The sequence below is a fragment of the Salmo trutta genome, chromosome 4 (genome assembly GCF_901001165.1).
Source record: "Salmo trutta chromosome 4, fSalTru1.1, whole genome shotgun sequence".
NCBI lineage: Eukaryota > Metazoa > Chordata > Actinopteri > Salmoniformes > Salmonidae > Salmo > Salmo trutta.
The window spans coordinates 36142040-36286218 of record NC_042960.1 but is presented as its reverse complement, the minus strand read 5'-3'; the positions used below and the strand labels follow the sequence as shown (position 1 = coordinate 36286218).

Sequence of the window (144179 nt, the reverse complement as noted above, 5' to 3'; positions counted from 1 at the left end):
CAGCAGAGGAAGCACCTCACTATCCACATCGACGGGACAGCAGTGGAAAGTTAAGTTCCTCAGCGTACACATTACAAACAAAAATGGTCCACCCACACAGACTGTGTGGTGAAGAAGGTGCAACAGCGGCTCTTCAACCTCAGGAGTCTGAAGAAATTTGGCTTGTCACCTCAAACCTGAAACTTTGACAGATGCACAATCGAGAACATCCTGTCGGGCTGTATCACCGCCTGGTATGGCAACTGCACCGCCCTCAACTGCAAGGCTCTCCAGAGGGTGGTGCGGTCTGCACAACGCATCACCAGGGGCAAACTACCTGCCTTCCAGGACACCTACAACAACCGATGTCACAGGAAGGCCAAAAAGATCATCAAGGACAACAACCTCCCGAACCACTCCCTGTTCACCCCGCTACCATCCAGAAGGCGAGGTCAGTACAGGTGCATCAAAGCTGGGACCGAGAGACAGAAAAACAGCTTCCATCAAGGGCATCATACTGTTAAACAGCAATCACTAACTCAGAGGCTGCTGCCTACATACAGACTCAAATCATTGGCCACTTTAATAAATGGATCACTAGTCACTTTAACAATGCATCTTACAGTATATACTCATATACAGATGAGTAATGTATCTTATACCATCTATTGGATCTTGCCTATGTCGCTCAGCCATCACTCATCATATATTTATATGTACATATTCTTATTTCATCCCTTTAGGTAGGTGTATTAGGTAGTTGTGGAGTTGTTAAGATGACTTGTTAGATATTAATGCACTGTCGGAACTAGAAGCACAAGCATTTCGCTACACTCGCATTAACATCTGACAACCATGTGCATGTGAACAATAACATTTGATTTGATTTTCAGAATTTGAGCGAGGGCCAATCTTGTGACATTTGGCTGCCCATCGTGTCATGTTGGTTAAAGTCAAATCAAATTTTATTTGTCACATACACATGGTTAGCAGATGTTAATGCGAGTGTTGCGAAATGCTTGTGCTTCTAGTTCCGACAATGCAGTAATAACCAACGAGTAATCTAACCTAACAATTTCACAACAACTACCTTATACACACAAGTGTAAAGGAATGAAGAATATGTACATAAAAATATATGAATGAGTGATGGTACAGAACGGCATAGGTAAGATGCAGTAGATGGTATCGAGCACAGTATATACACATATGTAGGGTGTGTAAACATATGAAGTGGCATTGTTTAAAGTGGCTAGTGATACATTTTTCAGCAATTTTTACATTATTAAAGTGGCTAGAGTTGAGTCAGTATGTTGGCAGCAGCCACTCAATGTTAGTGGTGGCTGTTAAACAGTATGATGACCTTGATGGAAGCTGCTTCTTCAGTCTCTCGGTCCCTGCTTTGATGCACCTGTACTGACCTCGTCTTCTGGATGATAGCGGGGTGAACAGGCAGTGGCTCGGGTGGTTGTTGTCCTTGATGATCTTTATGGCCTTCCTGTGACATCGAGTGGTGTAGGTGTCCTGGAGGGCAGGTAATTTACCCCCGGTGATGCGTTGTGCAGACCTCACTACCCTCTGGAGAGCCTTACGGTTGTGGGCGGAGCAATTGCCGTACCAGGCGGTGATACAGCCCGACAGGATGCTCTCGATTGTGCATCTGTAAAAGTTTGTGAGTGCTTTTGGTGACAAGCCGAATTTCTTCAGCCTCCTGAGGTCCACCCACGCTGAATTGGTCCACCCACACTGTCTGTGTGGGTGGACCAATTCACTTTGTCCGTGATGTGTACGCCGAAGAACTTAACTTACTACCCTCTCCACTACTGTCCCTTCAATGTGGATAGGGGGATGCTCCCTCTGCTGTTTCCTGAAGTCCACGATCATCTCCTTTGTTTTGTTGACGTTGAGTGTGAGGTTATTTTCCTGACACCACACTCCCGAGGGCCCTCACCTCCTCCCTGTAGGCCGTCTCGTTGTTGTTGGTAATCAAGCCTACCACTGTAGTGTCGTCTGAAAACTTGATGATTGAGTTGGAGGCGTGCATGGCCACGCAGTCGTGGGTGAACAGGGAGTACAGGAGAGGGCTCAGAATGCACCCTTGTGGGGCCCCAGTGTTGAGGATCAGCGGGGTGGAGATGTTGTTACCTACCCTCAACACCCCTCACCACCTGGAGGGTACTATGGTGTTAAATGCCCTTCTACTACCCTCCTAAGATTGGAGACCCCGTCTGGCTCACCTCCTATCAAACTCACCTGTGCCGTTGAGAGTACTGTTCTTATTGGTGTAGAGTCTGATCATCTGACCAATGGTCCTCACATTATCCCTCAACATGATGCCCTGGGCTTGCACCATGAAGAAGTAGGTGTTGGCTGGAGAGAGGGATTGAGACAGGGAGAGCGAGAGGGGAGGGTGAGGAAAAGGAGGGAGAGAGACGTAGGAAAGAGAGGGACAAAAGGAAAGAGAGTGCAATCACTTTAGTCTGACTGGTTCAATTACACCCCCCTCACATACCTGTCCACGACAGTAAATTTGCTGACTGCTCAAGTCGTCAGCGTAAAAGCTTTCCCTCCCCCAGTCACATGGAACAACCTCAGCTGTCACCCAATGCCACGGTTTAACACCGTCCCAGCCGCTAACAGTGATGAGACACAGGGAGGCGAGATAAGCGGCAGGAAATCCCTTTCTCTGGCTACATCCTAAATAGAGACCTATTTCTTACATAGTGCACCTCACCCTATAGGCCCCAGTCAAAATTAGTGCGTCTATTTGGGACACAGTCTCAGTCCCACTCCCAGCCTAGAGGCTGCTAGGGGCTCTGAATCATTTAACATTTACCACTACTGCAGCAAAACAGCCAGGGCACACACACACACACTTCATCAGCTAAGGTTACACACCTCATCAGTTTACACACTCATGCATCTCATCAACTTACACACCCATCTCATCAATTACGAACACAGGCACCAAATAAATTACACAAACTCACACACAGACACCACACCCATCTGATCTATCACCCATTACAGAGGACCGGTCAAGCACTAAGAGTCCTTTACACTGAAACACCAACTAATAGGTCTGAGCGGTATTTTACTATATACCGGTACTGATGCACGGACCGGTATGAGTTTTCACTTTACCTTCTATAATGGTATTTCAATGTTTGCTTTGTTTAATGTGATGTGCAACTCCTGCGTGTATAATACAATTTTTTTATAGTTCACCTCGTTTTCTACATCATCTCTCTCCCTATCCTCCTGCATGCCGCTGACCACACCAAGCCCTGACACTCAAGGAGATAGTAGTTGCTCGACCACTTGCCGTTCACTCTGAATGGTCAGACGGATGCAACAATGTTGGTGACATGCTGCTTCCACAAGTCTTATAAAATTACACTATTTGTTTGTGTAACTAGTGTCTGCTAGTTTTGTTAATCTTTAGTAATGTGTTGCTAAAATAACTTTGTTAGCCGCTAATGCTAATCGCTAGTTAGTACATTTAGCAAGCTAGCTAGCCAGCTAAGAGTCAGAGTAGCCGTAACTAGCTAGCTAATACCGCCTGGTACCATTGCCTAGATAAGATACCATTGCACAAACATGCTTATCAGAAATAGGCGAAGCATGATTATGTTGTCTAGCTAGCGAGCCAACAAAACTTGTGATCTAACATCTAATTAGGGTCCCCTGGAAACACTGACCAACACTTTGGTTCCTACTCTGTCAATAATTCCTCCCTGGCTTATTAATTCATTGTCATGTCAAACAACAATGTATTCTAGGTCCTACCCACTATATTCCAACTACACTGCTCAAAAGAATAAAGGGAACACTTAAACAACACAATGTAACTCCAAGTCAATCACACTTCTGTGAAATCAAACTGTCCACTTAGGAAGCAACACTGATTGACAAATTTCACATGCTGTTGTGCAAATGGAATAGACAAAAGGTGGAAATTATAGGCAATTAGCAAGACACCCCCAATAAAGGAGTGGTTTTGCAGGTGGTGACCACAGACCACTTCTCAGTTCCTATGCTTCCTGGCTGATGTTTTGGTCACTTTTGAATGCTGGCGGTGCTTTCACTCTAGTGGTAGCATGAGACGGAGTCTACAACCCACACAAGTGGCTCAGGTAGTGCAGCTCATCCAGGATGGCACATCAATGCGAGCTGTGGCAAGAAGGTTTGCTGTGTCTGTCAGCGTAATGTCCAGAGCATGGAGGCGCTACCAGGAGACAGGCCAGTACATCAGGAGATGTGGAGGAGGCCGTAGGAGGGCAACAACCCAGCAGCAGGACCGCTACCTCCGCCTTTGCGCAAGGAGGAGCAGGAGAAGCACTGCCAGAGCCCTGCAAAATGACCTCCAGCAGGCCACAAATGTGCATGTGTCTGCTCAAACGGTCAGAAACAGACTCCATGAGGGTGGTATATGAGGGCCCGACGTCCACAGGTGGGGGTTGTGCTTACAGCCCAACACCGTGCAGGACGTTTGGCATTTGCCAGAGAACACCAAGATTGGCAAATTCGCCACTGGCGCCCTGTGCTCTTCACAGATGAAAGCAGGTTCACACTGAGCACATGACAGACGTGACAGAGTCTGGAGACGCCGTGGAGAACGTTCTGCTGCCTGCAACATCCTCCAACATGACCGGATTGGCGGTGGGTCAGTCATGGTGTGGGGTGGCATTTCTTTGGGGGCCGCACAGCCCTCCATGTGCTCGCCAGAGGTAGCCTGACTGCCATTAGGTACCGAGATAAGATCCTCAGACCCCTTGTGAGACCATATGCTGGTGCGGTTGGCCCTGGGTTCCTCCTAATGCAAGACAATGCTAGACCTCATGTGGCTGGAGTGTGTCAGCAGTTCCTGCAAGAGGAAGGCATTGATGCTATGGACTGGCCCGCCCATTTCCCAGACCTGAATCCAATTGAGCACATCTGGGACATCATGTCTCGCTCCATCCACCAACGCCACATTGCACCACAGACTGTCCAGGAGTTGGCGGATGCTTTAGTCCAGGTCTGGGAGGAGATCCCTCAGGAGACCATCCGCCACCTCATCAGGAGCATGCCCAGGCGTTGTAGGGAGGTCATACAGGCACGGAGGCCACACACACTACTGAACCTCATTTTGACTTGTTTTAAGGACATTACATCAAAGTTGGATCAGCCTGTAGTGTGGTTTTCCACTTTAATTTTGAGTGTGACTCCAAATCCAGACCTCCATGGGTTGATAAATTGGATTTCCATTGATTATTTTTGTGTGATTTTGTTGTCAGCACATTCAACTATGTAAAGAAAAAAGTATTTAATAAGATTATTTCTGTCATTCAGATCTAGGATGTGTTGTTTAAGTGTTCCCTTTATTTTTTTGAGCAGTATATATAATTGGAATCTTGGAAATATAACAATTCTAACAGTTCACCAATTAAACTAGGACTAGATTTTGCCCATATCATGATGCGTGGCACAGTGTGGCAATTATAAGAAAAGGGAGGGGAGTATAAATGGAGAAAGCCCTCATTGAAATCACATAATGTGTGTGTTGCCACCTTCGGGACATGAACTACTCAAAGCATATTCAGAAATTGTGTTATTTAACAACTAAATAGTGTCATACTGTCAAAAATGTGTAGAAAAATAGTAATATGATATTTTGTCCATATTGCCCAGCTCTACCAACTAATTCACAGAAGCCTAGTTTTGAGAAGCCTTCTGAGGCTAAATAACCAAATTTCAACCAACATATCTGACTAGCCTGTATCCCAGCAACAGCATAAAGCAAACATCCCCTGTTACTGTTATTAGAGACTGATTCAGGTTTAACAATATAATTAAATTGGACAGGTAGGCCAATCTCTGAGGAGTCTGAATCACCAAACATTTGCATATCAGGGTCAGTGCTGTGCCCTTTCACCACAACTTGGATGGTACCACACTTATGTAAAGCAATGCAAAAGCACAGTCCACTGTCTCACACACACACACACACACTCCCGATGAGAAGGCGTGTGTGTGTGTCATCATACACCACGCTCTCTGTGCTGACCATATCTGACTAATAATGACTGACCAATTGACCATATAATCCAGCATTATCCAATCTTGTTAGCCTACATACTGACATTGTCTCAGATACTGTACACACAGTCATCCCTGACTGGACATACACATCTGCTATTAAAGAACGGATACTCAGGAATAATATGTGATAATAAACATAGAACATAGCGGATAACCTATGGGACTTCCATATGATATGAAAAAGAAAGCTGGTGTTCGATGGCTCAGAGGATGAAAACATTCTCCAGACCTACTGACCTTTTCAGATATTACTAGGTCTATATTAAATGGTATTTTCCAATGTCTGTCTACTATACTACACATATATCTGGCAGTGGTTTACCTTTTTGATGCTATCAAAATCAAAACAATCTAGGCCTAATCTCTCTAGTACTGGTTGAAGGACATACATATGAAATGTGTTTTTGTTCTCAACCAGACAATTGTTTCACATAGCTACAATGGAGATGTGGACGGTGAGATGCCTTGAGCTACAGGTACTTGCCAAAATAAGGGAAACACTTGAGTAAATGAGGGATACAAAGTGTATTGAAAGCAGGTGCTTCACACAGTTGTGGTTCCTGAGTTAATTAAGCAATTTACATCCCATCATGCTTAGGGTCATGTATAAAATGCTGGGCAGGCCATTATTTTGGCTACCATGGCTATGCCCCCATAGGATGACAATGCCCCTATCCACAGGGCACGAGTGGTCAATGAACGGTTTGATGAGCATAAAAATGATGTAAGCCATATGCAATGGCCGTCTCAGTCCCCAGATATCAACCCAATTAAACTTATGAGAGATTCTGGAGCGGTGCCTGAGACAGCGTTTTCCACCACCATCAACAAAACACCAAATGATGGAATTTCTTGTGGAAGAATGGTGTCGGATCCCTCCAATAGAGATCCAGACACATGTAGAATCTATGTCATGGTGCATTGAAGCTGTTCTCGCTCGTGGTGGCCCAATACCCTATTCAGACATAATGTTGGTGTTTCCTTTATTTTGGTAGTTCTGTACCTCCCCGCGCCCAAAAGACCTGCTCTGGCTGCTCAGCTCCCCCTGTTGACCACCTGAACCTCCCTCTGCTCAAGCCTTGTGCTTGACTGTCGCGCCATCTGTTGGATGATTGCACGACTCAAAACTTCTAAAGTCCAAACCTATACTCATGTCATTCAAACTTTAATTGATGTTTGTTTTGCTTTTCAAGCACTTTGTATTCCCCCCCTGGAATTTTTCACATTATGTTGTATTACAAAGTCGGATTGAAATAAGATAGATTTGAGATTTTTTTTGTCATCGGTCTACACAAAATGCTCCATAATGTCAAAGTGAATTGAAAAGCCTACAAAATGTTTACATTTTATAAAATAGTCGTTGCACAAGGGCAATTCATGCTAACGGAACTGCGCTTTGACTCAGATATTTCACATTAAACTATAGGCTAAAAACATTGATTTAAAAGCTTAACAAACCATACAACTCTATGCACGAGGACTGCTTTGAACAATTTCAACAAACAAAAATCTTTACTGGAAGAACTGTGCAGATGCAAAGTCTGGTAACAGAATTATCGTAAAAATTACTTATGAGATCACATTTTCCAAAGAATATCTGCTCCGAATTAAGATTCAAAGATGTCTGCAGAAAGAATGTGGTGTCAGCTATGACGTGACACTTTGAGTTTTTAAAAAAATATATAGATATTTTGGTTATTGAACTACAGTATATGAAGTGGACTGAGATCCAGTAACGTAATTATGGTTACGGAATTACATCATGGGTCCCTGATCAGTACTATAGAGAAAAGCATTATTATGGATATGAATAAAAAATGTCTTCATTGTGATGTATCCTGAATAGTTACACAAAAGGTAGAAATATACAAGACCATATTTGGTCGGTCTGGACCAGACCAAATCTGAAACCAATCATGGACGTCTGTGTTTCACAAGTTTGAACACACAGTACAGCACAGTACAGTACAGTGCATTATACTGCACTCGTATGCTTTACTGTACTCTACTGTATTGTACTTTCCAAACTTGCGAAACAGACATCTATGATTGGTTCAGATTTGGTCCTGCCAGGGCGGACTGACCAAATTTCAACATCCATGGACGTTGAGCATCCTGACTGGTTGCATCACTGCCTGGTTGCATCACTGCCTGGTATGGCAACTGCTCGGCCTCCGACCGCAAGGCACTACAGAGGGTAGTGCGAACGGCCCAGTACATCACTGGGGCCAAGAGTCCTGCCATCCAGGACCTCTACACCAGGCAGTGTCAGAGGAAGGCCCTAAAAATTGTCAAAGACTCCAGCTACCCTAGTTATAGATTGTTCTCTCTGTTACCACACGGCAAGCGGTACCGGAGCACCAAGTTTAGGTCCAAGAGGCTTCTAAACAGCTTCAATCCCCAAGCCATAAGACTCCTGAACACCTAATCAAATGGCTACCCAGACTATTGCGCCCATCACTCTACTATTATTCTGACATTTCACATTCTTAAAATAAAGTCGTGATCCTAACTGACCTAAGACAGGGAATTTTTACAAGGATTAAATGTCAGGAATTGTGAAAAACTGAGTTTAAAGGTATTTGGCTAAGGTGAATGTAAACTTAAGACTTCAAATGTACACACACACACACACACACACACACACACACACACACACGTGTAATTAAGTCTCATTAAAGTGTGGATTTTCAGGCACACTCTTCATGTCAGCATCGGCTATCACCTACAACTCAACATGTAGGTCAATTATTTATGTACATTCACATATACTTATTTTTGTCCCTAACAGAATTGCTTTTTTTGGTTTTCAAATCAATTTAAAATGGCCTATTTTGGTTAATGGACTTGGTGCCCTAGCAAGATGGCCTTGGTGCCCTGGCAGATTGGGCATTTCTTAAAGGCCAAATGGCCATGCCCCTCAAATCACGAAAATCCAGGCCTGGCTGCAACAGAGGTCACTGCATAGATCAAGTTTAAGGGGCTGCGCTTTGCAGCCAGGCTGGGGACATTTCGGGGAAGCCCCAGAGCCATGCTTTCTTTGGAGGGGTGGATTGTGGATTTTGCTCATTCTGTGGATTTTGCTCATTCTGTGATCTTAGGATCAACGTTGTCACAGTTGCTTCTTGTTGATGATGCAGCTGCTAACCTTCGCTTGCTATATAGCTAGCTATCCTCTTCCTTTCTGAATTAATGTGGCAATTTCTTTCTAGCTAGCAAAATAAGTCAACTAGATTGATTTTGTTTGTGTATGTCGATAGCATAAGGTACCTTCAGAAAGTATTCACACTTTTCCACATTGTGTTGTGTTACAGCTTGAATTTTAAAAAGGATTAAACTGAGATGTTGTGGTCTACACACAATACCCCACAATGTGGGGAAATATCTTGAATGTGTAAGTATTCAACCCCTTCTGTATTGCAAGCCTAAATAAGTTCAGGAATAAAAATGCGCTTACCAAGTCACATAAGTTGCATGGACTCACAGTGTGCAACAATAGTCTTAAACATGATTTTTGAATGACTACCTAATTTCTGTACCCCACACACACAATTTTCTGTAAGGCCCTTTAGTCAAGCACTGAATTTAAAACACAGATTCGACCACAAAGACCAGAGAAGTTTTCCAATGCCTCGCAAAGAAGGGCACCTATTGGTAGATTGGTAAAACATGAAATCTCTCTTTGAGGATGGAGAAGTTATTCATTACACTTGGATGGTGTATGAATACCTAAATGACAGTGAAAAGAAGCAAGCCTGATCAGAATACATGCATCCTGTTTGCAATGAGGCGCTAAAGTGAAACTGCTAAAAATGTATCTTCATGTCCTGAACTCAAAGCGTTGTTTGGGGCAAATCCAAACACATACCACTTCATATTTTCAAGCATGGGGGTGGCTGAATCATGTTAAAGTTACGCTCGTCATAGGCAAGAACTAGGGAGTTTTTTTTGTGTATATATATATATATATAAATATAACGGAATGGAGCTAAGGACAGGCAGAATTCTAGAGGAAAACCTGGTTCAATCTGCTTTCCGACAGACAATGGGAGACCTATTCACTTTTCAGCAGGACAATAACCTAAAACATATGGCCAAATATACACTGGAGTTGCTAACCAAGATGACATTGAATATTGGTCTAGTAAATTTTTACTTAAATCTACTTGAAAATCTATGGCAAGACATGAAAATGGCTGTCTAGCAATGATCAACAACCAACTTGACAGAGCTTGAAGAATGTTGAAAAGTCTTGTGTGGGAAAGCTCTTAAAGACTTACCCAGAAAGACACATAGCTGTAATCACTGCCAAAGGTGATTGTAAAATGTATTGACTCAGGGTTGTGCATACTTATGTAAATTAGTTCTCATTATCAGCAAATTTGTAAAAATGTCTAAAAACATGTTTTCACATTGTCATTTGTGGGTACTGTGTGTCGATGGGTGAGAATTTTTTTTTTTTATACACGTTTTATTTTATTGAATCAGGCTGTAACAAAATGTGAAATAGGTCTAGGGGTATGAATACATTCTAAAAGCACTGTAGCTAGCAAAGTTTGTCACTTGTGAGCTAGTATTAGTATCCTAAACCTAGCCAGCTAAACTGATAGCCGTAAGCTAAAACAGGGGAGAGAGGGAGGAGATAATTCACTTCGTTTCATTTACTGCTCACTTACTAGCTAAAATGTTCACATAAATACATATTACCACATGTAATTGATGAAATTAGATTTTTATTCTATAAAGATTGTAATTGTGTCAATATGCTGTGAATATTGTAGAAAAATCCTTACAGACATTTACCATACTAAAAAGGGAAGTGCCACTTACAGCTTACCATGTGCAGTAGGCTAGAGGCAATATGATCCTCCACCGTGTGAGACAGAAATTATGATCTTGCGTTCGAGGCATTCCATCAGTCTGTGGTTTTTATATGTGGGGAGCATAAATTGACCAACTGCAAACTAACAAATACAGTTAAAACTAGGGATGCACCGATGACATTTTTGGCCGATACCGATATTTTCTTGCCCCCAAAAAATAAAACCTTAGGCCTTAACCATTCTAGTACAGTTAAATAGTTACACACACAGCGGTCTAAGGCACTAAGATGCAGTGCAAGAGGCGTCACTACAGTCTCTGGTTCGAATCCAGGCTGTATCACATCCGGCCGTGATTGGGAGTCCCATAGGGCGGTGCACAACTGGCCCAGCATCATCAGGGTTTGGCCGGGGTAGGCCGTAATGTTCTTAACTGACTTGCCTAGTTAAAAAAAAAGGTCACACACACACACACACGCTGACCAAAAAGTTATTTTGTTGTTATTTACGTATGTCCCAAGCGTCTGTAATCAGGTTCAGGTTATTAAATCAACCTACCAGGGTGTTTACAAACACGACAGGAACAAGATCATTGACATGTATCGATCACATTTTTACTAATGCTGTAGAACGTAGTTCTAAAGCGACAGTTGAAGTCAGAAGTTTACATACACCTTAGCCAAATACCTTTAAACTCAGTTTCACAATTCCTGACATTTAATCCTAGTAACAATTCCCATTCTTAGGTCAGTTAGGATCACCACTTTATTTTAATGTGAAATGTCAGAATAATAGTAGAGAGAATTATTTATTTCAGCTTTTATTTCTTTCATCACATTCCCAGTGGGTCAGAAGTTTACATACACTCAATTAGTATTTGGTAGAATTGCCTTTAAATTGTTTAACTTGGGTCAAAACGTTTCAGGTAGCCTTCCACAAGCTTCCCACAATAAGTTGGGTGAATTTTGTCCCATTCCTCCTGACAGAGCTGGTGTAACTGAGTCAGGTTTGTAGGCCTCCTCGCTTGCACACGCTTTTTCAGTTCTGCCCACAAATTTTCTATAGAATTGAGGTCAGGGCTTTGTGATGGCCACTCCAATACCTTGACTTTGTTGTCCTTAAGCCATTTTGCCACAACTTTGAAAGTATGCTTGGGGTCATTGTCCATTTGGAAGACCCATTTGCGACCAAGCTTTAACTTCCTGACTGATGTCTTGAGATGTTGCTTCAATATATCCCCAATTTTCCTACCCCATGATGCCATCTATTTTGTGAAGTGCACCAGTCCCTCCTGCAGAAAACCACCCCAACAAGCATGATGTTACCACCCCTGTGCTTCACGGTTGAGATGGTGTTCTTTGGCTTGCAAGCTTCCCCCTTTTGCCAGACCAGAGGACATTTCTCCAAAAAGTAAAATCTTTGTCCATATGTGCAGTTGCAAACCATAGTCTGGCTTTTTAATTGCGGTTTTGGAGCAGTGGCTTCTTCCTTGCTGAGTGGCCTTTCAGGTTATGTCGATATAGGACTCGTTTTACTGTGGATATAGATACTTTTGTACCCATCACCTCCAGCATCTTCACAATGTCCTTTGCTGTTGTTCTGGGATTGATTTGCAACAAAGTACGTTCATCTCTAGGAGACAGAACGCGTCTCCTTCCTGAGCGGTATGATGGCTGTGTTGTCCCATGGTGTTTATACTTCCATACTATTTTTTGTACAGATGAACGTGGTACCTTCAGACGTTTGTTAATTGCTCCCAAGGATGAACCAGACTTGTGAAGGTCTACAATTTTTTTCCTGAGGTCTTGGCTGATTTCTTTGGATTTTCCCATGATGTCAAGCAAAGAGGCACTGAGTTGGAAGGTAGGCCTTGAAATACATCCACAGGTACACCTCCAATTGACACCAATGATGTCAATTAGCCTATCAGAAGCTTCTAAAGTCATGACATCATTTTCTGGAATCTTCCAAGCTGTTTAAAGGCACAGTCAACTTAGTGTATGTAAACTTCTGACCCACTGGAAATGTGATACAATGATTTATAAGTGAAATAATCTGTAAACAATTGTTGGAAAAATTACTTGCGTCGTGCACAAAGTAGATGTCTTAACCGACTTGCCAAAACTATAGTTTGATAACAAGAATTTTGTGGAGTGGTTGAAAAACGAGTTTTAATGACTCCAACCTAAGTGTATGTAAACTTCCAACTTCAACTGTATATCTGTACCCATTGGATGCAATGATCACAATATAGTGGCTGTATCTAGGAAAGCCAAAGTTCCAACAGCTGGGCCTAAAATAGTGTACAAAAGATCATACAAAAGATTTTGCTGTGACTCTTACGTGGATGATGTTAAAAATATGTGTTGGTCTGATGTGATTAATGAGGAGCATCCAGACGCTTCACATCATGAATTTATGAAATTGCTTCTTCCAATTATTAATAAACATGCACCTGTTAAGAAACTGATTGTTATAACTGTTAAGGCTACATGGATGTATGAGGAATTGAAAAACTGTAGGGTTGAAAGTGATGGGGCAAAAGGATTGGCTAATAAATCTGGCTGCACATCTGACTGGCTGACTGAATGCAAATTGAGAAATTATGTAACTAAACTCAACAAAAAGAAGAAACTTTATTATGAAGCCAAGATCAATGACATCAAGAATAATGGAAAAAAAACTTCAGTACTTTAAATTATGGGCAGAAAGACAAATTCAATTCCATCTTTCAACGAATCAGATGGATTATTCATCACAAAACTATTTGAATTTGCCAATTATTTTAATGATTATTTCAGTGGAAAAGTGGCCAAACGTAGGCAGGAAATGCCCATGACAAACAGTGAGCATTTATATCATGTATTAAAAAAACTAATATTGGAAGCAGTGCAAATTTGAATTTTGTAAAGTTAGTGTGGGTGAGGTGGAACAATTATTGTTAACGATCAATAATGACAAACCTCCTGGCATAGACAACTTAGAAGGAAAGCTACTGATGGTGGCTGACTACAGCCACTCCTATCTGTCATATTTTTCGTCTGAGCCTGGAGGAAAATCTTTGTCCTCAGGCCTGAAGGGAAGCCAAAGTAATTATGCTACCCATGAGTGGTAAAGCGGCCTTTACAGGTTCTAACAGCAGACTTATAAGCTTGCTGTCAGCTCTTAGCAAACTGTTGGAAAAAAATGTGTTTGACCAAACACAATGCTATTTCTCGGTAAACAAATTAATAACACTTTCAGCATGCTTATAGAGAGGGCACTCAACATGTACTGCACTGACACAAATGGCTGATGATTGGTTGAAAGAAATTGATAGTAAGAAGATTGTGGGAGCTATACTATTAGATTTCAGTGCAGCATTTGATATTATTGACCATAAACTGCTGTTGAAAAAATGTGTTATGGCTTTTCAACCTCTGCCATATCGTGTATTCAGAGCTATCCATCTAATAGAACTCAAAGGGTTGTCTTTAATGGAAGCGTCTCTAATGTCAAACATGTAGTGTGGTGTACCGGAGGGCAGCTTTCTAGGCCCTCTTTTCTATTTTTACCAATGACCTGCCACTGGCATTAAACAAAGCATGATTATTGTCCAGTTGTGTGGTCCAGTGCTGCAAGGAAAGACCTAGTTAAGCTGCAGCTGGCACAGAACAGAGTGGCACGTTTTGTTCTTAATTGTAATCAGAGGGCTAATATTAATACTATGCATGCCAGTCTCTCTTGGCTAAGAGTTGAGGAGAGACTGACGGCAAGAAACATTAGTATGTTGAAAATCCCAAATTGTTTGCATAGTCAACTTACACACAGCTCTGACACACACACACACTTATCCCACCAGACATGCCACAAGGGGTCTTTTCATAGTCCCCAAGTCCAGAACAAATTCAAGAAAACATACAGCATTATATAGAGCCCTTATTGCATGGAACTTCCTTCCATCTCATATTGCTCAAATAAACAGCAAACCTAGATTAAAAAAAACTGAGAAAGTAACACCTCTCCCCTACTTGACCTAGATAGTTTGTGCATGCATTGATGTAGGCTACGTGTGCCTTTTTAAAAATGAATGTAGTTCTGTCTTTGAGCTGTTCTTGTCTAATGATGTTCTGTATTATGTCATTCTGTATTGTTTCATGTTTTGTGTGGACCCCAGGAAGAGTAACTGCTGCTTTTGCAACAGCTAATGGGGATCCTAATAAAATACAAAATACCACTAAAACATAATCAAAACCTATCTTTCACTTACTTGCTGTGCTGTTTCGTTGTTAATTTGTTCAGTCGTTTCATTCTCAACCAGGATTTCATCATACCTGTCAAGCAGTGAAGTTTCAGCTGTCTGTCTGTCCGTGGCCCCTCTTCCTCGGTGAGCACTGTGTCCGTTTCCATCTTGTCCAGCTGTGTATGTAACATTTCACGTAAACCCTGTTTCTTGTCTGCATCGAAGTAGCGGTCCTTGTACCTAGCATCGAGCACAGTAAAGAGGCTCAGCGAGAATACCACCGAATCGCTTGTTCACAGCCTCGAGTACATTTCTACGTTTCGGCAGTTCTGTTGAGCAGGCATTTCAATGCCATGACAAACGAAATCAAGTCTGCTGCAGATGCAGTTGATTAGCTGATTTCTCAAGTCAGTTGTTCGAATGGCGCTAGGAGGGTATTCATGTCTCCAAGTTTCAAACATGCTCTCAAATGCCATTGAAATGGCAGCAGCAGTATGAGAACCAGCACATTCGAGCATGCAATATGGCTTTCCTCTGTACGAAATCCTTGTCAACGCACTGTGCCGTCAGACTCGGCATGCTCATGGGGCTGACGTCGCTGGTCCAAATGTCAGTCGTGACGCCCATAGCATAATGAATTCCATTATCTTGGCGTTAATGGGTTTCGCCTTCCGAGTTGTCTTGCTGAAATGTTCTTACTCTTTCAAATGACTGCGCAACTTGAACTTGTTTAGTTGTTGGAAGAGTGCGCTTAGTATTTTTCTGCTTTTGTTCTGTGTAGCGCTGTATTTTTCGTGGCGTCATTACGTCATCTACTTACGTTATATAACATATGCACGTCAGCTGACAGAGCCAGCAAGTAGAGCCACATGACCAACACTGCTAACTACCTAGTTGTGTGGTTTAGTAGCTAGGTAGTGTACATCTGATAGGCCTATATGTATTTCACATGAACAGAGTGAGCGAGGTAACCTAGAATGGATTAATGGCATAAGCATGGATCATAATCAGCCAATGTTTAGTAAGATGGCAAATATGCCAGCTTTTCCCAAGTAAGTCATGTCTTGAAACAGTTTGTTTCTTTGAGTATATTAGTGGTCCCAGGAGTAAAAACCCCACAGCATATCAGTAGCTAAAATTAATTGGGCCTTTGTCTGAAGCAACACAAGAAAAGGGTGTTGGCTTTTATTTACGCATGGTTAACCAGCTGTTAGGCTTATATCTGTAGTTCCAACACTGTCACTATGAATGGTACAGTGTTTTGGCTACTCTACTGCTAGGCCATAAGGATCACGCTATGGACATAGTGCTGATCAAAGGAGGCTGGTGGGAGGAGCTATTGGAGGATGGGCTCATTGTAATGGCTGGAATAGAATCAATGGAACAGTATCAAACACATCAAAACATGTAAACCACATGTTTGACTCCGTTCCATTGATTTTAGTCCAGCCATTACAATGAGGAAGTCCTCCTATAGCTCCTCCCACCAGCTGCCACTGGTGCTGATATAATATACAATATTCTGCAGCACTATTTTGAACAGGACAACACAGATAGCCAGCCGACTATCCTGGTCCCAGATTTGTTTGTGCTGTTAAGCCAACTCCTATGTCCTACAATGATAACGGTAAGACTAATAATAATTGATTGAATGTATTAACTGAAATGACCGTTACCAAACAAACATTGTATATTAGAAAATGGGGTCAGCCCTACTGTATATACAATAGTATGTGGACACCCCTGTAAATTAGTGGATTCGGCTAGTTCAGCCACATCCATTGCTGACAGGTGTATAAAATCGAACACACCGCCATGCAATCTCCATCGACAAACATTTGCAGTAGAATGGCCTTACTGAAGAGCTCAGTGACTGTCAACGTGGCACCGTCATAGGATGCCTCCTTTCCAACAAGTCAGTTCGTCACATTTCTGCCCTGCTAGAGCTGCCCCGTTCAACTGTAAGTGCTGTTATTGTAACGTGGAAACGTTTAGGAGCAACAACTGCTCAGCTGCGAAGTGGTAGGCCACACAAGCTCAGAGAACTGGACCGTCGAGTGCTGAAGCGAGTATCGGGTAAAAATAGTTTGTCCTCGGTGGCAACACTCACTACCAAGTTCCAAACTGCCTCTGGAAGCAATGTCAGCACAATAACTGTTAGTTGGGATCTTCATGAAATGGGTTTCCATGGCCGAGTATCCGCACACAAGCCTAAGATCACCATGCACAATGCCAAGCGTTGGCTGAAGTGATGTAAAGCTCGCTGCCATTGGAGTCTTGAGCATTGGAAACAATTTCTCTAGAGTGATGAATCACGCTTCACAATTTGGCAGTCCGACGGACGAATCTGGGTTTGGAGAATGCTATCTGTCTGAATGCATAGTGTAAACTGTGAATTTTAGTGGAGGAATAAAAGTCTGGAGCTGTTTTTCATGGTTCGGGCTAGGCCCTTTAGTTCCAGTGAAGGCAAATCTTAACGCTACAGCATACAATGTCATTTTAAACAATTCTGTGCTTCCAACTTTTGTGGCAACAGTTTGGAGAAGGCCCTTTCCTGTTGCAGCATGACAATACCCCTGTGCGAGGTCCATACAGAAATGGTTTGTCTAGATCTGTGTGGAAGAACTTGCCTGGCCTGTACAAAGCCCTGACCTCAACCCAATCGAACACCTTTGGGATGAAATGGAAAGCCGACTGCGAGCCAGGCCTAATTGCTCGACCACACTAATGCTATTGTGGCTGGATGGAAGGAAGTCCCTGCAGCAATGTTCCAACATCCAGTGGAAAGCCTTCCCAGAAGAGTAGTCGCTGTTATAGCACCAAAGTGGGGACCAGCTCCATATTAATGCCCATTATTTAATTTTCTTATGAGATGTTCGACAAACACGTGTCCACATACTTTTGGTCATGTAGTGTATTTATGTAGTTGGTGCTGTGTATTAACAAATATATATGGGTTTTAACTAGGGATGCAAGATATATCGGTGAGCATATTTAGGAATCGGACGATTTTAGCTAAAAATGCCAAAATCGCATCGGCCCGATGTCTAGTTTACCGCTGATGCGCAAAACTGAGCAGAGTTTGCTCATTTTCTACCATTCCATTGGTCCTTAAGTGAAATCTCCACTCACCCGGGGTACCAGGCCACGTAAAACAAACTCGACCAATGCAACGGTTAGTGAATGTGGAAAACTCCATATCCCTTCCCACCATGGCATGGTTCAACAGCACGGCATGGTTCAACAGCACGGCATGGTTCAACAGCACGGCATGGTTCAACAGCACGGCATGGTTCAACAGCACGGCATGGTTCAACAGCACGGCATGGTTCAACAGCACGGCATGGTTCAACAGCACGGCATGGTTCAACAGCACGGCATGGTTCAACAGCACGGCAGATATTCATACAAGATTGCTGCTATGTGTAAAGTTACTAAGTTAGACCTAGTGAATAATCAGTTAAATGTTCCTTTCTGAAATCCCTGTAAGAAAATGAATTACTCAATTAGTTAAACTATCTTGTTTACTACATTATTAGTAGATGGCTTGTTTCTGAGCAAGCACACACTTTGTAGAAGAGACAGCGCATGACTGTTCAATGTTGACTGACGTTACAGCGACCAGCTGACGTTATATCGAGCTGCCTAGTTAACTTAAAAAAAATATGATATCACCTTTATTTAACCAGGTAAACTAGTTGAGAATAAGTTCTCATTTACAACTGCGACCTGGCCAAGATAAAGCAAAGCAGTGCGACACAAACAACAACACAGAGTTACACATGGAATAAACAAGCGTACAGTCAATAACACAATAGGGGAAAAAAGTGTATATATACAGTGTGTGCAAATGGCGTGAGGTGGTAAGGCAATAAATAGGCCATAGTAGTAAGTAATTACAATGTAGCAAATTAACACTGGAGTGATAGATGTGCAGATGATGATGTGCAAGTAGAAATACTGGTGTGCAAAAGAGCAGAAAAGTAAATAAACACAATATGGGGATGAGGTAGTAAGATTGGATGGGCCATTTACAGATGGGCTGTGTACAGCTGCAGCGATCCGTTAGCTACTCGGATAGCTGATGTTTAAAGTTAGTGAGGGAAATACAAGTCTCCAGCTTCAGCGATTTTTGCAATTCGTTCCAGTCATTGGCAGCAGAGAACTGGATGGAAAGGCGGCCAAAGCAGGTAATTTATCATGCAATCATCCAAAAGATTATCTAGCTATATCGAGAAGATAAATAATCGGTTCACTTGTTAAGCCCAATAGGTTGTAAACTGATCCCTGGACGATTAGCTAGTTTATCTAGCTCGCCAGGAGATCCAACCGGTTTCCTCACAGCTTAACTAGGGTCGGACAACATTCCTGTGTATATAAGACACCCGGGACACGACGCGAGATATGGTTTGTAGAACAAACCTACCTCAACCCAAGGATGAGAAATACGTTGTACTCCGAATTGTCCCATTATCACAACTGTTACACCACGAAGATTGAAAGACTGCTAGTTAAATGAGTCGTTCAGTCTAAACGGTGTGACAGTTGATATAATGGGACAGTTCGGAGTGCAAGGCATTTCTCATCCCTGGATTGAGGGACGTTTTCCTAGCCATATCTCCCACCGGCTCCGCTGTGTCTTCATATACACAGGAATACTGCAGCTGTAGGCAAGCGGATGGCTAGCTATCCAGCTAACTAACGTTAGTTAAATAGCTAACGTTAAATGGATAACCTAACTAGGCTAGCAGGAAGCTACAGTAGTATTAACTGGCAGAAAGCATCCCCACAGTTTCACACTGTACTGTCAGTGGCATCCCTGTTGATGTCAATGTAGCTTGCTTGGCACAAGCTTGGATAATAACACAAAATTAGCTGTTCATGTTAAGATAATAAACTCACCTATTCCAGGAGCCACATATATGAAGTAGAGACCAGTCGTAGACATGGAGAAGAAAAAAATGAAGGCCAAAAATGAGCGGTTAGACACCCGCAGCAGCCGCTTCCAATTCACCATATTTGCTTCGAATGTACCGATAATCCCATAAAAATATACCGTTTGGATAAATAAAAAAATTAAATTGATATGCTAAAAGTAGATGATATGATCATCCAAAATCAATGCAACGACACAACACGCATCATTTGAGTCGGGGATGCAGCGAAAAAGGCTAATGCTAGGAAGTCATGAAATCCCGTAAGGGCGGCTTTCCCCAGTCAAGAAATTTCCAGATAGAAAAAAAGCAGGCCTGCATCAGGCACTGTCAAGCTTCAACGAAACCATCGATCGGGCATACTGAAACCGTTAACTACTGTAGCTACTGACACGAGTAAACAAATAATACTGGTTAATATCTTAAGAATACTCGTGATACTGATCCATGTTTAGCTTGCTAGTTAGATATGTATTTTCTCGCCCGGCGACGAAGGTTTAAAAACAGACCATGGGAGCGGGTCTGCACCGCTGCCTCCTCTCATACAAATCTCAACGATGTTTCTAAAACACTCACACTTGGCTACCTACTTCACCAAATCGCTGAACGGAATCCAATAACGGCGAGCGGTTTAGCAGGTATGTCGGGCGATTCTCATTGCACCAAATATACATTTGTGCGGGGATTTTAGAGTGATCACATAAATAAATTTGGATTCGTTCAATTTCATTTCTGCTGGTGCTGCAGACATGGTTTCCGGTGGGTGTAAGTGCTCTCTTTCCGTCCGGCCAACCCCGTTAAATTTTGTCGCCATGGACACCGTGGGGGCTGCAGTAAGGGCCTTTGGGTTCATGGGGTCGCTGCTTCTCTCAAATAATTTCTTATATGTTGCGTCTGAAAGTAGGTGGGTCAGCAGAAGTGGGAGGATCAACAGCGATAGGTGTTACACCAGCGCTCTGTAATTGGTTAGACGGTTTTGATTGAGCTTGTTGTTTTTCATTTCTTTTCACGTTTTTGTTAAATTCCCGACCGTGTGAAATAAGACAGAGTGCTAAAAGCACTAGCTCAGGTCTTAATAGAGAATAATACTGTGCCACAAACAACTCACTTATAGCCTAAATATGAAAGTAAAGTAATTTTGACCTACTTAATAGTCCACCACATTTTTTTTTATTACCAATAAATCATCATTATTAGGCCTATAACCAATGTTCCCTCTAAACTGCAGGGTGCGATGCTCTAACCCAGGACTGCTGCACAGAATAAATATCAGTGTGCAGACAAGCACGAGATTGAACTTCACTCAACTACCTAGAGTTTTCCCCATTAGATAACACTATCAATGTTTAAATTTACTGTGACAATTGTGATCAAATCAACACAAGATTAGCCACTTTAAATGCAACATACCGAAACAAAACTAACTATGCAAGAGATGTTGTTGTATTTTTTTTATTTAACTAGGCAAGTCAGTTAAGAACAAATTCTTATTTACAATGACAGTCTACTCCAGCCGAACCCAGACGATGCTGTGCCAATTGTGCTCCACCCTATGGGACTCCCAATCACGGCCAGATGTGATACAGCCTGGATTTGAACCAGGTACTATAGCGAGATGCAGTGCCTTAGACCGCTGCACCACTAGGGAGAACACATCGGAGTATTATTCTATTGCATTGACAGGCACCACTCAGGCCCATACTTGACAGGCACCAATCAGTGCTGCAGTAGGCCTATATGCAAATAGACCATTGCCATATATAGATCTGTGCCATTCACTTTGCACTGGACTGTCTTTACAGTATGAGCGGTCCTGACTAGAGGCACTTGTTTTGAGATCAAACTTGGAGCTACATGTAGCGACTTGTGCACATTTTTACATTTGTTCATATCTTTTGCTAGACAGTGAGTTCTTAGCCCAGTTATAGATCATTTGTACATTTTAGATTTACGTCATTTAGCAGACGCTCTTATCCAGAGCAACTTACAAATTGGTGCATTCACCTTATGATATCCAGTGGAACAACCACTTTACAATAGAACATCTATATCTTTTTTGGGGGGGGGTGCTTCTGCAGAGGGAACTGTGCATCCGCAGAGGTAGGGGGGCCAGCAGGCCAGTGGTGGATGAACGCAGTGCCCTTGTTTGGGTGTAGGGCCTGATCAGAGCCTGAAGGTACGGAGTTGCCGTTCCCCTCACAGCTCCGTAGGCAAGCACCATGGTCTTGTAGCAGATGCGAGCTTCAACTGGAAGCCAGTGGAGTGTGCGGAGGAGCGGGGTGACGTGAGAGAACTTGGGAAGGTTGAACACCAGACGGGCTGCGGCATTCTGGATGAGTTGTAGGGGTTTAATGGCACAGGCAGGGAGCCCCGCCAACAGCGAGTTGCAGTAATCCTGACGGGAGATGACAAGTGCCTGGATTAGGACCTGCGGCGCTTCCTGTGTAAGGCAGGGTCGTACTCTGCGAATGTTGTAGAGCATGAACCTACAGGATTGGGTCACCGCCTTGATGTTAGCGGAGAACGACAGGGTGTTGTCCAGGGTCACGCCAAGGCTCTTAGCACTCTGGGAGGAGGACACAATGGAGTTGTCCACCGTGATGGCGAGATCATGGAAAGGGCAGTCCTTGCCCGGGAGGAAGAGCAGCTCCGTCTTGCCGAGGTTCAGCTTGAGGTGGTGATCCGTCATCCACACTGATATGTCTGCCAGACATGCAGAGATGCGATTCGCCACCTGGTTATCAGAAGGGGGAAAGGAGAAGATTAATTGTGTGTCGTCTGCGTAGCAATGATAGGAGAGACCATGTGAGGATATGACAGAGCCAAGTGACTTGGTGTATAGCGAGAATAGGAGAGGGCCTAGAACTGAGCCCTGGGGGACACCAGTGGTGAGAGCACGTGGTGCAGAGACGGATTCTCGCCACGCCACCTGGTAGGAGCGACCTGTCAGGTAGGACGCAATCCAAGAGTGTGCCGCACCGGAGATGCCCAATTCGGAGAGGAGGATCTGATGGTTCACAGTATCAAAGGCAGCAGATAGGTCTAGAAGGATGAGAGCAGAGGAGAGAGAGTTAGCTTTAGAAGTGCGGAGAGCCTCCGTGACACAGAGAAGAGCAGTCTCAGTTGAATGACCAGTCTTGAAACCTGACTGATTTGGATCAAGAAGGTAATTCTGAGAGAGATCGCAAGAGAGCTGGCCAAGGACGGCACGCTCAAGGGTTTTGGAGAGAAAAGAAAGAAGGGATACTGGTCTGTAGTTGTTGACATCGGAGGGATCGAGTGTAGGTTTTTTGAGAAGGGGTGCAACTCTCGCTCTCTTGAAGACGGAAGGGACGTAGTCAGCAATGCAGGAGTGATTGCTTCCTACAAAATGTATGCATTTCCAGACATCTTTGAAAAGCGAGTCAGGTAAAGAGATTTTTTTTTTGTCCTAAAGGGGCAATGTTGTATTTTGAATAATCTAAGTAGCTAATAGGCAGAGGATAGCATCATTTGTCTGATTCTCTGTAATAATGGTATGGGAATAACAATGCATTTTATTTTATGAAGTGGTTTCTTGCATCAAATAACATTTTCAGTCACCTTGTCTGAAGTGTATAAACAGGTTAATGTCAAGCTCTGCATGTTTTTTTAAAAGTCTGGAATGTAGGCCTACATTGAACACCACATATTGGCTGCTACTGTAGGCTGAATGATAGCTGTTCTATTTCCATTTTCTCCATTGTTTTTGATGGTAGGCCACTCTGGTAGGCCTACATTATGATCATATAGCCTCAGTAGCCTACTTGGCCACTGTTAAAACTAACTTAAAGCCGGTACAGCCTCAGTGTTAACAGTAAATGCGTGCCGGAAGTTCCACAGAATTTTCACAACGTTCAAGTTTGCACTTAGCAGACCTGACATTTTCTCAGTGATTAAAAACATTTGAGGGAACATTGCCTATAACTCATTATGACGTCTCTCCGGCTATCATCTGATGTTTAAAATAAAAGTGTGTTTTGTGAATAAGGCTAATTATAATTGCTGCCCAATTATACCGATTTTTCATTTACCAATACATCTATGTTTGATTATTATAACTCATGACATCTATTTGACTATCATCAGATGATGACAAAATGCTGTTTGGCTCAAAATAATTACCCTTGTAGAATTGGGCAGCAAACCAGTTTAGAATTACGAGTATTCAAGGACAAGGGTTAACAATAAAATCCATCCCTAATATGACTCCCACCAGAAAACTACTGTACACAACAGACAAAAAGACAATGGCAAATTAACTTAATGACTTCTACATAAAGTTTGACTGACATTATTTCTCTGCCAAGTGTGTTAACATGCTCAACACCATTGTTATTGAAGGCTGTGACCCCAAGTTAGAATTTAACCCTAGAAAGGCCACAAGAGTCTTTAAGCAAACTGGCAACAGGCCACGATGACGTCTATGCTTTGTGTAGAGGAACTTACACCAGACTGGGTCCCTGTCAGCGGTCTGTGCATTCCCAATCATCACCCCTCTTCTCCAGAATCCTTCTCCTGAAGAAAACAAAGACTGTAAACATGTTGCTCTAACCTCCATTATAATGTTGTGTCTTGAAATGATCATCGTGCAGAAGCTTCAGTCAGCCTAAACACACTGTTGGACCCCTATCAGTTTGCTTCCAAATACAATGTGGCACTGAAGAAGCAATCCTCACCATAGTGCATCTCATCCTGAAAAATCTGGAGAACCCCAAGGCCTATGCTCCACTGCTATTTGTGAATTTTTGTTCAGCATTTAACATCTTGCAGACACACATCCTCATCAGTCTGCTCAGACAGTCAAACCCTACCTTTAGGTGGCATGATGCCTTTCTGACCAACAGGAACCAGCAGGTCCAAGTGAACGAGACCCTGACTGAGTTTAAGGTCATTAAGGTGCCCCATAAGCTGATAGTTCACCCATCCTATTCAGACTATATACAAATGAATGCACAAGTAGACACCCTGCTAACTATATAGTTTTCTGATGATACTGCCCTTAAACTCTTTCCACATTTTGTTGTGTTACAGCCTGAATTTAACATTTATTTATTTTAGATTTTTTTGTCACTTGCTTACTTACACAATAACCCATAATGTCAAAGTGGAATTATGTCAGAGATGTGAGAATACAAAAATCTAAGCCTCATGTAATCACAAAAAGCAACTTTTAAAAACTAGAGTGAACAGGCTTTTTTACATGATCTTTATTTTAGTGACCTCGATTGTATTTCAGCCATCCCTATCTAGCGTTGAGCCTTTTTGCAGATGTCTTCAATACTATTGTGGATAATCATGCTCCCTTTAAAAAAAAATTAACAGTTCAAGGAAGTCCTGGATGCTTTGCTAGCAATTGACAACAAGAAATGAGTAGGCCTATGTGTAGCTATCTGTAACATCATTATTCATATGATATGCTGTCAAACACAAACATAAATGACAAATAGTTTAGTAAGCTAGCTTGCTAGATTAATTGATAACGTTAGCGAACAGTTTCTCACCACAAACAGGACTCTCTGTGATGATAGCTAATGTACTTTAACAGTTGGCTAACGTTAGCTTGGTAGATTACAGCCACATACAATTTAGACAGCAATAAAAAGCTAGTATACATCTACGAAGAACTTTGAAAACACAGCAACTAGAAGTTTGAAGGAAGTTTGAAAACACAGCAACCACCCATAACGTTCGAGTGGCAACAAATCTGCCCAATTAGCTGATTCGCTTTCCATACACCCACTTCTGTTGACACACCCTCTTCCAGACACACTCCAAGTATGCAGTTACCCATGACTCAAATAGAGACTTTTATGGTGGCAGTTGGAGATGAGACATCAAATGCATGAAGATAAGAGCCTACTCAGAACATTTCAAAATGAGCATTATGCATTTTGCTGCAATTGATTTGTGAAATCATACATCTTACAGGCTTTTTGCACATCATAAGCTGCATTTAGACAGGCAGCTCAATTCTGATATTTGTCTCATTAATAGTTTTTTAACCAATCAGATCAGCTCTGAAAATGCTCTGGTGTGATTGGTCAAAATACCAATTAGTGGAAAAATATTAGAATTTGTCTGCCTGTGTAAATGATTAATGAGGAGCATCCAGACACTGCACTTGATGTATTTATGAAATTGCTTCTTCCAATTATTGATGAACATGCACCTGTTAAGAAACTGACTGTTAGAATTGTTAATTAAGGCTCCATGGATTGATAAGGAATTGAAAAACAGTATGGTTGAAAGAGATGGGGCAAAAGGAGTGGCTAATAAGTCTGGCTGCACATCTGACTGGCTGACTTAATGCAAATTGAGAAATTATGTGACTAAACTCAATAAAAAGAAGAAACTGTATTATGAAGCCAAAATCAATGACATAAAGAATGATGGGAAAAACTTCAGTACTTTAAATTAAATTATGGGCAGAAAGATATTCTACTCCATCTTTCATCAAATCAGATGGCTTATTCATCACAAAACCATTTAATGTTTCCAATTATTTTAATGATTACTTCATTGGCAAAGTGGGCAAACGTAGGCAGGAAATGCCAACAACAAACAGAGAGCCATCGTATTCACACATAAAAAAACGAATAATGAAAGAAAAGCATTGCAAGTTCGAATTCTGTAAAGTTAGTGTGGGAGAGGTGGAACAATTATTGTTATAATAATGACAAACCTCCTGGCATTGACAACTCAGATGGAAAACTACTGAGGATGGTAGCTGACTCTATAGCCACTCCTATCTGTCATATTTTTCATCTGAGCCTAGAGGAAAGTCTTTGTCCTCAGGCCTGGAGGGAAGCAAAAGTAACTCCGCTACCCAAGAGTGATAAAGCGGCCTTTACTGGTTCTAACAGCAGACTTACAGTTGAAGTCAGAAGTTTACATACACCTTAGCCAAATACATTTAAACTCAGTTTTTCATAATTCCTGATATTTAATCCTAGTAAAAATTCCCTGTCTTAGGTCAGTTAGGATCACCACTTTATTTTAAGAATGTGAAATGTCAGAATAATAGTAGAGAGAATGATTTATTTCAGCTTTTTATTTCTTTCATCAATCCCAGTGGGTCAGAAGTTTACATGCACTCAATTAGTATTTGGTAGCATTGCCTTTAAATTGTTTAACTTGGGTTACCTTCAGACAAGTCCCGTGACACTTGTGGGGTTTTTAGAGCAAAACGGAGAACACCATTGTGTCTAGCCGAAACCATTCGGACGCTACATACGTTTTTGTGAGAAGACCGATTTTTGGGAAGTGTCCTGGCAGCAAGGTTTAAACAAATCTCTGCTGTTGAAAACTAAATTTTAGTCTTAAAGAAATGTGAGATAATGTCTATAGTTTATAAATTGCTTGACTGGGCTGATGAGACAGTGGATTGCGCAGTCAGATGGAACAGAGTAAATAGGCATTGTAACGTCATAGATTTAGCCGGTGGTAGCTTGTGGAATAGACATCGGCTGGAATGCGGTTTTAAACATTCAGGATTAGACCCACCCATTGTATAATACGGTTTTAAATACCTCAACAGATCATAAAGGAAATCACACTACAAACTATCACCCTCATGCACTTAAGGAAATCACGAATATCATGGATAAATTGGAACTAGTGGATATATGGAGGCTTAAATATCCTGAGATATAGAGTTGAAGTCTTAACCTTAGCCAAATACATTTAAACTCAGTTTTTCACAATTCTTGACTTTTAATCCTAGTAAAAACTCAGTCTAAGGTCAGTTAGGATCACCACTTTATTTTAAGAATGTGAAATGTCAGAATAATAGGAGAGAGAATTATTTATTTCAGCTTTTATTTCTTTCATCACATTCCCAGTGGGTCAGAAGTTTACATACACTCAATTAGTATTCGGTAGCATTGTCGTTAAATTATTTAACTTGGGTCAAAAGTTTCGGGTAGCTTTCCACAAGCTTCCCACAATAAATTGGGTGAATTTTGGCCCATTCCTCCAGACAGAGCTGGTGTAACTGAGTCAGGTTTGTAGGCCTCCTTGCTCACACACACTTTTCAGTTCTGCCCACACATTTTCTATAGGATTAAGGTCAGGGCTTTGTGATGGCCACTCCAATACCTTGACTTTGTTGTCCTTAAGCCATTTTTCCACAACTTTGGAAGTATGCTTGGGGTCATTGTCCATTTGCATCCTTCACTCATGCTGCCAAACATACCCTCGTAAAACTGACCATCTTACCGATCCTCGACTTCGGCGATGTCATTTACAAAATAGCCTCCAACACCCTACTCAACAAATTGGATGCAGTCTATCACAGTGCCATCCGTTTTGTCACCAAATCCCCATATACTACCTACCACTGCGACCTGTACGCTCTCGTTGGCAGGCCCTCGCTTCATACTCGTCGCCAAACCCACTGGCTCCAGGTCATCTACAAGACCCTGCTAGGTAAAGTCCCGCCTTATCTCTGCTCGCTTGTCACCATAGCTGCACCCACCCGTAGCACGCGTTCCAGCAGGTATATCTCACTTGTCACCCCCAAAGCCAATTCCTCCTTTGGCCGCCTCTCCTTCCAGTTCTCTGCTGCCAATGACTGGAATGAACTACAAAATCTCTGAAACTGGAAACACTTATCTCCCTCACTAGCTTTAAGCACCAGCTGTGAGAGCAGCTCACAGATCACTGCACCTGTACATAGCCCATCTATAAATAGCCCAAACAACTACCACTTCCCCTACTGTATTTATTTATTTATTTAGCTCCTTTGCACCACAGTATTTCTACTTTGCACACTCATCTACTGTCAAATCTACCATTCCAGTGTTTTAATTGCTATATTGTATTTACTTCGCCACCATGGCCTATTTATTGCCTTTACCTCCCTTATCTCACCTCATTTGCTCACATTGTATATAGACTTATTTTTCTATTGTATTATTGACTGTATGTTTGTTTTACTCCATGTGTAACTTTGTGTTGTTATATGTGTCGAACTGCTTTGCTTTATCTTTGCCAGGTCGCAGTTGTAAATGAGAACTTGTTCTCAACTTGCCTACCTGGTTAAATAAAGGTGAAATAAATAAAAATTGCGACCAAGCTTTAACTTCCTGACTCATGTCTTGAGATGTTGCTTCAATATATCCACATAATTTTCCAGCCTCATGATGCCATCTATTTTGTGAAGTGCATCAGTCCCTCCTGCAGCAAAGCACCGCCACAACATGATGTTGCCACCACCGTGCTTCACGGTTGGGATGGTGTTCTTCGGCTTGCAAGCCTCCCCCTTTTTCCTCCAAACATAACGATGGTCATTATGGCCAAACAGTTCCATTTTTGTTTCCTCAGACCAGAGGACATTTCTCCAAAAAGTACGATCTTTATCCCCATGTGAGGTTGCAAACCATAGTCTGGCTTTTTTATGGCGGTTTTGGAACAGTGGCTTCTTCCTTGCTGAGCGGCCTTTCAGGTTATGTCGATATAGGACTCATTTTACTGTGGATATAGATACTTTTGTACCCGTTTCCTCCAGCATCTTCACAATGTCCTTTGCTATTGTTCTGGGATTGATTTGCACTTTTCGCACCAAAGTACGTTCATCTCTAGGAGACAGAACGCATCTCCTTCCTGAGCGGTATGACGGTTGCGTGGTCCCATGGTGTTTATACTTGCGCACTATTGTTTGTACAGATGAACGTGGTACCTTCAGGCATTTGGAAATTGCTCCCAAGGATGAACCAGACTTGTGGAGGTCTACAATTTTTTCTTGGCTTATTTCTTTAGATTTTCCCATGATGTCAAGCAAAGAGGCACTGAGTTTGAAGGTAGGCCTTGAAATACATCCACAGGTACACCTCCAATTGACTCAAATTATGTCAATTAGACTATCATAAAGGCATTACATAATTGTCTTGAATTTTCAAAGCTGTTTAAAAGGCACAGTCAACTTAATGTATGTAAACGTCTGACCCACTGGAATTGTGATACAGTGAATTATAAGTGAAATAATCTGTCTGTAAACAATTGTTGAAAAAATTACTTGTGTCATGCACAAAGTAGATGTCCTAACCGACTTGCCAAAACTATAGTTTGTTAACAAGAAATTTATGGAGTTGTTGAAAACTAGTTTCAATGACTCCAACCTAAGTGCATGTTAACTTCCGACTTCAACTGTATCTTGGAACATCACATGCTGCTATAGGCTGTATGTATTTCTCAGAAACAGTAGGCTATTTGGTTATTATAGTCGCTTAAATATAACAGACAGGTGTAACAGTTTTGCTTCTGTCCCTCTTCTCGCCCCTACCTGGGCTCGAACCAGGGACCCTCTGCACACATCGACAACAGCCACCCTCGAAGCATCGTTACCCATCGCTCCACAAAAGCCGCGGCCCTTGCAGAGCAAGGGGAACAGCTACTTCAAGGTCTCAGAGCGAGTGACGTCATCGATTGAAACGCTATAAGCGCGCACCCTGCTAACTAGCTAGCCATTTCACATTGGTTACACAGGCACCACATTTTCAGGTTGGCTTATTATCCTTTTCAGAAATAAACGTGGCTTAGAATTGGGTTGTGGAACCTGGAAGTGACTAGTCTAGATTCCACCAGGTGCATGCTTGGCTCCAGTAGTGGCTTTTGGGTAATCTTGCTTTTGGAAAATAACTTAATGGCTGCGTTTACACAGGCAGCCCAATTCTGATCTTTTGACCAATCACTTCAGATATTTTCACACCAGATATTTTTCAGAGCTGATCCAATTGGTCAAAAGACCCATTAGTGATTTTTAAAAAATAATTACATTTGGGCTACCTGTGTCAACGCAGCCAAAATACTCCCTATATTGGTCTGATACGTACTTGGATAGATATGCCGATCAAAAATAGCCTAGCTGTTCCCCAGCATAATCTAGGGGCTTTACGTCTAGATCTATTAAAATACACCTGCGTGAACGGGCATCTCGTGCAGTCAGTGACCATTCCCGGGTCAGGCTGGGAGTTTTAATTTGACCGAGTGCGGAGAAGTCAGCAGCCCCGCCATGTGCGTGAGCCGGAGGACCTTGGATACACACCTCTCCTCTCCCGTCATCCCGCTTCTCGCGCTGTGCCTGCTTGGACAGGGTATGGTTGGAGAGGACTCGGTGTCTGTCTCCCACGCAGTGGTCTGAGAGAAACGGCCCATTATTCACGCAGTGGCATTTAACTGTTGTGGAACAGGTCCCGTTCTAGGCTGCTAAGGAACACGCACTCTGAGTCACTTACTAATGAAGTTCCATCTACGTGCTGGCTGGCATCCTCGAGCCATGACGGGAGGAGTTCCCTCGATTCTCAGGGAGTTCTATAGACTGAGCAGAGTCCGAGAACCACCAAGAGGTAAGGCTGGGAATAAGGAGCCTGACTCACTGACCATGGAGCATTCTCCAGATTCCCCGCCACTCTGCGTGCTCAAGTTATGCACCGCTGGACCTGCTGCGTGGTAGCTTTTTTTTGTCTCTGTACGCTGTCAAAGAAAGAATCACGCACATTTTTGCTATGACACACACATGTTGAGGTGCAATTTGTACGTTTTGAAAAGCACCCATGATGACATTCCAGTGGTAATTGACTCACGAGACACCACAGTAGCGGTGCGTGGGTAAAATCATCAGGGAAGCCATGCCAGGGGGAAAAACCATATCACAACCTATGTGTTGTGATAAATGTTGTTCCATATCCCTTGCGTTAGTTTATATGCTTTGACGCGGTGACATAGACTGTAATGGCAATGGGCCTTGCGGTGCATTCTGAGTGAACTCCGACAAGGAGATCTCTCCTTCAAAGAGTCAATGGGAGTCAATTCGGTGCTTGCACAAAAACCCAACATGAACACGAATTACGTGAACAAGAAGCTCAACATTACAAATATTTTCCAAGATTGAAGATGATTAACTTGTCATCTGCAATATCGTATAGCTCTGAAATCGTGACATTGCGTACTTTCAAGGAAAATTGGCCGGTTTCTCGACTCAAACCCTGACTTTTAGAAGGGAGTGCGTGATGATTAGCAGCCACGTGACACAGCATGACAACGTGAACGCGATTGGTCGACAGTCTGCTGGGCAGCGCGTATACTTTTTTTTACCATAAATTTCCCGCTGGGATTCTTAACCTTTTCTAATATCTCTGGTTGAGCTCGCTCAACGCTGATTGGCTATTATGTTGTACTTTTTTTAATCTAGGGAGCCCAAATGCTCGCTAGCTTGCCTTGCATTTAATGCTACTTACTGGTGGCAACAATGTCATACTATTTTTGACCAGACAGCATCTGATAGCTGGACTACACATACAGTCGTGGCCAAAAGTTTTGAGAATAACACATCTATTAATTTTCACAAAGTCATTTGCCTCAGTTTGTATGATGGCAATTTGCATATACTCCAGAATGTTATGATGAGTGATCAGATGAATTGCAATTAATTGCAAAGTCTCTCTTTGCCATGCAAATGAACTGAATCCCCCCAAAAACATTTCCACTGCATTTCAGCCCTGCCACAAAAAGACCAGCTGACATCATGTCAGTGATTCTCTCGTTAACACAGGTGTGAGTGTTGACGAGGACAAGGCTGGAGATCACTCTGTCATGCTGATTGAGTTCGAATAACAGACTGGAAGCTTCAAAAGGAGGGTGGTGCTTGGAATCATTGTTCTTCCTCGGTCAATCATGGTTACCTGTAAGGAAACACGTGCCGTTATCACTGCTTTGCACAAAAAGGGCTTCACAGGCAAGGATATTGCTGCCAGTAAGATTGCAACTAAATCAACCATTTATCGGATCATCAAGAACTTCAAGGAGAGCGGTTCAATTGTTGTGAAGAAGGCTTCAGGCCGCCCAAGAAAGTCCAGCAAGCGCCAGGACCGTCTCCTAAAGTTGATTCAGCTGCGGGATTGGGGCACCACCAGTACAGAGCTTGCTCAGGAATGGCAGCAGGCAGGTGTGAGTGCATCTGCACGCACAGTGAGGCGAAGACTTTTGGAGGATGGCTGGTGTCAAGAAGGGCAGCAAAGAAGCCACTTCTCTCCAGGAAAAACATCAGGGACAAACTGATATTCTGCAAAAGGTACAGGGATTGGACTGCTGAGGACTGGGGTAAAGTTATTTTCTCTGATGAATCTCCTTTCCAATTCTTTGGGGCATCCGGTAAAAAGCTTGTCCGAAGAAGACAAGGTGAGCGCTACCATCAGTCCTGTGTCATGCAAACAGTAAAGCATCCCGAGACCATTCCTGTGTGGGGTTGCTTCTCAGCCAAGGGAGTGGGTTCACTCACAAATTTGCCTAAGAACACAGCCATGAATAAAGAATGGTACCAACACATCCTCCGAGAGCAATTTCTCCCAACCATCCAGGAACAATTTGGTGACGAACAATGCCTTTTCCAGCATGATGGAGCACCTTGCCATAAGGCAAAAGTGATAACTAAGTGGCTCGGGGAACAAAACATCAATATTTTGGGTCCATGGTCAGGAAACTCCCCAGACCTTAATCCCATTGAGAACTTGTGGTCAATCCTCAAGAGGCGGGTGGACAAACAAACCCACAAATTCTGACAAACTCCAAGCATTGATTATGCAAGAATGGGCTGCCACCAGTCAGGATGTGGCCCAGAAGTAAATTGACACCATGCCAGGGCAGATTGCAGAGGTCTTGAAAAGGAAGGGTCAACACTGCAAATATTGAGACTTTGCATCAACTTCATGTAATTGTCAATAAAAGCCTTTGAAACTTTTTGACACGAAATGCTTGTAATTATACTACAGTATTCCATAGTAACATCTGACAAAAATATGTAAAGACACTGAGGCAGCAGACTTTGTGAAAATAAATGTGTGTCATTCTCAAAACTTTTGGCCACGACTGTACAGTACTGAGACAGAGGGGTGCTCACTCAGATGCTTACTCCGGTGTGATTGCGAATTGCAAATCATTTATGAAACACAGAGACAAAAAATCTGCATTATTCTGTATGTTATTTTCTTTTTTTCTTGGTAACCCTCTTGTTTACTTGAACAATGCGCTCAGCAATGCATATGCATCAGTGTGATACGATCTGCCCCTTAGCGCTCTGTTGGTAAAAGATGGCCAGAGGATATTCGCTGGAGGAACTAACAAGGACGGACATGCTATTATGTACAATCAAAGTAGCCTGCCACAGTGAAAGTTGAGCAAAACAAAATCCACATATCCCGTCTGTGTGTCTAGCTAGTGGCCACTTTTTAACCTCCTGCCCTACTCCACATGTACCATACACTAATGTATTCATAATGCTTGAGTGGATCCATGTAAAACTAACCACCTCCACAGGCTAAACTGTAGAGAGAGCTAGCTGGTGGACTAGAATTAGTGATTCCCAACCTTTTTCGGGGGCCTAGTACCCCTGGTTAGGAACCACTGGACTAGATTAATGTAGAACCGGACAGTCTCTTTCCTTTGTGGGTTCAAGCAGCAACAGTACATGCCTGGGGTGGTAGAGACTGGGGGGGCTATAGGGGAAGTGCATGCTGTAGTGTTCACTACTATACCCCCAGGGCACTCAGATTAACTGGAATTGGGAACACAGCTATTGCTCCATGATGAATCAACAATCAGTTTGTCAATTAAAACGTATCTCCTCAGGGGCTAAATAACGCAATGCGCTGTTTTCTCTGTGGGGGAATGATGGGAGAGTGTCTATGCAAGTGTCTGAATAAATGTGCTGTTATTTATTGATCTTGTTTGTTTGTGTGGTCACTCACAGTTACATGTGGTGTGTTAATGTCAGGAGGCAAAGGGGACAGAGCGGGGTGGGTAGAGATCTCCATCTCTTTTATTCTTGTCTGTAACTGTCAGTCACTGTTACATTGTCAGTCACTCACAGGCGGGTTGTCTCACACGGTTCAAAAGATTGCCACTGTGGGGGAACCTTTTCAGGAATCTCCATGTAAAGGTCCCAACAGGAACCTTTTTGTGATAGGAGGGGTTCAATTATGAAACTTAAAAATATATATATATTGTAGTGGCGTCAGCCTGTCAGAAGATTAGAGGTGTGGCTTATTGGAGGCTTAACTTTCAGATAGTTATGTATGGCCACAAGTGACAGTACATGTCATTCCTGTTCATTATGTTATGTTTTGTACACTGCAAATAAAATTTGACCTTCAATATTTATGCATATTACATATTATAATATTAACATTGCTGATTACATATAGTAATAAAGTGGTAACAGTATTTCCAACATTAGGATTTGCATAGGGTCTTGATGAACTCATACACCTCTGTAAGCCTCATTGAAGCTACAAAACTGTCAGTGTTCAACATTAACATTTAATGACAACAGAACAGATTAACAGGAATTACATTTATTCTCACAGGTGGCCAAAAACATCTGAAAGCCAAGCCCCTACTATGCCACGCTGGGTCATATCTTAATAACCCAGCATCAACAACCCAAGCTGGCTCTATTTAAATAAAAAAACCCAGCTACAGTAAGTGACCGAATGCCTACAATCCAGCTGGTGGGCCATCCAAACAACCCAGAATTTTTAAGATTGTAGGCTAGATTGAAGATACAGTAGCTAGCTAGCGACCAACCCCAACACCTAATAATTATAATGGTAAACAAATGTCATTACCATCGTTACCGATATAATATACAAATTCATTTAATTTAATATTCAGTTCGTATTTATCTGTGGACTGCCACAAAAAAAAATATATAATTGGTACATGATAAGGGATTTATATGTTTAAAAAATGCAAAACTGAAATGTAATATTTACATAAGTATTTGTATTTATTATAGAATCCCATTAGCTGCTGCCAACGCAGCAGCTACTCTTCCTGGGGTCCAGAGAAAATTAAGGCAGTTTATGCAATTTTAAAACATTACAATACATTCACAGTTTTCACAACACACAGTGTGCCCTCAGGCCCCTACTCCACCACTGCCACATATCTACAGTACTAAATCAATGTGTATGTATAGTGCATATGTCAATGTGTGTGTGTGTGTGTGTGTATGCATGTGTCTGTGCCAATGTTTGTGTTGCTTCACAGTCCCCGCTGTTCCATAAGGTGTTTTTTAAATCTAATTTTACTGCTTGCGTCCGTTACTTGATGTGGAATAGAGTTCCATGTAGTCATGGCTCTATGCAGTACTGTGTGCCTCCCATAGTCTGTTCTGGACTTGGGGACTATGAAGAGACCTCTTGTGGCATGTCTTGTGGTGTATGCATGGGTGTCCGGTGCATTCAACATGTCAATACCTCTCATAAATAAAAGTAGTGATGAAGTAAATCTCTCCTCCACTTTCAGCCACGAGAGATTGACATGCATATTATTAATATTAGCTCTCTGTGTACATCCAAGGGCCAGCCGTGCTGCCCTGTTCTGAGCCAATTGCAATTTTCCTAAGTCCTTTTTTGTGACACCTGACCACACGACTGAACAGTAGTCAAGGTACGACAAAAATAGGGCCTTTAGGACCTGCCTTGTTGGTGGTGTTGTTAAGAAGACAGAGCATCACTTTATTATAGACAGACTTCTCCCCATCTTAGCTCATACTGCATCAATATGTTTTGACCATGAGTTTACAATCTAGTGTTACTCCAAGCAGTTTAGTCATCTCAACTTGCTCAATTTCCACATTATTTATTACAAGATTTAGTTGAGCTTTAGGGTTTAGTGAGTGTTTTGTTCCAAATACAATGCTTTTAGTTTTAGAAATATTTAGGGCTAACTTATTCCTTGCCACCCACTCTGAAACTAACAGCAGCTCTTTGTTGAGTTTTGCAGTCGCTGTTGTAGCTGATGTGTATAGTGTTGAGTCATCCGCATACATAGAAACTTTGACTTTACTCAAAGTCAGTGGCAGGTCGTTAGTAAAAATTGAAAAAAGCAAGGAGCCTAAACAGCTACCCTGGGGAATTCCTGATTCTAACTGGATTATATTTGATAGGCTTCCATTAAAGAACACCCTCTGTGTTCTGTCAGACAAGTAACTCTTTATCCACATTATAGCAGGGGGTGTAAAGCCATAACACGTACGTTTTTCCAGCAGCAGACTATGATCAATAATGTCAAAAGCTGCACTGAAGTCTAACAAGACAGCCCCCATAATAATTGTATCATCAATTTCTCTCAGCCAATCATCAGTCATTTGTGTAAGTGCTGTGCTTGTTGAGTGTCCTTCCCTATAAGCATGCTTAAATTCTGTTGTCAATTTCTTTACTGTAAAATTGCATTGTATCTGGTCAAACACAATTTCTTCCAGAAGTTTACTAAGGGTTGGTAACAGGCTGCTTGGTTGGCTATTTGAGCCAGTAAAGGGGGCTTTACTATTCTTGGGTAGCGGAATTACTTTAGCTTCCCTCCAGGCCTGAGGGCACACGCTCTCTAGTAGGCTTAAATTGAAGATGTGGCAAATAGGAGTGGCAATATCGTCTGCTATTATCCTCAGTAATTTTAGACAATCTAGATTGTCAGACCCTGGTGGCTTGTCATTGTTGATAGACAACAATAATTTTTTCACCTCTTCCACACTGACTTTACGGTATTCAAAAGTACAATTCTTGTCTTTCATAATTTGGTCCGATATACTTTGATGTGTAGTGTCAGCGTTTGTTGCTGGCGTGTCATCCCTAAGTTTGCTTATCTTGCCAATGAAAAAGTCTTTAAAGCAGTTTGCAATATCAGTGGGCTTTGTGATGAATGAGCCATCTGATTCAATAAATGGAGCCGAGTTGGCTTTTTTTCCCCAAAATTTAATTTAACGTGCCCCAAAGCTTTTTATCATTCTTTAAATAATTTATTTGTTTCATAGCGTAGTTTATTTTTATTTAGTTTAGTCACATGATTTCTTAATTTGCAGTACGCTTGCCAATCAGTTGGGCTGCCAGACTTATTTGCTATACCTTTTGCCTCATCCCTCTCAACCATACAATTTTTCAATTCCTCATCAAGGGGATTTAACAGTTTTTACAGTCATTTTCTTATTATTAACTGGAATAAGTAGTTTCATAAATGCATCAAGTGCAGCGTCTGGTTGCTCCTCATTACACACCACAGACCAGCAAATATTCTTTACATCAACATATGAGTCACTACAAAACTTCTTGTATGAACTCTTATACACTATATTAGGACCAGCCTTTGGAACTTTGGTTTTCTTAGATATGGCTATTATATTGTGATCACTAAATCCTTTGGATTTGGATACTGCTTTAAAGCAAATATCTGCAGCGTTAGTAAAACTGTGATCAATACATGTTGATGATTTAATTCCTGTGCTGTTTGTCAGTCAACCTACTAGGGTAGTTACAATCTGATCCAGGTTGCAGGCACTGGTTACAGTTTGAAGTTTTTTCCTGAGTGGGCAGCTTGATGATAGCCAGTCAATATTTAAATCACCCAGAAAATATACTTACCTGTTGATATCACATACATTATCAAGCATTTCACATATATTATCCAGATACTGACTGTTAGCAATTAGTGGTCTATAGCAGCTTTCCACAAGAATGGGCTTTAGGTGAGGTAGATGAACCTGTAGCCATATTTCTTCAACAGTATTTAACATTAGATCGTCTCTAAGCTTTACAGGAATGTGGTTCTGAATATAGACCGCAACACCGCATCCATTGGCATTTCTGTCTTTTCGGTAGATGTTATAACCATGTGTTGCTACCACTGTATTATCAAAGGTATTATCTAAGTGAGTTTCAGAGATAGTCAGAATATGAATGTCATCTCTTACAAGCAAGTTATTGACATCATGGACCTTGTTTCTTAGGCTACATATGTTAATATGGGCTAATTCTTAGCACTTTTCTGGGTTGCTTGATTGTTTTTAATGCTTTACTGGGAAGCTTATCAGAGGTAGACTTACTCATGTTATTTACATTGGAGCTGATTATACAGCTCACCCTGCACTAAGTGGTCTTCCTACTATTGCACACCGCCTCAGTGCTAACAGTGTAACTCTGGTTTATAGGCTCATGATTACTGCTTACAATAGCTGCAGGATAAACAGATGTATTCGGTGCAATTAGGGGTACATAAATTACATTGTGTTTGCCAATGCCCCTAAGATCATGTACATTTGATGCAACATTATGATGACTCATTGTCACAATGGTAGGGATTAACTGAGCTGGTCTTGGATCATTTACCAGTCATTGTTTCAACGCAGCCTTGAAATGCGTGGACAGAGTCCAGGAGCCAAGATGATTTGGATGGACTCCGTCATTCCTGTAGAGTATCTTCTGTTTCCAGAAGGTGTCAAAGTTATCAATAAAAGTGACTCCAGCAGAGCTACATTAGTCTTTTAGCCAGATGTGTAATGCCAGCAGTCTGTTGAATCTTTCACACCCACGGCCCAACGATGGTACTGGACCTGAAATTATTGGCAGTTTTTTGGAGTCTTTCAATGCTAAAATCAGTTCTTTAAAATCCATTTTCAAATGTTCCAAGCTAGCCCTCCTGATGTCGTTTTACCCCGCATGGACTACGACAGTGTCAGCTCCTGGCATCTGTGGTAGAACAGTCGGAAACAGCCTTGTTATGTCCTGTACTTGAGCTCCTGGGTACCATCGGGTTTTTGCCTTGGGGACCGAGATGTTTCTCACCATAGAGCTGCCTATGATGACAGCTGGTGATGTTGAATTGGCCGGTCTCTCAGGTAGCCTCACGGTCTGGTGAAAGGATGGGAGGATCTGAACCCGAGGTAGAAGCCACCGGAGAGGGAGACAGAGCCGAGGACAAAGACGCAGGTACCTCCGGATCCAATCTTGATTGGGATGCCACCACAGACAAAGGCGCCGGAACCTCTGGATCCAGGGCGGCAAAGCTGTTTCTGGTCTGTTTCAGTTCCGGACTCAACAATTCCATGGAGACCCCCGTTGTCAGAGGACGCCTTCTTCGACTTCCACGGCGAGTGACGTACCTCCATGGCTGGTTGGTTGGGTCAAGATAAGCTTCGTTCTCCAGGGAAGGGGGAGACCCCGTCGGGGATGGAACCCTGCCTAGCACCGGCCAGTTGGCTGTGGAGAGCCGACATGGCGGCAAAACTTCCATCAGACCAGAGCGGCGTCTGGCTACTGGGGTGGAAGAAAAATAAAAATTAGGTGGGCGTGAGTTCCCCAGTAGCTTATGTAGGTTTGCTACTTGCTTGCTAAGACTATTCTGACCCTTTACTCAGTACTTTGTTGAAGCACCTTTGGCAGCGATTACAGCTCCAAGTCTTCTTGGGTATGACGCTACAAACTTGAAACACATGTATTTGGGGAATTTCTCCTATTCTTCTCTGCAGATCCTCTCAAGCTCTGTCAGGTTGGATGGGGAGCATCGCTGCACAGCTATTTTCAGGTCTCTCCAGAGATGTTCAATCGGGTTCAAGTCCGGGCTCTGGCTGGGCACTCAACAACATTCAGAGACTTGTCCCGAAGCCACTCATGCGTTGTCTTGGCTGTGTGCTAAGGTTCATTGTCCTGTTGGAAGAGGTCCTGAATGCTCTGGAGCAGGTTTTCATCAAGGATCTCTGTACTTTGCTCCATTCATCCCAGTCCCTGCTGCTAAAAAAACATCCTCACAGCATGATGCTGCCACCACCATGCTTTACCGTAGGGATGATGCCAGGTTTCCTCCAGACGTGATGCTTGGCATTCAGGCCAAAGAGTTCAATCTTCGTTTCAGCAGACCAGAGAATCTTGTTTCTCATGGTCTGAGAGTCTTTAGGTGCCTTTTGGCAAACTTCGAGTGGGCTGTCATGTTTCCGTCTGGTACGCTACCATAAAGGCCTGATTGGTGGGGTGCTGCAGAGATGGTTGTCCATCTGGAAGGTTCTCCCATCTGCACAGGGGAACTCTGGAGCTCTGTCAGAGTGACCATTGGTTTCTTGGTCACCTCCCTGACCAGGGCCCTTCTGCCCCGATTGCTCAATTTGGCCGGGTGGCCAGCTCTAAGAAGAGTCTTGGTGGTTCCAAACTTCTTCCATTTAAGAATGATGGAGGCCACTGAGTTCTTAGGGAGTTTCAATGCTGCAGACATTTTTTGGTACCCTTCCCCAGATCTGTGCCTCGACACAATCCTGTCTCGGAGCTCTACAGACAATTCCTTCGACCTCATGGCTTGGTTTTTGCTCTGACATGCACTGTCAACTGTGGGACCTTATATAGACAGGTGTGTGCCTTTGCAAATCATGTCCAATCAATTGAATTGACCACAGGTGGACTCCAGTGAAGTTGTAGAAACATATCAAGGATGATCAATGGAAACAAGATGCACCTGAGCTCAATTTCGTGTCTCATAGCAAAGGGTCTGAAAATGCATGAAAATAAGATTTTTTGGTTTGTTGTATTATCAGCAAAAATGTCTAAAAACCTGTTGTAGCTTTGTCATTTTGTATTGTGTATAGATTGATTAGGGGGGAAATTATTTAAGCAATTTTAGAATAAGGCTGTAACCTAACAAAATTTGGAAAATGTGGTCGGAATACTTTCCGAATGCACTGTAAATACCTGGAATATTTCAATTTCGGAGAGTCTCTTATACAGTGGGTTAAAGTTATATACAGTAACCCTAGATGTAAAATAGGGAATAATGACTACTTCTCAGAAAGTATTAAACTGTCAAGAGGAGTAAAACAAGGTTGTCTACTATCGGCATATCTATTTATTATGGTCATCGAAATGTTGGCTATTAAAACCAGACCCAACAATAATATCAAGGGTCTAGAAATCCAGGGCTTAAAAACAAAGGAGTCATTGTTTGCTGATGATTCATGTTCTTTTAAATCCAAAATCTCGATACCTCCATAACCTCATAGAGAATAATTTTCTAACATCTCTGGAATACAACCAAAGGATAAGTGCACTCTTACATTTTGGATTACTAAAAAATACACATTTACACTACTGTGTTGTTTACCAATAAAATCTTATGGTCAAGTCAACATACTCTGTATTCATATCCTGAAATAATGAAATTCTCAGTACAATACATTTTTATAAAAAGTAAGCAAAAATGGATAAGATCTTGCTACCATGCAAAGGGAAAATACCTGTCTATTTGTGGAAAAATCACCCTGATTTAACTCTTTAGTCATATTCCAGTTTACCTATTTACGTATGGCCCTGCGTACACTTAACGACTTTTTGAAATTATATGAGAAAAAAAAAATCTATGTTCTTTGGAATGGCAAGCCAGACAAAATTAAACGTGTCTATTTATATAATGAATATTAATTCGGCGGGCAGATATTATTAAATATTAAAGCATTAGACCTCTCAGTAAAAGCTTCAGTCATACAAAAGCTGTACTTAAATCTGAACTGGTTGTCTTGCACATTAGCAAGAATGTCTCACCCCGTGTTCAAGAATGGCCCTTTTCCCTTTATTCAGATTACAACCTCACACTTTTGGTTATTTGAAAATGAAATAATCTCCAAAATATCACTATTTTTAAAACAATTCACAGTTGGTTGCAATTTCAGTTTAATCCACCAGAAAAGACAGAACAAATATTACAACAAATATTATGGTTAAACTCAAATATACTAATTGATTAAAAAATATATAATTATACAAATAGGACTGGTGGAGTTCTCTCACACATGCAGCTGACTCAAATATATGGAAATGTCTGCTCTATTCAAAATTACAACCAACTATACTTGCAACATAGACTATAAATGCAACATAGACCATTTTGCCAGATTTCACTGAGTTAAAAGTTCATACAGGGAAATCAATCAATTTAAATAAATAAATAAATTAGGCCTTAATCTATGGATTTCACGTAACTGGGAATACAGATATGCATCTGTTGGTCACAAAATACCTTATAAGAAATGGGCCTCACAACGGGCCTCAGGTACTCGTCATGGTATTTCTGTGTATTCAAGGTGCCATCAATAAAATGCAATTGTGTTTGTTGTCCGTAGTTTATTCCTGCCCATACCATAACCCCACTGCCACCATGGGGCACTCTGTTCACAACATTGCCATCAGCAAACCGCTCGCCCACACGATGCAATGCACGTGGTCTGTGGTTGTGAGGCCGGTTGGACGTACTGCCAAATTCTCTAAAATGACGTTGGGAGGCAGCTTAGGGTAGAGAAATTAACATTCAATTCTCTGGTAACAGCTCTGGTGGACATTCCTGTAGTCAGCAAGCCAATTGCATGCTCCCTCAAAACTTGAGGCATCTGTGGCATTGTGTTGTGTGACAAAACTGCACAATTTAGAATGGCCTTTTATTGTCCCCAGCACAAGGTGCTGATCATGCTGTTTAATCAGATTCTTGATATGACATATTTGTCAAGTAGATGGATTATCTTGGTAAAGGAGAAATGTTCACTAACAGGGATGTAAACAAATTTGTGCACTAAATTTGAGAGAAATACGCATTTTTTGCATAGATAACATTTCAGGGATGTTTTATTTCAGCTCATGAAACATGGGATGAACACTTGGCATATTGCGTTTATATTTTTGTTCAGTATAATTGAAGCATTACCACAAAAATGTAAGAGGCAAGTATGTGGGACAGAAAGTAAGGAACTTGTCTGTTGGCACTGCATTAAAGACCAAAATTACTTAAAAAACAATTGTGATGAATAAAAAAGTATACTAGTTTCATTTAAGGACCAACAAATTGACAGCTGTGCCATACAGATTGCAAAATAGATTTTCGATATACCGATCCCATGGCACATGGTTTATTAACTCATACACAAAACAAAGGCTGATTCAAAACATCATTTTTCTATTTAAATTATGCAAAATTCTTGCAACCAATATAATGTTATATATATGGGGAATACAATCATCCGAGCTCTGCAGATTTTGCTGCGAAGAGACAGAATCATAAGTTCATTTGTTTTGTTTTGGTCCATATGAAGCTTGTTTTTGGTCGCAGGTTCAGCAATGGCTGAAGAATTGCAACATTTACCTGTTAACTCCGCAAGTAGCACTGCTACTGTTATCTTTAATTTACAATCTGTAGAATCTGAGAATAGAAAGGTTCAGAACTTTGTGAAACATCACAGCGCAGTTCAAAAATATACTGTCTGTCAAATAGAAATCAAAACTGGAGGGTCTTCAGAGATAGATGGGAGGGGTTGAGCATAGCTGAAGGATGGGACAAAAAAAGACAACGAATGTAAAATATACTGTGTCCATAAAATGTATATAGTATGTATAAGCTGGAGGTAGAAGCATAAGTGTTATTGTCCATAAGTTTACTCCAATTAGGGGAGGGGTGGTAGGGTTAGGGGGAAATATTTAAAAAATAAAACTATATTTATAAAAACAAACATATGGATGATGGGAAATTATGCAGACAATTACAGTGATAGAAGCCGCAATCTATTTGCAATATTAAAGCTGATCCATCTATTTACATATATATATATACATATATATACATATACATATATATATATACATATACATATATATATATATATATATATACACACATATATATATATATATACAATCCCAGAACAACAGCAAAGGACCTTGTGAAGATGCTGGAGGAAACAGATACAAAAGTATCTATATCCACAGTAAAACGAGTCCTATATCGACATAACCTGAAAGGCCATTCAGCAAGGAAGAAGCCACTGCTCCAAAACCGTCATAAAAAAAGCCATACTACGGTTTGCAACTGCACATGGGGACTGTACTTTTTGGAGATATATCCTCTGGTCTGATGAAACAAAATAGAACTGTTTGGCCATAATGACCACCGTTATGTTTGGAGGAAAAAGGGGGAGGCTTGCCAGCCGAAGAACACCATCCCAACCGTGAAGCACGGGGGTGGCAGCATCATGTTTGTGGGGGTGCTTTGCTGCAGGAGGGACTGGTGCACTTCACAAAATAGATGGCATCATGAGGTACAAAAATGACGTGGATATATTGAAGCAACATCTCAAGACATCAGTCAGGAAGTTAAAGCTTGGTCGCAAATGGGTCTTCCAAATGGAATGACCCCAAGCATACTTCCAAAGTTGTGGCAAAATGACTTAAGGAAAACAATGTCAAGGTATTGGAGTGGCCATCACAAAGCCCTGACCTCAATCCTATAGAAAATTTGTGGGCAGAACTGAAAAAGCATGTGCGAGCAAGAAGGCCTACAAACCGGACTCAGTTCACCAGCTCTGTCAGGAGGAATGGGCCAAAATTCACCCAACTTATTGTTGGAAGCTTGTGGAAGGCTACCCAAAACGTTTGACCAAAATTAATTAAACAATTTAAAGGCAACGCTACTAAATACTAATTGAGAATGTAAACTTCTGACCCACTGGAAATGTGATGAAAGAAATGAAAAGCTGAAATAAATCACTACTATTATTCTGACATTTTACATTCTTAAAATAAAGTGGTGATCCTAACTGACCTAAAACAGGGAATTTTTACTAGGATTAAATGTCAGGAATTGTGAAAAACTGAGTTTAAATGTATTTGGCTAAGGTTCATGTAAACCTCAGACTTCAAATGTACCTGCCACCAACCACAGCAGTGTGTGGCTTTAGAACCATAGACAGCGACAAAGCGAGATCTCTTGTAGCACACACAGGTTTTCTTTACCTCAATTCTCTTGGGTTCTGAATTCACAGTATGCTTTGTCACCCTCACCCTTATTAACCTGAGAGTGCTACAAAAGCAATCCAACATGGAGAGGAGCATCCAATACAATTGTTGTCACCATTTGACAAGTGTAAATTAACATGAGACAGGTTCTTCCTCTAATGAACGAGAGTGAGTGAGAGAAGTACAATGTAACAATAGTATTTGCCATTCTGTTTTGGCTTTCATATCATGCAGCTTTTCAGTCATGTCCAAACTAGCCTACCACTATTACTGTTATTTATTCAGGCAGATCGCAATAGAGTGACTTCGATATTGGTTGTCTATAGAGGTCTTGAGGACATCTGGAAACGCCTTCAAAATTGGCCACTAGGGACAACAGTGATCAGTGTTACCATCATGTATGTTTAGGTTTTGCTAGGGTGTTGTGGACAGGGGTGGCGGATGGGCATAATCCGATGAATCTGGTTCCGAAGGTTGCGTCAAAGATCGTACAGTGTGAAGATAGGCAGAAACTGCTTCTCCAACAGAAATACTCAATCATACTTGTAGGCGATATCATGGCGACTTTGGCTAGCTAAGCTCATGTGCAGAAACTTGTCAACTCGCAGCGAACTGCGCATGTGTAGGCCATCAAATCAAAAAGCACTCCTTTCACGAGGTTGGAGTAGTAGCATGTTCAACGACTTAAGACATTGGCTCGAATCTAGGTTGTGCCTTTAGACCTCAGTCTGGTCTGCTTCGCCAACGTTCCCGAAGTCTTGCGATGTGTCTTTTGGGTTTACAAACACTGTGGTTGCGTGTTCAATCCCATTGGTGGGTTTTAACCCTGTCCCAAACCTTAACCCTTACTTTAACCATTCGGAATGAGTTCCTAAACTGAATATTTTAACCCTATCCAAAACCTTAACCTTCTAAATTTGTATAAACGGTACAAACTGAGTAGGAGTCAACACAGGGTGTCAAAAAGACTTTGAAATGTTATGTTTGGAGAAACGTGGATAAATATCTAATTCTGCAGTGAGACAGAGCTTGTATTTATGATTATTGTTGTTGCTGTCAATGTAAATATCATTATCACTACTACTATTATTACTGTTAGTCGGACCATGTGTACTTTGACAAATGTGATTTAACTTGCCATGTCAATAAAGTCTATTGAATTGGGAGTGTGTATGTGGGGGGCAGGGGAGGGGTGCCAGAGGAAGCCTTTTTACCTGTCTGTGTATGTATGACAGTGAGAGAGGGCATCTGACAGCATGAGGACATCTGACAACATGAGTCTTGTCTTCAGGGTCATTTTTGTCTGCTTTCAGAGGGTCATGACTGCTTTCTCTCTTGCATGGTACATTTGCCTGTATAGTCATCCCTCATATCCTGCTCCATCTACCCCTGTATTAGTTAATATGTGAGAGAGAGAGCTCTGCTCCAAATCAATTAAAGCCAGTTGAGCTCTGAAACTGAAGGGTGAAACTCTGGCCTCCCTGTCTGAATGAGAATCACCTGAGAGGGGCTTGGGAGGCAGAGAGAGAGGAGTAGGAGCCAGGGGTGTTGCTACTCTATCTGGTCACTATTGAAAGGTAGGAAGTGAGAGTGGGCAGGGAGAATGAGGGGGTTAGGAACCATTACTTAGCCTGGTCCCAGATCTGTTCGTGCGCTCTCGCCAACTCCTAGACAGCCAGCCATTAGCCATAACTATATCATTTGTCTGAGTGGACTACACCCTGATCCTGTGACAAAGGCCACAGAAGTTTAGTCCAGGACAGATGGGGTTAAGATAGCAATGATAGACCCAACTGACTCACTTTCATTTTCCTTGCAGGGGATAGACTTTGTTGGAGCCAAATTCCCACTTTATTCGTGCTATATTTATTATTTTGCTCCATTTTGAAAAATATAGAATATAAGAATAAATATTGCTTCATGAATTATGGAGTATGGTTGATGAAGTCATGTTTTTTGGTTTTCTATTATGTTCATCACAGGTATTTAAAAGCATTATGGAGCCTTTCCTGGGCACTTTGCTCATCGATGGAATACAGTCTACGAAATTACCTTTGGAAAATAAATGTATTTTTTTTTTACACGATCTGAGCTTTGGATACCGTGTTTTGTGGTTGCTTTGGAAGCGCGTCTGACGGCGGCATCACATACCTGTGGCCTCAAGGCAAGGTTGGAATTGGATTACGAATTTCCTTTATGGTTCTAGGAAGAACCCTGTAAAGGGTTATTCTACTACAAGGATAAGCCTGTAGAACCCCTTCTTTCCCCAAGAATGTAGAGAACCACAGGGGACTTTACAACTTAACTTGTTAATTTATTAGGTACCAACAAGATTATTAATGCTTGATTAAAGAATGGCAACTTCACAACTAAAACTTCAATTAAATATCTCATGTTTTAAGCTTTGCCCAGATATGCATGTGTCAGCTGCTTGTGTCAGCAGATCTACTAGGTTGAGTTTCTCTGTGTGACCTTGAATGTGAAAGCTCCTGGGCTAGGCATACATTTTAAACACCATTTTACAATATCATTTGTAATTCTTTACAAATGTTCAAATTGCATCTCTCAGACGCAGTCTTTCCAGAAATTATTAGTATTCGGCGATTAGAGAATCCATTTGACTGAGAAAAACTGATACTGAGATAGACGTACATCAGTGTAAGTGTGTGTGTCAGGGAGAAAGAGCGACAGAGCACAGCTTGACAAAGACGTCGCTCCTAATGCACTTAAAACAGAGTTGGCATTGAGAGACGGAGCAGATCTACAGAGATAGGCTAATTGAGGGTCGGACTATATTCACTGCATCAAAGAGACAGTCATTAAGTCTTTTTCCCAAATGGCAGGCTATTCCCTTTATAGTACACAATGGGATCTGGTCAAAAGTAGTGTAATATATATATGGAACAGGGTGCCATTTGGAATGCAAAATAAAACTTGCCCTGAAAAGTATTACAAATCACCACGTCGTCCACACATTTCACCACACAGAGGAGACAGTTACTGTATCTCACAGCCCATATCAATGGTTACGTTTTATTTCTATTTACAGTAAATTTGTTATAAATATAATACATCATTTTCATCTGAAAAGCAGTTGAGTAAATACATACATTTAAATAACAGCTTGATCACAAGGTGGAGGAGGTCCAATGAGGGAGAAGTATAGGGAACATATTGATTTGATTGATTGATTCATTAGTTTGTTTTGTAGAAAATTACGTGTGTGCTCGTGGAGACTGACAGCACAGTAAATCCAGATGAACTACAGACCAACAACAGACAGGTGGGCAGGCAGCATCAGGGCCTGTCAGTCAAAGGATTCGTTCATCATAGTATAGTGGTCAACCTCTGGTTCATATTCTAAAGGGTTTGTGATGTGCCGACAGTCTGGTCCATGTGGGGCAGTACTTCCTCATCCAGGTTAATCCAGGAAGTAAACAATGTAATCACTACTGTGATAGCTCAACAACAACCTGTGATTCATTTTTCAACAGTAAAAATAAAATAAAAATCTCTGGCGGCAGACAGATGCCACGTTACCATAGGAGACAGGTCATTGTCTTTGTTTAGAATGTCTGTCTGTTCTGTGTCCTTCCCTTTCACGGGTTGATTTCATAAAATAAAAAAAGGTCAAAACCAAAGCGCCTCCACTGAGATGATAGACTCATACGCAGAGAGAGAGAAAATAGTTCCTTCTTCTACATGTAAGTCCATGATGTTTTGCTTTGTTGCTGGGACATAAAATAGTCAACAGTCGGACCATCAAAGTGGTTACAAGCTGAACTGATTCACAATTTAATTTGAACATTCTATTTTGTTTTTACATAATTGGAAAAATGTGTCAACTTTTTAGGGCGGGGAGTGGAGTGGGTGATTTGAAACTGGGTGGAAAGATGGGATGTGGAAGATATTTCTTGCTGGGTGCGTCTCTCAACCCTGTTGTTGCCAACCAATGGGGGACTCTGGAGCCTTGGTAGTAATGATTGACAGATGGTTAATTGGCTATTGATGATGGGGCGGGACAATGTTCAGGTGCTGTTGATGATGATGATGAGTGCTGGCGTGGCCGTCTGCTGGCTGGTCTCACACATGGCTCCCTGGTCCGCCAGTTTGGCAAAGACCCGTGGCGTTCCCAGATTATAGACGCCCGCATGCAGGAAGCAGGCTTGCAGCTGCACTCGCATCACTTCTTGTGCCCCCAACTGCAGCTTGAATTGCGTCTGGCCCAGCCATGTAAACGAACCATGCACCTCGAGAGACTCAGGGCTGATGGAGGGAGGAGAGGGATGGGAGAAAAGTGAGAGAGAAAGAGGGATGACGGCAGAGGGAGAGGAGAAGAAAATAGAAAGCTCACTCAAACCAGGAGGATAAATAGAATGCAGTTTATCAGGTAAACATTTGGTCAGGGACATGAGGAACAGATGGCAGATTTAACAGTACAGAGTGAGTTTGTGTAATGTTTACCTGGTAGTTTTGTGGCGTAGGTCAATGATGACATCAACTTGAGCCAGGGAGCAGTTAGACAGAGTCAAAGTGACTGGAACCATACACAGACTAGAGGGCGGGAAGAGAGCCAAAAGAGACATAAATATATATTTTTATTTACACCATTAATCATGTCTCCCTTTCTTCACCGCATAGAACCTTTCAGTCGCATAACACGGCGCACTGCTGCAGTCAATGCTTGTACCATTACATAGCTGAAGACTGTGAGCACATGTCGCTGGCTGTTTTAAATTACTCTCAAAATGCTGTTTTTTTGGTTTGATAACTATATTGTTTAGCTAGCTGGTCATGTTACATGTGTGTGCTACCTCTTCTGATTGAAGGGGTGGCTGTAGCTCTCTGGGTACTGCAGGTTGGTCTTGATGAGGTGGGAGAGTTGTTCCATGGAGGGCCGTGTCATTGGAGGTGGCAGCTCCGGTTTAAACTTCAGCAGCACCATCTCCTGAGCCTCCTACAACAGGACAGAGGAACAGAAATCAGATCAGGATGCAGGAAGAGTAAACGTCAACACCATTACCTCAAACACACTGCCGATGCATAGTGCATTCGGAAAGTATTCAGACCCCTTGACTTTTTCCACATTTTGTTACGTTACAGCCTTATTCTAAAATTGATTTAAATATTTTCCTCAATCGACACACAATACCCCATAATGACAAAGCAAAAACAGGTTAGAAATGTGAGCAAATGTGTTAAAAACAAAAATACATTATTTACATAAGTATTCAGATCCTTTGCTATGAGACTCGAAAATTATCTCCGGTGCATCCTGTTTCCATTGATCATCCTTGAGATGTTTCTACAACTTCATTGGAGTCCACCCGTGGTAAATTAAATTGATTGGACATGATTTGGAAAGGCACACACACACACACCTGTCAATATAAGGTCCCACAGTTGATAGTGAATGTCAGAGCAAAAAGCAAGCCATGAGGTCGAAGGAATTGTCTGTAGAGCTCCGAGACAGGGTTGTGTCGGGGCACAGATCTGGGGAAGGGTACCAAAAAATGTCTGCAGCATTGAAGGTCGCCAAGAACACTGTGGCCTCCATTCTTAAATGGAAGAAGTCTGGAACCACCAAGACTCCTCCTAGAGCTCACCGCCCGGCCAAATTGAGCAATCGGGGGGAGAAGGGCCTAAGTCAGGGAGGTGACCAAGAACCTGATGGACACACTGACAGCGCTCCAGAGTTCCTCTGCAGAGATTGAAAAACCTTACAGAAGGACAGCCATCTCTGCAGCACTCCACAAATCAGGCCTTTATGCTAGAGTGGCCACACGGAAGCCACTAAGTAAAAGGCACAACAGCCAGCTTGGAGTTGCCAAAAGGCACCTAAAAAAATTATCACCATGAGAAACAAGATTCTCTCGTCTGATGAAACCAAGATTGAACTCTTTGACCTGAATGCCAAGCATTACATCCGGAAGAAACCTGGCACCATTTCTACCGTGAAGCATGGTGGTGGCAACATCATGTGGTGGGGATGTTTTTCAGCGGCAGGGACTGGGAGACTAGTCAGGATCGAGGGAAAGACGAACAGAAAAAAGTACAGAGATCCTTATTGAAAACCTGCTCCAGAGTGCTCAGGACCTCAGACTGTGGCGAAGGTTCACCTTCCAACAGGACAACAACCCTAAGCACACATGTAAGACAACGCCCCTATACAAATGAATGGCTGTATGGAGGTAGTTTTGTGACAACAAAAATAAGGGGTTAAAAGGTGTACAAAAAAATACATCTGAGCTTTCTTATTCCTTTTTATTTATTTTTAGACTGTCTTTGCCATTTATGTGTTATTCAATTTTTTATTTTTTTTAACCTCTACGGGCTAGGGGGCAGGATTGAGAATTTTGGAAAAAATATGTGCCCATTTTTAACTGCCTCCTACACCTACCCAGTAACTAGAATATGCATATAATATATGGATAGAAAACACCCTAAAGTTTCTAAAACTGTTTGAATGGTGTCTGTGTATAACAGAACTCATTTGGCAGGCAAAACCCTGAGACAGATTCTGACAGGAAGTGGATACCTGATGTGTTGAATTGACTTTGAGCCTATGCCATTGAAAAACAAAGGGGCTGAGGAATATTTTGGCACTTCCTATTGCTTCCACAAGATGTCACCAGCCTTTACAAAGTGTTTTGAGTCTTCTACAGTGAGATCTGACCGAATAAGAGCCATGGAACGTGATGGCCCATTAGACACCTGGCGTGCGAGTTGATGGTGGGTACTCTCATTCCGAAACGTTTTAAAAGAGAACCCAATGGTCCGCCTTGAATTTTATTCATGTTCTGGTTAAAAAAGGCCCTAATGATTTATGCGATACAACGTTTGACATGTTTGAACGAACGTAAATATCTTTTTTCCGTTCGTGAAGGTAAGTCCGGCTGGCTTAGATCACGTGCTAACAACACGGAGGTTTTGGGACATAAATGATGAGCTTTTTTGAACAAAACTACATTCGTTATGGACCTGGGATTCTTTGGAAGTGACATCTGATGAAGAGAATCAAAGGTAATGGATTATTTACATAGTATTTTCGATTTTAGATCTCTCCAACATGGCGGTTAGTCTGTATCGCAATGCGTATTTTTCTGGGCGCAGTGCTCAGATTATTGCAAAGTGTGATTTCCCAGTAAGGTTAATTTTAAATCTGGCAAGTCCATTGCGTTCAAGAGATGTAAATCTATAATTCTTTGAATGACAATATAATATTTTACCAATGTTTTCTAATATTAATTAATTATTTTGTTGTGATGACTTGACTGCCGGTATTGGAGGGAAACGATTTCCTGAACATCAACGCCATAGTAAAACGCTGTTTTTAGATATAAATATGAACTTGATAGAACTAAAAATGCATGCATTGTCTAACATAATGTCCTAGGAGTGTCATCTGATGGAGATTGTAAAAGGTTAGTGCATAATTTTAGCTGATTTTATGGTTTTGGTGACGCCTGTCTTTGAATTGACAATACACTACACACAGCTATTGTCAATGTACTCTCCTAACATAACCTAACTTTATGCTTTTGCCGTAAAACCTTTTTGAAATCGGAAAACGTGGTTAGATTAAGAAGATGTTTATCTTTCAAAGGGTGCCAGATAGTTGTATGTTTGAAAAACTTGAATTTTGACATTTATTTGGTTTCAAATTTGCCGCTCTTGAAATGCACCTGCTGTTGATAGGGTGCGCCACAGGTGGCACGCTAACGTCCCACATAGCCCAAAGAAGTTAATGGGCTACAGTAGAAAAAGGTTAAATTCAACATTTTATCAAGTAATAAAAACATTCAAATGTATACCTAAAGGGGTCCTAAAATTCTAAATCAAATAGCTAAATGATACATGGTATGACCATTTTAAAACAATTCTAGATGTTTGCTTGAAGTTAAATCTTGCATTTTACCGGAGAAAAAGGAGGCTACACTGTAGCCTCTAACTCTCTCACTCAATTATTCATTAATGGTTTTTCTTAAATCATGTTATTAATCAGGATTCATTTAGAAGTGTTCAAAAACATCTTATCTACTCACTTTAAAACGTTTTACTCACCATTCAGTTACTATTGGGCAAAGCACAACTCAAAACACGACCAAAACAAACTGCAAATGCATCAAACAAGTTTGTAGAGTCACAAGCTTGATGTAGTCATTGTGTGCTGGGAATATGGGGCCAAATACTAAACTTTTGACTACTTTAATACACTTTATTGAGCGGATTAATCTAGAGGTTCACATACTTTTTCCAACAAATAAATAGAATGTTGGATCAATTTGATCAATAACGAAATGAAAAAGTAGAATTGTTTGTTATTTGTTTAAATCAGGTTCACTTGATCTATTATTAGTACTTAGATGAAGATAGGAAAACATTTTAGGTCAAATGTTTGCAGAAATACAGAAAACCCTAAAGGGTTCACAAAGTCAGAGACCATTATGTCAAACACATACTGCTTGTATATAAAGGTAACTGTCACCAGAACAGCTTCAGTGCACCTTGACATAGATTCTACAAGTCTGGAACTCTATTGGAGGGACGTGACACCATTCTTCCAGAATAAATTCTATCAATTGGTGTGGTTGGTGATGGAAAATACTGGTCTCAGGCACCGCTCCAGAATCTTCCATAATTGTTCAATTGGGTTGAGATCTTGTGACACCCCCCCCCCCTCCCTTTAAACCCCCTATGCTCCTTTGAGACCCCTCTTTCAAAGTCACTGAGATCTCTTCTAGCCACGGTAGCCAAAATAATGGGCAACTGGATATTTTTATACATGACCCTAAGTAAGCATTATGGGATGTTAATTGCTTAATTAACTCAGGAACCACACCTGTGTGTAACACCTGTTTTCAATACACTTTGTATCCCTCATTTACTCAAGTGTTTCCTTTGTTTTGGCAGTTACCTGTACATGTAACTATACAGACTATTTGTTGTGGTATAATTTGTTCACCATTGTGCAGCTTGCTCTGCGCAGAACATTTGCTTTTAAAAAATATTATAAACGGCCCCCGACAAAATGCCTTCCTGGAGACATTCATAGAACTGTAATTCCACGTTTTGATGATAGGAACAGTTTTCAGCTGGTGTGTGTGTGTGTGTGTGTGTGTGTGTCGGGTTAGAGGCAGAGATTAACAGAGGCTGGGAGGGTGTTTATCAAAACATTAACACAGGACGTCAAGACATCCATATAGCTAGTCATGCACTGGAAACATGAACATACATTTACATTTATGAGCCCTATAAATGCAATTCACCTATATGGCATTCTGATATTCAAGCCAAGGTAGGTAGAAACAATCACTAAGTAATTCTTAGCAAAGGTTTGCTAAAGGCAATTCCAGTTAGGAAATGAGGGTCTTTATGAGATCTTCTATGAGAAGAGAAAGCGAGGGTGCGAGAGAGACGAAGGGAGGGAGGGAAAAAGGTGGTCTTGGCGACTCATGTGCAGAGCTATAGAAAGCTACAGGAATAAGGGATGAGAGAAGTTCTGTCCAGCGTTATGAGTGAGCGCACCGTGGACACTGTTGCTATGCAAAGGCTTGTCTTGGAGGAAGGTGTGTGTGTGTGTGTGTGTGTGTGAGGGGGAGTTTAAGAACAATAATAAAACATTTTTTAAAAAGTCTGGCAATGTGGATGTGGTCAAGCCGGGTGAGTGGGTGGAAGAGGGAGAAAGGGGAAAGTTATTTTTAGACAGGCGTGAGGATCTCATGCTAAAACCAAATCACACACCACTTCCACAGGAGGTGGTCAGAAGAGAGATGGAGACCGCTTGCGTCGGGCAGTGGGTACAGTTTTAGTCTGTTCCTTACAGATGTACACACATACAGTACACTTAAACCCACTCTGTCATTAAATCCCACTACTGTGTGTGGGAGGGAAGTGTACCGCTGTGATGTGCATGTGATCATGTATGGTAAAAGTGACGAGAAAAAAACTTCACTGATGTATTTTGTAAAGTGTGATAAGGTGTCACTTTCTCTCTCACTCACACACACACACACAAACACTTAATGGCTTGGTTCATTACCCTCCGATATACGTCTTCATGAAGACCAAGAAAAAAAAGACACCAGCTTTAATCTTTGCTGAATGTGACTTTGGGCCTGTGACGTGTGTTAAAAGTGTGTGTGTGAGTGTGAGAGTGTGTGTCAGAGTTGAAAACATTTCAATCAGCAAAATCTGGATCCGGAGCCAAATATCACCTACAGTACCAGTCAAAAGTTTGGACACACCTAATTTTTCTTTATTTTTACTATTTTCTACATTGTAGAATAATAGTGAAGACATCAAAACAAATTCCAAATAAATCACTAAGTGTCACCAGCAAAGCAACCCCCACACCACCTCCATGCTTCACAGTAGGAACCAAACATGCGGAGATCCTCCATTCACCTACTCTGCGTCTCACAGACACGGCGGTTGGAACCAAAAATCTCAAATTTGGACTCACTCATCAGACCTAATGTCCATTGCTTGTGCGTCTTGGTCCAAGCAAGTCTCTCTTATTGGTGTCCATTAGTAGTTTCTTTGCAGCAATTCGACCATGAAGGCCTGATTCAGTCTCCTCTGAACAGTTGGATGTTGAGATGCGTCTGTTACTTGAACTCTGAAGCATTTATTTGAGCTGCAATTTCTGAGGCTGGTAACTGTAATGAACTTATCCTCTGCAGCAGAGGCAATCTCTGGATCTTCCTTTCCTGTGGCGGTCCTCATGAGAGCCAGTTTCATCATAGCACTTGATGGTTTTTGCAACTGCACTTGAAGAAACTTTCAAATTTATTGACATTTTCTGGATTGACTGACCTTCATGTCTTAAAGTAATGATGGACTTTTGTTTCTCTTTACTTATTTGAGCTGTTCTTGCCATAATATGGACTTGGTCTTTTACCAAATAGGGCTATCTTCTGTATACCACCCCTAACTTGTCACAACACCACTGATTTGTTCAAATGCATTAAGGAAAGAAATTCCACAAATTAACTTCTAACAAGGCACACCTGTTAATTGAAATGGATTCCAGGTGATGACCTCATGAAGCTGGTTGAGAGAATGCCAAGAGTGTGCAAAGCTGTCTCCGAGCCAAAGGGTGGCTTCTTTGAAGAATCTCAAATAGAAAATATACTTTGATTTGTTTAACACTTTTTTGGAAACTACATGATTCCATGTGTGTTATTTCATAGTTTTTATGTCGAAAAATAAAGAAAAACCCTTGAATGAGTAGGTGTGTCCAAACTTTTGACTGGTACTGTATATAAACATCCATCTGTATAGTAGGCCTATAACAGCACATCAGTAGTGTATGGAGCTGAGGTACTTAGAAGTCTTAGACTACATACAGACTAAGAGCCCTCTATGTCCCTCAATGCCCTCCACTGGCCACTCTCTGGAGACAGCTCTCACTCTCAGTAAAGCAAACCATCAGCCATCCCTCTCCCCACCTACTAAACAAGTCATCCGACCTTCCTTACTCATTTAAGCAGAGATGGAGGGAGCCAATGTTCATCTCTGTACCAATCACTCCTGAAGGGCATTCCTCCCTCCGTATACACTGTTAGACAGCATGACATCATCAACATACGCACACACACTCCTTAAACACCCTGGCAACGTGCAAGATGTGTGTGTGAGACGGTAAGTGAGTATGTTCATGAACATGTGGCAGTTAGTTGGATATACTTGACACTGCTAAGCTCTAAGCTCATCCTTGAATACTGCTGGAGAGAGAAACATTTTGAAGAGCGCAAGCATTGGTTGGTTCACTGTCAGCACTGAGCGCGTCACTAATAAAACATTCAACTATCTTTCCAACAATCTCAAAACTTTATCATTCCAGCTGAGTACAATGGTGGTATGAAACATAACATACTGCTTGGTATACAGGAGTGATGCATTCCATAGAAACATATTTTAATTGAAGTGGATCAACTTTATTGATCCATAGAGACTAAATACCGTCACCAACATAGTATACATTAGAATGATATGACGTCAATAAAAACCTATTTGAATTGAATACGTTTCTATAGACGTCATATATTGTACTTTGACTAGCCATCCATGCTCAGGTACAGTGCATTCGGAAAGTACTCAGAACCCTTGAATTTTTTCACATTTTGTTATGTTACAGCCTTATTCTAAAATGTATTGTATTAATTGTTCTCATCAATTGACACACAATACCCCATAATGACGAAGTGAAAACAGGATGAGAATCTTTTGCAAATGCATTACAATTTTTTTTTTTAACGAAATACGATGGTTACGCTGACAGAGCTCCTCTGTGGAGATGGGAGAACCTTCCAGAAGGACAACCATCTCTGCAGCACCCCAGCAATCAGGCCTTTATGCTAGAGTGGCCAGATGGAAGCCACTCCTAGGTAAACAGCAAATAACAGCCCACACGGAGTTTGGCAACAGGCACCTAAATGACTCTGACCATGAGAAACAATATTCTCTCGTCTGATGAAACCAAGATTGAACTCTTTGCCCTGAATTCCAAGCATCACGTCCGGAGGAAACCTGGCACTATCCCTACAGTGAAGCATGGTGGTGGCAGCATCATGCTGTGGGGATGTTTTTAAGCAGCAGGGACTGTGAGACTAGTCAGGATCGAGGGAAAACTGAACAGAGCAAAGTACAGAGAGATCCTTATTGAAAACCTGCTCCAGAGCACTCAGGACCTGACTGGGGTGAAGGTTCACCTTCCAACAGGACAATGACCCTAAGCACACAGCCAAGACAACGCACGACTGGCTTCGGGACAAGTCTCTGAATGTCCTTGAGTGGCCCAGCCAGAGCCCAGACTTGAACCCGATCGAACATCTCTGGAGAGACCTGATAATAGCTGTACAGCGACGCTCCCCTTCCAACCTGACATTGCTTGAGAGGATCTGCAGAGAATAATGGAACAAACTCCCAAAATGCAGGCGTGCCAAGCTTGTAGAGTCATATCCAATAAGACTTGAGGCTGTAAATCACTACCAAAGGTGCTTCTACAAAGTCCTGAGTAAAGGTTCTGAATACTTATGTAACTGTAATATTTCCATTTTTGCAAACATTTCTAAAAACCTGTTTTTGTTTTTTGTCTTTATGGTGTATTTTGTGTAGACTAATGGGGGGGAAAAAACAATTTAATCAATTTTATATTAAGGCTGTAACGGAACAAAATGTGGAAAAAGTCAAGGGGGCTGAACTTTCCAAATGCATTGTATATGTGTTGATGTATCTGTGTACAGTATATCGCCTCCCTTATTGTATGTCTCCTATGCTGGTGAGTGGTGACCAATTGAATTTTACCTCTGGGGATCAATAAAGTTTGTTCAATTCAAAGAAAAAAAAAAATAATCTTCCACTCAGCTTTGAGATAGCAAAGCATGGGCCTGCCTCTTAAGCACTCATCTGTGTAGAGTAGACCCTTCCTTACTCATGTTGGCCTATTAACCCATGAGGAGCATAGGTCAGAGTAGACACTAACCCTGTAAAAACCTCTACCAGGCCTGAGTCCGACATACCAAGCGTTCCAGTGTCACCCTGGCCCCACAGCTTACAGGGTGTTTGGGAGGTGGCCAAGTAAACACTCAGCGCCCTGTTGAACCTTGGCAGGGAGATATAGGGGCTTTTAGGTAGTGAATGAGAAAGAGGGCACGAGAGAGAGAGTGCATTCTCAAGAAGTAGGATCGCTTTGTTTTGTTTGTGCTTGAGTCGCAATGCAAAGGAGTCCAGGAGTGTGTATAGTTATTCAGCTTGTGTGTACACTACACAGAACAAAATGGTGATTTGAATGTTTACAATTGTTTCTCAATACATTTGTGTACCTCTTTCTGTGTCAAAGAGCAGGCCTCTTTGTCGATGGTCTGTAGGGCCACATGAAGCTGTCCCTCTAGGATCACCTGCTTGTTGTCCTCTACAACAAATGCCTGTAAACAAACAAATAAATATTAGCAACTATCATAGGCCTTTCTACAACAAACATTAGCAACATCTTTGGCCCGATGCCAAAAGCAAAACAGCAGCAAATAGCTCAATAAAAACTTAACATAAAGAGTACATTTTACTAATGCATAATTAAACAATAGAACACGTAAAAAAGGCTACGTCTGAGCATGTGACTGTAGCTGTATAGTACAGCTGGAGCTTATGTACATTTCAGATACTCAATGTGCATGTCGTTTATAAGGGCCTGTATTGAATTGAATGCATGAGTGTTGTGCAAAAGATGTTCTTGTTTAGAGATGGTTAATCCCTATAGACTGTAATGCGCACTTTACATCTGCGCTTTCATAGTTTGCACTACTGTTAAAGCTGCAATATGTAACTTTTTGGGCAACCTGACCAATTTCACATAGAAATGAGTGTATATATATATATATATATATATATATATATATATATATATATCTCTCTGTCATTCTCATTCAAAGCAAGTCTAAAAAAGCAGTAGATAAGTTCAATGCGCACTATTTCTATGCTTCCCGTTCTTAAGTTTAGTTTCTGCGGTTTACCTTCTGTTTTGTACACCAGTTTCAAAAAGCAGAAAATAAAATATTTTTGGTTATGGAAAATATATTTCACAGTGGTTTGGATGGTACACTATACTCTCTATACTATACTTGCTTGTTTTGACACAAAATGGAATTAGGCAAACTATTAGAATTTTAGCAACCAGGAAATGGCGCACTGACTTCTGCATAGTAGTGCATCTTTAAGCCATGGTGCGAGATTCTAGAAGTTTCAGTCTGTCCTCGGCCCTGCATGTGCAGTAAAATTTGACTCTATGGCACCAGAAAAAGATCAGATAAGAGCACCACCAGTCCTGAGAGCAAGGGCCATAAATCTCACATGTCTAAGTAAGTTCTCTCTCCTGTGAGATGTTTATACATATACTGCTGTTAATGTGTATGCTGCTATGTGAATGTTTTTTTTATTTTACCTTTATTTAACTAGGTAAGTCAGTTAAAAACAAATTCTTATTTTCATTGACTGCCTAGGAACAGTGGGTTGACTTCTTTGTTCAGGGGCAGAACGACAGATTGTTACCTTGTCAGCTCGGGGATATGATCTTGCAACCTTTCGGTTACTAGACCAACGCTCTAACCACTAGGCTACCTGCTGCCCCCTAACCACTAGGCTACCAGTATATCCCTGTATAGATACACAATATATCGGTGAGCATACCGGAGTCGGACAATATTAACTAAAAATGCCAACATCGGCCCGATGTCAAGTTTAAAGGCGATGTGCAAAACCAATGTCAAAGCTGATGTGCATACGTATATAACGTAAGTAGATGACGTAATGACGCCACAAAAAATACAATACACTTCCAACAACTAAACAAGTTCAAGTTGAGCAGTCATTTGAAAGAGTAAGAACATTTCAGCGAGACAACTCGAAAGCGAAACCCATTAACGCCAAGATAATTGAATGCATTGACCTTGACAATCAACTGTTCCCTGTCGTGGATGATGTTGGCTTTTAGCTTCTCAACTGACATTTGGACCAGCGATGTCAGCCCCATGAGCATGCTAAGTCTGACAGCACAGTGGGTTGACGAGGATTTCGTACTGAGGAAAGCCATTTCGCATGCTCAAGAATGTGCTGGTTCTCATACCCCTGCTTCCATTTCAATGGCATTTGAGAGCATGTTTGAAACTTGGAAACATGAACACACTCCTAGTGCCATTCGAACAACTGACTCGAGACATAAGATGATCAACTGCATCTGCAGCAGACTTGATTCCGTTTGTCATGGCATTGAAACGCCAGCTCAACAAAACTGCCGACATAAACTGTGGGGTTAAAACTTAAGTGCTCGGTGGCATTCACTCTGAGCGTCTTTACGCTTTACCGTGTGTGTTAACTATTTAACAGTATTAGGATGCTTAAAAGGCCGGTATCGGAATAGTATTTTTTTTGGCAAGGAAAATACCGGATATTGGTATCGGCCAAAAATGTCATATTGGGGCATCCCTAATGCTATGCGATTCTTTGGATAGATATTCCTACTGCATAGCTTACAACAACATATACTGGTTCTTACCTTTCAGAACCACAAGTCCATTCCTAATTGTAACATGAAGCTCACTTCTAGCCTGTGTGTTCTAATGTGTGGTGCTGACCATGAGCCAATAAAACTCTGGATATGGACATGTCTGCCTTGTTCTTACCCGGGCAGCATGTAGCGAGTCTAAATACAAAAACATAAGGACACCCCTTCAAATTAGTGGATTCAGCCATTTCAGCCACACCTGTTGCACACAGCCATGCAATCTCCATAGACAAACATTGGCAGATGAATGGCCTTAAGAACTCAGTGACTTTCAAAGTGGCACCATCATAAGACGCCACCTTTCCAACAAGCCAGTTAGTCAAATTTCTGCCGTGCTAGAGCTTCCCTGGTCAACTGTAAGTGCTGTTATTGTGAAGTGGAAATGACTAGGAGAAACAACGTCTCAGCCACAAAGTCGAAGGCCAAACAAGCTCACAGAACAGGAGCGGCAAGTGATGAAGCGCGGTTGCGACATTCACTACCGAGTTCCAAACTGCCTCTGGGAGCAACGTCAGCACAATAACTGTTCGTCGGGAGCTTCATGAAATGGGTTTTCATATCCGAGCAGCCGCACACAAGACTAAGATGGCCATGCGCAATGCCAAGCGTCGGCTGGAGTGGTCTAAAACTCGCCTCCATTGGACACTGGAGCAGTGGAAATGCGTTCTCAGAAGTGATGAATCACACCTCATCTGGTTCGGGCTAGACCTCTTGGCTTCAGTGAAGGAAAAATCTTAACGCTATAGCATACAATGACATTCTTGACAATTCTGTGCTTCCAACTTTGTGGCAACAGTTTGGGGAAGGCCCTTTCCTGTTTCAGCATGACAATGCCCCTGTGCACAAAGTGAGGTCCATACAGAAATGGTTAGTCGAGATCGATGTGGAAGAACTTGACTGGCCTGCACAGAGCCCAACAAACCCCTTTGGAATGAATTGGAACGCAAACTGCGAGCCAGGCCTAATGGCCCACATCAGTGCCCGACGTGGCTGAATGGAAACAAGTCCCTGCAGCAATGTTCCAACATCTTGTGGAAAGCCTTCCCAGAAGACTGGGCTGTTATAGCAGCAAAGGGGGGGACCAACTCCATATTAATGCCCATGATCTTGGAATGAGATGTTCGACGAGCAGGTGTCCACATACTTTTGGTCATGTAGTGTTTATCAACAAATGTGCACACTTAGCTCGCTTTGATCTCAAACTGTATGATTGCAAGACCGCTCATACCTGCCAAAGCATCCCTACAATAACTATACTCTGATGCGCTCTGCAGAGAGTGGGAGGACAGTGAGCAATACATTGATCAGAAATGGCTCAGTGTCTAATTGTTTGATATGATTTTTGTGTGATACATTTTTTTTTTACTTGTCCATTGGGACAACTTAAATCTATATTCTTCTTGTCTAACAAATGTTTTTATTTATCCCAGGCACACAGACAAAGGTTAATGTCAAGCCCTGATGAGCCTGTCTCCTCCCCATCTAAACTGATTGTAGTGGATTTAACAAGTGACATCAATAAGGGATCGTTCACCTGGTCAGTCTGTCATGGAAAGAGCAGGTGTTGCTAATGTTTTGTATACTCAGTGTAATACCACAGCCCTATATACGGCTACTAGCTAGTACAATACTAGTATTAATCGCATTAGAGGTCTATTTAAATTCTGTAGTCGTATTAATACTAGTAATAATCGTACTACTACTAAGTAAACTCAGCAAAAAAAGACAACGTCCTCTCACTGTGACCATCTGGTGTGGCCACCAACTGCATTAACCTCTCTAGGGCAGGTGGCACCAAATCGTCCCACCTACTTAACAGCCAGTTGAATCCTGTGGCGCGATTTTCAAATACCTTAGAAATGCTATTACTTCAATTTCTCAAACATATGACTATTTTACAGCTATTTAAAGACAAGACTCTCGTTAATCTAACCACACTGTCCGATTTCAAAAAGGTTTTACAACGTAAGCAAAACATTAGATAATGTCAGCAGAGTACCCAGCCAGAAATAATCAGACACCCATTTTTCAAGCTAGCATATAATGTCACAAAAACCCAGAAGACAGCTAAATGCAGCACTAACCTTTGATGATCTTCATCAGATGACACACCTAGGAAATTATGTTATACAATACATGCATGTTTTGTTCAATCAAGTTCATATTTATATCAAAAACCAGCTTTTTACATTAGCATGTGAAGTTCAGAACTAGCATACCCCCCGCAAACTTCCGGCGAATTTACTAACAATTTACTAAATTACTCACGATAAACGTTCACAAAAAGCATAACAATTATTTTAAGAATTATAGATACAGAACTCCTCTATGCACTCGATATGTCCGATTTTAAAATAGAATATTGCAAAATGTGTTTCACCGAAAAGCTAAGTAGATAGCCCGGCATCACAGGGCTAGCTATTTAGACACCCAGCAAGTTTAGCCTTCACCAAACTCCGATTTACTATTAGAAAAGTTTGATTACCTTTCCTGTTCTTCGTCCGAATGCACTCCCAGGACTTCTACTTCAATAACAAATGTTGGTTTGGTCCCAAATAATCCATAGTTATGTTCCAACTGCGGCGTTTTGTTCGTTCGTTCAAGACACTATCCGAATGGTAAATAAGGGTCATGCGCACGGCGCATTTCGTGACAAAAGATTTCTAAATATTTCATTACCGTACTTCGAAGCATGTCAACCGCTGTTTAAAATCAATTTTTATGCCATTTTTCTTGTAAAAAAGCGATAATATTCCGACCGGGAATCTGCAATTAGGTAAACAGACGAAAGAAAATATATCACTGGGTCGACTCGGGCATGCGCCTAAGCCCTTTGTCCTCTGATCGGCCACTTGGCAAAGGCGATAATGTGTTTCAGCCAGAGGCTGCCTCGATATCGTTCAGCTTTTTCCCGGGCTCTGAGAGCCGTAGGAAGTGTCACGTTATAGCTAAGATCCTGACTCTTCAATAAACAGAGACAAGAAGAACGACACCTTGTCAGACAGGCCACTTCCGGCATGAAATCTTCTCAGGTTTTTGCCTGCCATATGAGTTCTGTTATACTCACAGACACCATTCAAACAGTTTTAGAAACTTTAGGGTGTTTTCTATCCAAAGCCAATAATTATATGCATATTCTAGTTACTGGGCAGGAGTAGTAACCAGATTAAATCGGGTACGTTTTTTATCCGGCCGTGTAAATACTGCCCCCTAGCCCTAACAGGTTAAGTACTGCAGTGCATCTCCTCCTCATGGACTGCACCAGATTTGCCAATTCTTGCTGTGAAATGTTACCCCACTCTTCCATCAAGGCACTTGCAAGTTCCCGGACATTTCTGCCGAGCCCTCACCCTCCGATCCAACAGGTCCCAGACGTGCTCAATTGAGATCCGGGCTCTTCGCTGGCCATGGCAGAACACTGACATTCCTGTCTTGCAGGAAATCACGCACAGAACGAGCAGTATGGCTGGTGGCACTGTCATGCTGGAGGGTCATGTCAGGATGATCCTGCAGGAAGGGTACCACATGAGGGAGGAGGATGTCTTCACTGTAACACATAGCGTTGAGATTGCCTGCAACGACAACAAGCTCAGTCCGATGATGCTGTGACACACCGCCCCAGACCTCCACCTCCAAAAATCAATCCCGCTCCAGAGTACAGGCCTTGGTGTAACGCTCATTCCTTCGACGATAAACGCGAATCCGACCATCACCCCTGGTGAGACAAAACTGTGACCCGTCAGTGAAGAGCACTTTTTGCCAGTCCTGTCTGGTCCAGTGACGGTGGGTTTGTGCCCATAGGCGACGTTGTCGTCGGTGATGTCTGGTGAGGACCTGCCTTACAACAGGCCTTCAAGCCCTCAGTCCAGCCTCAGGATTGTGCATTCCTGGTGTAACTCGGGCAGTTGTTGTTGCCATCCTGTACCTGTCCCGCAGGTGTGATGTTCGGATGTACCGTCCTGTCTCCCTGTAGTGCTGTCTTAGGCATCTCACAGTAGGGACATTGCAATTTATTGCCCTGGCCACATCTGCAGTCCCCATGCCTCCTTGCAGCATGCCTAAGGCACGTTCACACAGATGAGCAGGGACCCTGGGAATCTTTCTTTTGGTATTTTTCCAGAGTCAGTACAAAGGCCTCTTTAGTGTTTTCATAACTGTGACCTTAATTGCCTACAGTCTGTAAGCTGTTGGTGTCTTAACGACCGTTCCACAGGTGCATGTTCATTAATTGTTTATGGTTCATTGAACAAGCATGGGAAACAGTGTTTAAACCCTTTACAATGAAGATCTGTGAAGTTATTTGGATTTTTACGAATTATCTTTGAAAGACAGGGTCCTGAAAAAGGGACGTTTCTTTTTTTGGTGAGTTTAGTAATGGTAAGAGTCCCTTTAATTCTGTGGTTTTACCTTCCAGAGGATGATGATGTCGAGGTCCACCTCGTTGCACTTCCTGACCACGCCCGCTATATCCTTGGCCCCACCCCCATGCCCCACCCCCTGACTCCTGGAATGTCTCCCCTGTGTCTCCATGGCAACAGGAGGTCTCAGAGACTCCAAGGGCTGGCACCTCCGGAAGAAGAAATCTGCACATGGAGTGGTGGAGGTGATGATCTGAGGAGAGGAGACACCAGACATAGAGAGGAAGGGAAAGGCTGATATGGTTTATTTTCTTTTTCATAATGCATTCACATCAATACATTTACATTTTAGTCATTTAGCAGACGCTCTTATCCAGAGCGACTTACAGTAGTGAATGCATACATTTCATACATTTTTTTTTTTTTTTTGTGCTGGCCCCCCGTGGGAAACGAACCCACAACCCTGGCGTTGCAAACACCATGCTCTACCAACTGAGCTACAGGGAAGGCCCCGCAATAACACGACAGCATTGACATTCACAGATAACAACAATGTGTTTCCTCCACATACCAGTTCATTCCCAAGGCTCAGGTCTGCAAATGTGTATTTCTCTACTGCCTTCAAAGGAACTGAAAAACAGAAGTTAAAAACAGGCATTAGAGAGAAAAGAGACTCTCCATTTTGACTGATATTGCTGGTAGTGTGTGTGATGCATGCGTGTCATGTTACCTTGCAGGGGTTTGCATCGTGTTGCTCTGAAGCACAGCTTTCCTCTCTCTCTGCTGGTGAGTTTGCAGTCTGGAATGACAAGAGGAGGATGAAAGAAAGACCTTCCTCTCCCTCTCTGAACTCTAACAAACACTCTGGAACAGCATTCTTACAGTAACTCAGAAAGCCTCTAAGAACAACTATCAAAGTATCATGATCATGACACACACTGCATATGCACAGCTATATATACACAGTGACGGGGAGAGAGAGAGATAGACAGCTGCATGTGAGCTCTCACATTTTCCAACATGTTTTAAACTTGGATTTTTTTCAGGAAGGACATCATGCTACCCCCCACAGCAAAACCTTCCCTCAAGATCAAAACTCCAAACCTACAACCTAATTTTGGACAACATTACCTGGAAGGATTAATACTACCAAGGACACCATCCAACCTGTAACTGAGACAGACCAGATACAACTTCAATTAGCACTGAGGTGTGAAGTGAGGTGTCGAAGCATGAGCCCAACAAATGGCAGGCTACCCCACCCAAATCCAGGGGCATGGAAGCCCCCTCCTGCTGTTCAGAGACCATCAGCTGAAAGAAAATGTAATACAAGAAATCTGCCTCCAGAAATAAAAGCTTTTCCCAAGTGTGTGTGTGACACCTACTCCAGTTGCCTGCTGCACTGCTGCTTGGATTCCACCTGGTGATCTGTTCAAAGTCTGTCCTGGTTGTCGCCCCGTCTGGTACAGGTACCCCCACCACACTCCCCCCTCTCTTCCGAGCTTTTGCTCACCTCCAGCACATAGGTACTGTTGGGGCGAGTAACTCTGAACTTACAATGGCAGCCCCCAATAGTTATATATTTTTTCTTGTGCATTTTGCTATTTGCCTCCTGCATGCTTTGACTACAAACTTTCTTTACCCAACCGTGGGACAGACTTTGTTCCCACACTCGGGACTCTTGACTCTCTATTGGTTATACAGACTTTTGGCCTCCCATCCTATTCTAACCACCTCTCGCCGGCTTTGTATTCATGTTACCTGATGTATAATATGATCTTGTTGCTATCGAATGCACATTCAAATGTCATAAATCAACACGGCAGAGCTCTCCCGGTCCTCTGCCATGCCTTGATTGTATTACTATTGATGATATCTGGAAATGTGCATGGACACACCCTGACCCATCTACTGTTGCTAGCCACAATTCTGACTTGTGCTCTGATATTTGCTTCACTGATTCTGCTCTCGTAAAAGCCTGGGTTTTCTGCACGTTAACACTAGAAGCTTATTACCTACATAAGGGACGCGAGTGGCATTTCCCATATGATCGATGAGGATCTTCATTTTGCAAATGTACGGTCCCATAAACGTCCACAGGTGTTATTAAAATAGGCCGACGGCCCCAGGTCATCCCCCAGGGCCCAGTCTTCCAGGAAGTCATCAAATGAAGTCTCGGACATTTGGTTTCCGCGTTATAAAATGTTACATTTTTGGAAAATGTTCTGCTCTACTGGAAATTTCCACCAGATGGCGACTGGCTGTTTATGGCAAATGGACAAAACATTACCAAACAGACATGGCATTTCTCGTACACAGAAAAGACTAAGACGAAACCCGGTGAGCACAGGTTTGGCCAAATGTACTTTTATCCCAGAAACAAGATGGCGTTGAGGCCTCAACGCTTTAAGTTAATGCCCATTTTCTGGGATTAAAGATTGAAAACGGTTATACAGTGCTAATTTGACTGCTTCCTGTCAAAGTACATAAACCTAAAGTGTAAGGAAAAATAGAACCAGCCATTTATTTATCATAATTTATGAGAAATCGTACAACGTCCGTTTGATGATCGTTAAACAAAAGTATTTTTTTCTTCAAAAAAGTTAGATCCAGTTGCGGCGTGTTAAGGCGAATCCATTCAGGCGGGTTTCGGAGCTCTACTTGATTTTCTGTACACACACACACACACACACACACACACACACACACACACACACACACACTGGAGTGACACAGTGTGGGACTTAGACACACAGAGCCTGCAATAGTTACCGGCGTTCGAACCGTAAAAAAAAAAAGACCTAGAGCTCTGAAACTTTATAAACCTGTTCAAGGGCTTAAGTCGGTAGTGCATGGTGAGTTGTGTGGCTCTAGGAGGTTCTCAGGCCGAGAAACAGCCTCAACAACTTGCAATAACTTAAATTCATTTTGAACATTGCAAAAATGACAACATTTAGAAACGTCCCAGAATCACAAGACTAGGTGCATTGAAACCGCCTCGGCCCATAAAGACAGACCCTAATGTTTGTCCGATAGTTCTTTCAGGGACCCCATAGCAACGGCCGAAAAAAAAGTGAATTTTCAGCCCTAATGAAGGCCGCTGCTCGGTCTCCGAATGACCTATCGAGACGAAACTCGGGGCCGTCTCAGCTAGGCCTACTCAATGTCAGAACTGGACATGCAGCTCGAATGTAACTTTTTTATTTATTTAATGGTTTAAACAGAAGGGGGCCGGCTCTGAAATGCGTGATAGTTGGCTTCTAAAAGAGTTGGACAAAGTGAGTTTGGTGTCAGTATGTATAAGTTTGGTGTCAGTATGATATCTTATTGACTGATGGCAGTAAAATATATTGGCAGTGTACATATATTTAATGAGGGATTTATCATCATCATCAAATGGAAAGGCTGAAATCAAGACCAACGAGCGATGGAGAGGAACCATTATCACTGCTCGGCCATCCCGACTTCAACGAGCCAGTCAATGGGGCATTTCTGTAGTATATTAGAGCATGTCCAATTCGGTAAACACCCATTGTAAGAAATCGCAAATGGACAGTTTACATTTGTCCATTTCCAATGTATTTAATGAGGGATTTTCCATCACCAAATGGACAGGCTGAAATCAACACCAACAAGCGATTGGACAGTGTCCATTACATATATGCTATATTGTCACTGAGTATGCTCTTCTGCAAGTTGACAGTGTCCATCGCCAATGTATGTCCATAAGGACTACCAATTATGAAATGGACATGCTGAATCAACATCAACGAGAAATTCTTACTTTCTATTATCAAACATGACAAATAGACCTAGGTTGATTCAGGCCTTAACAAACATGCCTCCATAAAGAAAATGAGAATTAAAAACAGGTTCAGCCCCTGGCTCGACCGTGATCTAGCAGAGTTACTCCACCTCAAGAATTGCATTTGGCGAAAGGCTCGGCACACACTCAGGCTGACTGGCTCTCATTCAAGCAAATGAGAAATAAGTGCACTTAAGACTATCCGGAAGGCCAAAGTTAGTTACTTTAAGGAGCAGTTCTCTCTGTGGGTCTAACCCAAATAAGTTCTGGAAAACAATTAAAGACCTGGAGAATAAACCCTCGTCCTCACAGCTGCCCATGTCCCTTAATGTTGATGTGGTTGTTACTGACAAGAAGCACATGGCTGAGCTTTTTAAATCACTTCATTAAGTCAGGATTCCTATTTGACTCATTGCCTGTCCAACATGTCCTCATCTCCCACCCCTTCTAATGCGACTAGCCCTGATGCTCCTCTCTCTTTTTCCCCTGCCCTGCTACAAAGTTTCTCCCTGCAGGCGGTCACTGAGTCCGAGGTGCTAGAGGAGCTCCTTAAATTTGACCCCCCAAAAAACAATTTCTTCTGTAAGGTTGCTGCCCCTACAATCGCCAAGCCCGTCTCTCCTCTCTGGAGAGGTTCCCATTGCTTGGAAGGCAGCCACAGCTCATCCTTTATTTAAAGGGGGAGATCAAGCTGATCCTAACTGTTACAGGTCTATTTCTATTTTGCCCTGTTTACCAAAGGTGTTGGAAAAACTTGTCAATAATCAATTGACTTGCTTTCTTGATGTCTACAGTATTCTCTCTGGTATGCAATCTGGTTTCCACTCAGGTTATGTATGTGTCACTGCAACCTCAAAAGTCCTCAATGTCACCATCGCCCTTGATTCTAAGCAATGTTGTGCTGCTATTTTTATTGACTTGGCCAAAGCCCCTTTGATACGGTAGACCATTACATTCTTGTGGGCCGGCTAAGGAGTATTGGTGTCCCTGAGGGATCTTTGGCCTGGTTTGCTAACTACCGCTCTCAAAGAGTGCAGTGTATGAAGTCAGAGCAGCTGCTGTCTCAGCCACTGCCTGTCACCAAGGGTGTACCCCAATGCACGATCCTAGGGCCCACGCTCTTCTCAATTTACATGAACATGAATGTCCAACAAGCTTTCTCTACCCTTAACCTTGTTCTGAACACCTCCAAAACAAAGGTAATGTGGTTTGGTAAGAAGAATGCCCCTCTCCCCACAGGTTTGATTACTACCTCTGAGGGTTTAGAGCTTGAGGTAGTCACCTCATACAACTACTTGGGAGTATGGCTTGACGGTGCACTGTCCTTCTCTCAGCACATATCAAAGCTGCAGGCTAAAGTTAAACCTAGACTTGGTTTCCTTTATCGTAATCGCTCCTCTTTCACTCCAGCTGCCAAACTAACCCTGATTCAGATGACCATCCTACCCATGCTAGATTACAGAGACATAAATTATAGATCGGCAGCTAAGGGTGCTCTCGAGCGGCTAGATGTTCTTTACCATTCGGCCATCAGAATTGCCACCAATGCTCCTTATAGGACACATCACTGCACTCTATACTCCTCTGTAAACTGGTCATCTCTACATACCAGTTGCAAGAACCACTGGTTGATGCTCATTTATAAAAGCCTCTTAGGCCTCACAGATATTTACTGCAACCCTCATCCTCCACATACAAAACCCGTTCTGCCAATCACATTCTGTTAAATAAAGCACAGACATCACTGGGTCGCTCGTCTTTTCAGTTGGCTGCATCCAGCGACTGGAATGAGCTGCGACAAAACACTCAAACTGGACCGTTTTTTTATCTCAATGTCTTAATTCAAAGACTCAAATCATGGATACTTACTGACAGTTTTGGCTGCTTTGCGTCATGTATTGTTGTCTCTACCTTCTTGCCCTTTGTGCTGTTATCTGTGCCCACTAATGTTTGTACCATGCTTCGTGCTGCTGCCATGTTGTTGCTACTATGCTGTGTTGTCATGGGTTGTTGCCATGGTGTTGTTGTCGTCTTAAGTCTCTTTATGTAGTCTTGTGTTGTCTCGCTTGTCGTGATGTGAGTTGTCATATATTTTTAACCCCAGCCCCCGTCCCCGCTGGAGGCCTTTTTCCTTTTGGTAGGCCGTCATTGTAAATAAGAATTTGTTCTTAACGGACTTGCCTAGTTAAAAAAAAAGAAAAAAAAACGCACCCTTGGACTGTCTGAAGGCATGCTAATAAATGATTTAGCTCTGTATCGGACAAGGCCAGCTCTCTTCACTGCTAACAAAGAGCATATTTTAAATGTCAATTGTTAAGTTGACCAATTAAAGTCTAAGAGTGGGTGATGATTCAGAGAGCTAACAGGTTGGCTGCTCTCCCTGCATGCGCACACACAAAGCTATAAAAGCCATCTAATGTTCTAACACATTGTTCTTTTCAGCTCACTAACTACCATTAAGGGCCATCTGCAGCTCAGTTGTTCTAAGTGGATAGTGTGTGCACGATTTGTGTGATTAACAAATAGTGGTGGGGGGGAAACAAGTTACTTATCACGTTATTATTTTTAGACAATGATATTTAACTCGAAGTATCGATTTGTAAAAAACTTTTGTTTACACACACACACACACAACGAAACATTAGGAACACTCTTTCCATGACAGACTGACCAGGTTAAAGCTATGATCCCTTATTGATGTTACTTATTTAATCCAGTGAGTGTGTCAAGAACGGCAACGCTGCTGGGGTTTTCATGCTCAACAGTTTGTGTGTATCAAGAACGGTCCACCACCCAAAGGACATCCAGTCAACTTGACAACTGTGGGAAGCACTGGTCAACATTGGCCAGAATCCCTTTGGAATGCTTTTGACACCTTCTAGAGTCCATGCCCTGACAAATTGAGGCTGTCAACTCAATATTAGTAATGTGTTCCTGTTTTGGACACCTACTCATTCCAGGGTTATTATTTTTTATATTTTCTACATTGTAGAATAATAGTGAATACATCAAAACTGTGAAATAACACATATGGAATCATGTAGTAACCAAAAGAGGTACAAAATCAAAATATATTTTCAATTTTAGATTTTTCATAGTATCGACCCTTTGCCTTGATGACAGCTTTGCACACTCTTGGCATTTCCACAACCTGCTTCATGGAGGTAGTCACCTGGAATGTATTTCAATTAACAGGTGTGCCTTGTTAAAAGTTAATTTGTGGAATTTCTTTCCTTCTTAATGCATTTGAACCAATCAGTTGTGACAAGGTAGGAGTGGTTAACAGAAGATAGCCCTATTTGGTGAAAGACCAAGCCCATATTATGAAGGTCAGTCAATCCGGAACATTTCAAGAACTTTGAAAGTTTCTTCAAGTGCAGTCGCAAAAACCATCAAGTGCTATGAAACTGGCTCTCATGAGGACCGCCACAGGAAAGGAAGATCCAGAGATTACCTCTGCTGCAGAGGATAAGTTCATTACAGTTACCAACCTCAGAAATTGCAGCCCCAAAAAATGCTTCAGAGTTAAAGTAACAGACACATCTCAACATCAACTGTTCAGACGAGACTGCGAGAATTAGGCCTTCATGGTCAAATTGCTGCAAAGAAACCACTAAAGGACACCAATAAGTAGTAGAGATTTGCTTGGTCGAAGAAACACAAGCAATGGACATTATGGTGGAATCTGTCCTTTGGTCTGTTTAGTCCAAATTTGAGACTTTTGGTTCCAACCGCTGTGTCTTTGTGAGAGGCAAAGTAAGTGAACGGATGATCTCCGCATGTGTGGTTCCCACCATGAAGCATGGAGGGGGTGCTTTGCTTGTGACACTGATTTATTTAGACATTTCTAAGTGACCCCAAACTTTTGAATGGTAGTGTGTGTGTGTATTTTGAAATGTCCTTGTTTTTGATAGAAAAGCACCCCCACAACATGATGCTGCCACCCCCGTGCTTCACGGTTGGGATGGTGTTCTTCAGCTTGCAAGCTACCCCCCTTTTCCTCCAAACATAACAATGGTCATTATGGCCAAACAGTTCTATTTTTGTTTCCTCAGACCAGAGGACATTTCTCCAAAAAAGTACTATTCATGACCCCATGTGCAGTTGCAAATCGTAGTCTGGCTTTTTTATTGCGGTTTTGGCGCAGCGGCTTCTTCCTTGCTGAGCGGCCTTTCAAGTTATGTAGATATAGGACTCGTTTTACTGTGGAAAAAGATACTTTTGTACCCGTTTCCTCCAGCATCTTCACAAGGTCCTTTACTGGAACGGGTCATGCTGAATCAGGAAAGGGTCTTCCCCAAACTGTTGCCACAATGTTGGAAGCACAGAATGATCTAGAATGTCATTGTATGCTATAGCGTTAAGATTTTGCTTCACTAGAACTAAGGGGCCTAGCCGAAACATGAAAAACAGCCCCAGACCCCCGTGCACAAAGCCAGGTCCAAACAGAAATGGTTTGTCGAGATCGGTGTGGAAAAACTTAACTGGCCTGCATAGAGCCCTGACCTCAACCCAATCGAACACCTTCGGGATGAATTGGAATGCCGACTGCGAGCTAGGCCTAATCACCCAACAGTACCCACCTCACTAACGCTTGTGGCTGAATGGGGGGCGGTCGCATAACTATAGGATAGTATAAAAAGACACCAATTGTAAGCCCCTCTGGATAAGACTGTCTATTAAATGACTAAAATGTGATTCTAAAATGTTCTGCGACTTAGGAGCATAGAATATTCAGTACCCTACCAAATGAAGGGCTCCCAAGTTGCGCAGTAGTCTAAGACACTGCATCTCAGTGCAAGAGGCATCACTGCAGTACCTGGTTCAAATCCAGGCTGCATCACATCCGGCAGTGATTGGGGGTCCCATAGGGCGGCGCACAATTGGCCCAGTGTCGTCCGGGTTTGGCCGTCATTGTAAATAAGAATTTGTTCTTACTTGCCTAGTTAAACAAAGGATAAATTAAATAAACTAGATAGCCCAATCAAGGTAGCCACCCTCCAAACAAGTGAACCTCACTGATCAAACCACCAAAAGGCATCTATCTAATGAACTTAACAGCTATGCAACACAACTCAACAAACCAAACCAGTGGATGAAGTGAAATGTTCCTAAGCCAGTCTGCCTGCTGCCACATTGCTAACTAGGAAATTACTTAGTTTCCACAGACAGCATATCACCTAGTGATAGACTCCTCAGCAACACAAAAACCTAAATCAAATCCTTCAAAATTATATAACGGAAAGACACCGAGCTAAATAATTGAGAGAAAAGATTGAAACGCCAAACAAACAAACTTCTTAAGTCAAACATCTTTGAATGGAAATGCACAAATCAAAAGCTGAGACCGAAATGTCAGTCATCCTGTAAATGAGTTTAAGACTATTTGTAGTCCCTTCTGAGAGGGCTACGGAGAGCAGAGAGGGACAAACCTTTGTCTTCTGCTGGGTTTATACACTTGTGTAGTCTCCACTGTTTACTGCTGCTAGAGACTTGTGCAATGTGAAACTCACGCACCCCAGCCTCGCTCTGTAGAAAGAGAGAGCGCGAATACGTATCATAACGACCAGCATTTAAAGTCAACACATTGAACATCAATGTCTGTCATAACATTCATGTGTACATCAAATCTTTACATCCACATCAGCATGCCTGTACAGAACACAAAAGCGGAACCTTGAATAACAATGTTCCATCAAAAATTAGCTTAACTGCGAGTGATTGTGTGACTGAAATAGAGAGAGACTGAAATAGCATGTGTGTGTATGAGTATTACAATGGAACGTGTTAGTGTGTGTGTATATATAGCATGCTTGTGTGCGCATGAGTGTTGAGCTCACCGAGTTGATGTTCTCCACGTCAACAAAGACCAGCATGCTGCCGTTCCTCTCCTCCTCCTCCTCAGGGAGTGTGTTACTACGGCAAGCTGTGGCCCGAACAGACAGCGAACGACTGGCACAAATAAATACTGTGTGACGCAACACCCTGTGACTGGGGGGGTGTCAGAGAGAGGGGGAGGGAAATAGAGAGAAGGGGCAGGGGGGTAAGGAGGGGGAGAGAGAGGGGTTTGAGATGGAGGAAAGCAAAGAACGTGAGTGGAGTGACAGAAGGAGAGCAGAAGTTAGATGGAGGGATGGTAAAAAGAGAAATGGGTGGAGGGAACGAGATGAGGAAAGAGATTGAGTTCATGTAATGCATTTTCAGCTCATAATCGTCATGCTTAGTAATGCAGCAGGCTCACCATAATTGAAACTACGGAAACCAAGTTAAAAGTAAACAATTTAATTTAAACAGATCAGGCACATTCTGTAAGATGTGAAAGGTCCTTTATGAGGAGAAAAAAGTATTACTTTCTAAAGTGGCTTTTCAAAAGTGCCCTAATTTGATCTCCAATGAGCAAATTTTTTATTTTATTTCACCTTTATTGAACCAGTTGAGAACAAGTTCTCATTTACAACTGCGACCTGGCCAAGATAAAGCAAAGCAGTGCGACACAGAGTTACACATGGAATAAACAGAAGTAGTCAATAACACAACAGAAAAAAATCTATATACAGTGTGTGCAAATTAGGTAAGATTAGGGAGGTAAGGCAATAAATAGGCCGTAGTGGCCAAGTAATTAAAATTCAGCTATTAAACACTGGAATGGTAGATGTGCAGAAGATGAATGTGCAAGTAGAGATACTGGGGTGCAAAGGAGCAACATAAAAAAAAGTCAATATTTGCAGTGTTGACCCTTCTTTTTCAAGACCTCTGCAATCCGTCCTGGCATGCTTTCAATTTACTTCTGGGCCACATCCTGACTGATGGCAGCCCATTCTTGCATAATCAATGCTTGGAGTTTGTCAGAATTTGTGGGTTTGTTTGTCCACCCGCCTCTTGAGGATTGACCACAAGTTCTCAATGGGATTAAGGTCTGGGGAGTTTCCTGGCCATGGACCCAAAAATTGATGTTTTGTTCCCCGAGCCACTTAGTTATCACTTTTGCCTTATGGCAAGGTGCTCCATCATGCAGGAAAAGGCATTGTTCGTCACCAAACTGTTCCTGGATGGTTAGGAGAAGTTGCTCTTGAAGGATGTGTTGGTACCATTCTTTATTCATGGCTGTGTTCTTAGGCAAAATTGTGAGTGAGCCCACTACTTTGGCTGAGAAGCAACCCCACACATGAATGGTCTCAGGATGCTTTACTGTTGGCATGACACAGGACCGATGGTAGTGCTCACCTCGTCTTCTCCGGACAAGCTTTTCCCGGATGCCCCAAACAATCGGAAAGGGGATTCATCCGAGAAAATGACTGTACCCCAGTCCTCAGCAGTCCAATCCCTGTACCTTTTGCAGAATATCAGTCTGTCCCTGATGTTTTTCCTGGAAAGAAGTGACTTCTTTGCTGCCCTTCTTGACACCAGGCCATCCTCCAAAAGTCTTCGCCTCACTGTGCGTGCAAATGCACTCTCACCTGCCTGCTACCATTCCTGAGCAAGCTTTGTACTGGTGGTGCCCCGATCCCACAGCTGAATCAACTTTAGGAGACGGTCCTGGCACTTGCTTGACTTTCTTGGGCACCCTGAAGTTATCTTCACAACAATTGAACCGCTCTCCTTGAAGTTCCGATAAATGGTTGATTTAGGTGCAATCTTACTGGCAGCAATATCCTTGCCTGTGAAGCCCTTTTGTGCAAAGCAATGACGACGGCACGCGTTTCCTTGCAGGTAACCATGGTTGACAGAGGAAGAACAATGATTCCAAGAACCACTTAGAAATACACACCTGTATTGAAATGATACATAATATGCTTCAGGCAGTGATTAAGTTTGGCCGGTACTCATCGTAAGTTTTCTACTGCTTGATTACACCCATCAAGTCCACTCTAACAGAATATTTGCTCTAAAATGTGTGAAATTACCACTGAAAGAGACTAACGTAATTTTTTTTTTTTACTTAATTCATATATAATTTTATCATTTAATACAATTGGAGAAGAGACATGAGGAATCTCTTCCATGTTCCACTCCTTGGTTCGTGTACTAGTGAATAATCTTCAACTCTCCCTATGCCTCTCCCCTACCTGAATATAAAAGGCTACTTTCTCCCCTTAGCGCTTTCGTATTACACTATTTGGCTTGCGCAATGTGTATTGAGTAATGAGTGAATACCAGTCTTCTCTTCCTCTACCTGATCTTAACTTGAGCTGTCTTGTGTTAAGACTTCAAACGTAGGCAGCTTTCACAATTTTTTTGAGGATTCCATCAGCTCCATCCCATCTTTTATTTTATATAATGAGATAGTTTCTTGCATTCATGTCTTGCATCAGGCAGCTTCCCCACGGTCCTACCTGAATAAAATAGCCTGCTCTCTCTTCTACCTGATTAACAGGCAGCTCTCTCTCCCCTTTCTGGATGGCTGGTGTAGGCCTAATGTGCGATGAGTAACAGGCTTCTCTCTTGAATAACTCTGCCCTATCGGATTATGAAAGGATGCTCTTTCGCTCTCCCCTACCTGATTTGGATTCTCTCCCCTGCTTCAATGGCTGTTCTAAATGTGGCTTTTCAGTATGTAGTGCGTATCATACTTTGTTCTTGAATAACTCTCCCATACCTGATCTTGGCTTGTGTAGTGAATATCCTACCTGATCTTGCCTCCCTGCTCAGCGCTCTCGTAGTAGAACAGGAAGTGGATCTCGTGGACTCCTTCCTGGTCTGGTCCTCTCAGCCACAGGGGCAGCTGGGTAGATTCTCCAGGCTTTAGTGTCCCCTCTCCTAGAGGGATCTCCGTTATCCCTTTACCCCCCGTACCGGACACTCCTCCTCCCCTCAACCCTATCCCTGACCCAAAGTCCCCCTCTGAAACCAATGTCACCGCGGCAACGGACCCGGGGGTGGCGCCAGGGGGTGTGGCCAGGGTCTTGTAGGCGGAGCAGTTTTCAAAAGAGGTGGGGCTGAGGGGGGTGAGAGGTGTGGCTAAGGAGGAGCTTCCAAAGGTAAAGAAGTCTGGGTGCGTGGACGCCACCCGCAGGCCACACAGGGTAACGCGACTCACGTTACAGAACTCCACGTAAGCCTTCCTGATCTCACCACATAGCAGGGCAGTAGGGAACTGGAGGAAGAATACCTGGGGGGGGGGGGGGGGGAAGAGGGGTGGGATGGTGATAGAGAAATGGGGACAGAGTGAGGTTAGTTAGTGTGTGACCAGTTACAGTGTAACAGTCCTTCTCAGGAGACTGGCAGATAAATAAAGCAGTGATAGGGAGGGACTTGGCTGCCAGTCATTTGAATATAGACTAGTCTGAATCCATCCCATAATTACTTATATACTGCCCAGTTCAATCTAAATGGTAATACATCGCAGAAATTGAAAAAGTAGATGGGGAAAAACGTAGATGAAATCTACCATAGACCAATTCACATCGCTGGTGTGAAAACATCAGTCATACAGGGAAAGAGAAGGGCAGACAGCAGAGGATAAAGGACGAGCCCTGAATCAAACATTCACCCCCTAGCCATTCCTGTGAATCTAATAATTACTTCCACCAATCCAATCCTCTCAGATCTACAGAAGTGTCCAGTGAGTAGGGACGTAGAGATCAAGGGGCTAAGGGTTGATTTGGAATTGAGAATACCTCTAGCAGGGGCATGGGAGGGGTGATGGTGGGGTCAAGACGTCGGTCAGGACCGTGGCTAACTGAGGTCTTCTCCTCTTTGGTCTGGTTCAACCGCGGTCCCTGGATCTCTAGGTCCTGTCGACCACGAACTGATGTCCCCTCTGCCGCTGAGGGACCTGTTGAGAGGACCGCAACCACAACGGTCAAGTGAGAGGGACCAAAACAAGATTATAAACCAGGTGGTTCAAGCCCTGAATGCTAATTGGTTGAAAGCCGTGGTATATCAGATCCTATTCCTCGCGAATGACAGAAAATTACTATTTACTGGTCTAGTTACGTTGGTAACCAGTTTATAATAGCAATAAGGCACCTCGGGGGTTTGTGGTATATGGCCAATATACCACAGCTAAGGTCTGTATCCAGGTAAGCTGTGCTAAGTACAGCCCTTAGCCATGGTATATTGGCAATATACCACACACCCTCGGGCCTTATTGCTTAATTATAGTACTGGTTTCACTGTGTGTGACTGCATGACCATGTGTATGTTACCTTCGCTCTGTGAGGCTGCGGTGCTGTTGATAGTAGTGTCTCCAGTAGAGGAGGTAGAGGCCAGGTTATAGACTAGACCCAGGATGTTGAGCTGACCTGTCTGGTGGGGCAGCAGCTTCAGACGAGCCTGAGGGAGGAGACAGAGGAATCAGAAAGAGAAGAAATTGATAGAGACTTTTAAGAAGAAAAAGAAGAGACTGTGGGTCGGACAGAGAGAATTAGGGCGAGAGAGGGGAAAGACAGCAAGAAGAGAGAACTAGAGAATCATAAAAGTCAGCTTACCAATTTCGTCTCCTCAGGGCTCAGGTAGAACTCTGGGATGACTTCTGTGGCAATGACGTCATCTTTCTGTGGGGTCTGCAGCAAGAGGGATTGTAAAAAGTAGAGGTTAAATGAGCCTGCTGATGACATTTGCAGACATATGAGCCGATTGAAGAATAGTAGGGTCATATTCAACAGGCACCAAACGAAAGAGAACAAACTGTGAGGGACTTATCCAATAAGAAAAAGGTGTTTTTGTTTCAGTGTGTACTTATGATACGACCCTGCTCTTACAGCACTGTAGCCTCAAAGACCAAAGGTAACACACACTCTTACCCTGGGAACGCTGGCCTCCTTCTCGTTGCTGATGGCCACAGCATCTCCGACCGAGTCTTCCTGCGGTTGCGGTCGATTGAAGTCTTTGAGTGTGAACTTCCAGAGCAGCGAGAGGTCAGAGAGAACAAGTGGAACCTTCAGAGGGTTCCGGAACACCACCTCAACTATGATGGGTTCTAGAAAGAGAGAGAGAGAGAAATGAGGGGCAGATCGAGCGAGCGACGAGGGTAGAGCGAGCGACGAGGGGCAGAGCGAGAGAATGCGCGAGTGGTGAGCGAACGACGAGGGGCAGAGCGAGAGAATGCGCGAGCGAGGAGGGGCGGGTAGAGCGAGCAACAGAGGCGAGCGACGAGGGGCGGAGTGACGAAGGGCGGGTAGAGCGAGCGACGAGGGGCGGGTAGGGCGAGCAGCGAGAGGCGGGTAGGGGGAGCGACGAGAAGCAGAGCGACGAGGGGCAGAGCGACGAGGGGCGGGTAGGGCGAGCGGTGGGTAGGGCGAGCGGTGGGTAGGGCGAGCGGAGAGGCGAGGGGCGGAGCGAGAGACGAGGGGCGGAGCGAGGGAGCGACGAGGGGTGGAGCAACGAGGAGCATAGCGACGAGGGGCGGGTAGGGCGAGCGGCGGGGCGAGGGTAGGGGGAGCGGCGAGGCGAGGGTAGGGGGAGCGGCGAGGCGAGGGTAGGGGGAGCGGCGAGGCGATCGACGGGTAGGGGGAGCGGCCAGGCGATCGACGGGTAGGGGGAACAGAGAGGCGAGGGGCGGAGCGAGAGACGAGGGGCGGAGCGAGGGAGCAACGAGGGGCGGGTAGGGCGAGCGGCGGGGCGAGGGTAGGGGGAGCGGCGAGGCGAGGGGGAGCGGCGAGGCGAGGGTAGGGGGAGCGGCGAGGCGAGGGTAGGGGGAGCGGCGAGGCGATCGACGGGTAGGGGGAGCGGCGAGGCGATCGGCGGGTAGGGGGAGCGGCGAGGCGATCGGCGGATAGGGGGAGCGGCGAGGCGATCGACGGGTAGGGGGAGCGGCGAGGCGATCGGCGGGTAGGGGGAGCGGCGAGGCGATCGACGGGTAGGGGGAGCGGCGAGGCGAGGGGCGCGTAGGGGGCGAGGCGAGGGGCGCGTAGGGGGAGTGGCGAGGGGCGCGTAGGGGGAGTGGCGAGGCGAGCGACGCGTAAGGGGAGCGACACGTAGGGAGCGACGAGGCGAGCGGCACGTAGGGGGAGTGACGAGGCGGGGGAGCGACGAGGCGGGGGAGCGAGTGGCGGGTGGGTAGGCCGAGCGAGCAGCGGGTGGGTAGGCCGAGCGAGCGACGGGTAGGCCGAGCGAGCGCCGGGATGGCCGAGCGAGCGCCGGGATGGCCGAGCGAGCGACGGGATGGCCGAGCGCCGAGCGAGCGACGTGGGGACGAGCGCCGAGCGAGCAACGCGGGGCCGAGCAAGGGAGGTAGCAGCGAAAGGGATAGCGAGGTAGTGGCGAAAGGAAGAGACAAGAGGAAGGGAGCAGGATGAGAACAGACAACTTCTAAAATGTATTAAATTACTAAAATTGTCAATCTACACAATATACCCCATAATGAGAAAGGGAACTCGGGTTTTTAGAAAGTTTTTCAGGTTTGAGACCAGAGTGCTGGAGTCGCCTCTTCACAGCTGACGTTGAGACTTGTGTTTTGTGGGTACTATTTAATGAAGCTGCCAGTTGAGGACTTGTGAGGCGTCCGTTTCTCAAACTAGACAGTCCAACATACTTGTCTTCTTGCTCAGTTGTGCACCGGGGCCTCCTTCATTTCTCAGAACAAGAATAGACTGACGAGTTTCTGCAGAAGAAAGGTCTTTGTTTCTGGCCATTTTGTTATCGAACCCACAAATGCTAATGCTCCAGTTACTCAACTAGTCAAAATAAGGCCAGTTTTCTTGCTCCTTTAACCTGTTTGGTATAGGGGGCAGTATTGAGAATTTTGGAAAAAATATGTTCCCATTTTTAACTGCCTCCTACACCAACTCAGAAGCTAGAATATGCATATTATTGTTCAGGTTTGGATAGAAAACACTCTGAATTTTCTAAAACTGTTTGAATGGTGTCTGTGAGTATAACAGAACTCCTATGGCAGGCAAAAACCTGACAAGGCTTCAAGCAGGAAGTACCCTGTCTGACAAGGAGTCGTGCGTCTTACCTCTTTTTATTGAAAAGTAAGGATCTTAGCTGTAACGTGACAATTCCCAGGGCTCCAATAGGCTCTCAGAGCCCGCGAAATAACTGAAGGTTTACGAGGGAACCTCAGGTTGAAATATATTATCGCCTTTTGTAAGTGGATGCTCGGAGGACCTTTCAATGATGCGCGTGCATGAGTCGCTTCTGAGGAGAAATTTTATTCGGCTGTTTAGGCTCAATGCATACTCCCGGTCGGAATATTATCACTTCTCTACGACATAAATGGCATAAAAATTTGTTTTAAACAGCGGTTGACATGCTTCGAAGTACGGTAATGGAATATTTAGACATTTTTGACAAGCCAACGCGCCATGCGCGGGACCGTGAAAAAGCATTCTAGAACTCACGAACAAAACGTCGCTGTTGGAACATAACGATGGATTATTTGGGACCAAACCAACATTTGTTATTGAAGTAGAAGTCCTGGCAGTGTATTCTGATGAAGAACAAGCAAGGTAAGAACATTTTTCTTATAGGAAATGTGATTTTGGTGGAGGCTGAACTGGGTGGGTATCTAAATAGCTAGCCCTGTAATGCCGGGCTATGTACTTAGATTATTGCAAAATGTGCTTCATCCGAAAAGCTATTTTAAAATCGGACATATCGAGTGCATAGAGGGGTAATGTATCTATAATTCTTAAAATAATTGTTATGCTTTTTGTGAACGTTTATCGTGAGTAATTTAGCAAACTGTTAGTAAATTCACCGGAAGTTTGCGGTGGTTATGCTTTTTCTGAACGTCACATGCTAATGTAAAAAGCTGGTTTTTGATATAAATATGAACTTGATTGAACAGACATGCATGTATTGTATAACACAATGTCCTAGGTGTGTCATCTGATGAAGATTATAAAAGGTTAGTGCTGCATTTAGCTGTGGTTTGGGTTTATGTGACATGATATGCTAGCTTGAAAAATGGGTGTCAGATTTTTTCTGGCTGGGTACTCTGCTAACATAATCTAATGTTTTGCTTTTGTTGTAAAGCCTTTTTGAAATCGGACAGTGGGGTTAGATTAACGAGATTCTTGTCTTTAAATAGCTGTGAAATAGTCATATGTTTGAGAAATTGAAGTTATAGCATTTCTAACGATTCAAAAATCGCGCCACTGGATTGAAGTGGCTGTTACGTAGGTGGGACGAAATCGTCCCACATACCCCAGAGAGGTTAATCAGAACAACAGTTTTCAGTTGTGCTAACATAATTGCAAAAGGGTTTTCTAACGATCAATTAGCCTTTAAAATGATAAACTTGGATTAGCTAACACAACGTGCCATTGGAACACAGGAGTGATGGTTGCTGATAATGGGCCAGTGTACAGCTATGTAGCTATTCCATTAAAAAAAACTGCCGTTTCCAGCTACAAGTCATTTACAACATTGTCTACATTGTATTTCTGATCAATTTGATGTTAATTTAATGGACAAAAAAAGTGCTTTTCTTTCAAAAACAAGAACATTTCTAAATGACCCCAAACTTTTGAACGATAGTGTACATTTGCAAAAAAGGACAGAAAACTGTTTTTGCTTTGTCATTATGGGGTAGTGTGTGTAGATTGATGAGGGAAAAAATGTGTTAAAAGTCAAGGTGTCTGATTACTTTCCTAAAGGCACTGTATGTGAGGATAGTGAAATCAATACTATTTATAATGTGCGTGTGGTTGTAGGTGAAGGGTTGTCTGAGTGGGCTAACTATCAAGCTAATCAGACGTATAGTTGAATAGAAGAAAGAGAGAGATGAGGGAGTGGGATAAGAAAAAAAAGCCGTGCTAAAAGGAGGAGGGATGAGAGACAGGAGTGCTAGTGTAGTTACCCTCCACAACAGCAAGTGGGAAGCGGAGGTTGTCCGTCTGACTGTTCAGGCAGCACTGGGTGGGTTGAAACGTTGCTGGAACGACCCCACGTTTTGCGGCGGCAACCACCTGCTCCTCGAGGTCCTGCCACATGGCAGCTAGGTCCCGGTCAAACTCCTGGTCCAAGGACACATGGGTGGCTGCCTGCTTCTCACCTGATTAATAAATCAATATCACAATCAATTAGGGATGTAACAATTCACCGATATGCATCAGTTCCAAAAATACCTAATCTTTGTGACAACTGCGTCCTCTTCTTCAGTGTCGAACTAAGCATGTCATTGTGTTGACAGTCATTGATCTACAAGTCATTTTGCATGTAAAAAAAACAACAAAAAAAACAAACAGGCATTATCACTAGCTGATAGAAATTCTTCGATGTTTAAAAAGAATGATTAAATAATTCCACCCTGAAACCTAATTATTAGTGATATGGTTTATTTGTAAGTCGCTCTGGATAAGAGCATCTGCTAAATGACGTAAATGTAAATGTTATGTAGCCTGTATAATGAGTAACTAAAATGTTCAGCATAAATCTAACTAGGTTGGACTGGGGAAGAGAGGAATGTTGGTGTGTGTGTTTAAGTAAACACCAAGAACCGTTAAACTGTGGTTGACCTGCCCTAGCTTGAACTCTGAGGGTTTATGATATGAGAGGGAGTACCCCTCAAGGTTTCCCTAATCTCAGAGGAATGAAACTGTCGGCTGGGTAATGCTCTACAGTGTTGAGAGTTCTGGGGAAGAAGATAACTAACTCTCCTTAATGTTTGTGTGTATGTGTGTGCATAAATAAGAAGCCTGGTATATAATTGATGTCTTTGTATATGAACTGCAGAGCGCCCTCGTGAATAAACATTCTTGACTATTGTAAGCTGGGAATTCTGTCTGTTTTATTTAAACCAGAACTTGATGAACTCTGAGTTGCAGACGGAGTATTTGAATTGAAGTTCAGTTTATGAACATTGAGAACATAATTCTCATAGCAATTGGTCCTTCGAGCCGGATCCAAAAATCTGTCCCTGTCTTCCTAAGGTAACACACCGAAAACCGTGCACGGGCGGGTCATCGACCCGTAAATTAAAGACCTGTCCCCTGAAATTGGGGTTCCATAACAGCCCGGCATATATCTAAGATCGACAGAGACGGTGACGGGATCCAGCCTACAAGACGAAGGTCAGTAAATCTTTATTCACGGATTTGGGGAATTGACGTCTGGGTTACATTCAGAGAAATATTTTTATGATTCTGTGGTTTGGACATTGAGCTCTAGATCTGATTGGGCATTCTAACCTGGTGACCTGTCTTTAGAATTTTGTGTAGAGAACCCTGATATAGGTAGTATTCTATGCAATTGGAAGATAGGAATTGGGTGTAGAAGCCACCTAGGAATTGTTAAGTCCTCAGTGACTTTGTCCAAAACGACATTGGGTATCTGCACTACCAGTGTAAACTAGCTAATATTGAGATCTAAGCGAAAGATTGGTTAAATCTGATCAAGGATATATTAGCAATTGAGTAAGAGAGTAAAAGAACACACCCATAGAAGGTAAAAAGCGCATACACAGATTGTGAGGAGAAGCATAACAACAACAGTAATTGAATAACATGGGTGGCAAATCCTCAAAGGAGGTTCCGGGATTAACCTGAGATGAGCAACATATGGAGTTAAAAGCTAAGAGAAATATCTATTTTGGTCCAAAGTGGAGAAAAGTATGAATTTGATGGAAGTTTGGACGTAGAGAACTTGGGACTAATGATAAGACAGAGACAACGAGAGTAATGAGAAATTCTTGGACATTTAAATTAGGGCCATTTTCTGGGGAATTGTCTCGGTAGTACATGCCTAATTTTACAACTACAGACAATTATAAATAGGTTTATTTGCGAGGGGTCTCGATCATTTCAATAGCATTGGTGGTTCAGTGGTTGAATCCTTGCCTACCATGCGGGAGATCCGGGTTCATTTCCAGCCTATGCATCAATAGACTAAAATCTGGGTTTCTGATTGAAATTCAACTGTTATGTTTTGCCTGGAAAGATATGGTTGTTAGTGTTTGTTTAAGATATAAACTGAACGTTTTAATAGCTTGTTTAGGTTAAATTGACAGACTAATTCATTTGGATATAATACGTTATTTGTGGCTTAACCTCTCTGGCGCATGTGGGACGAATTCGTCCCACCTACGTAACAGCCACTTCAATCCAGTGGCGCGATTTTTGAATCGTTTGAAATACTATTACTTCAATTTCTCAAACATATGACTATTTTACAGCTATTTAAAGATAAGAATCTCGTTAATCTAACCACACTGTCCGATTTCAAAAAGGCTTTACAACGAAAGCAAAACATTAGATTATGTCAGGAGAGTGCCCAGCCAGAAATAATCAGACACCCATTTTTCAAGCTAGCATATCATGTCACATAAACCCAAACCACAGCTAAATGCAGCACTAACCTTTTATGATCTTCATCAGATGACACACCTAGGACATTATGTTATACAATACATGCATGTCTGTTCAATCAAGTTCATATTTATATCAAAAAACAGCTTTTTACATTAGCATGTGACGTTCAGAAAAAGCATACCCCCCGCAAACTTCCGGGGAATTTACTAACAGTTTGCTAAATTACTCACGATAAACGTTCACAAAAAGCAAAACAATTATTTTAAGAATTATAGATACATTACTCCTCTATGCACTCGATATGTCCTATTACTCCTCTATGCACTCGATATGTTTAAAATAGCTTTTCGGATGAAGCACATTTTGCAATATTCTAAGTACATAGCCCGGCATCACGGGCTAGCTATTTAGACACCCGGCAAGATTAGCCTTCACCAAAATCACATTTCCTATAAGAAAAATGTTATTACCTTTCTTGTTCTTCGTCAGAATGCACTCCCAGGACTTCTACTTCAATAACAAATGTAGGTTTGGTCCCAAATAATCCATCGTTATATCCAAACAGCGGCGTTTTGTTCATGCGTTCTAGACACTATCAGAATACTAAATCACGGTCACAAGCATGGCGCATGGCGTGACAAAAATTTTATAAATATTCCATTACCGTACTTCGAAGCATGTCAACCGCTGTTTAAAACCAATTTTTATGCCATTTATCTCGTAGAAAAGCGATAATATTCCGACCGGGAATCTGCAATGAGCCTAAACAGCCGACTGAAATTTCTCCACGGGGGCGAATCGTGCACGCGCCTCATTCAATGGCCCTCTGATCGGCCACTTGGAAAAGGCGATAATCCGTTTCAGCCAGAGGCCGTCTCGTCATCGTTCAGGTTTTTCCCGGATTCTGAGAGCCTATTGGAGCCCTAGGAATTGTCACGTTACAGCTAAGATCCTTACTCTTCAATAAACAGATGCAAGACGCCGACTCCTTGTCAGACAGGCCACTTCCTGCATGAAACCTTGTCAGGTTTTTGCCTGCCATAGGAGTTCTGTTATACTCAGACACCATTCAAACAGTTTTAGAAACTTCAGAGTGTTTTCTATCCAAACCTGAACAATAATATGCATATTCTAGCTTCTGAGTTGGTGTAGGAGGCAGTTAAAAATGGGAACATATTTTTTCCAAAATTCTCAATGCTGCCCCCTAGCCCCAACAGGTTAAATGGTCTGCTGGAATAACGTATTGAGAATAAGAGTCGTATTAAAATAAATGAATCACAGATAATGGCGATAGAGTTGTGCCCACGGAAATGTTTTTTTTTTGGGGGTTTTTTTCCTAAAAGAGTTGAATGAAGTATTTTATAAATTTGGCAATTTACATGGTACTTTCTAAGTCTGGGATATTTCATAAGTGTGAAGCCAAAAGAGAGGAGAAAGTTCTAACATTCGTTTTAATCTTACAATAGAGATAAGGCAGAACGTTGTTTGAGTAGAGGTTATATTTTTACCCACTGGTAAGAAGAGGAGAGTTGGTTGTGCGCGATGGGCTATGTTTGGCTGTTAGGGATTCAGTTTTGTTATAAGTTTTTGATTATTGTTCAAGTAACGATAGTGAATTTAAGCAGGAAGTTAATGTATTCTAACATTATAATCTGTTTCCATTACGTGGTACGATGTCAGGTCAGTAAAGTGGATTGCAGGTTGAGTTAATTTTATTTTACAGGGACAGTGCACATCAATCACAGTTGTGTTTGTCTAATGGCATGGTAGTCCTATCAAGCACTTTGAGAGCCTGTTTGCAGACAGACTGAAGGGGTTTTAATGTTGTAAAGCTAGCTTGGGTCAAATTAGTCAAGTAGCATGTTAAAATAGGGGAGTTTCATAGATTTCAAGTACAGTATTGCATCCAAGGGTAGCGCATGTTCAATTAAGTACACACAACCATTGAGGAAGTTTAAAACTAATGATTGGAGGGAAAACAATGGAATTATAAGTATTATTAGGTTTTGTTTGTAGTCAACGTTTGGGTTTCCTGAATCGGTGTAGTATAACGAAATGCTGACCAAGTGGTTGTGTTTTTTTTTCTGGGAAAAGGAGTGCTTCATTGTCTCTCTGGAATGTTTCCTAGAGCCACGATATCTTAAAGGGGTATACACACATGGGATTTAATTAAAACACGTGAATTCTTTTGATAAAGGAATGTTCTGGGAAGCTGGGATACAACATGTAGGAAATGTTTGACAGTTTCTTTAATTTGTCTAATCAAGTAAGAAACATCTTTGAAGGGATGGTATGACTTTTGACCTTTGTCCGGGCTTTCCTTTGTGGTCTGATCAGCCTCATTGAAAAGCCATTTGGATAATGAATTTAACCTGTTTGGTATAGGGGGCAGTATTGAGAATTTTGGAAAAAATATGTTCCCATTTTTAACTGCCTCCTACACCAACTCAGAAGCTAGAATATGCATATTATTGTTCAGGTTTGGATAGAAAACACTCTGAATTTTCTAAAACTGTTTGAATGGTGTCTGTGAGTATAACAGAACTCCTATGGCAGGCAAAAACCTGACAAGGCTTCAAGCAGGAAGTACCCTGTCTGACAAGGAGTCGTGCGTCTTACCTCTTTTTATTGAAAAGTAAGGATCTTAGCTGTAACGTGACAATTCCCAGGGCTCCAATAGGCTCTCAGAGCCCGCGAAATAACTGAAGGTTTACGAGGGAACCTCAGGTTGAAATATATTATCGCCTTTTGTAAGTGGATGCTCGGAGGACCTTTCAATGATGCGCGTGCATGAGTCGCTTCTGAGGAGAAATTTTATTCGGCTGTTTAGGCTCAATGCATACTCCCGGTCGGAATATTAACACTTCTCTACGACATAAATGGCATAAAAATTGGTTTTAAACAGCGGTTGACATGCTTCGAAGTACGGTAATGGAATATTTAGACATTTTTGACACGCCAATGCGCCATGCGCGACACCGCGAAGAAGCATTCTAGAACTCACGAACAAAACGTCGCTGTTGGAACATAACGATGGATTATTTGGGACCAAACCAACATTTGTTATTGAAGTAGAAGTCCTGGCAGTGTATTCTGATGAAGAACAAGCAAGGTAAGAACATTTTTCTTATAGGAAATGTGATTTTGGTGGAGGCTGAACTGGGTGGGTATCTAAATAGCTAGCCCTGTAATGCCGGGCTATGTACTTAGATTATTGCAAAATGTGCTTCATCCGAAAAGCTATTTTAAAATCGGACATATCGAGTGCATAGAGGGGTAATGTATCTATAATTCTTAAAATAATTGTTATGCTTTTTGTGAACGTTTATCGTGAGTAATTTAGTAAAATCACCGGAAGTGTTCGGTGGGAATGCTAGTTCTGAACGTCACATGCTAATGTAAAAAGCTGGTTTTTGATATAAATATGAACTTGATTGAACAGACATGCATGTATTGTATAACACAATGTCCTAGGTGTGTCATCTGATGAAGATCATCAAAGGTTAGTGCTGCATTTAGATATGGTTTGGGTTTATGTGACATGATATGCTAGCTTGAAAAATGGCTGTGTGATTATTTCTGGCTGGGTACTCTGCTGACATAATCTAATGTTTTGCTTTTGTTGTAAAGCCTTTTTGAAATCGGACAGTGGGGTTAGATTAACGAGATTCTTGTCTTTAAATAGCTGTGAAATAGTCATATGTTTGAGAAATTGAAGTTATAGCATTTGTAACGATTCAAAAATCGCGCCACTGGATTGAAGTGGCTGTTACGTAGGTGGGACGAAATCGTCCCACATAGCCCAGAGAGGTTAAGGTCATTTGTAATACTGATTTTAAAGTAATTTGTGTAATTGATAATTATGATGGAGTTAATAGTTTTGACATTTGTAATTTTGACAAATAAGAAGTAAGATAGTCGGAAGGTTATGGCCTAAGGGTAGACTTAAGTCTCTCTTCCTATGGGTACAATATTTTTTCTTTGTGGAGGGTTTCAGAGTAATGATTGTGATCTGATTAGGTTATTTGAAACTTTGTTTTGTCTTTTTGACCAGTAGTAGTATTAGTTTATACAATACTCTCATGGAGAATTATGGGTTAAAAATGAGGCGAGGTGGGTTTATAAAAAAACAGTCATAAGGTTATTTTGAAACCCCCGCAATTTTGGCTAGAAATGTTTAGTAATCTAGCAAAGTTATATTTTCCCTTAGGTAATCAGCTGTTGTTGTATGCAGTGTAAGAAATTGAACACAACACAGCTGTGAAACTGATATAATAAGTATTATTATATTTTGTTGTTGAACAGGATTATAAAGTAATAAAGAATAACTTTAATAATGGTAGACTTATTTTAAGTATTTAGGACATATTTTAAGCCTGAAGGAGTAAGAACAAATGGGGAAAAGATTTTGGTCGTTCAGCTTCCGGACATCAGACAGTGGAAAGACTGTCTGCTCCATTGGTTATGAAACATGAGATGTCGGGAGGGCAGGAATGCATTCCAGTTCTGTACTCCAGGTTATGTCTAGATAATTTGTTGAATGAGTCTGTTGAATGTGGCTGTCACCCCCACAGAAAGGCCGAGACCATAAAAGAGATTATTCCCACCTTTGAAGACTTGTTAGAGGGGGGTGTAATTAGAGAAAGAGATGCACAGTGCAATTCTACAAGGTTTTGGCAAAGAGAGCAGCCCCAGTTGAGAATTCTGCCACAAGTGGAATGGTAACCACTTCGGGTAAACCTATTACACATGCTCAGTTGATTTTGAATTTATTAGATGCTGTACAGCTGCTAGAAAAGATAGTGAGCCTCACACTTACAAATAGCTAAGGGAACGGATAAAATTAGCAAGGGCAACAGGAAAGCAGATGAAGCGAAAAAGGCCGGTCTTAAACCACAGCCATTTAAACAGCAGTTGTAGTAGTAGATAAACAGCAGTAGATAAAAATGTACTACAGGACGGCCAATCTAGAGCACCAGTTAACCTGGTGCTCTAGATTGATGTGGTATAGTGGGCAGTATTTCCACGGCCGGATGAAAAACGTACCCAAATTAAACAGCCTACTACTCGGGCCCAGAGTCAAATATTTGCATATTATTAGTAGATTTGGATAGAAAACACTCTAAAGTTTCTAAAACTGTTTGAATGATGTCTGTGAGTATAACAGAACTCATATGGCAGGCAAAAACCTGAGAGGTATCCAGCCAGGAAGTGGGCACTCTGAGGGTTGTAGTCATTTCAAATTATGTTCTATTCAAACTACAGTGTCTGATGTCATATTGCACTTCCTAAGGCTTCCACTAGATGTCAACAGTCATGAGAACCTTGTTTGAGGCTTCTACAATGCAATTTGATTGAATAATACCCGGAACAGTAAGTGGTCAGGCTGGGGTCACTTCATTACCTCATGCGCGGTCACGAAGGGTTAGCCATTTTTCTTTTTCTTCTGTAATGAATGTGCTATTGTCCGGCTTTAATATTATCGCAATTCTGCTTTAAAAACACCCTAAAGATAGAAACATGTCAAACCATGTTCACAATCTACAAACGCTGAGGGAACTTATTAACTTTTCGTCGACGGTGGATAGACGCGCATGCTTCATGCATTTTGGAATGGTGATCTGGACACGCCAATAAAACAGATTTATTTCGAAATAAGTGGACTTTATCGAACAAATGAACATTTCTTGGGGAAGTGGGAGTCCTTCCGAGTGCATTCAGCCGAAGATCAGCAAAGGTAAGAAAATATTTTAAACATATTTCCGAGTTTTGTGGATGCCGTCCAGCCACGGCATCCACAAAACTCGGAAATATGTTTAAAATATTTTCTTACCTTTGCTGATCTACACCCCTAACTGTATAGCTTGGATTGATGATGTGGCTCAGTACTCAGAATATTGAACAATGTGCTTTCTCCGTAAAGTTATTTTGAAATCTGACAAAGCGGTTGCGTAAAGGAGTAGTTTATCTATAATTCTTTAATTAATTATTATATATTTTGTCAATGTTTATGATGAGTATTTCTGTAAACTGATGTGAATACATTTTCTGAACGTCACGCGCCAATGTATAATGTTTTTTTTGGATACAAATATGAACCTGAGAACAAAAAATGCATGTATTGTCTAACAATGTCCTAGGAGTGTCATCTGATGAAGATCGTCAAAGGTTAGTGCATAATTTTAGCTGGTTTTCTGCTTTTGGATGGCTACCCTTGCTTGGAAAATGGCTGTGTTGTTTTTTTGCTGGGGTGGTAGCCTTATTATGTTCTAACATAATCTAATGTTTTGCTTTCCCCATAAAGCCTTTTTGAAATCGGACAATGTGGTGTGATTAAGGAGAACTTTATCTTTCAAATGGTGTAAAATAGTTGTATGTTTGAGAAATTTGAATTATTCGATTTTTGAGGTTTTGTATTTCGTGCCCTGCTATCCCATTGGCTGTTGGCTAGGGGTTCCGCTGGCGGAGCGGGGTTCCGCTAGCGGAATGCCTAGAAGCAAGAGGATAAGGAAATCTCAAAACAGGAAAAGTTAGGAGCTGTCTATACTGAGGGGATTTGGTATAAGGATAACTTACCCATATTATCTAAATCTCTGTTTAGGTATGCAGCAATTGTTGATACATGGGCAGAGCCATGTATCAACAGGGGGGATAATGAAAATAATAAGAAAACACTTCGTAGCATACGGAATTACAAATTACTTTACAAAAATTGTTCCAGATGTGTTATTTGTGCATAGAATAATCATCAAGGTAGAGTAAGAGCACCACTGGGAGAATACGCCCAGGTAGAATATCCTTTCCAACAACTAGAAATGGATTTTATAGAACTCACTAAAAGTGAAGGAAAGAAGTGGTGTCTGACTATTATAGATAAGAATAGTAAATGGGTAGAAGCGTTCCCAACCTACTTGGCGGACACGATTAGGGTAGATAAAACATTAGGTCAAGATATTATCCCTAGAGTTGGTTTACTAGGATCTCTCTAAATGATGGATGACATTTTAGCTAATCAGGTAGACCTTATAGAATGCCAGAGTTAGAGAGACCAGAACAGGTAGACATAGAAGTAGCAGAGCACACGAGAAGACTGTTTGTTAACTAAACCCGTATGTCCAAGATTTTGTGTCCAACAGGTGAATTACAGGAGAAGGTGATTCACTCAATCAAACCAGGAGACTGGGTCTGGGTCCAATCACTAAAGAAAAAGGACTGGAAGCAGCCACGGTGGGAAGGGCCATACCAAGTGCTTCTGGTGACAGCCTTCATCATAAGAATAGCTGAAAGAGCTACCTGGGTTCATATCACACATTGCAGGAGGGTGAGACACACTGACACTGTCGAACAATCACAGAGTAAGGAGAAGAACCGAATACCAATAAGGTTCGGGGGTTACCTCTCTAACGAAGATTCCCTAACCCGCCCGATCCTCACTGTGTACGTTCATAGTAGTGAAAGAATGGGTTGGCCTCTAGCCAATGATATGTTCTCCAGGAAGGGGTGGGGCTTTACAAGGGTACTGGTCAGTCTGAGCCATATTCCTAATACACAATGAATCACTCGAGAAGCCAGAAGGTGGTAACTTGACCCATAGGGTAGAAGATGATGGTTTTGTATTACTAAAGTACAAGAAGTCACTCAATTTGGATAAAAAGGAAGTGAGAGTAGAGTTAAACTGTTAGGGACAGACGTTCCGCTAGCTAAATACAAATACCTAAAAAATGCTATTACTTCAATTTTTCAAACATATGACTATTTTACACCATTTTAACCTGTTGGGGCTAGGGGGCAGTATTTTCATGGCTGGATAAAAAAACGTACCCGATTTAATCTGGTTACTAATCCTACCCAGTAACTAGAATATGCATATACTTATTATATATGGATAGAAAACACCCTAAAGTTTCTAAAACTGTTTGAATGGTGTCTGTGAGTATAACAGAACTCATTTGGCAGGCAAAACCCTGAGACAGATTCTGACAGGAAGTGGATACCTGATGTGTTGAATTGCCTTTAAGCCTATGCCATTGAAACACACAGGGGCTGATGAATGTTTTGGCACTTCCTATTGCTTCCACTAGATGTCACCAGCCTTTACAAAGTGTTTTGAGTCTTCTACTGTGAGATCTGACCGAACAAGAGCCTTGGAACGGTGATGGCCCATTAGACACCTGGCGTGCGAGTTCATGTTGGGTACTCTCATTCCAATACGGTTTAAAAGAGAACGCAATCGTCCGCCTTGAATTTTATTCATGTTCTGGTTAAAAAAGACACTAATGATTTATGCTATACAACGTTTGACATGTTTGAACGAATGTAAATATATTTTTTTCCCTCGTTCATGAAGTGAAGTCCGGCTGGCTTAGATCATGTGCTAACAACACGGAGCTTTTTGGACATAAATTATGAGCTTTTTTGAACAAAACTACATTCGTTATGGACCTGGGATTCCTGGAAGTGACATCTGATGAACAGAATCAAAGGTAATGGATTATTTACATAGTATTTTTGATTTTAGATCTCTCCAACATGGCGGTTAGTCTGTATCGCAAAGCGTATTTTTCTGGGCGCAGTGCTCAGATTATTGCAAAGTGTGATTTCCCAATAAGGTTATTTTTAAATCTGGCAAGTCGATTGCGTTCAAGAGATGTAAATCTATAATTCTTTGAATGACAATATAATATTATATATACCAATGTTTTCTAATATTAATTATTTAATTTGTTGTGCTGACTTGACTGCCGGTTATTGGAGGGAAACAAGTTCCTGAACATCAACGCCATAGTAAAACGCTGTTTTTGGATATAAATATGAACTTGATAGAACTAAAAATGCATGCATTGTCTAACATAATGTCCTAGGAGTGTCATCTGATGGAGATTGTAAAAGGTTAGTGCATAATTTTAGCTGATTTTATGGTTTTGGTGACGCCTGTCTTTGAATTGACAATACATTACACACAGCTATTGTCAATGTACTCTCCTAAAATAATCTAACTTTATGCTTTCGCCGTAAAACCTTTTTGAAATCGGACAACGTGGTTAGATTAAGGAGATGTTTATCTTTCAAAGGGTGTAAGATAGTTGTATGTTTGAAAAATTTGAATTTTGACATTTATTTGGTTTCAAATTTGCCGCTCTTGAAATGCACCTGCTGTTGATAGGGTTCGCCACGGGTGGCACGCTAGCGTCCCAAATAGCCCCAAGAGGTTAAAGACAGAACTCTCCTTTATCTAACCACATTGTCCGATTTCAAAAAGGCTTTACAACGAAAGCAAAACATTAGATTATGTCAGGAGAGTACCCAGCCAGAAATAATCACACACCCATTTTTCAAACTAGCATATATGTCACAAAAACCAAAACCACAGCTACATGCAGCACTAACCTTTGATGATCTTCATCAGATGACACCCCTAGGACATTATGTTATATAATACATGCATGTTTTGTTCAATCAAGTTCATATTTATATCAAAAAACAGCTTTTTACATTAGCATGTTTTGTTCAGAACTAGCATACCCACCGAAAACTTCCGGTGAATTTACTAAATAACTCACGATAAACGTTCACAAAAAACAAATTATTTTAAGAATTATAGATACAGAACTCCTTTATGCAATCGCGGTGCCCCATTTTAAAATAGCTTTTCGGTGAAAGCACATTTTGCAATATTCTGAGTAGATAGCCCGGCCATCATGGCTAGCTATTTTGACACCCACCAAACTCAGATTTACTATAAGAAAAATTGGATTACCTTTGCTGTTCTTCGTCAGAATGCACTCTACTTCAACAACCAATGTTGTTTTGGTTCCAAATAATCCATAGTTATATCCAAATAGCTCCGTTTTGTTTGTGTGTTCAAGACACTATCCGAGGGGTGACGCGCCGGCGCGTATCGTGACAAAATCTCAAAATATTCCATTACCGTATTTCGAAGCATGTCAAACGCTGTTTAAAATCAATTTTTATGCGATTTTTCTCGTAAAATAGCGATAATATTCCAACCGGGAGACGTATCCGTTCAAACACTGAAATAAGAAAATGTAGTCTTCACATGCACGCGCGCACCAGTGTCATTGTTCTCAGAAGTACCACTCACCAAAACCCCCAGAGACTGCAGAGTTATCATTCAACGTTCTGGCGCCTTCTGAGAGCCAATGAAAGCCTTAGAAAATGTCATGTTACAGCAGAGATCCTGTATTTTCGATAAAGACGCTATAGAAGGCCAAAAAATGGTCAGACAGGTCACTTCCCATATAGAATCTTCTCAGGTTTTGGCCTGCCATATGAGTTCTGTTATACTCACAGACACCATTCAAACAGTTTTAGAAACTTTAGGGTGTTTTCTATCCAAATCTACTAATTATATGCATATTCTAGTTTCTGGGCAGGAGTAATAACCAGATTAAATCGGGTACATTTTTTATCCGGCCGTGAAAATACTGCCCCCTATCCCAAACAGGTTAAGGATGTGTCAGTTGAGTTCTATGTAGACCAAATAGGGTCCCTAACCTAATGGCAATCTAGATTCTGACTTCATGGGGAAGGTATCTATGTAGATCCCCGTGTAACTCATGGAAGCAAGTCATAGCGCACACAGAGAGAGAGAGGGCTATATAAATCCACACACCCAGTATGGAAGCAGATGGAGTATAGTGAAGGTGAGGGTGTTTTTTGACTGTAATCCGGAGCAAGGAAAGTACTGCTTAAAAGTACGAATTACCATTAACAGCGTAAAGCAAGAGGATTTTGGGTTATGGTATGTGGGATTTGACCAGACTTTGGGTGACACTAAGGTACCATTCAGAGTAGCAGAGGTAGGGATAAGAGATGGTTCTACGACTAGCCAGGATACAAGCAATACCCCTGATAAAATGGACGTCCCCCGTGGAGTCATTCAGAGTCAAGGACCGGTAAGGATAGATCAAACTAAAGATCTTAATGAAGTTATAGAGGTAGAAACAGGGTTCGTGGATACTAATTTATGGATGGAGTGGATCCAATATACAGCAAGGTCTATGGCTATTGAAGAATGTTATGCCTGTGGAACAGCCAAACCCCGATTAACCTGTTAGGGCTAGGGGGCAGTATTTACACGGCCGGGAAAAAAAAGTACCCGATTTAATCTGGTTACTACTCCTGCCCAGTAACTAGAATATGCATATAATTATTGGCTTTGGATAGAAAACACCCTAAAGTTTCTAAAACTGTTTGAATGGTGTCTGTGAGTATAACAGAACTCATATGGCAGGCAAAAACCTGAGAAGATTTCATGCAGGAAGTGGCCTGTCTGACAAGGAGTCGTTCTTCTTGTCTCTGTTTATTGAAGAGTGAGGATCTTAGCTGTAACGTGACATTTCCTACGGCTCCCATAGGCTCTCAGAGCCCGGGAAAAAGCTGAACGATATCAAGGCAGCCTCTGGCTGAAACACATTATCGCCTTTGCCAAGTGGCCGATCAGAGGACAAAGGAATTAGGCGCGTGCCCGAGTCGACCCTGTGCTGTATTTTCTTTCGGCTGTTTACCTAATTGCAGATTCCCAGTCGGAATATTATCGCTTTTTTACGAGAAAAATTGCATAAAAATGTATTTTAAACAGCGGTTGACATGCTTGGAAGTACGGTAATGAAATATTTAGAAATCTTTTGTCACGAAATGCGCCGTGCGCATGACCCTTATTTACCATTGGGATAGTGTCTTGAACGCACGAACAAAACGCCGCTGTTGGAACATAACTATGGATTATTTTGGACCAAACCAACATTTGTTATTGAAGTAGAAGTCCTGGGAGTGCATTCTGACGAAGAACAGGAAAGGTAATCAAACTTTTCTAATAGTAAATCGGAGTTTGGTGAAGGCTAAACTTGCTGGGTGTCTAAATAGCTAGCCCTGTGATGCCGGGCTATCTACTTAGCTTTTCGGTGAAAGCACATTTTGCAATATTCTATTTTAAAATCGGACATATCGAGTGCATAGAGGAGTTCTGTATCTATAATTCTTAAAACAATTGTTATGCTTTTTGTGAACGTTTATCGTGAGTAATTTAGTAAATTCGCCGGAAGTTTGCGGGGGGTATGCTAGTTCTGAACGTCACATGCTAATGTAAAAAGCTGGTTTTTGATATAAATATGAACTTGATTGAACAAAACATGCATGTATTGTATAACATAATTTCCTAGGTGTGTCATCTGATGAAGATCATCAAAGGTTAGTGCTGCATTTAGCTGTCTTCTGGGTTTTTGTGACATTATATGCTAGCTTGAAAAATGGGTGTCTGATTATTTCTGGCTGGGTACTCTGCTGACATAATCTAATGTTTTGCTTTCGTTGTAAAGCCTTTTTGAAATCGGACAGTGTGGTTAGATTAACGAGAGTATTGTCTTTAAATAGCTGTAAAATAGTCATATGTTTGAGAAATTGAAGTAATAGCATTTCTAAGGTATTTGAAAATCGCGCCACAGAATTCAACTGGCTGTTACGTAGGTGGGACGATTTGGTGCCACCTGCCCTTGAGAGGTTAACAACTACCCCGTTCCCACTTGATGGAACTAATTCACTTAGAGGGGTTGCGTGTATGGAAAAGCTTTTCATGAAAGCCCAGGCAGCCACACTTTGGCAATGTCTGAAATGGCACCCTATTCCCTACTTGGTCAAAAGATGTGCACTGTATAGGGTGCCATTTGGGACTCAGTCTGACTCCTCTGATCTTCATTCAAAGTTTGACTCTTTAATGACAAAGATAGTCGCTCAGCAGCAGTGCGCAAACACTAGACGTACGTCTCGTTTCAGTCTCAAAATGCAAATGTATGTTCACACTGCACTGTCTCACAGCTATTTTTGCAGCTTGACATGTATGATTGGTGAGCAGTGTGTGTGTGTGTCTCAGTCTTACCCTCTGCCAGGCGGCGTTCATGGCCGAAGTAGACCCTGGTGGCAGAGCTGTTGATGCAGGGTAGGGGCAGCTGGGGTAGCGCCACCTCACATGCCCCCGTAACATTCTGGAGGAAAAGGTAGAGAGCAAGGAGACACTTAACACACACAAGGCTGTGACAGTCTTGGAATGAGGTTACAGAACTTGGCCAGGCCAACGTACACAGGGGGTAGGGAACAACGACTCAAAAGAAACATGGCTTTTCTCCACAACTACACTATTATGTGTAGCATTTAATTATAATTATTCAAGACATTATTACTTCTAAATATTAGTCTAGTTTACAAATTAAGAAATGACAGAGAGAGAGAGAGGATTGTCACATTTTTGTATTGACAACACAGGCTATCAGACAAAAGAAATGTGCAATTTCACTACTGCAATGCACTTAGTGTACACACACACACACACACACACAGTACCAGAGTTCTGTAGTGTGTACAGTAGGGCCAGGACGACAACAGTATTGCGGCAAGGAAACAAAATACGAAGTGGATGTGACTTCTTTAGAAAAACAGCCCTAATATTAGGGGTGAAAGTAAGGCGGTACAGTCATGGCCAAACGTTTTGAGAATGACACAGATTATTTTTCAAAGTCTGCTGCCTCAGTTTGTATGATGGCAATTTGCATATACTCCAGAATGTTATGAAGAGTGATCAGATGAATTGCAATTAATTGCGAAGTTTTTCTTTGCCATGCAAATGAACGGAATCCCGAAAAAACATTTCCACTGCATTTCAGCCCTGCCACAAAAAGACCAGCTGACATGTCAGTGATTATCTCGTTAACACAGGTGTGAGTGTTGACGAGGACAAGGCTGGAGATCACTCTGTCATGCTGATTGAGTTCGAATAACAGACTGGAAGCTTTAAAAGGAGGGTGGTGCTTGGAATCATTGTTCTTCCTCTGTCAATCATGGTTACCTGCAAGGAAACACATGCCGTCATCATTGCTTTGCACAAAAAGGGCTTCACAGGCAAGGATATTGCTGCCAGTAAGTTTGCACCTAAATCAACCATTTAACGGATCATCAAGAACGTCAAGGAGAGCGGTTCAATTGTTGTGAAGAAGGCTTCAGACCGACCAAGAAAGTCCAGCAAGCGCCAGGACCGTCTCCTAAAGTTGATTCAGCTGCGGGATCGGGGCACCACCAGTACAGAGCTTGCTCAGGAATGGCAGCAGGCAGGTGAGAGTGCATCTGCACGCACAGTGAGGCGAAGACTTTTGGAGGACGGCCTGGTGTCAAGAAGGGCAGCAAAGCCACTTCTCTCCAGGAAAAATAATCAGGGACAAACTGATATTCTGCAAAAGGTACAGGGATTGGACTGCTGAGGACTGGGGTAAAGTTATTTTCTCTGATGAATCCCTTCCCAATTTTTTGGGGCATCCGGAAAAAAGCTTGTCCGGAGAAGACAAGGTGAGCACTACCATCAGTCCTGTGTCATGCCAACAGTAAAGCATCCTGAGACCATTCATGTGTGGGGTTGCTTCTCAGCCAAGACTGTGGGCTCACTCACAATTTTGCCTAAGAACACAGCCATGAATAAAGAATGGTACCAACACATCCTCCGAGAGCAACTTCTCCCAACCATCCAGGAACAATTTGGTGACAAACAATGCCTTTTCCAGCATGATGGAGCACCTTGCCATAAGGCAAAAGTGATAACTAAGTGGCTTTGGTAACAAAACATCAATATTTTGGCTCCATGGTCAGGAAACTCCCCAGACCTTAATCCCATTGAGAACTTGTGGTCAATCCTCAAGAGGCAGGTGGACAATCAAAAACCCACAAATTCTGACAAACTCCAAGCATTGATTATGCAAGAATGGGCTGCCATCAGTCAGGATGTGGCCCAGAAGTAAATTGAAAGCATGCCAGGGCGGATTGCAGAGGTCTTGAAAAAGAAGGGTCAACAATGCAAATATTGACTCTTTATATCAACTTCATGTAGTTGTCAATAAAAGCCTTTGACACTTATGAAATGCTTGTAATTATACTTCAGTATTCCATAGTAACATCTGACAAAAATATCTAAAGACAGAGGCAGCAGACTTTGCGAAATGTATATTTGTGTCATTATCAAAACTTTTGGCCACGACTGTACAATCCGGTAATATTGGGGGTATGCCGTACCGGTAAAACATGAGCCCATCACAATAATTAAAGCAAAATGTCAAGTAAAATCTAGGCTATTACACCACTTTTATTCACTTCTACATTTCAGATGCATGAAACATTTGCGAATGGAGTAGAAAAAAAAGTTTGTGAAGCCTACTCTCCAAAATGCAATTCGACAAGAACACTGAAATTTGGCCAAAACCGAGACACGTGTAGACAGCAGTGGCTGCATAAATTCTGGCCTAATGACATTTGCCAAATGTCGTGACAGTTTTTGGTGTTTTATGTAACAGATATCTCTTTCCATTCACCACTGTTTGGAGGCTGGAAATATGTTGCAAATGAATGAACGTCTGCGGGTAGCCTAGTAAAGAAAAACCTTGAAGTGATTGTTTGACAACGCAATGAAAACATGACTGGTTGGGTTTATGCCACAATAAAAGGTAATGCATTCAAAAAGTTAAATGACAAATCTTTACGACTAGGCCCACAGAGAACCTAATGAATTAATAGGGATTGTATACTGTATCTAATTCTATGATTAGGCCCATACATTTTTTGGGTGCACGCACATATAGGAGGTCCTGTACCAGGAAGAAAATGTATTCTATGTTCACCCCTGCCTAATGTAGAAAACAAACATGTTTTTGTCATCCAGAGTCATATCCGTATGTATTTATTGTCCAAGCTATAGCACACTATTCTACATACTGCAGGTTTTTAAAAGGACCAAAATACAAGGAAATAAGTGTTTTTTTAAGATACATGTTCCATCTTTCATTTTAAATAACCTCTTATCAAAATAACTGCCTCATGTCTTCCTGGGTAATGGAATCCTGAGGGACAGCAGGCTAGCCAATGATTCGCTCCCACTGGCTGGAGCGAACCCAGGAGTGAGTCAACATGCCACCACTCTAGTCTAGTCGGGAGGGCCAGGGGACAGAGTAATGTCACGATACCAGAATTTAGACTTTGATACAGATACAGGGTTAGCACCACGATGCTCGATACCAAAGCAATACCACAGCAACAAAAGAAAGGACTGTAGAAGAGCTGTGAGAAGGTCAGTTGTTATAAATAAATTATATGGGTTCCCAAAAGAACTGATCTTTATTAAATCTAATTTCATACGACGTATAAATAACTTTCGGAAAGTTCAGATTCTAGGCTAGCCATTTAAAAAAAAAAGAATAATAATATTGTCCACAGATCTAAGTAGGGTTGGACGGGATCCACATGTTTTATACCGTGGTACAGGCCATTACCAAAATCTGCACACAAGGGGCATTATTTCAACCAAAAAAAACAAGGATCTTGATCAAGGAGGGGATTGAATGTCTCTTCTGTAACCAAGCACTTGATCTTGACATCCAGGCACTTAGCTTGAAAGTTAACAAAACAAATGCATAGATGGATATATTTTATTTCACACATCTTATACACTGAACAAAAAATATAAACGCAACATGTAAAGTTTTGGTTCCATGTTTCATGAGCTGATATAAAAGATGCCAGAAAAGTTTCATATGCACAAAAAAGCTTATTTCTCTCAAATTCTGTGCAGAAATTTGTTTACATCCCTGTAAATGAGCATTTCATCACCTTTCCCAAGATAATCCACCCACCTGACAGGTGTGGCATATCAAGAAGCTGATTAAACAGCATGATCAACAGGTTCTCCTTGTGCTGGGGACAATAAAAGGCCACTAAAATGTGCAGTTTTGACTTAACAAAATGACAGATGTCTCAAGATTTGAGGAGCACGCAATTGGCATGCTGACTGCTGGAATGCCCACCAGAGCGGTTGCCAGAGAATTTAATGTTATTTTCTCTACCATAAGCTGCCTCCAACGTCGTTTTAGAGAATTTGGCAGTACATCCAACCGGCCTCACAACCGCAGACCACATGGGACAGAGTGCCCCATGATGGCGGTGTGGTTATGGCAAGGGCAGGCATAAGCTACGAACAATGAACACGATTGCATTTTATCAAACGCAATTTGAATGCACAATGACGAGATCCTGAGGCCCATTTTTTGTTAAGGTGTCTGTGACCAGATGCATATCTGCATTCCCAGTCATGTGAAATCCATAGATTCAGCCTAACAAATGTATTTCCTCATATGAACTGTAACTCAGTCAAATCAATGAAACTGTTGCATGTCACCTTTATATTTTTTGTTCAGTATAATTATAAGCAGTGGCGTAGCTCGCACCCCCGCGGGGGACTTACGTTATTGAAAATCATAGTCGGTATTTTGAAATATACATATACCGGGGTATCACCCAAGCCTCGACCTAAGTGAATTTGAACAACCCTTTAACTGGAACAGAATATGGAAAAATGTGACCTTGGCATAACAACTTAAACATTTTATGTTTGTTCACAGACTATTTAACACCAAGGAAACGTTTAACAATGAAATTGGCCCCAACTCCCAACTGTTCACTGGGTACCCTAAAATCAGGCAGACACATTCCTTTGTAATTATGCCCTGCAGTTAAATGCTTCTGGGACAAAGTTACAAAATTCATTTCGAATGAAGTGCATGAATGTAAATATTAAGTCTGCTATGTTGCTAAATGATAGCATTGCTATCTGCATTGTTGGTTAGGGGATCGTACGTAAGCATTTCACTGTAAGGAATACCTGTTGTATTTGACGCATGTGACTAATACAATTTGATTTGAGCTCCTTGAATCTCTGACTGCTGGCAGGCAGCACTGTTGCAAAAAAGATGTTGGCTCTTAGATGGCAATCAACTCACACTTCCCAACTCGCCAGTGGTTACAGTTACTATTAGAAGTTATCACATTCAAATTATCAACAGTAAGAATGAATGGTGCTAGTCAACTACTGTATACTTGGCTCTGTAAAGAATAATCTCAGCTAAAGTCCAACACAAACAAATAAACAATCTATGAAGTCCAACAGATAGACACACACACAGATACATACAGAGCACTCTGGACTTTTTCCTAATTTTATTACGTTACAGCCTTATACTAAAAAAAAAATGATTCATTTTAATGTGAAAAGTCTTATTCTAGTTAAGCAAGACCACACCTTTAGTATGAATGGTGCCATTTTGTTTTATATTGCCATTTTTAAACCCTTACTTGTAATTAAAGGTGCACTGTGTAATAGGTCAATGCAAATAGCCCTTAAATGTATATTTCACCCACAGTTTTTAAACCTGTGTTTTTAATATATCCTCTCTGCTTCACCAAAACGTACATAATTAGTTTTTAGATGGCCTCATCTACACACAATACGATAATGACAAAGCAAAACAGGGAATAAAAAAAATAAACAGAAACACCTAATTTACATAAGTATTCCAACGCTTCGCTATGAGACTTGAAATTGAGCTCAGGTCCATCCTGTTTCCATTGATCATCCTTGAGATGTTTCTACAACTTCATTGGAGTCCACCTGTGGTAAATTCAATTGATTGGACATGATTTGGAAAGGCACACACCTGTTAATATAAGGTCCCACAGTTGACAGGGCATGTCAGAGCAAAAGCCAAGCCATGAGGTCAAAGGAATTGTCAGAAGAGCTCCGAGACAGGACTGTGTCGAGGCACAGATCTGGGGAAGGGTACCAAAACATTTCCGCAGCATTGAAGGTCCCCAAAAACACAGTGGCCTCCATCATTCTTAAATGGAAGAAGTTTGGAACTACCAAGACTCTTCCTAGAGCTGGCCGCCCAGCCAAACTGAGCAATCGGGGGAAAAGAGCCTGGGTCAGGGAGGTGACCAAGAACCCGATGGTCACTCTGACAGAGCTCCAGAGTTCCTCTGTGGATATGGGAGAACCTTACAGAAGGACAACCATCTCTGCAGCACTCCACCAATCAGGCCTTTATGGTAGAGTGGACAGACTGAAGCCACTCAGTAAAAGGCACATGACAGCCCACGTGGAGTTTGCCAAAAGGCTCCTAAAGGACTGACCATGAGAAACAAGATTCCCTGGTCTGATGAAACCAAGATTGAACTAGTTGGCCTGAATGCCAAGCGTCACGTCTGGAGGAAACATGGCGCCATCCCTACGGTGAAGCATGGTGGTGGCAGCATCATCATGCTGTGGGGATGTTTCTCAGTGGCAGGAACTGGGAGACTAATAAGGATTGAGGGAAAGATTAACGGAGCAAAGTACAGAGAGATCCTTGATAAAAATCCTCTCCAGAGCGCTCAGGACCTCAGACTGGGGGTGAAGGTTCACCTTCCAAAAGGACAATGAACCTAAGCACACAGCCAAGACAAAGCAGGAGTGGCTTCAGGACAAGTCTCTGAATGTCCTAGAGTGGCCCAGTCAGAGCCGAGACTTGAACCCGATCGAACATCTCTGGAGACCTGTGCAGCGACACTCCCCATCCAACCTGACAGAGCTTGAGAGGATGTGCAGAGACTGGAAGAAACTCCCCAAATATAGGTGTGCCAAGCTTGTAGCGTCATACCCAAGAAGACTCAAGGCTATAATCGCTGCCAAAGGTCCTTCAACAAAGTACTGAGTAAAGGGTTTGAGATATGGATGGGGTGCGGGTGGTTGGACAGAGACATGTTGGGCTGGGTGGAATGGGCAGTTGGGGGTATAGGCCACCTAATTTCTTTATATACCAATTTTAATATTACAAAATCCTGTGTGATCAATATGATCATTTCTCTGTATGTATTTCTTACTTCAGTAACTCTTTTGAGTGACAGCCCACGTTATATAAATTGAATATACACAGAGTGCACAAAACATTAAGGACACCTTCCTAATATTGAGTTGTACCCGCCCCTTTCACACTCAGAACAGCCTGAATTCATCAGGGCATGGACTCTACAAGGTTTTGAAAGCATTCCACAGGGATGCTGGCCCATGTTGACTCCAATGCGGCCCACAGTTGTGTCAAGTTGGCTGGATGTCCTTTGTGTGGTGGACCATTCTTGATAGACATGGGAAAAACCCAGCAGCATTGCAGTTATTTACACAAACTAGTACACTTGGCATGTAAATCTTGCGTGTCTTGCCCATTCATCCTCTGAATGGCACACATACACAACCCATGTCTCAATTGTCACAAGGTTTAAAAATCCTTCTTCAACCTGTCTCCTCCCCTTCATCTACATTGATTGACGTGACATCAATAACGGATCATGGATTCACCTGGTCAGTCTGTCATGGAAATAGGTGTCCTTAATGTTTTGTACACAGTGTATGAATTTATATGAATAATGTACCTGTACACAATGCAACACTAGGACAGCCTGTGTCATTCCAGAGTCTATAACGCCATGGCCTTGTTCAGGGGTATAGAGGTACTCTCTAAGAAAGGCTTCCTGAGCCTCCCTGTGGTAGGCTGTATTACGGGAAAATTGAGGTTATGTATAGGTTGTGTTGTGATCTTGTTTTCTTGACTCCCTGCTGTGGGGTTGTAATAATGTGCTAACGGTGTGTTAAGGTTGTTTTAAGGTTGTGATAGGATTTTATTAACATTGTAAGTGTGTTACCTTGTAGACATAGAGGTATTCCCGGAGGAAGGCTCCCTGCTGTGTGGAGGTCTGCTGGCTGTCATTGGTGAGGATGTGTCTGAAGGCTGTGACAGCGTTCTCTGGTTGGCGCAGGGTGAAGGACTGGCGGCCAATAGTGAAGTTGATATGGTCCTCAGCCAGGGACCAGCCTTTACCCTTATACACCTGCATGGCCTGGCAGTAACACCGCAACGCATGGCGCTTCTACAGGGAGGGAGAGAGAGGGGGGAAGATACAGGAGGGGATAGAGAAACAGCAGAGGGCAAGAGGAAGACCGAAGAAATCGGAAGGGAAGATAATGACAAAGCGAGAGAGAGAAGAGGGGGAGAAAACAATCAACATGCTCCATCAAGAGTTCTGAAATGGAATACTCTAACAATTCTAGAACTTTGAAGACGGCAGGCCTCCCACTCAAACCGGGCTTCAGAAGGACAGAAACCATACCATCTGTCTGACCCACCAGTAGAATGACTCCTGTCTCACCTCGTCTCAGATAACCACATTCTGTTTTTAAAAGGCCTCATTGGACAAATTCTGCTTTTATAAGGCCTGATTGATGTTTACACACCCACAATTCCTCTTCACTAGGAATTTACATACCCAAGAACATGGTACCTCCCTGTTTCGCCTTCTTCAGTTGCGTGTCTAGAGAACACAGCCTAACTTTAGCCTGTTTTGGTCCCACTCACCTGCCCTGCCTTGCTGAAGCGGTGTCCTGCCAGGATCATGTGGAAGGCAAACTTCCTGACCATGGGGTTCCGCATGTTAATGAAACAGTGGGCTGCCTGCTCCAATAGGAGGGCAGAACGCAGGTCAGAGTCCTGGGAGGGAGATAGACAGGGTTATACAGGTTAGCTAATACCTTGGCCATGCCACACAACATATTCATTTAACTTTTAATTATACAGGTTAGTCTAATTTAGATAAAATCTCGTTTGCAAGAGAAACCTGTTCAAGACGGCAGTAACAGTACAATAGTTTCAGACATAAATATAAGCTACACGTAACAGTGATTTGATTGCTACAGAATTACACAGAGCCAGAGGTTAATCTACAGTGTAAAAACAAAGAACCTGATACAATGATAAATCAGAAGTAGTGTCTAGAGCCCGATCAATGTTTATTTGGGTCCAATACCGATTCTTTGGGGGGACAAAACTTACCGATACCGTTTTAAGGCGAGGAAATTAAATTATTATTTCACAATGAATTCTCATAAATTGCCATCCAACAGAGCAATTGTCTAAGAAAAATGCTTCAAATGTTGACTTCTTACATTGTGACAATGACATGAGAATGGCCGCAAGTGTTCAAATAAGCATGAGACTTTCTCCATCCCATTTATTGATTATTGGTGAATAACGATATGGCGTTTTCAGGCCAATATCGGCCGATAATGTCGGTGACCCGATATATCGGTCGTGCTCTAGTAGAGTCTTCTCACCTCACTGGTCATCTTGATGAGGAGGGTAGCAGCGTCGGAGTACTTGGCCTGACTCTTTAGTACCTCAGCACTGAGCAGAGCACAACGTTCAGCTAGGATCATGTTCCTGTATGGGGGGAAAGACTTTTATAAAACATTCACACACACACACACACACTACCACAGGGGTAAGAGCATATTGTAGTTTTGTTGCTTGCATGCGGCTTTTCAGCTATGAGGCTGGTTATTTTAGCTTACTCGCATTGTTAGTCAATGTGCAATTTTGTGACAACACATGAAAGTGTGTGTGTTAATGTCGTACTTGGACACATCTCTGTAGGTCTGTATTGCTGTGTCCATGTAGTGTGCTGGATACGGCCTTGGAGCCCCAACTTGTAGAAACGCAGACACTGCTGCCATCTCCTACATACAGAAAGATGAGTGAGAGGGATGGATGCAGAGAGAGAGAGGGGGGAGATGAGGGGAAAGAGATGAATGAGAGAGGAGAAAGAGAGCAGAGTGTGAGAGAGGGGCAGCAAAAGAGAAAGAATCATTTCAAATATATTTCTCATACAACCATCTGTGTTGAGTGTTATAAATGGTGGGTGTGTTGAGGCTAGGTATCAGACACGTGAGGGGTGGTCACGGTTCCTGACCATCGGCCTGCCATTAATATTCTGGCTAAACACACACACACACACACACACACACACACACACACACCTGTCTGCCATTAATATTCCGGTAACCCAGAAAGCCATGAGGCGTGACAGCATCCTTAAAACCGCAGGACGCTAGGACGGGCAGCAGAGGTCAGGGAGATCAATACGGTGTGTGTGTGACCATTTTCCAATATCATTCAGTGTTGTATATCTGTCTAGGGAAAGTATGATTCCGATGTTGTCACGATGCTTTCTTCAGATGTGCACCGGTGACGCCACCTCTAGTTCTGTCTCTGTGCCTTCAATCATGCTTTGGTTCTCTCAGACATCAAATTACAATCTTTGTTCTGTATCTTCTATGACTCCTCTGAACATTCTACAGGAAAAACTCCACATTTATTTTCTTTCTAGTCTGCTGTGGTAGATATCGTACTGCTCAGGTCTCCAAGAGTACAACAAAAACATGTTTTGTTGACGTCATTCAGAGGTGCAGGGTAGATTGAAGTGCCAGTGCTCAGTCTCATTATTGCTGATGTGCTGCTGCTGCCGCCAAGCACTTACTTTACCTTCTGGCATCCCAACCTTCTGGCATCTCAGCCTTACCTCCTGCTGTGTCCTTTCCGCGAGACAGTTCACAAACCTTCAAGACAATGTATTTTGTGTGTGTGCATGCGATGTGTGTGTATGAGCACGTGTATGCACGTGTGTGTGTGTGTGTTCACGCGTGTGCGTTCTCTTTGGGAGTGTGTGTGTGTGTTCTCTTTCCATCAGTGTATGTGCGTGTTCTCACCAGTGCCCCAGCGGCATAGAGCATGGCCTGGTCAGAGAGGAAATCCTTCTTGGCTGTGTGGTAGCAGCTGTACGCCAGGTCATAGAGCTGAACCAGGAAACAAAGGTCAGCCATCTTCCTGATCTGCAGCTCAGGGGCTTCTGGGGGATAGCTAATGACATCACACAGGACGGAGAGCAAAGGTCAGACAGCTCAGGAGATGAAGAGGTAGCAGTGTTAGCAAACTGCCATCCAGAACCATTCTGAAGTTGCCTCACCAAATGGCACCCTAGTGTTCTCTATTTAGTGCACTACTTTTGACCAAGGCCCATAGGCTGATGGCAAACCCCCATCCAGAACAATTCAATATGCAAACTGTACACTGCTTTGGGTGAAAGCCTAGAGCTAATCTCTGATGAGTTCTAACTCTCCATCCTGTCCTTCTGCACCTCTGATCAGACACGTGGATGGTTGAACACAGTAAATGTGTGATTGTGTGCATACCGTATGTACCAGACAGTGTGATCCAAGGCTTGATCTGTTAATAATGAGAGGACTCTGCCGTCCTTTACAAACACTAGTCAGTAAGCAGTGTGATAGTGCTAAGACCAAAGCTAACTGGACAATCTCCTCGCTAATGGTGATATGATGGTGATGAAGAGGAAGTTGAGGAGGATGGGGATGTACTTACAGGAGGCCAGAAGTGTTCTTCAGTTCAGCGATACTCTTCTCTGGAACTTTCCCTCCTCCAAACCACTTCTTAGTGGCAGAGAAAAGAGAGCGACTCAAGCCTTTCCTGGAGACCAGCTACAGAGGGAGGGATGAAGAGCGGGAGAGGTGGAGGGAGAGAGAAGGAATGAGTTCAGATCATTTGAAGGCCAAAGGTCATATCATTGATCATGTCCATCAACCCTTCCCTCCAGGATTTCGCAGCTTTTTTTGGGAGTGATATTTGCAGGAACAAATGCTTGATTTTTGCATGGCAATCTGTGATGATTTTGTCCAATTTGCCCTTTTTTGTAGTGCAGTAACTGGACAGTTTTATGCTGTAATATTGAAGTGATGACTGTTTTATGCGGTTATTGGTCAAATTTGAAAGTCCTCGCATAACATGCAGGGGATTGGCGAGTTTGCCCAAAAAAATGCAATAGTGGAAGGACTGATGAATCAATATGACAGGAGGTTGATATGGCAGCAGTCACGGGACAGTTACCAATAATTGTGTCAATATAAGAACAACAGTGGCAATATTATATTACCGGAGCACGCATTTACGTGGTCACTGAGCCGTCTCATGGTCATTGTGCATGCGTGTCTCTACCTGGTCATTGAGCTGTCTGATGTTCTTCTCTATGTGAGGCAGTAGTCCCCTGAAGGTAAACTCCTGGATGAACAGTCTGATGCGGTCGTGGTCGTTCAGCGTTAGGCACGCCCCATGGCTGGTGGCCGCTGCCACTCCCGTGGCGATGGGCGGTGGCTTGGTTTCCACGGCGACGGCCCTGAGAGCATCGAGGCTACCGGGCGTGTCACTGGGTGTATCCAGCTGGAGGGGATGGGTGTTGTCCAGACTGTTGACCAAGACTCCGTCTGATAAATGACACACAATGTCATTGTCAACAATGTGAAGGCGTGTGGCCAGACTGTTGGTGATTCCGTCTGGGTAAACAACAACAATAACAAAACATGGTCAAGTACATTAAGCACACGATGGTCGTGCGTCCAGAATGTTGGGAAACTCAATCTGAACAAATCATCAACACCACGTTTGTCAACCCAGGCAGGCTTCAGATCGATTAGTAAATATGATAGAGTAGATCTGAATTAAATAAGTCAACTGAACTAGAGCTGTGTCTTTATTTATGCCGTCAGTCTTTCAGTAGTGAGAGGAATGAATCAGATACACAACGGAGGTGTAAAAGAGGCTTCAACTATACAAATGTGTATTTTACACGTTTGAAATATATTTTTCGTTGATAAGCACTCCCAACCACCATGGAGTTGCTGAGTGCCGAACTCGCGTAGACGAGTACGCGTAGACTCAGTCGGATTGAGGAGCGGCCGACGACATGGAAATCTTCAGCTCCCCGAGTACTGCTAAGTGGCTACGCTCACCTTTCTCTTCCGAGTCGTGTCCGTCCACCTCAGATGTTCCTCCTACGTTGTTCTCTACAGCAGTGTTGTTCACCACTACAGGGGCTGGATCCTCATCCTGGAACAGCCATGAGCAAACAAGAAAAGATGGGTCATGTTTAATTAGGTACGCAACAGAAGAAAATATTCAGAAACAGAGTAAAACAGGAAGGTGCTAAGCTGAACTGTCCAATAAGCAACGTTCATTTTCTTTTTCCGGTCGCAAAACAATGTGTCCTAATGAACCCGACAATGGTACTGTCGGTTGTATGCTACTGTACATTACCAACTAGATACTTGGAATACTTTGTCTGGGCCCCAACTGTACCTGGCTTTGCAGGCTGTTCTTGTGAAGGTACTGGCTCCATGGGTCTGGGATCTGTTCGTCTGCTCCCGCTGCCGCCGTACGAGAGTTGACCTTCAACAGGTAACAACCCTGAGCACCATACCTCTGCTTCATATCCTCATACACAGAGTCAGCCCTGAGAGAGGGGGAGAGAGAGAGAGAGAGAGAGAGAGAATTAAGGGAATCCGTAACTGCTGATGAGAAACAGCGTCAACACCTTCCTGATTACTGTATCGGTCTAATGATATTTTTTTTTGGGGGGGGGGGGGTCGCGCACACAGGGTTAGCCGAGGTCAATGGATTAAAGAGAAGGAGAGCCGAGATCATAGGCCTGGCTCTCTGAGTGGTCACTACTACCCACCGCTGTTCATCTCCCTGGCTCATGTCGTGCAGCAGGACGTAGTACTTGAGTGTGTTGGGGATGAACCACTTGGGGTTGGTGTACTCGCCGCTGTGCTGGATCCTGTGCTGCTCCTGAGACAGCTTGAGGAACTTCTCCACTGGCACAGCCTCACTGGACGACACCACCAACAGACCTGCAGGGACGGCCGTCAAAGAACCACAACCAAAGAGAGCGAGAAGAAAAGGGGGAGGCAACCACGTAGACGGAGAACGAGGGAGGGTGGGGAGAGGACGGTGAAAACAGAGGAGAGAGAAAGTGGTAGTGTGACCGGGATAAACTGAACAAGAGAGAGAGGAGGTAAAGAAGACCGGGAGAAAAAGGAGGAATATATATGAGAGAGAAAGAGAGAGAGAACTTGTCTCTCATCATCATAGTGTTCATTCTACTACGTTGAAGCAGTAAGAAGGATACAGGCGAGGTAGTGGTTGAGGAACTCATGGTCAGAGGCAGGCATGGACTGGAGGAAGCTCTCTCTGTATGCCTCAAACCAGGGAGTCGTGGCTGGAGAGATAGGACAACAAGATGAGAGAGAGAGAACATTACTCTAACCAGGTCTCACCTCCACACAACACCACCCGGAGTGGAGCTGCGTAGAGCACCTGTACCCGACACCCGGGGGGGGGGGGGGGGGGGGGCTGCAGAGAGAGGTCTACACACACACACACCATTGTCAACCAGCTAGGAGAGGCCATCACAGGTGACACACACACACTAGGGTTGAGCGATATTACGATAGCATAGTGTATCAACAACGATTGACAGCTATTGTCGATGGGGACGCGACAGACGATGGCTTAGCCTACTTTAACTTCACTGGCGCCGAAGAGTAAAGAAACTAAGTCTCGCACAAGTTTAAGCTTAAGAAAGAAATGATCCTTGCAGGACTGAAAAATGACTAATAACTTATCCTCCTACTAGGCCTATCATAAAAGTTAGTTACGAAAATAAGCTTATTTCCCAAATATTCTAGCTTAAGGTGCTGTCCTAAAGTTGCAGCTTTAACAAGACTGACAATCTATAGCCTAAAGCATAGGCTATTCTCAATCACAGCTTTATGAGATCTAGAATATTCTTTACTTACTATTATTCTATGAGGCAAATAACGCAATTATCCAGTTCTGAATACGGTACACTGCTTCTATCCAGCCCATGATGTATAACCTAACTCACTAGGGTAAGACAGACTGAGGGACAGTCACTGCTCCATCATGTGCGCGCCACACAGACAGGCACACACTAGTTCCATGCTGAAGCTCCTCCACCAGAAAGGAATATTTGAAAAAAATGTGCACTTAGCCTCTGCTCAGGCTTTAAACATCATCATCTTTCGCCCAATTGTCACTTGAGTTGGGGGGGGGGGGGGAGAGAGATCTGGCCAATAGGACGAAATACTATGTATAGCAATGTTTGATGGGTACATAATCACGATAGGACAAAGGTTGACGTCGCCCAACCCTCACACACAAACACAGCTGAAGGGTCTGATTGCGGAGCCGCAACAAAGGATACTCTGTGAGAGAAATTAGATGAATTACTGATTAGCCAGATGAGAGTAGGACTTGTACCACTACCGGATTCTTCTTTTATCCTAAACCCATTGAGATGCAGAGAGCATCATGCTGCTCATCGTAGACTACATTTGTCATCAAGAGATTCACCAATTATTGTCCAAATAACAAACAAACAAAAAAATCAGCTGGAGTATATGATGTTGCCAAATGTAGACAACTATGTAAAGTAACACCTGTGTGTGTGTGTGTGTGTGTGTGTGTGTGTGTGTGTGTGTGTGTGTGTGTGTGTGTGTGTGTGTGTGTGTGTGTGTGAGGAAACAAAGAATGAGTGCAAAGCGTAGTCTGCATACTGACTCGGGTACTATCTGAACTTGTCCAATAAGAAGCTCTCATGATCTTTAAAATGGTGTGCCCTAATGACCACAACCCGAGTAATTCTGCCATCTCTGGTGTGAGTTCTCTGAACAGCTCCTTCGTGACACCTCAGACAGACTAGTACTCCCTCTCCACATTCATCACAACACAAAGACAGCAGGCTTTGTGTTTGGACACAGGCACAACTGCATTATGAGGATCAACATGCGACCCTCTGGTCCATTTTCCAGATGATTAGGCAGTAATACATTTACAGTCGTAATTTTTGGGCAGGGAAATCATTTAAAAGGATCTCTAAAGCAACCAGTGCTCGGCCTTTGAAAAATGTAAAGACAAAAGATGACGTCAAGTCAAAAGAATTTGAATGGCTCACTTGTTAGTGTCACTGTCCACAAATTTGATGACAAGTGTACCCAGAACGACCAAATAGACCAACATTGGATTTCATCAACCAAATTGTCTGTGTTTTTAACACTTGTGCTATGCTAGTGTTCAAACAGGCATGCTGTGTGTCTTCCATCACGAGGACCACCGGTTAGTAACCTACTGATTGAGAGAAAACCAAGCAGATCTGGAGTTCTATGCTACTTACAGACCTGGCTTCAAGTACTATTTGAAATAATTTCCAATACTTAACCTGTGCTTGATTGAGCTTGCCTGGCACAACAGGACCAATAGAAAAATCTTAAGAGTGCAAATACTGCCTACCTGGCACTCCAGGCAACAAAGTATTTGAAATTACTCCAGATAGTATTTGAACGCAGGTCTGTTTGCTACTAAATAAAGCCACGGGCTACAAGGGAAACCTTGCGTGAGTGAGTCAGGAGTGAGCATCAGAGAGCTCACTTCAGTCAGGTCAGTGAGTGATCTCAGTAACTGAGAAGCGCGCAGCAGTCAAGATTCATCTTAGTTTAAAGCCTTCTGTTTTGAATCAATTCCAATTCCCTGTTATCAACTTTAATTCACTGTTTGAGAGAAAACCCTTTAACTTGGAGTAAGAGTTAATGCCGGGCGGACGTCCGAGCGCCCAGAGATGCGGCTCAGAAAGCAATAGGCCATAGCCAATTAGGGGCCTATGTATGACTGTAAGGCACTTTTGGGACCTGTATAAATAAAATGTAATTGACTGATAGACCACAGAAGTGAGAGTACAGGAAGTGTGTTCAGGACATAAACAATTCCCCACCCTGACTTCAAACAGCCTAAGATAGAAAGCATAGTTTCCATTTCCACTGGCTCCTCAAGTCTCAGGACTCTGGAATGCCGATATCTTACAAAAGACACCCGATCTAATATCCTGGGATTTAGATATAGGCCTAAGTCAATTATATATATATAAATGGGAGACGGAAGAACACTGACTAAATAATCCCACTTTACACCCATCCTTTATATATGAAGAGACTATTTTATGTGTCCAATGTTCTTCCTTTTGGTGTAGGATGCAGGAAAAGATAGTTCCATTACCGAGATTATATCAAAATGAGCTCTAATGCCCTGAGTCACTTCCTGAACCCGCATAACAAGACCATTTCTGAGACAACCAGTACAGAGTACACATACTTATATGGAAAAGTACACAAACATATGCAGGGATGTGATCAGGACAATGTAGTAAATCAGGAAATTTTGGATTTTTGCTTATACATGGAAGAAAATGTAAGAAAGGCAGGAATTGCTGATTGATCAAAAGAAAAAGAAAATATCACATCCCTGATATGAACATCTGAAGCTACTACCTTGTGAGAGACAGAGAGCAGAGGGGATAAGGAGAGATGGTAGGAGTTCACTACACGGGTCTGCTACTGAGAGACTAGAAAAGGAGAAAAGGACAGTCTGCTACACAGTTAGGAGGGAGGGAGAAACGGAGGGAGGGATAGCTGTAAACGGAGAGAAGAGGGAGGGCCCTCCCCCCACACACCTGTGGGCCAGGTGAGGTGAGGTGAGAGTACAGGTACCTGTGTAGTGCTTGGAGGTGCTGAGTTCCGTTAGTGTGTCCCTCCAGTCACTGTACCAGGGGACGCTAGCTTTAAGAGAGCGATCTGACAGGGGGAGAGAGTCAGGGACTAGCGTTAGCAACATCCCATTACCTGTACAGGAGCACCCACTGATGTTCACCACTCATAGATCTACAGTACCAACATCATAGATATACACTCTCACATAGTGGATTGTAGTTATGTAGGTAAAACCAGGGAAGAGCAGCATTATAGGAGACTGAGACTAGGGTCAATCTTACCACCATGGCTCACACTTTAACCTACAAATGTGCCCCTATAGAGAGCTTGGAGAAAAGGTTAGCTCAAATCACAAGCTTAGCTTTCAGTTTAGTATTCAACAAAACATTGACGACAGAACATGTAATGTGTATGCTCCATTCATAGGTCAAAGGGAGACAAGCGGGCCATGGTTGGATTGACTTAACTTTAGGTTAGGGCTAGAGGAGGCTGTTTGTGGACCAAGCAAGGTCCACTAATAGTATGGGAGCAATAGAGGGGATTGGAGAGGTTTGAGGAAGTGGACCATAAGAGGGATACGCTCTGTTGTAAAATCACCACAACAAAACTGCAACAACATTACCCAAAGCTCATTCTTTGAAAAATGGAACCGGAGTCTTCATGAACCTTTTTTTTGTTTTATACTTTCCCGAAATTTAACACAAAATATATTCTTTCTCTAGGCTACATTCATATCAGATACAGTGAGAAAGAATGTCCTGCAAGGAGCATTTGACAGAGCTGAATTTCAGGTAAATTAAAGCTTTTATGGATATTTATATTCCATTGTCAAAAGGTGTGACCTGTAAAGTCATAGGTTAGAGGGCATAGATTGTAGGAAGGCTCTTACCCAAGGGTCATCCAGGTGAGTAAAAGAGAAAGTAAAATGAGGGAAGAAGGTTAGCAATGAGGAAATTAACTAAATAAATCAACATGGAAATCACCTCCCATACTGCACTACACTTGGGGCGGCAAGTAGCCTAGTGGTTAGAGCATTGGACTAGAAACCGAAAAGTTGCAAGATCAAATCCCCGAGCTGACAAGGTAAAAATCTGGCGTTCTGCCCCTGAACAAGGCAGTTAACCCACTGTTCCTAGGCCGTCATTGAAAATAAGAATTTGTTCTTAACTGACTTGCCTAGTTAAATAAAAGGTAAAAATAAAATATACATTTGCTGTTATTGTCTAAAAGAATTTACTAAATAAATCCAGTCATCCCTCTCCCCCATGTTCTCTCCTTAGTGTTTGTTGCCCTCTACAGGACAGTCTGGAGAACTACATGACTTCTCATTCCTCATCAACAAACACTACATTCCTACAGCTCATTAACCAGGTGATGATTCCAGGCCTCTGTTCGGTCTTAGTTTTACTATTACTAAACCTGTGGCCAGAGTTCATTCTTCTCATATCGGTCTTGGCCCAGGAACTTATGGCGTCAAAACAGCCTCTAAAGTCCATCACTGAGTATGCAAACACTGAGTGGAGAGCAGGGTCCTGCGGGTAGAGAATGAGTGCCACTAGTGCACAGACCAGTCGAGTGCACAGAATGTGGTCCAGCAAGCAGAGGATGGGTCTCACGAGCGCACAGACAGCAGGGTCGAGAGGAACATCGTTGCTGCAAGCAAAATATTAATTTGAGCAGGGATTTTTGTTTTGCAGAGATAATTACTACATGTCAATATATATACACACACACTGAACAAAAATATGAATGCAACATGTAAAGTGTTGGTCCCATGTTTCATAAGCTTAAATAAATATACCATTAATGTTCCATATGCACAAAAAGCTTATTCATCTAATTTTGTGTACAAATTTGTATACATCCCTGTTAGTGAGCATTTCTCCTTGGCCAAGAATCCATCCACCTGACCGGTGTGGTATATCAAGAAGCTGACTAAACAGCATGATCATTACACAGGTGCGCCTTGTGCTGGGGACAATAAAAGGCCACTCTAAAATGTGCAGTTGTGTACCACAGATTCAGAGATTTAGGCAGTACGTCCAACCGGCCTCACAACCGCAGACCATGTGTAACCAGGCCAGCCCAGGACCTTCACATCCGGCTTCTTCACCCGCGGGATCGTCTGAGACCAGTCACCCGGACTGCTGATGAAATTGAGGAGTATTTATGTCTAACAAAGCACTTTTGTGGGGAAAAACTAAGTCTGATTGGCTGGGTCTTGCTCCCCAGTGGGTGGGCCAGTCTCCCAAGTGTGTGGGCCTATGCCCTCAGGCCCACCCATGTCTGCGCCCCTAACCAATAATGTGAAATAGACTGATTCCCTTACATGAACTGTAGCTCAGAAAACTTTTAAAATGTGTTGCATGTTGCGTTTATATTGTTGTTCAGTATATCTTTGATCTACTTTGTGCTCTTTCCACAGATGGCTCTAGCTTGCTGATAACAGCTGATGAGAATACCTATGCGATTTGACTTCTGTATTACTGACTAATGAATACATCTAAAAAAAAAAATTGCCAAATTGAAATAATTTCACACTAATTTCACAGATAATAGTAGTTCCCAAATCAGCCAATTACTATAAAACAAATCTGTTTTTCTCAATTAAATGTTTGGAGAATGCATGGCGGTGCTTGTCCTCAGTCCTCCTTTGAATGTAGTGTGGACAATCATTACATGTTAACCTGAGTTTAGCTGGTTAATCATTCATTTCAGTTTACATTCTATTATTTAGCACTGGCTATGTACAAGGGTCTCTCCCCTTCATGTCTCCATATTATTAAAAAAATCCCCATATACTTTGTGTGCGCGCCCTTGGGCTTAATACCCTAAATATTAAATCCTGCCTTTTTCTCAATTCCTGCACACTCTTTTAACTAGCCCTTCCTTTCAATGTTACCATCATGCCATTATTATTTGTGTACCCACATGCAGGGTTGGGGAGATTTACATCTAAGGGATTAACAAAAAAACGGTAACTAATCCGTTACCAGCAAAAATATTGTAATCAGATTAGATACTTTTGAAAAACTAAGATGATTATACTTTAATTCAGAAAGGATTTTTGTGAGAAAAAAAATCTTTGACACTTATGTTGTTTTCTCAATGACATTCAAATCAACATTGAAAAAAGGCATACGTTTAAATTTGTTCCACCTGAGCGAGTCTGACCATAAGTCAGAGACCACAGCGGCGACACACCAAATGTTTTTGATTGATCGCAGGAAAAGTGCAGGAACACTTTGTAGGCTAAAGTCCAAGGTATATCTTCCAATGGTGCAACTGCTGTCAAGAATCAAAGATTATCCAACTTTAATAAACACTTGGCAGTAAGGATGACAGCAGTGTAGTCTACAGGCGGATCTCTACATAGCGCACGGATGTGAATCACACTACTGCTCTCTCATTTAGCTATTTGCAATTTACGGATTATGGTTGTTGGGTTTTGGGTTCAAATCTAAATGTGTATTTGAACCCAAAAATGGTTGAATTCAAGAAGTTTAAGCTGCCTATCAATCATTGTTTTTGAAACCAGTGGACCAAGCCAGTGAAAAATGAGCTCATAACAGCTGCATAGTGAGGATCCCAGCCTTTGGAATAAAAGTAGGTCTTATTGCTCAAACTAATTAATGCGGATAAAAAAAAATCCATTAGTCTAATGGACAGATGCTGAAACTCGCACAGTTTTGAAAGACTTAAAAACGGTCAATGTGTAGTGGATGTAGTTGCTACATCCACTTCACCATTTCTCGACTGGCCTGTGTGCTCGCGGCACTCATCTGTCCTCTGCGCCCTCGTCTCAGCGTTTGCTTGCTCAATGATGTTTAATCGTGTTCGACAGCGCCATCTCATGCACAATGGACTTGATAGCTGATTTGACACGATAGGAATTTAGAAGGGACTGAGGTTGTACCACAGATAACAGCTTTGGTTGTTCTGTGTACTCAATGGAGTCAGCTATGGCTTGTGGCTGCACAAGCCCAACTTCTCAGTTTTACTTTGACTGCACTATGGAGGTTGCCTGACTGTCGCACTAATTTGGCATACAGAAACCCTGCTCGCCTCCGAAAATACGTTTGACTGGTCATGCTTATCAGTCTATAGGTTCATTTGCATAGTTTTGTGGAATTAAATTGGTGTCAGAATTTAAATTGTGTCAGTCATAAAACAGGAACAGTGTCTTGATGGACCGGAATTATTATTTTGCCGAAAATAATGTACAGTGAGTTTAGAGTTAGAAAGTAGCTTTCTTACATCAACTAATGCCTGTCTGTACTCCGAATGAGCAAGCCACAGCGGAGACTTGCTGCTAGGCAACTCACAGACGGAGGCTGCAGGGAGCAGTGGGAGAGAGAGGAGCAGCACAAAGCAGCGAACAGCTAAGCTAATAACAAAAATACAAAAAAAGTTTCACAGCATTTCTGTCCTAGTGGTTTTCATATCAACTTTCTTTGGTTGTCCAGATGCCAAAGGCACAATCCTAGTCATATTAACAACCCATCCTAGTTGTTGCATATTAACATTTTCCCTCTAAGTTTCTAATGGTGATGTTCATCTCCGTCACATGAAATTGCTCGCATCAGGTGCATCTTTTGGGAAACTCTACCGGCTGCTGGAGTTGTTTGAAATGCATTATCTATCAAAGTTTAAATAATGCAAAACAAAATAAATGTATGGCCTATACTAAATACACATATTTTACAATAAAATTATTATATTTATTTTAAAAAAAGGCCATTAACCTCTTGGCGTTCCCCTAGGATAGGGGGCATATAATTAATACTTGTGGATAGAAAACACCCTAAAGTTTCTAAAACTGTTTGAATGGTGTCTGTGAGTATAACAGAACTCATATGGCAGTCAAAACCCCGAGACCGATCGTAACAGGATGTGGAATTCTGAATTGTGGACTCAACTTCACATCTTTGCCTATTAATCACACCGTGAGCTATGGTTCATTGAGCACTTCCTATTGCTTCCACTAGATGTCCCCAGTCTTTACAAAGTGATTTGAGCCTTCTACTGTGGAAACTGAATGAATGAGACGCTGTTGAAATTGGTCACATGAGGAGGGCCATCACCATTATGACGCTGGCGGCCCTGTCTACCCTCCCCTTTCGAAACGTTTTGAAACACAATACAATCGTCCCCCTCGAATCTTATTGGCTCTCTTGTTGAAACAGGCCCTGAAGATTTGTGTTATACAACGTTTGACATGTTTGAACGAACCTAAATGGGAAAAAATGCATTTTCTCGAAATAGCTGTCCCGCGGCCGACGGAGCATGTGGATCAGCCTTCAGACGCGCTAACAAGAACAAGCTCTTGGAACAAGCTCTTGGAGTAATTTTTTCGAACGAAAATACATTTGTTGTGGACCTGGGATTTGTTGTGGACCTCCGTCCCGAGGCCGCACAGGGGTTAAAACGTCTGTTTTCCCCATGATTGCAAGAATTGTTGTGCATTGACTAATTGTCAGAATGCATGTTTAACAGGGCTTCCCGCTGCATCGCAGTGCTAGCTGTGCCACTAGAGATTCTGGGTTCGATTCTAGGCTCTGTCGCAGCCGGCCGCGACCAGGAGACCCATGGGGCGGCGCACAATTTGCCCAGCGTCGTCCGGGTTAGGGGAGGGTTTGGCCGGCAGGGATGTCCCTGTCCCATCGCACACTAGCAACTCCTGTGGCGGGCCGGGCGCAGTGCACGCTGACACAGTCGCCAGGTGCACAGTGTTTCATCCGACACAGTGGTGTGGCTGGCTTCCGGGTTAAGAGGGCATTGTGTCAAGAAGCAGTGCTGCTTGGTTGGGTTGTGTTTCGGAGGACGCACCACTCTCGACCGTCGCCTCTCTTGAGTCCGTACGGGAATTGCAGCGATAAGACCGTAACTATCAACTGGATACCAAGAAATTGTGAAGAAAAAGGGGTAAAAACTAATAAAATAAAATAAAAAAAGGGAATGCATGAGCATGAATGCATGTTTCCCTCCCTATGGCACACAACTTGAATGCGCCTCAAGAGGAATATTTATCTTGCATAGAACACACAAGCCCAGGGCTCAACATTAACGCTTCTCCTTTTGTCCGGGATAAGAAAAAAATGCAACTAGTTTATTTATATATATATATATATATATATATATATATATATATATATATATTTATATCAAACAAATAATCCAATACGAATTGGAGCAGAGGTCAACATTGGAATAATATTCAAGTAAATTTTCCATGTAGGCCTACATGTCAAAGTGTTGGTGACATGCAAATTGGCTACAGCCTTGTGTCAAAAAAGATGCTGACAGAGGTGGCAGAACATTTTGCCAAACTTGAATGAGCCTTAAATCACTAAAATATAGCTGAACGCCAGTCATGCTTGACAAAATATAATTAAGGCATGAGGGGGTGACGTATATGGCCAATATAGCATGGCGAAGGGCTGTTCTTAGGCACGATGCATCGCGGAAAGCCTGGACACAGCCCTTAGCTGTGGTATATTGGCAATATACCACAAACCCCCGATGTGCCTTACTGCTATTGAATTGGTTACCAACATAATTAGAGCAGTAAAGATAAAATGTTTTGTCATACCCGTGGTAAACGGTCTGATATACCACGACTGTCAGCATTCAGGGCTCAAACCACCCAGTTTATAATGAAGGATAATTAACATTAACGTCTATAGGTTTAATTCTGTCGACATACTCGGGCCACGGTTCGTTCAGATTAAAATGGTCACAAGACCAGAGTGAAGGACCGTGCATGTTGCACACCACACATCACCCACCTTGAATCTGAGCGAAGGCAGTCAACATTCTGAAACTATTTATTTAACCATAAACTTAGTTATTTAAAAACTGGACGCTTTTGAAGCATTTCTTACCTTGTTTCAAAGTAGCCTAGCCAAAACACAACCATCGAAATGTTGAGGAAATCATTTCATAAACACAACCCCATCAGTCCCAAAAATCGGCTTTTCATTTATCTGCATGTACAGCCCTTATATATTTAACCTCACAAAGAAGTGTTTAACCGTTTTCTTTTCAGGACAACCAGGGATACAAAAACAAAATAGACATACAGTGCCTTGAGAAAGTATTCACAACCCTTATTTTCTTATTTTTACTGGCTCTAACCAGAATAGAAAGATTGCCAGCATCCCGGAGTCGCCTCTTCACGGTTGACGTTGAGACTGGTGTTTTGTGGGTACTATTTCATGAAGCTGCCAGTTGAGGACTTGAGGCATCTGTTCACAAACTAGACACTCTAATGTACTTGTCCTCTTGCTCAGTTGTGCACCGGGACCTCCCACTCCTCTTTCTATTCAGGTTAGAGCCAGTTTGCGCTGTTCTGTGAAGGGAGTAGAACACAGCGTTGTACGAGATGATCAGTTTCTTGGCAATTTCTCACATGGAATAGCCTTCATAGAAGGATATCCTGCTTTCACTGGAACAGGACCAGATCCCCACCTTTTGTGTGAAGAAAAGACGCAGGAAAAGGGGCCGCAGATCAGGCATCCTTCTAAAGATCCATAGGCAAGCGAGTAAAACTCCCACTGCTGTCCGTTCTTCTTGCTGACGTACAATCATTGGATGATAAACGTATAACCTACGATTAAGATTAATTTACCAACGGGACATTAAAAACGATAACATCTTATGTTTCACCGAGACGTGGCTGAACGACGATATGGACAATACAGAGCTAGCGGGATTTCCCATGCACCGGCAGAATAGAGACGCTACCTCTGGTAAGACGAGGGGTGGGGCTGTGTGTCAATTTGTCAATAACAGCTGATGCGCGATGTCTAATATTAAAGAAGTCTCGAGGTATTGCTCGCCTGAGGTAGAGTACCTTATGATAAGCTGTAGACCACACTATCTACCAAGAGAGTTCTCATCTATATTATTCATAGCCGTCTATTTACCACCACAGAACGGATGCTGGCACTAAGACCACTCTCAACCAACTCTATAAGGCCATAAACAAAGAAGGAAATGTTCACCCAAGTGGCGCTCCTAGTGGCCGGGGACTTTAATGCAGGCAAACTTAAATCAGTTTTACCAAATTTACACCAGCATGTCACATGTGCAACCAGAGAAAAAAAATAAAAATCCTACACCACATTTACTCCACACACAGATGCATACAAAGCTCTCCCCTGCTCTCCATTTGGCAAATCTGACCACAATTCTATCCTCCTGATTCCTGCTTACAAGCAAAAACTAAAGCAGGAAGTACCAGTGACTCACTCAATAAGGAAGTGGTCAGATGACACAGATGCTACACTACAGGACTATTTTGCTAGCACAGACTGGAATATGTTCCGGGATTCATCCAAAGGCATTGAGGAAAACACCACCTCAGTCATCGGCTTCATCAATAAGTGCATCAATGATGTAGTCTCCACACTGACTGTACGTACATATCCCAACCAGAAGCCATGGATAACAGGCAACATCTGCATCGAGCTAAAGGCTAGAGCTTCCGCTTTCAAGGAGCGGGAGACTAGTCCGGGCGCTTATAAGAAATCCCGCTATGCCCTCAGACGAACCATCAAACAAGCAAAGCGTCAATACAGGATTTAGATTGAATCCTACTACACATGCTTCGACGCTCGTCAGATGTGGCAGGGCTTGAAAACTATTATGGACTACAAAGGGAAACCCAGACGCAAGCTGCCCAGTAACAGCCTACCAGATGAGCTAAATGCCTTTTACGCTCGCTTCGAGGCAAGCAACAATGAAGCATGCACGAGAGCACCAGCTGTTCTGGATGACTGTGTGATAACGCTCTCGGCAGCCAATGTGAACAAAACCTTTAAACAGGTCAACATTCAAAGCCGCTGGGCCAGACGGATTACCAGGACGTGTACTCAAAGCATGCGCGGACAAACTGGCAAGTGTCTTCACTCACAGTTTCAACCTCTCCCTGACCCAGTCAGTAAAACCTACATGTTTCAAACAGACCACCATAGTCCCCATGCCCAAGGAAGCAAAGGTAACGTTCTAAATGATTACCGCCCCGATTACCGCTCACATCAACAGCATCCTCCCGGACACCCTAGACCCACTCCAATTCGCATACCACCCCAACAGATCCACAGATGATGCAATCTCTATTGCACTCCTCACTGCCCTTTCTCACCTGGACAAAAGGAACACCTATGTGAGAATGCTGTTCATTGACTACAGCTCAGCGTTCAACACCAGCCCACAAAGCTCATCACTAAGCTAAGGACTCTGGGACTAAACACCTCCCTCTGCAAGTGGATCCTGGACTTCCTTACGGGCCGCCCCCAGGTGGTAAGAGTAGGCAACAATGCGTCTACCAAGCTGATCCTTAACACTGGGGCCCATCAGGGGTGTGTACTTAGTCTCCTCCCGTATTCCCTGCTCACCCACGACTTAGTGGCCAAACACGATTCCAAAATCATCATTAAGTTTGCTGACGACAACTGAGGTAGGCCTGATCACCGACAACGATGAGACAGTCTATAGGGAGAAGGTCAGACAACTGGCAGTGTGGTGCCAGGACAACAACCTCTCCCTCAATGTGAGCAAGACTAAGGAGCTGATCGCGGACTACAGGAAAAGGCGGGCCGAACAGGCCCCCATTCTCATCGACGGGGCTGTAGTGGAGCGGGTTGAGAGTTTCAAGTTCCTTGGTATCGACATCACCAACGAACTATCATTGTCCAAACATACAAAGACAGTCACGAAGAGGGCACGACAAAACCTTTTCCCCCTCAGGAGACTGAAATGATTTGGCATGGGTCCTCAGAAACGCAAAAGTTTCTACAGCTGCACCATCGAGAGCATCGTGACCAGTTACATCACCACCTGGTATGGCAGCTGCTCGGCATCTGACCTTAAGGCACTACAGAGGGTAGTGCAAACGGCCCAGTACATCATTGGGGCCAAGCTTCCTGCCATCCAGGACCTATATAGTAGGCGGTGTAAGAGGAAAGCCCATAAAATTGTCAGAGACTCCAGTCACATAAGTTATACACGGTTTTCTCTGCTACCACACGGCAAGCGGTACCAGAGCGCTAGGTCTAGGACCAAGAGGCTCCTCAACAGCTTCTACCCCCAAGTCATAAGACTGCTGAGCAATTAATAAAAATCGCCACCGGACAACTTACATTGACCCCCCCACCCCATTTGTACACTGCTGCTACTCACTGTTTATCATCTATGCATAGTCACTTCACCCCCACCTACATGTACAAATTACTTCAACTGACCTGTACCCCCGCACACTGACTCGTTACTGGTGCCCCCTATATATAACCTCATTGTTATTCTTATTGTGTTACTTTTTATATTTTAGTCTACTTGGTAAATATTTTCTTAACTCTTCTTGAACTGCACTGCAGGTTAAGGGCTTGTAAGCATTTCATATGGGGGATTGGAAATGCAAACAATTACATTGACAGAAGCAGCCTTCTGTCCACAATATTAAAGCTGATCAACCTCCAATTATTTATTTTTTTATTCAAAAAATAAAAATATACCCAGTCACTACCCTAACCCTCAGTTGCTGGAGAGGAAGGAAAACAACAACTCAGGGATTTCACCATGAGGCCAATAGTGACTTTAAAACATTTACATTTAATGGATGTGAAAGGAGAAAACTGAGGATGGATCAACAACATCGTAGTTACTCCACAACACTAACCTAATTGACAATGAAACGGAGGAAGCCTGTACAGCATAGAAATATTCAAAAAAATGTGGCTTAGCAATTTTCTCCTGAATACAAAGTGTTATGTTTGGGGCAAATCCAATACAACACAATACAGAGTACCACTCTCCATACTGTCAAGTATAGTGGTGACTGCATCATGTTACAGGTATGCTTGTAATCGTTAACCTGTCTGGGATAGGGGGCAGTATTTTCACGGCCGGATAAAAAAAACTTACCCGATTTAAACTGGTTACTACTCTTGCCCAGAAACGAGAATATGCATGTTATTAGTAGATTTGGATAGAAAACACTCCAAAGTTTCTAAAACTGTTTGAATGGTGTCTGAGTATAACAGAACTCATATGGCAGGCAAAAACCTGAGAAGATTCCAAGCAGGAAGTGGCCTGTCTGACAATTTGTAGTCTTTCTGTTGCATCTCTATCAAAATTACAGTATCTGTGCTGTTACGTGACACTTTCTAAGGCTTCCATTGGCTCTCTAAAGCCTTCAGAAACCGGATTGACGAGTCTCCTGTCTCTGGGCAGATAACAGCAGCTCAGTTTGTCAGTGGTCTGCCTGGTGACAGGGAGACTGGAGATGCGCGTTCACGAGACCGCCATTTTTTTCTTTCCCTCTTTGAATGAATACAACATTGTCCGGTTGGAATATTATCGCTATTTTACGAGAAAAATAGCATAAAAATGTATTTTAAACAGCGTTTGACATACTTCTAAGTACGGTAAAGTAACATTTTGAAATTTTTTGTCACGAAATGCGCTCGCGCGTTACCCTCTGGATAGTGACCTGAACGCACGAACAAAACGGAGGTATTTGGATATAACTATGGATTATTTGGAACAAAAACAACATTTGTTGTTGAAATAGAAGTCCTAAGGTAATAGAATTACTATTAGAAAAATTGTGAGTTTAGTGAGCCCCGAAGTTGGCGGGTGTCTGAATAGCTAGCCTGTGATGGCTGAGCTATGTACTCAAAATATTGCAAAATGTGCTTTCGCCGAAAAGCTATTTTAAAATCGGACATAGCGATTGCATAAAGGAGTTCTGTATCTATAATTCTTAAAATAATTGTTAGGTATTTTGTCAACGTTTATGATGAGTAATTTAGTAAATTCTGAACATCACATGCTAATGTAAAAAGCTGTTTTTTGATATAAATATGAACTTGATTGAACAAAACATGCATGTATTGTATAACATAATGTCCTAGGAGAGTCATCTGATGAAGATCAAAGGTTAGTGCTGCATTTAGCTGCGCTTTGGGTTTTTGTGACATATATGCTTGCTTTGAAAATGGCTGTGTGATTATTTTTGGCTGGGTACTCTCCTGACATAATCTAATGTTTTGCTTTCGCTGTAAAGCCTTTTTGAAATCGGACAATGTGGTTGGATTAACGAGTCTTATCTTTCAAATGGTGTAAAATAGTCATATGTTTGAGAAATTGAAGTTATAGCATTTTTAAGGTTTTTGTATTTCGCGCCACGCTCTACCATTGGATATTGGTGAGGCGTTCCGCTAGCGGAGTTAAGAACTAGGTTGTTTTTCAGGATAAAAATAAACAGAATGGAGCTAGGCACAGGCAAATATTCTAGAGGAAAACCTGGTTCAGTCTGCATTCCACCAGAAACTGCGAGATGAATTCACTTTTCAGCAGGACAATAACCTAAAACACAAGGCCAAATCTGCACTGGAGTTGCTGACCAAGAACACCGTGAATGTTCCCGAGTTGCCGAGTTACAGTTGACTTGAATCTACTTGAAAATCTATGGCAAAACCTGAAAATGGTTGTCCAGCGATGATCAACAAGCAATTTGACAGAACTTGATGAATTTAGAAAATAATAAATAGGCAAATGTTGCACAATCCAGGTGTGAAAAGCTCTTAGAGACCCAGAAAAACTTGGTTGTTATCATTGCCAAAGGTGATTCTAACATGTATTGACTCAGGGGTGTTGAATAGTTATGTAATGAAGATTTTATTTTTACAAATGTTATAATTTTCCTTCCACCTTGACATGAGTATTTTGTGTAGATCGTTGACAAAAAAAGGCAATTAAATCCCAACTTGTAACAACAAAATGTGGAAAAAGTCAAGGGCTGTGAATACTTTCTGAAACCACTGCAACTAATCGAATGTACCCCATGTCTTCTCTCCCTTTCACTCTCAAGACCACCTCTTTTTTTGCCATTCCATGTTGCTCAGTCCATCTCTTGCCCTCTCTCCCGCTTCTAAACCCACCCTCATCCCCACTTCTCGATATACTCACCACTAATATTGAGGTCATAGTCGCCAGCAGTAATGACATTGGCAACACCACCCTCAGCCGGTTGGCATGTCAACACCACCTCGCTGAGCAGCCGTCGGTGGGCATGGCCAGGGACGCCGGAGGCAGGGACAGAAGGGCGTGTCACCACATTGTTGACGCTGATGCGAAGGTTCTTCACCACCTGCACCTGGTTGTTGGGGTCCCTCATGTGACCTACGAGACAGAAAGTGTGTTTGAGATATACAGTCAATGTAGTCTACAATCAGTGATCTTGCATCAAAACAACGTATTGTTTAAAATTGATCCCATCGAACATGCTGAAACACAGTGGCAAGAGAAAGTATGTGAACCCTTTGGAAATACCAGAATTTCTGCATAAATTGGTCATAAAATTGGATCTGATCTTCATCTAGGTCAGAACAATAGAAAAACACAGTCTGCTTAAACTAATAAACAATTAAACATTTTCATGTCTTTATTGAACACACCGTGTAAACATTCACAGTGCAGGGTGGGAAAAGTATGTGAACCATTGGATTTAATAACTGGGTGACCCTCCTTTGGCAGCAATAACCTCAACCAAATGTTTTCTGTAGTTGTGGACCAGACCTGCACAATGGACACGAGGAATTTTAGACCATTCCTCTTTACAAAACTGTTTCAGTTCAGCAATATTCTTAGGATGTCTGGTGTGAATTGCTCTCGAGGTCATGCCACAGCATCTCAATCGGGTTGAGGTCAGGAATCTGACTGGGCCACTCCAGAAGGCGTATTTTCTTCTGTTGAAGCCATTCTGTTGTTGATTAACTTCTATGTTTTGGGTCATTGTTCTGTTGCATCACCCAACTTCTGTTGAGCTTCAATTGGCGGACAGATATTTTACAGGAGAATGTAAGGCTGTCTTGATAAACTTGGGAATTCATTTTTCTGTCGATGATAGCAAGCTGTCCAGGCCCTGAGGCAGCAAAGCAGCCCCAAACCATGATGCTCCCTCCGCCATACTTCAGAGTTGAGATGAGGTTGATGTTGGTGTGCTGTGCCTTTTTTCCTCCACACAGTGTTGTGTTCCTTCCAAACAACAACTGTAGTTTCATCTGTCCACAGAATATTTTGCCAGTAGTGCTGTGGAACATTCAGGTGCACTTTTGCAAACTTCAGCCGTACAGCAATGTTTTTTTGGACAGCAGTGTCTTCTTCCGTGGTGTCCTCCCATGGACACCAATCTTGTTTAGTGTTTTACGTATCGTAGACTCGTCAACAGAGATGTGTACGTGTTCCAGAGATTTCTGTGTCTTTAGCTGACACTCTAGGATTCTTCTTAACCTCATTGAGCATTCTGCACTGTGCTCTTGCCGTCAACTTTGAAGGATGGCCACTCCAAGGGAAAGTAGCAACAGTGCTCAACTTTCTCCATTTTCAGACAATTTGTCTTACCGTGGACTGATGAACATCAAGGCTTTTAGAGATAATTTTGTAACACTTACCAACTTTATGCAAGTCAACAATTCTTAATATTTGGTCTTCTGAGATATCTTTTGTTCGAGGCATCAGGCAATGAGGCATCAGGCTGCTCTAACCAACATCTCCAATCTCGTCTCTCTGATTGGACTCCAGGTTAGCTGACTCCTGGCTCCAATTAGCTTTTGGAGAAGTCATTAGCCTAGGGGCTCACATACTTTTTCCAACCTACACTGTGAATGTTTAAATTATGTATTCAATATAGACAAGAAAAATACAATAATTGCTGTGTCAGCTTAAGCGCACTACGTTTGTCTATTGTTGTCACTTAGATGAAGATCATTTCGAATCTTATAACCAATTTATGCAGAAATCCAGGTATTTCCAAGAGGTTCACATACTTTCTCTTGCCACTGTATATAGTCAGTCAGATTTTAAAGTAACTGTCCGGTAAAATCTCACTTTTAAAAACTTCATATTCTGTTAACTCATACCCAAATAAAGTTATTGACTAGTCTTATACTCGTATGTGGCCAATGCATAATTTGGAGAAAACAACACACCACCTCCCCCCCCCCCCCCCCAAAGAAACACTTAAAATACCACCTCAAGCAAATAGAAAGAGTAGCCAGCCAGTGCCCCTAGCCCAGGGGGGTCCAGGGAGGCTTGCATCCAGTGTGATGTTTAATGCAGAAGGAGCTATATTTGTGGCAGCCTCTGGTACATTCTAATGCCTTTATTCTATGTGAAATAGGTATTTCTATCCGTAAATAGGCAAATGTGTAACATCAAGGTCAACATTTCAAAAAGGTATGACAGATTTAAATAGGATTTTCTTGCAGCTTCACATGTGTAGTTACCGGAATAAGAGTCTCGATAGGCACAATGAGGCCATAACTCCTAGCAACAACAAAACAAACATTCAAAATGTCACATGGACACTGTTTTTGTCATGCCTAGTAGCCTGGTCTATTTGTGCTTCAAATAGTCAACTTCTCTATCATTTCCAGCCATGCTAAACCTCCCAGAAGAATGCAAAAGAAAAACAGCATTTCTTTAGTTCATATAATACAATGGGTTCTGTCAACAACAAAAAAAACATTGACAATAATAACCAATAATTAAATTATAACTTGGTGCAGCAGTCTAAGGCACCGCATCTCAGTGCAAGAGGCATCACTACAGTCCCTGGTTCGAATCCAGGCTTGGGAGTCCCATAGGACGGCGCAAAATTGGCCCAGTGTCGTCCGGGTTTGGCCGTCATTGTAAATAAGAATTTGATCTTAACTGACTTGCCTAGTTAAATAAATCCAAATAATCAGTAAACACTTCAAGCAGCGCGTGTGTGTGTGTGAGAAAACTAGACATCACATTCTTGCTTCCTTTGTCCATGTTTCCTCCATAACTTGCCTCTACTTGAAAGTGAATTGGGGCCTAAGGGGAGGAACCTTCCCTCTCCCATGTGCTATGAGGAGGTGATGAATGGTGGAAACAAGGGGAGAGAGAATCTCAACTGCATTTCCTTCATTCCTCACATCCTCTCTCCTTCTCAAAACCCATTGGATAAGAAGTTGAGAGGGGAGGAAACTCTGACCTTCTCATTCAATGGGTTTTGAGGAGGAGAGAGGATGCAACGAATCAAGGAAATACAATTGAGATTCTCCCAAGGACAGACGAAGCAATTATGACAACTATTCATATTTTACCCTCTGATAGGCTTGGTGGAATTTTGCTTACACGTGTCCAATTGTCTCAGATCTCAACAAGTGTCTATGTCTAGGGGTTGTTTCTGGACAGGACCCCACAACCCTTTGGGTGTGTGGTGGACCTACAGCACGACACTTGATGCATTGGTTGGATGTTTAATTCCATTGCTATACACACACAGATTAGCACAGGTGTAAACTGGACAAACCGACGGCACCCCATCAGGCTGATCAGACAGGTCTGGGTAGCTGAAAACCTGTTGTAAACAGTGAATGGATACACTTGCATGTCTACTATTCATACCCTTGCTTCATTCCAGCTAGTTAGATGTGCAACCAATGACTAACTATAGCTAGGGCATATCTCTAGTCTAGCAATAGATAGTCGTTTTGGCTGTATAGCATAATTTAATAAGATTAACAATTGTTAGCTAAGATATATCAGTGAGCGAAACAGTTACAGTAAAAGCAGTTCATTCATTTGTCAATACACACTAAATATTATGCAGAAATTGAGAAATCTTACCTTTGGCACTGTGGCAAGGTTTTGGGCAACAATTAATATATTAATTCATAGATAAGTTAGAATGGTGACCTCTTTGAAAGGACATGAAGTGTTGGCAGTGCACTTGACCAGGCATTCCACATTTAACCCCACCCACATTTGAACATAAAAATAGTCGTTTTTCTCCCCTCTTTCTTCAGTTAATCTTATTTAATGCAAGATATGAATTGCTACAATATTTGTTTCAAAAGATGCCATTTATTAAAACAGAAAAAGGAAGTAAATAGCCTACATTGGTTTTCCCTCTCAAAATCACACTTTTTAATAGAAAAATACAATTTAAAAAAAGGGATGTTAAGTCCAAAACAATGCTTAAACCACATCAAACCACTTTTGAGGTCTTGGGGAAAAAATCTGGTAAATTTAGATTTTTACCTGTAGTTACCCTTTAATTCAAGTGTGTACCTAGCAAGAGGCTGTTTAGCAGTATTTTTGTAGCTCACATGTGATGGTAGAGTTTGCAAAGCAAATACCCACTGGATTGATGAAAATAATCATGATATCATTCTGCCAGGTAAGCATCGGCTAATTTGTAGTTAACATTTCATTGAGAAGGTTTTTAGGAAAGCCTTTCCATTTATCATCATTGCAAACGCCTACACAAATTGGTGGATTTGTGCACACACACTGACCAAAATCAGCCCATTGGGCTTATTTTTGGACAGATTGTTGGCAGAAGAGAAACCTCACTCTTCCTCTCTGCTGTGTTTCCCTGTCATCGCTCGCTTTGTGACTGACAGGCGCCCATCCAATCAATAGATCGCTAGAAGATGCATATCATTCATTCAAGCGGGAGAGGGCACGAGGGACTAGCGAATTGTAACTAAACTGAAAAGTAGCTTAGTGGAAAATGTAGCCGAAAATGAGTCGAACCGACAGCCGGCGCAAATAGAGTACCACAGTATGAGTCATAATACCCATAAAATCTAGGGGTCAAACAGGGAAATGGTTCTAATTGTTATTCCCCATAGGGGATTTCAGAAACACTTAAAATAAGGGCTGTTTTAAGTGGCAATTAGCATGTAAATCTTGGTGGGGCAAAGTAAATAAAAAATGTTTTAGATGCATGCCAGCAAACCCATACCACAACACGAAACACATTAGTTGCACTATCACAGTGACAAACGGTGCCCACACCCTGTTAGAGTCTACATAAAGCGGTCCCAATAGCAGTCCCAACACCTTACCACTGCTACACCTGGCTATCAGCAGAGCCTTTCTGGCAGCGAAAAAGTTCATTGAGCCTCATTTAATGGCTTTTAAAAAAATACATTGCTGATATGGCTGACTTGCTTAAACAAACGTGGTTTCTACTAGAGGTCAACAGATGATTTTTCAACGCCGATACCGATTATTGGAAGACCAAAAAAAGCCAATTCCGATAAAAAAGTTAATATATATTTGTAATAATGACAATTACAACAATACTGAATGAATAATGAAAACTTATTTTAACTTAATATAACATTTACTTAGTCTCAAATAAATAATTAAACGTGCTCAATTTGGTTTAAATAATGCAAAAACAGTGTTGGAGAAGTAAAAGTGCAATATTGTGACATGTAAAAAAGCTAACGTTTAAGTTCCTTGCTCAGAACATATGAAAGCTGGTGGTTCCTTTTAACATGAGTCTTCAACATTTCCAGTTAAGAAGTTTTAGGTTGTAGTTATTATAGGACTATTTCACACTATACCATTTGTATTTCATAGACCTTTGACTATTGGATGTTCTTATAGGCACTATAGTATTGCCAGCCTAATCTCGGGAGTTGATAGGCTTGAAGTCATAAACAGTGCTGTGCTTCAAGCAAACGGAGAAAAGTGCGGTTTGAATGAATGCTTATGAGCCTGCTGCTGCCTACCACCGCTCAGTCAGACTGCTCTATCAAATCATAGACTTAATTATAATATAAACACACAGAAATACAAGCCTTAGGTCATTAATATGGTCAAATCCAGAAACTATAATAAAAAAATAAAATAAAAAAGTTATTCTTTCAGTGAAATACAGAACCGTTACGTATTTTATCGAACGGGTGGCAACCTTAAGTCTAAATATTGCTGTTACACATTCAACGTTATGTCATAATAATGTACAATTCTGGAAAATTAATTACGGTCTTTGTTAGGAAGAAATGGTCTTCACACAGTTCGCAAAGAGCCAGATGACCCAAACTGCTGCATATACCCTGAGTCTGCTTACACTGAACGCAAGAGAAGTGACAATTTCAGGCACCGCATTGATTAAATGCACCGCAAGACAAACTAGTTAAGCTAGTAATATCATCAACCGTGTGTAGTTAATTATGTTAAGATCGATTGTTTTTTAAAAGATAAGTTTAATGCTAGCTAGCAACTTACCATGGCTCCTTGCTGCCTGCACTCACGTAACAGGTGGTCAGCCTGCCACGCAGTCTCCTCGTGGATTGCAATATAAATCGGCCATAATCGGTACCCAAAAATGGCAAATACCGATTGTTATGAAAACTTGAATCGGCCCTAATTACTCCGCCATTCCGGTTAAATCGGTCAACCTCTAGTTCCAACTGACCATTGAGATGTACAAACTATGGCATAAGAGGACGACGAGCGGATAAGAGTCAATCCGTAATTTCGTCTAAGACATTAACGAGCGAGCTAGGATGGACGTAGTGAATATAACCATTTGTTCAGCACTTTTGAAATGTACAGCGACAGAATTCTGAACATGTGCCGTTCTTACAGTATTCTCCCTGTACATTAAGTCAGAACCGTAGGATAAATAAAGGGGGCATATAAGCAGACAATGAAAGCTCTGAATATAAGAAGATGAAATTTCTCTAAAAACAGGCCACATGTGCACCACCAAGTCAGAACAGTAGGTGAAATTAGGAAGGGAAACGGGACCAAATTATTAGGGTGAGGCACATGGGCTACTAACAGCTTACTACACAACATACACTTAGTATTACTTTCTTAGCTACAATATACATAGCTCCCTCGCATATTACATATTTTATGCAGAAGCATACAATACATTTTTGGATGTTATGGAATGTGACACGGCGGTCCTTCGTGGCAAACTTTGTCGTCAAATTCTGTCATTCTCTAGATTTATGGTGCTTTCAAGACAACTGGGAACTCGGAAAAAAACAAGGTCAAATTATGATGACGTCAGTGATCTTCAGGTCGGAGCTCTAGAAAGAGACCCGAGTTCCCAACTTGCAATTCAAGTTGGATGACGGTTCAAAACGTTAGACCCCCCAGAGTTCCCAGTTGAATGGAAGTCACTCAAATCAGATTTCCCAGTTATTTTGAGCGCAGCAGAAGTCATGCTGGATTGACACCATGGCCAATGTTGATCCTTTTAAGCTTGGAAGAGAGACCCTTAAATCCAGACTTGGACCACACATCCACTCTAATGAATAGAAGGCTAGTGATTGCTTTGCAATGCTTGCAGTTAGCCACTGATTCCTTCCAAACCACTCATTTTTAGTAGTAGAATGGCGCCGGTAGAAATGGCAGCAGTTTTACGGGCACCTAACCAATTGTGCTATTATGTTGGTTTTTTGCACGTTGGCAAGTAATATTGACAGTAATGGCAGCTTTGCTGCCAACAAGTTAACTTGTTTTATACATAATGTTTCTGAAACCGTATCTTACGGGAAAAAAGATCTTCTGGATATCAGGACAGCGATCACTCACCTAGGATTAGAGTAAGATTGATTTTTTTTGACAAGCAGGACGCACAGGATTTACTTCAAACACCCGACAAGGCCAACATGCCTGTCATTTGCAAGATAAAGACACACACAGGTACAGAGGACACAGAGCGGGGTGCCTCGTAAGGATCCGCAGACAGCAAGTGGCAAAGCTGCCATTACTGTCAATATTACTTGCCAACGTGCAATCACTGGACAATAAATTAGACGAGGTACGATCACGAATATCCTACCAACAGGACATCAGAAACTGTAACATCTTATGTTTCACGGAATAGTGGCTGAACCTGAACGATGACATGGATATTCAGCTAGCGGGATATACGCTGCACCGGCAAGATAGAAGAGCACACTCCGGTAAGACGGGGGGGGGGGGGGCAGTCTGTCTGGAGCAGACCGGTGCACGAAATATAAGGAAGTCTCTAGATTTTGCTTGCCTGAAGTAGAGTATCTTATGATAAACTGTAGACCACACTATTTGCCAAGAGAGTTCTCAGCCAAACTTGTCATGGCTGTTTATTTACCACCACAGACGCTGGCACTAAGACTGCACTCAGTCAGCTGTATAAGGAAATAAGCAAACAGGAAACCGCTCACCCAGAGGTGGAGCTGCTAGTGGCCGGAGATTTTAATGCAGGGAAATTTAAATCAGTTCTACCAAATTTCTATCAACATGTTAAATACGCAACCAAAGGGAAAAAACATTTCTAGATCACCTGTACTCCACACACAGAGACGCATACAAAGCTCTCCCTCTCCCTCCATTTGGTAAATCTGACCACAATTCTATCCTTCTGATTCCTGCTTACAAGGAAAAATTTAAGCAGGAAGCACCAGAGACTCGGTCTATAAAAAAAGTGGCCAGATTAAGCAGATGCTAAACTACAGGACTGTTTTGCTACCACAGACTGGAACATGTTCTGGGATACTTCCGATGGCATTGAGGAGAACACCACATCAGTCACTGGCTTTATCAATAAGTGCATCGAGAACGTCGTCCCCACAGTGACTGAACGTACATACCCCAACCAGAAGCCATGGATGACAGGCAACATTCACACTGAGCTAAAGGGTAGAGCTGCCGCTTTAAAGGTGCGGGACTCTAACCCAGAGGCTTATAAGAAATCCTGCTATGCCCTCCGACAAACCATCAAGCAGGCAAAGCGCCAAAACAGGGCTAAGCGTGAATCGTACTACACCGTCTCCGACGCTTGTCTTATGTGGCAAACTATTACAGACCACAAAAGGGAAACAACTGCAAGCTGCCCATTGACACGAGCCTACCAGACGAGCTAAATTACTTCTATGCTCGAATCGAGGCAAGCAACACAGGCATGCATGAGAGCATCAGCTCTCATGCAGGCCTAAATGACTACAGACCCGTAGCACTCACGGCTGAAGCCATGAAGTGCTTTGAAAGGTTGGTCATGGCTCACATCGACACCATTGTCCCAGAAACCCTAGACCAACTCCAACTTGCATACCGCCCGAACAGATCCACAGATGATACAATCTCTATTGTACTCCACACTGCCCTTTCCCACCTGGACAAAAGGAACACTTAATTGAGAATGCTATTCAATGACTACAGCTCAGCATTCAACACCACAACACCCTCGGCCACGCTAATCCTCAACACTGGAGCCCCTCAGGGGTGTGTGCTCAGTCCCCTCATGTACTCCCTGTTCACCCACGACTGTTTGGCCAGGCACAACTCCAACACCATCATTACGTTTGCAGATGACAACAGTGGTAGGCCTGATCACCGACAAGACAGCCTATAGGGAGGAGGTCAGAGACCTAGCCGGGTGGTGCCAGAATAGCAACCTATCCCTCAACATATAATCAAGACAAAGGAGATGATTGTGGACTACAGGAAAAGGAGGACCGAGCACGCCCCCATTCTCATTGACGGGGCTGTCGTGGAGCAGGTTGAGAGCTTCAAGTTCCTTGGTGTCCACATCACCAACAAACTAGAATGGTCCAAACGCACCAAGACAATCGCGAAGAGGGCATGACAAAGCCTACTCCCCCTCAGGAAACTAAAAAGATTTGTCATTGGTCCTCAGATCCTCAAAAGATTCTACAAATGCAACATAGAGAGCATCCTGACTGGTTGCATCACTGCCTGGTACGGCAACTGCTCGGCCTCCGACCGCAAGGCACTACAGAGGGTAGTGCGTGCGGCCCAGTACATCACTGGAGCTAAACTGCCTGCCATCCAGGACCGCTACACCAGGCGGTGTCAAAGGAAGGCCATAAAAATTGTTAAAGACCCCAGCCACCCCAGTCATAGAATGTTCTCTCTACTACCACATGGCAAGCGGTACCGGAACGCCAAGTCTAGGACCAAAAGGCTTCTCAAGAACTTTTACCCCCAAGCCATAAGACTCCTGAACAGGTAAGGAAATGGCTACCCGGACTTTTTGCATTGTCCCGCCCCCCCAACCCCTCTTTACACTGCTGCTCTCTGTTTATCATACATGCATAGTCACTTTAACCATACATTCATGTACATACTACCTCAATTAGCCTGACTAACCGGTGCCCCCGCACGTTGGCTACCCGGACTATCTGCATTGTGTCCGCCACCCACCAACCCCTCTTTTACTCTACTGCTACTCTCTGTTTATCATATATGCATAGTCACTTTAACTATACCTACATGTACATACTACCTCAACTAGCCTGACTAACCACTGCCTGTATATAACCTTGCTACTGTTATTTTTCACTGTCTTTTTACTGTTGTTTTTATTTCTTTACTTATCTATTGTTAACCTAATACCTATTTTTATTTTTATTTTATTGCAATGTTGGTTAGGGCCTGTAAGTAAGCATTTCACTATAAGGACTACACCTGTTGTATTCGGTGCACGTGACAAATCAACTTTGATTTGATTTTTGAATTTGTGATTTCCAACTTGTGTAATTTTTATGTCCAATGGCCGATGAGTACCGATACGTTTTATTTATAATTTCTCTTCATATGAAAAGGATTAAAAAAAAAGATTTGCCAGTAGATTGTTGACTTGATTCATGATGACTGCTAGCTTGCTAGCTAAGATTTTGAAAGTATGATAGATATAACATAGATATAACGTGATTTGACGTCCTTTTATCTGTGGCCAATGACATTTTACATTTACACCTTGTGCCTTCTTGAGGGCACTTCTAATGTAACTCCATGGCAGCACCCAAGGGGCTTGAATATTCGAGCTCTACCCTTAGATTTGGCAATGACATAGTATCCCCATGAGTGACAGAAGACTGAGCCAATCACGGCACAACTAGAGAAAGTACAAACCCCTAGGCTCCGTATCTTCCGCTGGCTGTCCCACCACTACAGAAAGCACTGAGCTAGGCTAAAACACCTGCATTTTGGAGCTGCCTTAAGCAAAAAAAATGATTAAGTTAGTATACGGCTTTTTTAACAAAAATTCTGCACAAAAAAATATATGTTTTACATTGTTTGCAAACTGATGCGTGACCCTTAAATGGCAAACAATAGGATTTATTTTTTAGGGCTAGAAAGGTGGGGCTCAAAACAAGTGTGGTTCTGCCCCACCTGCACTGAATGACTGGTCGCCACTGACACAATAGCTTTTAACAAAGGTGTCAGCTAGAGATGACACGCAGGATCTTGCAGGGATTTCGAGTTTGGCATGATGTCTACGTTGATGCTAATTAGCATTTTCAAATCAGAGTAAATAGAGCTGAATATATTGATGAAAGTCACCTTGCCCGAGAGAGATTTAAATGGTTATCAAAACGTCACGCCAGGGTAAGTCTACACGAAACACAGCCCTTATTTTAAGTGTTTCTAAAATCCCTGCTAGGTTTTAAGGGTATTATGACCCCTCCACTTTGGGGCTCTACGGAAAACACTGTGGCACTTCTTCACAGTGATGTCCTCCAAATCAGCCCCATCAACAATCTGGACACATTCCTCCAGAAATGAGATTAAATGTGTTGGAATTTAAACACACACCAAGAGCTTATTCTCTGGAATTTTGTGAAATTGCCACTCCTTGTTTCCTGCCTCTCTTCTTCTCTTGGGGAGATTATACATTTGATTAATCTAATGTAAATTGTGTCTATGAGAGGACTCATTATTAGACAACTAGGGTTATGATAGGGCAATGACACTTATGGCTGTGAGTTTATCACAGCCTGATAATCAAAACCTAGAGCCTTGTTGTTTGCAAAACATGGCGGTTTTCCAATTTCACTTGAACCATAGCAAAAATAAAACACTAGACGTGATTGGTAGGCCTTGCCCCTTGCAAAGATATGATACCTACGGGAGGAATATGGGTTGGTAGCTAGCTAGATTACATAATGAGTGAGGAACCAAGCTATGAGTAACCTGGCGTTTTAAATGCCAGTGGTAAACCAGCATTAAACCGAATTACGAATACAACCGTCATCTACTCTAGCCAAAGACACTCTGGCTAGTGGCTGCTTAATCCAAGTTCAACTGAATGTCTATTTCTGTCTCAGAATCCATCTTGTTTAGCCAGTTAGCGAGCTTGCTAGCTACGTTATGTCAAATGTTGTTGTTGGGCGTTGCTCAGTCAGTGGCAGTGTCACACGAGACGACTGTGTTAGCTGGCTAAACACCTCTGAATTTGGCTAACTAGCAAGCAAATAGCTGCAACTTCAAGGAAGGGTGTCTAAGCAATTTAACTAGCTAAATTAACATGACGGGCGAAGCTTAGCTAACTCCCAAGTCGTCCCTCCCATCCCCGGCCCTAATGGACTTGGGCCTCTTCCCCGCTGCGTTGAAACGAAAGCAATTTAACTAACAAACGCTACAAATGCACCCAAGGCGGTTGCAGCCGTACACTGGCACACATCTCGGGTGTCAGTGGGCCCTATCGTGTGACACATTCAAGAAACAAGACAAGGCCCCTGTTTCAACACCACGTATGCTACTGCTGGTTAGCCCTTCCTGTCACTTGACTTGACACAGCAAAGTGACGGCGATAAATGCAATTGGCTAACGTTAGCTTAGTTGGCTAGGAGGACAACATCATGCTAATGCTAACTAGTTAACAATTGTGAACACACAATGCCGCAAACATAGCTTGGTTTAAGATGTCCCTGTGTAATGTGTTGGTCTTGAGCATAAAAACGTTTAGTTGTTGTGTGTCAAAACCCTTACCTTCGGATGTTAACCGGCAGAAGGGCCTTAGCAGCTCCGAGAAATTCAGGTTGTTTTTACGAGTCAATTTCTCCGCATCTTCGCTGCACAGGACCGCCACCATCGGGACAAACGAGTCCTGGATGAATTCCTGCACCGACTGTACGCACTGAGCCATCGCGGTCTGCTTGAGAGGCCCAGGCTACGAAAATGTATTTCTCTCTGGATTTAGATAGTGAAACGCTAACTATCCGCTTCTGACTTGAAAATAACTCCCTTACTGATCGTGCAAGGCAGCCATGTTGAATTCTACAGTTGCTTGCTGTGGAGCAGCACAGTGGTGGTCATGTTATTGCCGCGTTCAAAACAACGGGGAATTAGGAAATCTCCGACTTCGGAGCGTTCAAAATAACTGGGAACTCGGGGAAAAAACTAGCTCCGACTGGGAAAAATCGATTTGAAAAGTCATCCAACTCGGGCCTCTGTCTATAGCTCCGACCTGAAGATCACTGACGTCATGATTTGACCTGGTATTTTTTTCCGGGTACCCAGTTGTTTTAAATGCGGCATATGTAGGGAGACCGGACAGTGGCAGCTCAATCGATGTGTGGCTTGCTACGCCTCCAGCTGTTGGTCTAATAGTTTGAGCCAAATTAGAATCAAAATAAATTATTTTGATAATTTGTTACAGGTCTGTGTACTTTTTGCCCAATTAATATTTCATATTAGATGACAAGATACAAAACGAGTAAAGAGTCGTTCCTCGTTTATTTGATTTGAATCTGAAATCAAACAACACATAAACGGTTTTGTTTTTATTTTCTAAAGGAAATAACGATAAACTAGATAATGATTTGATTATTCAAATATTGTGTTTTTAAGACTGTCACTTCCAGAACTTTTACAACCTTAACGACTAAGCCAATTTATACTTGATCTGAAAATGTGATCGGCGACTCCATATGGAGGGAGTGATCCAATAGCGTAGCCTCGCTGTGCGGCTCCGAAATGTTGTAACAATGCGGAGGGGTACATATAGTTCCGCATTGACATGATTGGTTTACGGTCGGGGTAGGAGGTCCTGTATAAACACAAACTCACTTCCTTGTCAACTTCCTTGGTAATAATATTTTACATAACACAGCGAGTGTGATTAGGGGTCGACCCTGCATGGAAAGGGAGAGAGCCACTGAGGGGTGGTGTTTTTGTTTGGGGGGGGCGCTTGTTTGAAATTGAAAAGTGTCACATCAATACAAAGCAGCTGCATTATAAGTGGGATGCACTGTTGAGCACTACATCCGGAGGGGTTTGTGCTGATGGTATGGAGATTGTGACAGCCAGTTAAATGGCGTCCCTTGAGAAAGCAAGAACAAGATATGTCAGGAGAAGTGCAGTATTATGATAAGG

At 42.4% G+C, this 144179-nt stretch overlaps 2 protein-coding genes across 6 annotated transcripts in view; both read right to left on the bottom strand.

Annotated features, from left to right (window-relative positions):
* The window catches only part of LOC115192303 (beta-1,4-galactosyltransferase 6), a 40092-nt gene extending 19218 nt beyond the window's left edge, over window positions 1-20874 (bottom strand). The window contains exons 1-2 of one of the 3 annotated variants that reach the window (XM_029750638.1): window positions 20008-20874; window positions 2233-2349 (exon numbers count right to left, since the gene is read on the bottom strand). In XM_029750638.1, coding sequence (XP_029606498.1) covers window positions 2233-2349; window positions 20008-20122 — 232 coding nt within the window. In that variant the 5' untranslated portion in view covers window positions 20123-20874. The remainder of the gene's footprint in view (window positions 1-2232; window positions 2350-20007) is intronic. The other 2 variants (XM_029750639.1, XM_029750640.1) reach the window with 2 other exon arrangements.
* A 27062-nt stretch (window positions 20875-47936) lies between these two features.
* LOC115192302 (trafficking protein particle complex subunit 8) lies at window positions 47937-143268 on the bottom strand. Of its 3 annotated transcripts, none has more exons than XM_029750635.1 (30): window positions 142794-143268; window positions 130197-130409; window positions 117222-117305; window positions 113789-113878; window positions 113336-113510; window positions 112957-113110; window positions 112611-112707; window positions 111820-112154; window positions 111190-111305; window positions 110520-110670; window positions 109390-109490; window positions 109089-109194; window positions 108334-108465; window positions 107624-107848; window positions 99963-100068; window positions 84619-84813; window positions 80615-80790; window positions 80300-80374; window positions 80018-80144; window positions 79487-79644; window positions 78497-78978; window positions 75710-75860; window positions 75302-75398; window positions 66795-66863; window positions 66636-66694; window positions 66114-66317; window positions 59473-59574; window positions 50458-50600; window positions 50108-50197; window positions 47937-49909 (listed from the first exon to the last, which is right to left on the bottom strand). In XM_029750635.1, exons 1-30 carry the CDS (start codon window positions 142948-142950, stop codon window positions 49672-49674), a joined length of 4608 nt encoding a protein of 1535 aa, XP_029606495.1. In that variant the 5' UTR covers window positions 142951-143268; the 3' UTR covers window positions 47937-49671. The 3 variants fall into 3 exon arrangements, with proteins under 3 accessions (XP_029606495.1, XP_029606496.1, XP_029606497.1); XM_029750636.1 differs by having other exon boundaries at window positions 111820-112085; window positions 142794-143267; XM_029750637.1 differs by lacking the exon at window positions 117222-117305.
* Window positions 143269-144179: the final 911 nt, after the last annotated feature.

Excerpts from the sequence above, each read along its gene's own strand:
- LOC115192302 (XM_029750635.1), bottom strand. The coding sequence starts at position 142,950 with ATGGCTCAGTGCGTACAGTCGGTGCAGGAATTCATCCAGGACTCGTTT. Across the intron at positions 113,879-117,221 it reads CACCTCCAAGCACTACACAG|CCACGACTCCCTGGTTTGAG; the intron begins GTACCTGTACTC and ends CTATCTCTCCAG. Across the intron at positions 78,979-79,486 it reads CTCCCATGCCCCTGCTAGAG|GTATTCTTCCTCCAGTTCCC; the intron begins GTATTCTCAATT and ends CCCCCCCCCCAG.